General features: G+C 28.9%; 1 protein-coding gene across 1 annotated transcript; it reads right to left on the bottom strand.

The window, feature by feature from the left end:
- Positions 1–56,171: 56,171 nt before the first annotated feature.
- On the bottom strand, positions 56,172–104,775 carry LOC129958826 (homeobox protein 10-like). The gene is made up of 3 exons (XM_056071525.1): positions 104,544–104,775; positions 97,895–98,636; positions 56,172–58,930 (listed from the first exon to the last, which is right to left on the bottom strand). Exons 2-3 carry the CDS (start codon positions 98,505–98,507, stop codon positions 57,777–57,779), a joined length of 1,767 nt encoding a protein of 588 aa, XP_055927500.1. The 5' UTR covers positions 98,508–98,636; positions 104,544–104,775; the 3' UTR covers positions 56,172–57,776.
- Positions 104,776–144,179: the final 39,404 nt, after the last annotated feature.

The raw sequence follows: 144,179 nt of genomic DNA, 5'->3' as shown, positions 1-144,179 counted from the left end.
AAAAAAAAAAATATATCATTATCAATCAAAAACTCTTATGAGTTTTTCATCGCAAAAATAAGAGAGCGACAAGAATTATTCTTAAAGGGATGTTTCCGTAATTGGAATCGAAGTGTTAGGGATTTGGCGATATTCAGCCAGAAAATGGCAATCCTGTAATCGAAAGTTCCTATTTAATGCTCTTTGCCGAGATCTACCTTTCAGCACCAAAGCAGCCCGTTATCTTTGCTCTCCCACTTCGATACATTTTTTAACCCCTTTTCATTCATTTCTTCTGCCTTCGTGTCATCATTGTTCTTACTTTCACTGACCCATAGCAAATCTAATTAATGGACCTACGCTATTTTGCAAATTACTGTTCAGGGAAACCCAGCAACTAAGAGCTCCCCCTTTCGTTTAAACCCAGCCTCTTCGATTCACAACCCCCCCCCGCACCCTTTCTTTGCTTTATTTCTTTTGACTCAGTTTTTTTCTCCCCAGCTCTTAAGACTCTTCCTTTTCACTCTCAAAGAGCGATAAAACTGATGAATTTAGATTTTAAGAATCATATTTTACAGGATTCTTTTACAAGATTCACTAGTTCTTGCCTCAATGGTAAATTTTTGGCCATCAAAGCGGCGAGAATTGATGTCGTCTAAGCTTTATCGTTGTTGGGTATTTAAAAGTTGCTTGATTTTTCAAATTTCAAATTTCTACAAATTATTTCGTGATATTTCCCTGGTTCTGCTAAATAAATAAAAAAAATTCTTGCTCAAGGTTTTTTTAATGTGTTATTTTGTTTTTTCAAATTTCAGTGCTTTCCGATTTTGTTAAGCACAGTATTCATTAATTTATATTTTTAAATTCTGAATGATCCGGTTTGAAAAATTACTTTATAATTATGGTGATGGATCTAAATCCACTTGGTTATGTATCTCACTCATATAATTGGCCTATATCTTGCCAAGTATATGAGTCAAGGACTCTTGATAAAGAGAAAATATAGCAACTTAAGTTGTTCAAAGCGACCTTGGAGCATCTCGAGAGTTCTTACAGCAAAAGTTTGTCTTTACCTTAGGATATGAAAATAGATTTTCTTTCAGGAAAACTAGATCAGCTATTTAATGAAGGGAATGAATCATAAAATTGTAAACATAGTAAAAAAAAGAAATTTGAATAAAATAAAGAAAAAAATATTCCTATTTATTTTTTATTATTTTTCCGCAACTAAGTTCTTCTAAGGCATTCTTTAAATTACTTTCATATTCCAGTACCTTCAGAAGATCTATTGAACTGTTCCAAAAAGAAATAAAACTGTAGATTTGTTCCTCTCTTGAAACTAATTAGGCACAGAAATCGATAATTAAGATTCGAAAACGGTTTTTTTTTTTTTTTTTTTTTTTTTTTTTTGCCGAAATATCGCCAATACAAAGAATGCAGCACATTTCTATGTCTTGTTCTATGTACATTTCGATGTCTGTTCGTATGTCTTGCAAGTACTTTCTACATCATAGGTCATTTCATGCTCTCTAAAAGTGAGCATAACCTTTTCTCTCAATTGCAATTTTAGCAATAGTTGTCGCATCAATACATTTTTATAAAATTTCTTGTATTCCTAAGAATGTAGATAACTATTTTACCAAAGGCCTGAATAATCTTATCTTTTACAAGAATTTTTTCATTTCAAGCTTTCTGCTGCTGGAATCTAAAGTACTCGAGTGTTTAGCTTTTGTAGCAAAAAAAAAAAAAAAAAAAAAAAAATATTTTTCACTATAACTTTAATGGGCTTGCTATTTCTTATACGCGGTTAGATAGACGCTAACAGACTTTCCCTGGGAAGACAGTGTCCACTTTTAGAACGGGCCTAAATATTATTAGATATTGCAACAACTGTTCTAATAATTATATGTTCTTCTCAACGAAATCCTATTTATTTTTATTTTGCAAATCATAGTTATATGATTTCAGACGTCGAAACAATTTCTTCCTTTTTACAGGCATAATTTTAATTTTATTTCTAGATATAGATAAAAAATATATATCACTAATCTAAACACCAAACGTGTTGAAATTTAGACCGAGAAGTCATAACATATTGCGAAAAAAAAAAAAAAAAACCTTACATTAGAAAAACCAAACCAACGTGCTTCTAAAGTCCGTCTACAGTAGATTAATGAACCAATTAAAAAGATATTTACAAGTTCAGATTTCATAAATTAAACATAAAATAAAACTATGATGAATTGCAAAACGCGAGTTTATAAACAACAAACAGATTAGTAGATAATAAAATCAGCAATTAGAGGCACGGTCCTTGTCACGACGATGAACAATAGCTGTACCAATCTGAAGAAGGAAAGAAAATCGGGAATCGCTTACTTTTTCACATTGACAAATATTTCCATGTTCGATAACACCATCACGTGACAGGTTTCTCCTCTGTTTTGTTTTCTCGTATACAAAGAATAGAGAAAATAATGTAATTATTAAAAAAAAAAAAAAAAAAAAAAATCAAACTCGAAATTCTGACAAATCTGTAAGTTCCAGACCTTTCTGAGCTTGAAAAATGCATTTTTGTATTATGACTGTTTGTTTGCGAACACAACATTCAAACACTTTGAGCCAGACGGATGTAATTTGGTATATAGACAAACAACCAAATATGTAGATTTTCTATCAGATTTTTAACGAAATGCATTCACAGGTAGACTGGTTGACTGGCTATTCTAATGCAAATGAACTCAATAACGTCAAAATGTAAAGAGCTAGATAGATAAAATTTAGTGCACAGATTTAGCATATAAAATATAGATTCTAATCAAATTTTGCGTCAAATCTGTCAAATGGTTGACCATTTGTTGGTTCTGTACTTTCGCAAGCATATAAACGCAATAATTCATAAACGGAAGGACTTTCAAGGAGACTATACTGAAAATACTAAATCAGAACGAGCAAAAAAGGTTTACTCATTTGAATAACATTCAAGGTTCTCTTCTTTCCCAATAAGGAAATTTTTCGAATCGATGCAATTCTTTTGAATACAAAAATAAATAATTTCGGTATAAAAAAAATAACCATGTATTAATGAATGCTTTCTTTTATTTTCTAAAGGAAAATCTTTCAATGGATTTGTTTGGTTCTTATTACTTTTTAATTGAAAATTTTCAAAATATTTATAAAGGAAATAATTAAATATCTGTATGAAAATTATCAAGTTCATTGAGAATTGTGAATTTTCCAAGATGCCAAAGACTGTTAAGAAGATTTATTTGATATGAATAGCTGTAAAATAAAGGCAAATTAAATAAAATTACATTTCAGAGATGTCGTAAAAAAATTTACTTACAGACTTAATTTAGATTTCTAATTTAAATTACTAACTTTAGATTTAAATGAACAATGTCATTTCTTTATAAATGGTGTTGTTTATTCGATTATATGGCGTTTTTTTTAAACGCTCAACCCTTTCTTTCACTTAAGAATCATAAGGATGATATGATTCTTATCATTATTACTATGATCCTTAAGATAAAAGGATGTTAAGTATTCTCCGATTTCATTTTTTTCCATTAAATTACCAGTACGCAGTCTTCTTAAGAATCAAAAAATATTTTACCAGAAAAGTTGTTAGTACTTTCATGTTTGCTGAAGTTTTCACGTTATGTAATAAAGATACTGAAAATAATTATCTTCGTGTTAATTACTGTTTTTTGATAATGAATGAAACAATTTCTTTGATATAAATTTCAATTTATCATAGACATTATATAATTTCTGATTTCAAAAGATTATATAATCGAATTTTTGGTGATTTTAATTGGCTGATTTCCGCTTCCTTTTTTTCTTATTTTATATTGTCACGCAATGTATGTAATAGTTTTAGAGAAGTCAAAAAAAAAAAAAAACTTATTGGAAGTTGAATGGAATAATAATGGTTTAAGATGTTAATGTTTTATATTATGTGGTTTAATTCACATTTAGTTGCACTGTGGTCGAAACGTATAGAGTTTTTAACCGTAGCCAACGGTTTTTGTTGCCATAGTTAGCAAAGCAGATTTCCAAAATTCTTTTTTTCTCCTTCAACTGTATATGCTTAAAAAATAATTTAATTATTTTCGATTCAATAGTATTTAAACTATTAACCTACATTCATAATATCATATTAAAAATTGATATATCTAGCAAAAATTGCAACTATAGTAAAGTTCGCCTTAACAAATTTTGGAACACCCATTTCCTCAATAGTTATTGTTATCGTGAAAAGTTTGGAACCACTTTAACACCGTAATTCTGAGAATGTTTTTAATGCCGTCTTGTATTTTGAATCTAAAATTGGGTATAATATTTATAAAAAAAAGCTTAGAAGTGATAAAATCAAGAAATTTTCTATTTAATGGACAGAAACTGACTAATCTTCTTGATCTTTTCATTTGGCTTTCTCATGTGATTTAGTGCGGTGTAATACTTTCTTTGCAATGTGGGATGTGCATTGAATGCTTCTAATTTGCATCATATAGCACAGAATCAGCTGCAATATCTTGTTTTTAATCTTGTTCATAGCAGAATTCGGGATTTTAACGGACTTTCGAATTTATGGTTGCTCCTTTTCCCTTCTTAATCCGCTAAATTCTGAATTTATTCTATACATATTTTAAAATTTAGGATTACTTCTTTAACTTTTTGTGATTGAATTAGAATGTAATATCATAACTAGACATACACGACAGTATTACGGAACTTTAAAAAAGTTCTTGAGTGAATGATTTTAAAAAATATTCGAAAAATTCCAAAGGGGTCTCTACAAAAATTTATTGACTATGACAGAAAAAATATATAAAATACGTTCATTAAATAATATACGATTCAAACCATCATTATTTTTAAAAGAAAAAAAAATTCATTTGATATTTTTGTCGATGGTGTGAAAACTCTTTTTTTTATGCCGATATTTTACAGGAAGCGAACCATTTCAAATTTATTAATCTGTTGCAAAATCGTTCATCTTAAAAGTCCACACAAGCCCTGACTGTAAACATCAGCCACGGAGAATTTCAGTTGGGCATTTTTAAACCATTAAGTCAGACTGAGCTCTCGCATTATTTTAGTTTTTGTTTCGTGAAACAAAAATTCAAAAAGTGCCGCAACTCAGAGAAAGGATAATAAATAAAAGAAAGAAAAAAGAAAAAAAAAACATCTTTTCCGCTCCCTTGCAGTAAATTACTGACTACAAATGAGGCAGTTAATTTTGAACTCAAGGAGTTCTCAAGAGCAGCTTAGAGCTGAGAGTCCCGCCTGAAATATTACTAGGAATTATTCGTAGGTACTGACCCTTATAATTGTACATTCAAGTCATTTGTTTAACACTAATCCTCATAGCTAAAATACTTGGCTGGCTGCCTGCTTTGCGGTATGGGGGAACGGAACCCCCTTCTCAACTTTACTGAACTCCAATGAACAGCACATTAAGCAGGGTAATGGTGTGACATAATGGAAAGATTATTTCTATCACATTCATCTCTTGATTGTTTTCCTATACCCAACTTTTCTTGCTTGTTTTCTTTATCTTATTTGTGTAGAAAGTTGTTTTAAGAAACAAAGAAAGCATTCTTTTGTTTGGGTTTTGCCTTCTAAATTCTGCGGAGCACATTTTTTTTTTTTTTTATTCACCCTTTAAAAATAAATTAAGAAGAGTGTGAAGAATTTCGCACGCTTTAATAAAGTTAATATATTGCGTAGAATGGCTCTATTTTATCATCGCAATTTCCTTCATTAATTCAAAAATACTTTAGGAAGCAGATTTTGTAAAGGTACGTTCTTGGAAGATTTTAATCAAGGTATTGTAATAAAGATCCATTCACAGGCGTCTCTAATGCGCATGTGTTGCCGAGTATTTTTTTCAGAGACTTCCCATTTTTTTTCCATAATTACTTGTTATAATTCACTTACAGAATTACTTGCAATAATACTATTTCGTACAGTTATTTTTCTATTACTGACTCTTATTTTTGAGTACATTATTTTTGTACCTTTGATAAAATTACTGAAATTTAATCTGATATTTAATCTTAGAAATCAATTCATTTCTGTTATTTAATATAACTTAAAGAGAACATCATTAAATTGGCGTTATAGTTTGTTAATCTTCTGCCTCGGCTAGCATTCTTTAAAAATTCGCATATTTTTTATAAAAGTACCTAAAAAACCAAGTTTTTTTTTTTTTTCGTAAAATCGTAAATAAAATCATATCATATGGCTCGTTTAAAGTTATAAACGAAATTTAATTGAATTGCAAACGCGGGATCGAACATGAGAGAAATGCGTAGGAGTCCGAAGCCTTAACCACTACTTCATCTCTAATACGCTTATGTGTGTCATGTATAGTCACATGTCAATATTTAGTTATAAAAAATAAAGTTTTTTTTTGTGTAAAATCGCGTTTTATCGGGGAAGACATTTATATAAATTTAAAAGCAAAACCTTATCTAAATATAAAATTTGATTCAAATCGTTAGAGCCGTTTCTGAGATACAGGAAATAAATTTGTATATATTCAAAAATTGCTCGTTTAAAGTTATAAGATTCGAAGAGTCTGGTAAAGCTTACAAGCAAATAAAAATTGAGTAAGAATAACATCGGACAGAAACGTCCTACCTCCCCCTCCTCGCTTTCTTTGGGTTTGCACATATTACTAATAATCATTTATACGCTTACGTAAATAATTTGTGTTAATGTCTATTTATAAACTGTGTGAAGAACACATATAAAATGCTTTAACTTTAATCGTTATAGATAAATTTCAAATTGGAAATGAATTTAAATAACCGAACAGAAGTGCGTCTACATCTACTTTATTTTTTCATTACTACTTTATCTTCTACATTATATTTAACGATTATGTTAAGATTTTGATTTCCACCTGATAATATAGAGCGAAAAATTTCCAGTATTTACATCGATTTTCTATAGTCGTTATATCTAACTTTTTCTTAACTAGATCCCATTTCATATTTCAAAATAGACCAGTCGAATTGAGACCACAGTATAGATAATTCTATGCAAAATTCTAAACAACCAGATTGGAATGCGAATGATACAAGTGAAAGATTTGATTTGAACAATATCTTTAATTTGCGATCATTCTATCATTCCATAACTAGAAAATTCATAAACGCACCAGCAGTAAGGACAATACCATAATATAATTTTGGCTGCTAAGAATGCGTCTGAGACAAAATTATTAAGAATTAACACGTACTCGAACACTCGAAAATTAACACTCTATTAATGATTAATTGGTGAGCTAAATATTTACTTTTTAAAAAATGTTCTTATGTTGTGTTACGCGAATGGATAAAGTTAATTAAATCAGTTATTTTGAAATTCTATCTAATGTCATAAATCGTCGTTTAACAAGTGTCATTATCTCAGTTTTCAAAAATCTGCAAGAAAGAAAAAACGAAATTTTTCGCAATCAATAATTAGTTTGGGTTTTTTTTTCACATCAGGCATGAACGGGTAGTCTCATGGTCATACCAGATATGGAGAAAAAAAAAGAAAAAAAGAGAGAATTATTTGTTTTTAATTGTTAAAAAAAAAGTGTTTTTTTTCCCCTGGTGTAAAATTTGAAAAATTGAGATGCTTGGTATTGCTGAAAAGCTATATAACGATTTTATCATCTGTATATGCTTGCAAATTTCTTTAAACTTTCCGATCGTCATTAATTTAAGAAGAAACAAACTATTAAAGAATTTCAAAAAAAGGGGAACTCTTTATTTGGAACTCTGAAAAACTGCCTTTGAAGAATTTGTATAAATATAATAAAATCTATTCTTTCTGCTCAAACATCATCATATAAATATATTTTATTTCGCATCAAAAAGGAGAAACGAATTTTTTGCATTCTATGAAATTATTTAAATAAATTCATCAAATTTCTGGTGTTTATCTTAATATCACTGCACTTAATTATGTGAGTAAACTAAGGGAATTGTCATATGTCAACAAAGCAGACGCGTTTGCTTAATTTTGCAATACCTTTAAGATTTATTCTTGTTTCTCATTTGATTCTGAAAGAAAAAAATAATTTAGATACAAATCTTTAGATTTTTTTCAAAGTTATTTTATTCTGTAATTTTGGTTGGTACAGAAAAAATTTCTGATGAATAAAATCTCTAATTTGTTTTTAGTAAATGGTTAGTTTAATGTTAACAAATTATTTGTCTGTTACCAGTAGAATGAGTTTAAATATAGTAAATGAAGTGACTATATTACGAATAGTTATTGATAACGACATTGCAAAAAGCTTGCATGGTATGGTATCACTATTCCAAATCAAAAATTCAATCAGGCCTGTAAATTATTCATATTGTAAATCATGCAATCATTGTTAAAAATTGAATTATTAGAAAGAATCTTCTTTCGTAGCATTTTGAATTAAGTAAATATAATGAAATAACCTCATATCATTGTATTTATTTAAAAATATTCCAAAAACAAATTTTTGAAATTTTATATATATTGTTATAAATGTAGAGTAAGAGGTTTAAACATTAAAAAAATACTTTTGTTCATTATCGATCTAATATAGAAAATTTTGACAGATTTCAAAAGTCTTTAGAAATATTGAAGGAATTATTTCTGGTATATTATTTATTAAGTTGAATAGTATTTTTCAAAGAGGTGAAAAAATCATATTTTTTAAAAATTATCAATGATTTATCTCGAATAAATTTAATTTTTTCCCCTTCTATTAATTTAAATTGAAGAAAATAATTCACTAAATTTAATTCTGTTTTCGATTCAAAACAGAGATCATAGGCATATTTTTTATATCACATATTAAATAATAATTTGAATGCATTAGATAATTGCTTTTGTTCTCCTTAATTCTAATACCTATGTATAACCTATGTTTTTCTTTTATTTGCTTAGAAAGGCTTTATTTAGTAAAAGATTCAAATGCATAAAATCTGAAATTCGAATGTTAAATGCATAATTGTTCACAGCTGTAATTTGTGAAAGTTAAAAAAAACACAAATCTCTAATACAGATTAATTCTGAGAATAGAAATTTATTGAGCGATTTAACTGTCTCAAGCATAAAACAGAAAATCTGAAGTTCTCTCTTCAAACTGTTATTTTCCTTCGTGAGTTCATTAATCAGGACACAGTGGAAAATTTTAACTTATATCTTTACTGAACATTATTTTTATTTTAAGACTGTCGAAATATTTGCACAAAGTAAGGATAAAAGTGAAATAAGACATTTGAAAAATACGTTTCCCTAAATGGAAACTATGTTTAGAAACTACGTAACTAAATTACAAATCATCCGTCAGTATCTGTTAAATATTTATTTTAAAGGAACTTTTGTCAATTTTTCTGTCAAGATATGAAAGTCAAAATCAACTCTTTGGGGGGTATTTAAAAGAAGTTATACATAAAATAGGCGAATCTTTTAAAACCATTTAAAATATTTAATTTAGCTTAAATATTAAAATTAAATTATACTTTTTTTTTTATCTTTGCAAGAAGTTGAAAAGGAAGGAAAGACTTCTGATTCTTAGGAAATAGAAGAAGCGTGAAACAATCAAGTGTTAGACATTTCTGCTTTTCACGCGGATCTCTCAATATTATAAAAAATCATTATTGAATGGTTTACTAATTCTAAACTTATTCTAAACCATATCTATGAAATATATAGAAACCGATGAATATAATCAAACAAAATTGTATTTTTTTATTATTATTCAAAAAGAATTTTTTGTTTTCTCGCCTTATAGTAAAAGCACGATCCTTTTTTGAAATAAAAATGACCATCATATTCTTCCTATTAATCCTTCATCTACTCACTTTATCATGTATTCTGTAAATTAAAAATTCTAGCAATAATGTATAGTGTTAACTTTACAGAATATTTTGGTACATTAATCAAAATTATGTATTATAAATGTAAATATTTTCCAGCATGTATTATAATCTCAAAATTTTAGGAAGCTTGTTGTTCAAAGTTGACCAATTGTTCATTCTTCCTGATTGTGTTCGCTGTTTATGAGGTATCTGGTGATTTTAGAACCTTTTCTTTGCTAATGTTGAAACATAACCTTACTGAACATTGATTTTTACTAAGTAGCAATCAATGTCAAATGTTTCTGAATTTTTTTTTCTTGTATGCGAAGTATATAAAGAGAAAGTAATGTAATCATCAAATTATTCGAACTCGGAATTTCGACGAATCTCCAAGTTTTCAGAACTTCCCTAGTTCGAAAAACACATTTTTGGAATTATATTTGCCGTCCATGTATCTATGAGCCATAACTCAAAAAATTCTTTGAGTTAGACAGATGAAAATGGAATATGATCTTTACAAGAAATTTGTGAATTTGTGTCAAAGTTTGAACGAAATCCATTCATAGAAGTCTGTCTGTCCAACTTTTCGAATACAAGTGAAGACGATAACTGCAAATTGTTAAAAATCTAGATATATAAATTTGATACACAGCTTAACATCCAAAATGTAAATTCGTATCGAAAAATATCAAGAAATTGACCATTTGTCGATCTGTATATATGTCGATAGATATGGGTGCAAATGCGATAGCTTAAAAACGTAATAAAGTGAATAAATAAAATTTTATATGCGATCTTGTGACTACAATTGTTTGTAGTCACACGATCACAATTGTTTGTAGTCACAATTTTGGATTCAATCTGTCGGGAAAGAAGTGTCCGAAACACATTCACTTTTCTGGTAGTTGTGCCTTAACCGCATACCAACGCTTAACATCACACGCTAAATAACTCTTTCGAAACTAATTTTTGCCTAATTTATTAATAACTAATTTATTAATAATACACAGGTGCAGGTTTTCTTTATTATATTACGAAGCACGTGAATCTGATGTAATGTGTGAAAATAAAATTCTGAGCACTCGAGGCATTTCAAGGCCTTACTCAAATTCCACCATTTTATAAGATGATGGGGGGAAGGGGGTTACATTTGTATTAGAGAGTATGCGAGAAAGTTTTGAGTAAACCACTCCCACGATTTTTTTTACACACTTTTGGATTTCATATCAGATGTGACAAAACAAAATCGGAACATTTTTCTATTTTCTATGAAAAATTCAGTTTCTTTCTTTTCCTTGGGATATTTATAAAATCAAGATGCTGTTTGTTGAATTTGTTGAGTTTGTTGTTGAATTTGTATGTAATTTAAGATTCAGATGTAAACTGAAAGTTTGTTATTTTGCCATAAATTTTAGGAGGGTGGCCACCTTATAAAATTTATGGCCTTACATTCGATTATTAATAATAATGATTATAAGTAATAATTATGCCTCTGAAAACTCCTTATTAGATGTTAAGGAAATCTAATATTCCTTAACCCTTTAAAAGGCCATTTTTTAATGGTATATTAAAATAATTTTTACATTTGTAATTTTCTTAAGAAAAGTTATTCATTTAGTTTATTAGATAAATTAAATTAATTAAATAATTTGGCTAATTAATAATTAAGTAACAGATTAAGATACACCATTTTGTTTGAGATAAGCAACTGAAGTATCTAAGTTTCTATCTGATTGAAAAATTTGCCTGAGCTTATGCCAACCTGCATAACTTCAGACAAAGATTGATGAATTTGGTGGGAAATATACTTCCCATGGCCCTAGAAAGAGAGGAACGACGTTTGTTAGTTATACTTTTTTACCAAAATTCAACAGAATTTCATGTAGTACCATGTTACTTTGTACCAAACTTTTAATTCTGCATCAAGAGAAGCAATAAACAGCAACAAAAACTGCTGTTTATTATAAAATTTCTTCCTTCCCTCCATAAAGACCTTGGAAAGAAAAAGGACTGAATTTCTTTTATTCTACTAATATTCCAACATTCAGTTAAAACTCATTAACAAGGTGCACTATCCTTTACATCCAAACAGAGGAAAAAGGTACCTGTTGTTTAAAGCAGAAAGAGAAAAATTGCAATGAATTAATATCTTTCTCGTAATTTAAATACAGACCCTCCGATATATCACCAATGAGTGCTAAATTATTCACCTAGTTGGTACCAAAAGCTTATCTCTTTTCTTAACCTCAATAAGTAGGGACGAGAAAGGGGGGAGGGTGAGGGTGAAGAGAGGGGTTGCAGAGAGAGAGAGAGAGAGAGGAGGGGAAAAAAACTTTAATCGAGACGTTTCCTTTGATAATAACGAAGTTTTTGAAAGTATTGACTTTCATTTTTTTTCCCGTCTCCAAAAATATATAAGACAGCGGTGTTCCATTATTGATCTAAGGCCTTAGTAAGTTTAATGTCGTTACAAAATGTTTGCCACTCCATTCTTAATTAAAAACGTTTTCTTATTTTCGTTTTTTTTTTTCACACACTAGGTTATTTTCTTCTTTCCTCAGTCTTTCCTTCCCGCTTTTTTCCATGGTTTATCATTTTTTCATTTTCTTATTATAATCAGAAAAGGAAAAATGTTTATCGCTTTTTTTTAATCCCTGGACTTAGTGGATTTTCTTTATTAAATTGAGGATGAGCCTGCTTTCCTTTTGTTGTTGATTGTTTTCTTTTTTTCTTATTTTTTTCTTTCTTTCTTTTTCGAGGGTATGGAGGAGGTTTCAACAGATAATTTAATTATAAAAGTTTTCAGTTTTAACCCCGACTCAGTGTATCCTGTGATTACTTCAAAAATTCTTGAACTTTAGAATAAATAAGTGCAACGCAACATTGAAAAGACGCACTTTGTTTTATTGAAAGGAAATCAATATATTTCTTTATTCTCTTAAACCGGAGTATCATGGTTGAATGTTTTAGTTCTGCCGTCTAAAATTGCAAATTACTTCACCCTGTTGTTTTCATCATTTTTTTATGAAAACAAATTTAACCTAATTTTAAAAACGAACAATACTTAGCATTAAATTTAGTTGATGAGCAAAGTAAATAAACTTTCTCTTATCTCAGAATATCCCATCATTTTCTTTCCTTTTCATCGATTTCTTGTTCAGTTTTCACAGTGATATATAAACTGCATTACTTTTCAGTTTATCATAAAACTTTATGTTAAAATATTTAACAATCTTCAAAATAGTATCAGCGCTAATTAATCCATTAAAATGGACAAAAAAGGACATAGATAGAACAGGATATGGATGGTGCATGACTTTCCCCTTGGCCTAAATATGTCTGAGTTATACTATTGAAAGTTATTTAATAATTTATTGGATTATTTTTAATTTTTCATCTCCAAAATATTCTGCAGGTAATATTTAACTATTCTACAACACTTTAATCAGGAAGAAAATTTTGATATCTTGGCATACCTTCAGGAGATGGGGGCACTGATTTCAATCGCATGAAAATTGTTTCCAAAGATATAGTAAGCACTGGAAAATAACGATGAAATAACAACATAATTTTTGTAGCGAATGTTTTAAACTAAGGTTTCTTAACTTATCCCCTTTTCGATAGCGTTCCTGTCGAAAAAATATTTCGACATCAAAATTTGAAAATAAGTGAAAAAAATTAAGTAATAATAACTGAAAGGAAATATAATAAAAATATTTTTTGCGAATTTTTAATAAAATTTTTTCGATCAAATTCATTTTCTTAATCACTCCTGCTTACAAATATTAAACGATAAAAATACTAATAGTGCTTTCGCGAACTTAATATTATTTTACGTGTTTTTCTTAGTGTAGCCACAATTTATGAAGCTCTGTTTCAACATTTCTACACAAATACATTCATTTCTTTATGATTCTGTATGGTGTTTGAACTACTATGACATCAGTTCAGATTTTCTACAAATTCTTGGTAAACTAATTCTTCAAGATTTCAGATTTTCTTCAAATTAATGGTAAATTAGTTCTTTGTACATACTATTGTATACGATATCTTATAGGTAAAAAAAATTAGGCAGCATTTTATGGATATAAAAAACATTTAAATAAATTTTGCAACGAGAAAGTTATCCAACTTCCAAACATAGAGGTTTCTTGATATTAAAAACAAAATTTTATGCAATATCTTTGCTGTAGTAATTCTTTTAATTTATAGTTTTGTTATCCTTCCTATTTATTTGAGGCTTTAGAATACCTAGTCTAGTCGCAAAATTGCTTTACGTTCGTCGTGTTCTTTTAAAAATCAAATCAATATGTTTCTTGCCATTGTATCCAATGTTTAATTGTGTATTTTATATCCTTATCAGTTTATTAAGAAGAATAATAAAAATTAACATTATTTTCTTTTTAAAATGTAGCGGTTGTTCTCTTTAAGTAGAAATAGAATCATTATTTTTAGTTTATTTACAGCTATTTTCATAATTTATATAGATTTTTTAATTTTGACCACTGGTTTGTATTTATCGGTCGATAGCTCTTTAAAAACTAACTAAATAATAAGTTCTTATAATGTATTGTAACTTGAATAATTTCACCAAGAGGTGGGTTCTGATTCATGCAACCTATGTAGTATTACTACTTTAAGACGAAACTTTAAAAAAAAAGCTGAAATCAAACTTACTTTAAAATTTAAGTCTTTGCATTTTTTTCCGCGGTTCAAAATAAAGTTATTCTATTTTTCTTCTTCGTCTTTCAAAATTAAATTATTGCATCTTTCTTTCTCTTAGTTCAAAATAAAGTATTGCATTTTTTTCAGTGATTGAAAATTAAGTCGCTGATATCCATTGAACTGCAAATTGAAAAATCATTAATCTCATTATCAAATATCATTTAGAACGTGTTTAGTCACCAAGCAGTATTTTGATATTTGAGTCAAAGTATCTGCTCTTTTCCTTTATTTATTTACTTATTATTTTTACCAAAAAATACATCAGATTATCTTGACCCTGAGCACATTTGACTATCCATATAATTTAAATCACTTAAGTATAACTTTAAAATATAATATGATTCTTTATGAATTAACATATTTAAAATTTTCATTTTAGTGAATCTATCTCAATAATGTAAATAAGCTTGGGTTTAGTTTGCTCATCATGCTGCCGATATAGTCTAAAAATAATGCAACATTTCTTTAACTAAAATTTATATAACTATCTATTAAAATAGTTTGAAAATAGAGAATCTTCTATTCCCTTTGTAAATTTTGCACAAAATGTTATTCGGCTTTCATTTTCTGAAATACTGATACGAATGTGCCATATTTTGTTTTAAAGAAAGAAATTTGTCAAGAGGATAATTACGATCTATTATTGGATATCATTTATAGCTTAATGCATGAAATATAAGAACAGATATTAACAGAACATATAGACATAACGTCATATGTGACATATTGTTGTGATGTGTTTTCGGGGGAGAGGGGGTGGAATAAAAGTAAATATCCATTTTCTTTAAAGAAAATTTTTAAAAAAATATTAAGTTGTAAGTTTTAAACCGTGTTAATCCAAACATAATATATCTACATCGCCTAGAAACTTCCAATCTGAATAGCTTGAAATGATTTAAGTTGTTAATTTTTCATTTATTTATTTAAAATTAATCATTGTATAAGATTTTAATCTAATCTCTAAGCTCTTCTTTGAGAAAGAAAGATATCTTTTTTATTTCATGATTTTTCATGAAGGAAGAATTAAAAAAGGAAATTTCGCTTTTTTATGTTTTAAGTAATTTTGCAAGCAGGAGGAAAGTAAAACTGTTTATAAACAAAACAAAAAAAAATATCTACGTGTGTTTGTTTTAAAAATAGCTCTCGGAGAAATTTCTGCTTCTCTTTACGAGATACGAGTTATTAAATTTATCTCATGTGTCGGAAAATGAATGCTGTTCATCTGTTGGTTGCAGTTTCATAAGAAACTGTTTTAATATTGGAGATAAAAAAAATACTTTCATAAAATGTGTATTGAGAGAATAATGAGAAAACGTATAGGCCCGTATCTTGCATTCGCGTAAAAATTCGATATGAGGAAAAATCTGGAATTACCATTTTCCCAATAGTTTTTCAACCTAATAATTAACAGAACAATGCAACAATGAATGAAAAAAGCGTTCAATTAATCGTTCCCAGATTTGGACTCAGATTTCCTCTTTTATCTGTTTCATAATCGTATTATTTTTTCTCGTTATCTATTCTAGCGCATAATGGTACAATGCAGTTGTTATTAGATTCTAGAATCTCTTTGTATTTGTGATTAAGATTTTCTTTCTTTTCTCATTCCCTTTGCTAACAATGTTATAGTAGACTTTTTGATTTTTTCAATTTCAGTGCATTGATACTAATTTTCAGAGGTGTTATAATGTATTTCAAAATCAATACTTATTATGTATTTTGGAAACAGCTAAAACGAACATAAAATAAATGTATATCTTTGTTCCCATTTGCCAAAAAAGGAATACTACTAAACACATAATATGCAGGATTTAAAGTAACCCCAGCATAATTCGATACATATAACTTGATACAAAACTTATATTTTCTTTTTTATATGAAGAGCAAATAAAAATATCATTTACGCATAATTTTATTGAAAATAAAGCAATTTTCAAAAGTTCTAATAGTCTTTGCATAATGGGTTTGGATCCTATCAAAGAAATATTCTAATTTTTTTATTTATAAATTTTAAATATTAAATTTATAGAACTTAATTTGCTGAGATAAAAGAAATGTTACGTTTTCATTCTATCACATTTGCTTAATTATTGATTTTCAATCCGAATGCAAGAGTGAAATATTGTTGAAGAATATTTCTTGCCAACATTTCAAGAATGACGATAGGATTAAATTTTCTTATAATAGCTTTACATTGGAGAGGCAAAAATAATCTATTGTTAATTATTTATTATTATTTCAATTATTACAAGTTTATTGGGTATGAGAAAAAGTTAATAAATGCATTTCAAAATATTGCAACAATTATCTTTGCCTAAATAAATCAAATTAGCTGCCATTTATGTATTGCGCTGCTCCAAGCCATAGCTAATATATTATTGGGAGATAGTTCTAATATAATTTTTTTTCGATTATAAAGCAACAATTATCTTTGGCTAAGTAAATCGAATTAGCTGCCAACCCATAGCTAGCATATTATTGGGGGGATAGTTCTGATATAATTTTTTTTTCGGTTATAAAGGACTGACTTTCAGTGCTCTTTGTGCTCAAAGGTTCCGAATTGAAAGCTCGAAGATGAGGAAGTTTTTCTCTGCTGCAAAGAAAGAATTGTCATAGATTTATGACGGTCCAATGACAGTCCAGGAACGGGATCAGATAATGGAGCAGTTGTAATTGGATCCATGTATATTAGTAACAGGAAGGATCGCTTAAAATGGAAGGGAAGGGGCCCCATTGGCGCCACGCTCAGCCGACAATTCATTGGGAAAATAGACATACTGCGTATATGGATTTTTTTTTTTTTTTTTCTTATTGAAGTCAGTCAGACGAATCAAAAGCTTGCTATGAATCTAGAGAGAGATGACAAATATTAAAACAAATATATAAATAATGAAATGGACATTTAAATGAATCTCATAATAAGTAATTTTTGCGAAAATAAATTGTTATTAATGCTAATTGCTGTCGCGGTAAAAACATTGTATTTATATCACTGTTTGAGAGAGATAATTCTTAATTCTCTGTATTTTTGGTTTCGAAATTGAGCAGCAATGATCTGCACATAATGAATAGAATGTGTAGATGTTTTTGAAATAATTACTTTTAATAAGGGTGCTCAACTCACTTTTCTATATTCTAGTCACTTTTTCGTGCTTAAAAGCTGTTTTGTGACTCCCATTTGATTAAAAAATATGTATTTACCTCCCCAAGTGCATGTTTGTAATGGGAAATAAAATATACAACCTGTAATAATAAAAAAAAATTATGTAATACAATAGTTTAATTTTTATTGAATGTGTTTTCAATTGTTTATTTTTTTATTGAACTTGTTCATCATAACGGCTGTCAGCTATTTCTTAATTACTAACATTGAAAATATTGAGTCAATATTTTCTGGACTTCAAAATTATTCTCGGCACCTCATTGGAGTACAAAACTTTAATTTGCAAAAGCTTTGCTTTAAAAAGTTAATTAATTTTCTAAAATCAGTTTTAAGTATTTCATCGAATCGGAAATTATTTTCTGCAACTTTTCCGTGTCTGAATAAGTAAGGGTGAAATATCATAATTTTATAATCTGTATTGGAAAACTTTTTGAACACCTTTGTACGTATTCTGCCTCTATTTAAACAAAAATATTTTTTGAAAAAAAATAGAGGCATTTTAATAAAGTGCATGCTGAAATGAAAGTAAAAATAATTGATTATTTTTATTCTTAAGATCATATCATGTTGTGTGCTACTTAAAAAACAGGTTATCTGAAGAAAATGGAGCCTTTTTTTTATATATATATTCCTTTAGTTGATTTTCATTCCAGGTTTTTGGAATTTTTTTTTTTCATAAATGAAATATTAAATTCATGTTCGAGATTATAATTTTTTAAAAAATTTTCTTTAAGGCGTTATATTCTTAAACCTTTTCTGCAATTATTAATTATTATGGAGGGATTTAAAATACAATCTTAATATTCAAATATTATTTTCGGTGTTTCTTATTTATTTTACCTATTTATATTAATAAACATGCAAGTATTTTGTTTTCATTTATTTGATTTTATACGTCAACATTTACATTAATTTACATTTAGAGAACAACCTTTTTCTCGAAGTAAATTGAACTTTTTCGATAAGAAACTGATAAGAAAACTGCTTAATCTAAGATGTTTTTATCAAATTTTTATGCTATTGTTGAAATTAATGAAATAATGCATCTTTCCTAGAATATTATGTGACATTTGTCAAATTTAAACATGTTTTAGAAAAAAATGAATAACGAATTTCATATTAAAACTTCAATTTATTTCAGTGAGAAGAGGTCAAAATTAAAGGCATTCGGTTGAACCTCCATCAAAAATCAACACCAATTAATAACTACATATAACTTTTCAAAAGATCAATTCAAAAAAAGCCTCAAATCTTATGCATAATGTGTTATAAAATTTAGATAAAGCAGAAACAATGGCGTTCCAAGTATATACGATTTCTTTGTAAAAATCACGAGCTATTATTCGCTAAGAATCTATGAACTTCAATCGAATAAGCTACGAAGCTTTCCCCATGGTCTCTAACAATGAATCTAAATAACCCTCATGTTGCTTCAATACGGAATGTAAATGTAACTAAACTAAATCGTGGCAAATTAATAATGAATAATAATCTCTTCTTATATGAAACTAATCAAAATCAAAAGTTCTACTTTAACACTTTCAACGCTACCGACGAGATATGTCGTCTTTCAGATACTTCCAATTACAGATTTCTGTGGGCTAAAATTTGTCTCTTATGTCAGTTTAGATAAAAGTAAAGGTATACTTCAGATATGTATTAGAATATTCAACCTATCTAAACTGGCATAAGAGACAAATTTTAGCCTACAAAAACCTGTAATTGGAAGTATCTGAAAGAAGAGATATCTCGTCGATAACATTGAAAGTGTTAAGTAACAATCATTTAGTAGCAGTATTAATTTAATTGAAACAATCATAAAAGTAGTTTGTTTTCTGATACACATGCACTCAGAATTTTTTTTAAATAGATTTGTCAATATTTCTTCATTATCTAGAATGTCATGATAGTAACCTTTAATGAAATGAATTTCATATAATATGCCAGAAGAGTTAGGTTGCTTTTTATATCAGACCTTTATCACTCTCCATCTTTTTTCAAAGTTTCTTCCCACGTGGCCCATTTCCATCTCAGAAACTTCGTCACCAATCTCAACTTGAAAAACAAATACGAAAATCAGTTCATAAATAATGTTCAACCAAATAAAAAAAAACTTAATAATTCATCGATTTTTTAAATTATGATGACTTTTTTTCCACAAATTTAGTAGCATTTAAGATAAAAAGGCATTAAAAAATTTTCTTGATCTAACTATTGTTCTACATAATCTCTCTTACGATTACGTCTTGTTTACCAAATGGCTTCGGAGATCTTTTGGGTCCTGCTGACGGCATTCCGTTTCACCGTTCCCAAATGACTTTAAATGTCTTAAAATGTCTCTCAAACTTGACTTCACAAGAGTAAAGATGAGTAAGAAGTGACTGAATAAAGTAGACATGAAGAAGAAGTGACTGAATAAAGTAGACATGATGAAGTGAATGAATAAAGTAAAGACGATGAAGAAATGAACGAATTAAATATAGATGATGAAGAATTGAACGAAGAAAATAAAAAGGATAAAGAATTGAATGAAGATAGTAGAAAAATAAGATTGCCAGTTATATATCCCCATATCGCTGAATAGTAACTACAGTGGTTTGATAGTCATATGTAACAAGATTTATTACCATATAATAAAAGAAAAAATATATTTACACTTTATTTACAGCTGGCCAAAGAAATATAAGATTTTTTTTTAAAAAAAAAGAAAGAAAGAAACTAGAGAAAATGAAAGCAAATGCATTTAATGTAATCTAGAAAAATAAATATCCAAACTAAAAATATGGCAAATTTTGTTGAAAGATATTTTACATTTAACTCTTCTTATTTATTCAAGAAAGTGAAATAAGTGCTTGAATTATAAATTTTATGAGTTTAAAACCAAAGGGATGTGCCGTTAAATCTAATAAAGAAGGAATATAAATAAATAGTACTCTGAAGTCTAGAACAAAGAAATATATATATATATATATATATATATATATATATAGTTGTTGAATCATTGGAGACGGATTGATTTGATTTAAATAACTGAACAAGGTATTACAAATTATTTAAAACACAGGCTAAAAATTATGAAACCCAATAAAATATTACGATATCAATCAAATCAATTTCACTAGAAAACCAGTAATCTACTTTTAAAGTGCTAATGACTTGCTTGGAATATTCTTTCATGTCTTCAGAAAAGAATATAATAAAAAACATTATTTTCAAGAATATTTATTTGTCTTAAAAATTATATGCGTTAAAAAAAAAGTCCATTCTGATAGCAAAAATGCAAAATAAGCATTTTGTAAAAAAAAAAAAAAATAAATAAATAAATAAATAAATAAAAAAAAAAAATAAAAAAAATGACTCACTTTATCACACACACATTTCTTTTATTGTTAAAGATGGTATTCCTAGAAAGCAAAACACCTAGCGAGAAAAAAAAAAGCTTTCTTAAGGTATCGAATATTAATAGACATCCACTTTTCACTGAACGTGTTTGTATATGATGTCGCATTTGAGTTGTTACAAAATGAAAGCGTCGAGAAGATTTTTGTCCTTCGATGAAGTAGGAATCGCCTTGCAACACATTTTTCAATATTCGTGAAGAAAGCCTAAATGTATTTAACAGGGCAGAAAAAAAAAAAAAAAAAAGATAAAAAGGGCAATCAAAAATTCCATACATGAAGTCTTTGTACATCAAGAGTTCTTCCTCATGATGGAAACATTGTTTTTAAGAAGACGAAAGAAAGAGGAAAAAATAAGGGTGAAAAAATGGAACGTGTGAAAAAAAAAAAAAAAAAAGAGAGAGAAAGAGAGAAGATAGAAAAGGGGGAGAGATGAAAAGAAAAAAAAATACCGATAATTCAAATCGGGTACTGATTTCAGGATGAACAAATGATTATTGGTACAAGGGCTTTCTTTTCAGTTCATTTTTTTCTTTCTTCTGTTCTTTCTCATCCTTTTCATTCTTTTGCCATTCAAAAACAAAGCAAAGCCGGACCGAGGGGGTGTGTAAAAAGGGCGGCTAAAAAATCGAACTAAAAAGGAATGAAAAGACAAACGAGAAAATAAATAAAATGAAGCAAAAAAAATCTCTCGAATGATAGATAGATAATTTAATAGTGAGGGAATGATAGTGCGATGGTTGCAGTTCCCGGCCAGTATCTGTGAGAGTCTCCTTCGTGGAAAAGATGAAAAACTCTTGAGTGTTTAGATATTGGCACTGCTGAAAGACAAAGAACATTCAGAGATCAATAATATTTCTTAGCCCTTTGCATTCACTTTGTACTTTTTTCTGTTCTTCTCAATGACGTGTCTTCAGGACAAAATCAAAAACGAGGGAGGAGGGAAATAGATGGATGATTCTTTCTTTTTATATTTTTCAATTTGATTTTTTTTTTTTTGAGGGGAGGTCTGTGATCTGAATTCCAAGGTGGCAAAATTTCTGGGAAGCCTTTTCTACCCTTTCTTTCTCTCTTTTTTTCCACCGCACATTTTTCGGTAAGAAGTTGATGAGTCTGAAAGTGAAATAATTAAATAATTTTAAAATGAAAATTCATCAATATCAATCAATTAAAAAAATGAACTCCAAGTATGCGAAGAAATGTTGCAGTTTAGTAAAGTAGAGTTACTATTTAATACTTAGTAATATTTTATGACATCAATATTGCTCAATTTGTTTTTAGAGCTTGTTTGCAATGTATTTTTTTGCTTAAGGAAAGAAATTTTATCAGTGTGTTTCCAACTCTACGCTAGAGTGTGATATAAAAGTAAAACCTGGTCTGGCATCTTTGATATCACAAAATAACAAAAGCCATAGATTACTCATTCATTAACTCATTCACAAAAGCCATAGATTACCAGAAATGATCCTTCCTGTTCATTATAAGGACATATATTTTATTTTATGCATTGAAACGGAGAAGAATGCATTATGGAAGACGATAATGATACATTGCTAATAACAGCAGTCACCAAAAAACAAAATTCCTCAAGAAATAAACGATGTTAAATAATTAGGTAAAATAAAATTTTTGTCTATACTCATTCTCCTTGATATATTTTTTTTAATTTTGTGCAATAATTTCGTGTGTAAATGCGTTTTTTATCAACTATTTGAATAACCCATCAATTTATTTAGAAATACTGGTTCGACGATGTCGAAACATCTGTTTACTAATGCGTTCAGATATTTCCAAATGTAAAATTCAATTTTGAAATGTTCTCCGCCTTCAAGTCGACGCTTATTGTTCAAAAGGTGACCTTTTCTCTTGTTGTCGAGAGTTGCTACGTTACAAGTTTGGAAAATTGCGAGCAAATAAATGCACGTTTTACACATTTTTTTTTAGCATTATTGCGTTTAGAGGATCTTTTCGTAATAAATGGAAGACGCTCTACAATTTCGTGATTGACTTTTTCCTTGTATCTTGTACCACTTTTGAAATAACATGATATAGGAAAAGCATTTCAATAACTCCATGGTTTGCCATCAGGTGGAGCTGCAACCAATCTGTTTGTTTTTACTATACCTAGACACCAAATTCTTGACAATAGCTGTTGTCGTTCTCAAGTTAATATGGAGCAGAAGGACTTTAGGGGACACCCTGCATAGTCTTTAAAAGTTCAGGTAACGTTACAAAGTTCGTAGATGTGCATTTATTCAAATGATTAGAAATTACATTATATTTCCTCTTATTTGCTAACTTCCATATAATTTCCAAACGGGATTTAGTCTTTAAAACAAAACCAAGCTTTCAAGTTTTATAGATTATGTCTTTCACTATTGTAAGTCCATGGAAGAATATAATATAGCAGGAGTAAAATGACATTTCAAAATTCGCGTGACTTTACAATTTGCTATGAATATGGTCTTAAACTAAAATATATATTTCATGTAAATTTGTAGAGTAATAAGTAATATAATATATATTTAAAAGAAAGCTAATTACTGGCTTAAAATATACACGTTTCGTTAATAACCCTATTCCTGATGCCACCCATCCCAAAACTTAACAATGCATTCTATGTACATCAAGTTTTCATGTTCGAAAACTAATAAGCTAAAATTAATAAATTTCCAATCATCACAGTTCGATGTAAAAATTGTGTATGGAGAATTCTTGTGCATTTCAAGGACACTTAGTTAGTTCCTTTCGACTCTTAGTTGATTTAAAAGGACTATACATGCACTCGACAAATAGGATTAACTAATTAGGGTAAGTCAAAAAATAAATTCCGCTTTATAATTCACGACAAATATCTGTTGATATAGAATTTTTATTATATAAATTTAAGAACTATAACATAATGCTTTTTTTAAATACTTGTTATTCAATTTCAATTATTTCATAATACTTTACAAGGCTTAAAATTCCTTCTTAAAAAAAAAGACAGGAAATAAGTAACTGAAACACTATCAATAAGTTCTGAAACACTATCAATTGTATCATGATACCATGATAGAAGCCTCTGTTTCATATGCCTAAAGAGGTTTTAATCACTTGGTTCCACATCTAGGTTATTGAGGGATTCATCAAAAGCATCTCAATCTAATTACTGCAAATATTCTTGGGTGCATATAGTTGAAAGCGAGAGAGCATTATAATGAACCAAGACCACGCTGATACTAAGCATGTTCCAATATTTATTTAAGGATGTTTCATCCGAATCCATAAACATTATAACGTTTGTAATGAGTCCCATATCTGAAAAGATTTGCCATAGACAAATATCGCATTACTCCTGAATTTTGCTACTCATTTTCAGATGATCTATTGGTCGAAATAGCAGTAACACACTATTTTAATTCCACTCATCGGTGCCTAATAAACAATGATGTAGGAATATTTTTGCTATCCTCAACTATTCCTTGCATCTTCACTAATGAATTTTACTTTCCGAATTACCCTTGCAGAAAGTAGAGAAAAGATAAAAGATAAAAGTTAATATAATGATCTCTCTATCTCGTGAGTAAAAGCTGCGGTACAGTAAATCCGTTGCGAGTCAGATGTCCTTCGGTTTACATGGTATGGAAACAGCTGTCGTCCTTGTCATCTGACCACAGTTCTAAGTTGAAAGATCAATTCCAACATAATATCGTGTAGCTTCAAACAGTGGAAGGGAGAAGAATAACCTAATTAAAATAAGTTCAGATTGTCGTTTTTGTTATGGATATTCTTTTTAAGCACAATAGAGTTCCACTTTTCCAGTGCCCTACAATCAGTATTCGTGAAGAGGCCGAATTATTGTGTTAACTTTTTTGGTTTATATAAATAAGCATTTGTCTCCTGTACATTTTATTTTACTGTACTAAAAATATAATGTAGAAACCAATAATTTAATATTATTCTAAATGATATTCATACCCGAAACAGTCAGTTTTCAAAATGTTATGATGATAGTTTTATAATACTTTATATACAAATATCTAGAGTACAACCGTTTCTGTTTTTACAAACCGTTACAGGCTTTCTTGAGACCCTGAATTCTCTGCTACGAAAGAGACAAAAGCGTACATGCCTTTACAACATAAATATGAGCTTGTAGACCTTGTACTGTTAATCGAGAAATATTTAGTACCATTAATGATGACGAACTACAGAATAGATTGGGGAAATTAGATTTTCCAAATTTGACACTGATATAATTTGGATGCTAAAGTTACGAACTTAAAAGTCCTTTCTTTGAAAGTTTAATAATTTAAAAAAATAACAAATTTCAACAGTTTGACCAATAACTTCCGAAATAATTATCGTATAACAAATAATTTTTGTACTGTTTCAAAGTAAAAATATTTATTTTTCTAATGATACTGGTTCAAATGTTCTACAGTGTTCAGCCTGATTTTTATAATTTTTTTAGCTAACTTGATCGACGGCGAACATTTCGAGGTTCACTCACAACCAGAAAAAGGTTTAAAAGGGTTTTTACATATATAAGAAAATATAATTATTTTATAGTGCTATTAATTTACGAACTTGCGGCTTTTTCTGATAAATTGTATCAAATTTTCATTTTCTTTACAAATTATAAACCAAAACCATCTTTCAAATAATTCAGTTAGAAAACCACATATAAAGTGAACCGGTTGCTGAAACCTTAAATTATAATGATATTTAAATAGGTTTTTATGCACATAAATGTATAAATATATAAACATTTTATGGTTGCACATGATTGATTCTCTAAAATGGTTAGACACATAAGAATTATCGCATTCTTTTTATTTGAAATAAACCACAAAAACGTTCTTTTATTTTTAAGTCAGTATTTGTAAAGTGACCGAGGATAATCCAAAGATAATGTGTTTTTGATTTTTAATGCCTGGAAATTGTTGAATTCATTTTCGATTTTAGAATTAATTACTTAATCAAAAAATAATCTGGAAATTCACATTTTTTAATACATTTTTCTTAGTTTATCATAGTCATTTGTTTGAATCTTCAATTTTGCATTGTCTTGATCAAAAATTAGTTCATTATGTTTAGAAATGCCAAATGAAAATAATTTTGTCGGGTGGCTATAGTTAGAAATTATTAATATAAAATACAAAAATAACAACCACTGCAAAAAAACTTTTGAGCTAACTAATTAGATAAGTGAAACAGCTGGTCGTCAAAGGGGGCTAGAATACAATGTCATAAATGGCCCGAGCAAATACTCCCCTCTTTTTGAATATTTTTACTGGGAATAAGCAAAAATGGGGAAAAAATTGCTAGCAATAAATGATGAAAATAAAATAATATCAAAAGCTTTTCAAACTGCAAAATTTTGAGCACGCATGAAGGAGGTGACACAAAAAAAAATCCCAAAAATAAAAAGTTACGAGTTAATCGCTTTCCAATTATGTATCTATAGAAATATTTGACTACAGGAGTAAGCTAAATGCACCTACAAGTCAAATGCAAATCGAAATATTGCTGATTTTCCATTTCAACAGCAAAAGTGGATGAAACCTATGTTTGGTTTGCTGAGCTAACCTTGTATGAATTTGCATACATCTAAGGAAAGATGCATTTGCTAATGATCTTTTTGCAATAAAGATAAATGTAACTATCAACAAATCAAATAAATTTAAAAGAGAGGGTTTTGGTTTGGTTTGGTTATATTAACGGCCCGTTTGAAGCAACACTAGGGCTATTTTGGGACGGATCTCGTAATTTTGAACCGCGGTCAGATGACGAGGACGACACCTGAGCTGGCACCCCCCTCTCCACACCACACCACATCAGCGGGATTTAGAAGAGAGGGACAGAAATTCTTATGCACTGATACTGACGGTAATGTCATTTAGCATGTAATAATTATTATGATCGTTATTTTATTAATTACCAGTCGTCTCAAGCTACCAGATGATTCGCCGATAATACTGATATATTCGATTTCAAATAAATCGCTTAGTAATAACTTTATGTTCAGGACAAACACCAAGATATCTGGTATTAAAGCCGTGTTATTTTATTTGTCTTACTTAAGTTCTTATTATTGTCTAGAAACAATCCCATCATAGACTTCATAGCGCTAAATGTAAATATCTGGTTAATCTATCTTATACATTTCGTAATACTGTAACTTCATTTTTTTTTCTTTGTCTGCTAAACTATACAGACATTAAACAGAATCCTTCTTCTTTAGCTTTCAACAGTGAAAGAAAGTCATGCGGTTAAATGTTTGGTTAAACAATGAAAAGGATTTGAATTTCAGCGAAACAATGTATTATGTTGTTGGAAATTAATAAAAAAAATTTAATTGCCGAGATTCAGCAAAATTTTCTACGATTATAAATTGGTATCATTACAAGACAATTTTTTATTTTTTAAATCTGATTTTATGCAATAATATTTTTGGAAATTAATGCGCAGAAATGCTAAAATTCAGCTTAATATTTGATTTAATTAAAATTTGAAAAAAAATCACTCCGATACAACATTTTTACTGTCCAAGTTATATATGTAACAAATTTGGCAACTGTAAACGGCCTAACCTGTATGGCCACATGCATATTTACACGCACACATTTTTATTATTAGTAGAGATTTTCAATGGTTATTTTAGAAAATATTTTGGACCAATCTAATAATAAAATAGGAATTTATGAATTCAAAATGCGCTGCATTAATTTTTATCATTGTTTCTCTTAGACGATGTTAAAGTGAGAAGTGTTGTTAACGTTCTAATAATACCATTAATACTGTCAGATATGCCAATGAGAACTCCAACGTGTAACTTAATATCCTTTTTTCTATATTTTGAAAATTTCCCTTGAAATTTTCAAAAAAATTTACACGGTTCCTGTTAATAATTTTATTTTACTGATGAAAATTTGTTGCCAAATGAAACATGAAGAAAAATGTCCAAAAATAATTTTGTTTCCATAGCGTACACCATTTATTTTCCTCAAGTCGCTGATATTCCTTGTAAACAGCATTTAATAAATTTCGGCTATTAAAATTCTTTCATGTTCTACGCACATAAAACGTTTTTAAGAATCAATTTATTCAATATAAATATATTAATGTATTATATCGATTCCGATCGTGATAGTTACGATTTAAAAAGCCCGAATCGTTTCCTTTTCTACTAGTCCTCTAGCCCAGATCACTTGCTTTTTTTTATTTATTTAAACTGAAAATTTTACAAAACACGGGTTAAAAACTAAAAGTTGTATTTCCTTCGTAAGTGTGCTGGGTAGACAGCTGTCATGAGGTAATAGAAATAGGAGGGACAATTTTGTTCATAAAAGCTTGCCATGATATATTGCGAAATATGTGACAGTTCCAGTTGACAAATAAGGATAAAAAGGAATGTAGAAGAAAGAGAGAGCAAAAAATCCTCATCTTCTCGTCCCCATCCAATATCCCGAGCTTCTTCGTGCCAACATTGCTTTCCTTGCCATCTGGCGTCAGGCGAGGAGGGCGATGGAGGGAGGGGGGGGGGCACAAAAAATGCTTGGCACAAAAAAGCAAAGAAGAATTTTTGTCTAGCACAAAATGCACGTACTCCAAACACTGTTGCTAGTTCTAGCAGCGAAGCAGCCCATGCCGAAAGCTGAAACCGAACCTGCAGCAGCTTGCCGCTCAGCTCTCTTGTTCTATTTCCTTTATTTTATCTGCAGCATCTTTCTCTTGCCTCTTAGCATCCCCTTTCTCTCGCGCTTCCCTTCTCATTCGTTGACGTCATCACAGCTGTGGCCAAAATCCATCCTCCTCCGATGCCCCTCCCCTCATTTCTTAGAGCTCCCCTCTCCCTGTCGCACCCTCTTCATCTCCATATCAGGGAATATTTACAGGCAGGCCGGCCCTCATTTTTGCCTTCCCTTAAACTTTTAAAAGGGAAAAATTCCTACGATTGTTTGCTTTCAAATGAGATGCACGACCGACTTGTTGGGTTTTTTTTCTCTGCCTGTCTTTGTCTTTCTTTTCACTTATTTCAAGAACTAACTTGCCAAAGTTCAGAAAAGACGTGTAACAATTAGCACTCAACTCAAAGACGAATTTGGAAATTTTAACTCAAGTAGAATTTAATGCAATGTATAAGTTTTGATACTAAAGTGTCGCTTTCTTTTCTTTTTAAGATAGTTACATAATTTATGAACCGATGTTTTTTAAGAAGCTGCGTTATTAAAGCTTAAAGTAAATAAGAAAATCGATTTTTATAATGGTATACAGTTAGAAAGTAAATATCCTTGAAGTATTGACAGTGTGGGAAACACTGTAGAAAATAACCAAAATAAATTTTTTTAAGGTTTTTCTAAAAGTAATCATTTTCAAATTATACAAAATATAATAACAAGTTTAAAATGCAAATTTTATTTCTATGCTTCACATTTTTCTTAATATATTAATGATTGTAACAACAGCCTATCTAATTATATTTTACAACTAAATTCAAATTTATTCTCAAAATTTTATCCAATTTTTAAAACTCTATTTTTGAACATTATGAAAGGGCAAAATATAAAAAATAATACATCTGATGTATGAAGAAATTGATATTTAACGCATTTTTAGAAAAGAAGTGTGAACCATTTTGAATCTGAAATTTAATAAGCGCATAAATTTCGATTGCATCAGCTTATACTGGTAACAACTAAAGTCGACAGAAAAGTTTAATATTGAAAAAAGGAGATATTATTCTTCAACCATAATGTTAATTTGTAAACTGATTAATTAGCTCAAAATCAACTATATAATGCCATTTTTCTCCAAGTCTATCTCATGAAAAAAAAAAGTGAGAAACAAGAATTTATAGGTAATAAAGAGCCAAGAAATAGTTTGGATGAAATAGACAAAAGTATGAATGCACTACATAATCATAAAACTCAGAATTTTAATTCAATAGACAAATACAGGGTGTTCATTAATTATTGTCGGGGTTTCCGTACCTCATAACTTTCGAATAAAAAATATTACGCAAAAACCGATTACGTATTCGTAAATTACAACTCAAAGAATTTTATTAATGATATTAAAGTGTAAAGCTTGCACAATTTGCACTTTGTAGGCATTCGGCTGAAGGCGATTATGTATTCGTAAATTACAACTCAAAGAATTATGAATACGTAAATTACAACTCAAAGAATTATGTATTCGTAAATTACAACTCAAAAAATTATGTATTCGTAAATTACAACTCAAAAAATTATGAATACGTAAATTACAACTCAAAGAATTATGTATTCGTAAAGTACAACTCAAAGAATCGCCTTCAGCTGAATGCCTACAAAGTGCAAATTGTGCAAGCTTTACACTTTAATATCATTAATAAAATTCTTTGAGTTGTACTTTACGAATACGTAATCGGTTTTTGCGTAATATTTTTTATTTGAAAGTTATGAGGTACGGAAACCCCGACAATAATTAATGAACACCCTGTATTTTAATTCAACTATCTACGAAAACATAAACATCATTTCAGTATTATTTATTCTGCAAGACCAAAATAAATAAATAAACGTTTTCAAAAACACTGTAAAAATTTGAAGTAAGATTTACTATATAAATCTGAGCTCGTTTCTTTGAATTATACTTTTTGTTGATTTTCTGCATTTTATATTTAAACAACCCTTAGATCCTAAAAGAATTTGTTAAAAACTTCACCAATATAAGTATGAAAGAGAATGTGTAATAGGTATTTCCATTTTTTAAAACTGTTATTGGTATCGTTGCATTCTTTTTATAATTCGATCAGTTTTATACCAAACATTAACATTTTTTAAAACTTAATAGCAAAATAATTTTATTCATAAAAAGAAGCATTTATTATGATAAAATCAATATATTAGTTGCTGCTTTAGAAGTAAAGGATTTTCTCACATATTCTCCTAATAATTTTAACTTAATGACTATTAACAAGATCATCTTTAGACAAGAAGAGAGGATATATCGGTTTAATATGATACATTTATAATTTGAATGTTTTAATTTGCCTTTGAGAAAAAGTATTAAATTTCATCAATATATGGCAACATGTTTCGTAATTTATTTGATAATTTCATTAGGCAAAGTTTGCTATATTGGTTGATATTTTCCTGAAATTCTTAAATGTTTTCTTTAAAAATATTTCAAGAAGATCATTTGCAAATAATCTCCTTGAAATATAATAAAATGAATAATTTAATTCAAATAAATAATTTAATTCGTTAAATAATTTAATTCAAATGCGATTTTACTTACGCAAGTTAATGTTGCTCAAGATGAATAATAAGGGTAATTGGGTTTATTTCTGATTGCTTCCTAAGATACCGAATAATATTAATTCAAATGGTATACTTATAAGTCCAATGATTCTTAAAGTGTGAGACGCGCTCCCTTGACAAATTAATTTTTGAGATTGTCTTAAGACATAAAGAAAAGACAAAAAAGAAAAGTAACTTAAAAAATTATTAAAACTAAGAAAAAGAAACTAATTTATAGAATAGAATTGCTCTTAAAAAATGAAATGAAAAGTAAAATTGCTCTTAAATTCAGGATATTGCTCTTTTAAATGAAAGTAAAGTGGGGTACAGAATGAAATTTGAAATTTGGTATTTAAAATTTCAAAGTTTATTAAAAGACTAGAGCAATTAAATTTTGCATACGAAATTAGTTTCAAAAATTCTAAAATGCGCAGATGATGTGAAGAAATTTACCGTTAATTTAAATGTACTAATTGAGGAAGCAGCTTAATGTACCAATTCTATGAAAAGAAGTATCATATTGAAAAAATCAGCTGAAACTGGCTGATTAAACCTGACGTAACCAGTATTTGCATCTTTTTACAAAATTTCAGCAGAAAAGATTTAGTATTCTTTATTAATTCAATTTTTTATTATGTTTATATACTTATTACTTCTGATCATTATAATTTTATTATTCGTCCAGGTCCTTCAGAGATTTTTAAGCCTCATGGTGTAGATAAATTTTCTTTCCCAATAGTTTAAACGGCTGATTTTGCACATTCATTTCAATCTTTAAAATCAAGTTTTGAAATATTTTCACCCTTAAACATTGTCTTATTCTACTTATTATTTGTAATATTCGTTCAAAATGCTAACATGAGGAATTTTATCTCTAATTATATTTTTATCTCTTCTATGTTGCCAAATCTTACAATTTTTTTCTATCTCTAATAAAAAAAACTGATAGAAAAAAGTATATTTATATTCAAAATAAATCGGAAACTCCAGAAAAAATATCACAATCAAATATAAAGCGAATGATTAGTTTTGATTTGATTAACATCAATAAAATAATATAAAAATAAAAAAAATAGTTATTTTTTTTTTTTTCATTCTCTTTTCTTGAAATTTTACTTTTTGGAAACTTTGTGAGAAAATGTTGACATTATCTTAATGCCACAAACTATCTTTCCGGTTTCAAACTTTTCATCCGAAAATAAAGAAAAAAATGAGAATAAACAAATGAAATATTTATCAAAAACTTGGTAAAATTCTTGTATGGCCAAGTTTAGTTTGATTATCAAATTAAGTTAGGTTCATCAAATTATTTTGAAGCTACACAAGAATAATGGATTTGGGAATAGAATATGGATTCGGGATAATGGATAAGATGAATAGGGCAGAATCTGAGCTGAACCACGACAGATTTATTGTACCAGCATACTTTCTAGACTTTTGGTAGAATAGGGTTTTGAATACGCGATTCTATGACTTCAAGACTAAGACTTTGACAAAAGGCAACTCTCTTCCTTCTATAATTTATATTTTTAAAAAAATGCCATCTTCAAATGAAATTTTAGGAAGCATTCAATATTCTAACTTTTTTTGTTCTTTCAGTGATACATTCAAAATAAAAGTTCAAAATATATTCATTAGAAAACAATATATATATATATAATAAACACAGCTGTTAAGTTATGATTTTCAAAAGCTTTAGTTGAGTCTTATTATTTTTTTTAATCTAGAAAGCATTTGTTTTTATAATTTATTAATCGTTGTTTCAAATGATATTTTTTCTTTATTTTTTGTTGAAAAATTTAAATTTGGGAAAAACACCCAAATTCAAATAAATATGTTTGTTTTGATATATTTCATGCAATGAGTAGCTTCTCTGTCCAATGCTAAACTTTACATTTCTTGTTATTTAGAATCAAGGTTTCACTTTTCAGGTATTTGAAATGACTTGAAGATACCGTTGCTATGCTTTATTTTATTTATACACTGCATTTATTTCTTTAATATGATTCCCATTTATTATCTCATAATAAACTATACTCTGTCGGAAAATACGAGCAATATTCAAACTTTTTAATGATATTCTAAGGAAAAATATAGAAAAAGAAAAAGGATTAGAGATATTTCATTTCCAGCTCGAAAGAAACTGATGAAACTATACAATTAAAATTAGTTTTTGAAAATATACTATTATTATTGTTCTATTATTATTTTTATTTGCATAAGTTTATACTTTTTAATACTGAGATGTATTGTTTCACAAACTCACAACCAGCTGGCGCCATAGATATGTAGTTAAGATTTAATTTAATTAATAGTTAATTGAAAATTAAGTTATGAAAATATTAAAATAGTATATTGTGATCTAGATTGCATAAACACCGTTCAATAACCTCTAAAACTTCTTCATAAGTCAACCTTCTATCACATCAGGAAATGAGCGATCGATCGATTTCAAAATTGTATCTTTACAATCATGAAATAAATTAAGTTAAATAAAAAAAATTTTAAAACAAGTTTTTAAAATGAATAATATTGGTATTTTTTCTGTATTACCAAATAACTACTTCTTTGAAGATTTAAAATGCAGATACATATGTATTTACTTTTTAAGAACATTGTGTTTTACATTTTTCCAGATATTGTGGAGCTGTTGTTGATCTCGGACAGTGTAGTCACACATATTTCCATAATTTCTATTTTATTCTGAAAGCTCACGTAATTCTAAAACAAGTAATAAATGTCATTTCATTCTTCAGTTCTTTGCCTACAGATTGGTGTGTTTTTGAGGCGCCAGCGCTTACATTTACAGAAACAAAGTTATTGTAATAGATATCTTATTTAAGCCATGTACGCATCTTTTATCGTGCTTCTAAGTGAATACGGTAGCTATTTCATTTGTTATTACATTTAAAACTCTAGCTAATTATAAATTTCTATTCTAAGTTTGAGTAATAAATACAAATTTCTATTCTAAGTTTAAGTAATAAATACAAATTTCTATTCTAAGTTTGAGTAATAAATACAAATTTCTATTCTAAGTTTGAGTAATAAATACAAATTTCTATTCTAAGTTTGAGCAATAAATACAAATTTTTATTCTAAATTTGAGCATTCCTTGTGCCATCCTGTGTAGCTTTTGCAAAATTCTATCCTAGTTTTCTGATGGAAGGTCAAAAAAAAGATCTCGCAACATGCAGGAACTGTATTTTGTCCTGTTGTGAAGTTTCATCTTTAAGTGTATCAGGAACAAATTTCAGTTTCTTAGAAAAAAAAAAATTTTGGAGGGGGGGGCAAGTCTTTAACCTTCCTTAGTTTTGATGTTTTTATTGTGCCTTATGTGTTTCCTTTTGAACTAGCATAATGTCCACACATGATATTGTAAAAATATTATCTGTAGGTCAATGCGATTTACTGAATGTTTTAATCATTCGGCTCATTTTGATCAAGAAAATCACACAAAAAAGTGATAAATGCATATAAACGCCAAACAGAAAACAAGAAGATATATTTGAGGTAAGATGATAAAGGAATCAACTTACCCCTATTCGAAATGTATAAAATCGTTGCATTTTTTGTTTGGATTAACAAGGATGAGTTGTAAATAAATACTGATTATAAAAAGTATATTGTCTAAAGAGAGCTATGTATTCTTTGTTTTACATTGTCATATACAGGGTGTCTCAAAAACCTTGACCACGGCTTTTATTCCTTAAATATTGTTCATAGGCATATACTGTAAGTTACAAAGTTGCGTAAAAAAGGTGCAAAATGTTAAGAAATCGATGAAAATTTTCAGGGGATTAAACTTCAAAAAATACAAAATTTAAATTCTTTTGCGGACCACATACAAAAAACTCCCAGTGAGTGAAATGTGGCCCATCCTCTAATAAGGTCATGTACAAAATTTCAACAATTTATCACAAAAAGTCTCAAAAATATGAAGCTACATAAATGCTGACTGACTACATAAATGCTGACCACTTTTCGAGGCCTGGATATGAGTTCGCAAAGAGGAAAATTCATGTTGGATGTTCGTGTTTTAGGGGTCGTACATAAATTAACAAAGAAAGTAATGATTGAATAAATGAATTATAATTTTGCTATTTATTGGTTCAAAAGTATTAAAAATTTGGAGACATAATAACTTAAAGGAAAGGTTATATAACTTAAAGGAAATATTACATAAGTTTTTTTACAAGTTCATTGACTATGCTATTTTTAAGTTATATTCTATAATTCATGATATAAAATTTTAAAGTATTTTTCAGGAAGAATAGATTTTAAAATTTGTATTTAAAACTAAAGGTATAAAGCATATTTTATTTCCTTATGATGCATTCCTGCATGTCACCTGCACTGAAGCTGTAAACATTTGCATTTTAATTTGTGATTGACCCTTCACCAACTTTGTTTTAACATATCTTCGAGAGTTTTCATGATAAAATGCTGAAATTTTATACATGATCTTATTAGAGGATGGGGCACATTTTACTCACTGGGATTTTTTTTTTTTTTTTTTTGTACTGGGTCCGTATAAAATTTTTAATTTTTAATTTTTTAAAGTTTAATCCCCTGAAAATTTTAATTGATTTCATAACATTTTACACCTTTTTTTAAGCAATTTGTAATTTACAGTATATTTCTGTGATCAATATTTAAGAAATAAAAGCCGCGGTCAAGGTTTTTGAGACTCCTTGTATAACAATCAAGCATATAAGTATCTTAAATTGTAAAATTGAAAATTACAATATGTTATTCAAAATACAGGAACCTCGTTTAACGAAAAAAAAAAAAAAAACACAGCGGCTGTAGCTTTATTGTGCAAATTTTTAGCGTCCAGCAGTCTGAAGCGCTCGTAATGTGAGTAGCATGAACGCTTGAGTAGTATGAACATAAACTCGTTATCTTTCCCACATCAACTTGCCCGACTCTCCCCTACATTTATATCCTGGTTCATAAGGACATTTATTTCACAAATCCTTGCTTATGCATTTAGTTTGAATGTATAGTTATTAATTGCACTTATAAATCATCATTTTTCTTAAACAAGTGTATGAAATCATGTGTTACATGTGTGAATCATGCATAATTGCAACATATGATTGCTACTTGAATTATAATGGTAAGTCATAAACTTAAAAGACATTCTTATACTAATTTATGTAGAACATTTTTGATATTTGCAGTACAGGGTTAAAGGAAGGTCGAGAACTACGTGTCATGTATCATTTAACATATTAACTTATATAAGTATTATTCGTTTTATAAAGTGAAATGTCAGTTATTAGATATATCCACAAATTTGTACTAACTGGTTTTAATCTGAAAAGAGCATATAAAGAAAGTCCCTTGTGGCTATATATATCATTTCTGTTTCCTCTGCAGAAATTCGTTGCTATATTTCCCTTTTTTGAAAACCTGCCTTCCCAATAATAAAAACATACATAGTAGCAAAAACAAAATCATTTTTTCCCTGTAAGGGTGGTTGATTAAGAACAAGTTTCTTCTTTTTCGCTTGGCAACATTTTTAATCATATTTTTTAATATTCGTTTCCCCTCTTTTTCATTTAATAAAAGTGCACACTTTCTCTTCCTCCTGTCGATGTTCTTGTTTAAGAGGATCTTCTTTTCATCGTTCGCCTCCTCCAACTGATGTCACGCTGAGGGGCCCTTATTGTTTTCAGAAGGGAGGGGAAAATTTTTATTAACACGGGACATCACGTGGTCGAGCTCTTGTTTCGAAATTAACAGAGCGAAGCATCCCGCGGCTAGGCGCCTCCGAAGATCTATTTTTGTTCGTCTCTTCCCGAAAAAAGAAAAAGAAAAAAAGTTTTTGTCTTGCCGACTTTTTTTTTTATTTTACTTTTTTTTACTTTTTAATTTTCCCTCTGTGTGTTTGTTGTTCTTTTACATACTTTTTAAGAATTTTATTCGTCGAGACTGTCAAAAATGCGCGCCTTGCTGAAATTAATAACGGACTTCACCGAGCAGATTTTATCGCAGCTTGATATGTTTGTCGACGTAAAAGTAAAAAAAAATGAAGAAAAAGAAGAAGAAAACGGGGAAGAAGACTTCCAGAGTTTTGAAGCACAACTTTAAAAAAAAATTTAAAAATACAGCTTTTATTGTTGCGGAAATTTAGTTATCTGCTGAATGAGTTAATGTTCCTTTGCATATGCGTATGAGTATTTTGATATTTTTATTTAAACTTATGTTAAATAGAAACAATCATTTAAAATTATGAAATAATTAACTCATTAAACTACTAAGAAACTTCTTGAATTTATAAATTATTAAGTTTATAAATGCAAGACATTATTTAAAGTTTTTTTTATATATTTTTAAAGTTATTTTGAAAGTTTCCATTCACAAATGCAAGATGAAAATATTAAATGAAGCTTGTGTGTCAACTGATCCATATTCCATTCAAAATTATACATCTCATAAATTTCTTCACTACTTTTTAAATTTTGTGAGAATTTTTAAATTGCATGTTAGTTGTTGAGGTTTCTCTCTCTTAGTATCCATTTAATCCGTTATTTATAACTGGATTATTTTGTAACTTTTAATACACTTAAAATAACACGCACTTTATGAGGTAAGAAAATACTAGATTCCATACGACTTTTAGGGAATTTCCTTTAATTAGAAATTATGCATATTTATTTATAAAATTATACATATCATTATGTATTAATAGAATATACATTTATTAGAATAAATAGAACATACTATAGAATTATCCATTTATTCATAGAATTATACGTATTTCATTATGTATGAATAGAATAGAATATACGTTTATTAGAATTAAAAGAATATTCTATAGACTTAATGCATTTATTTATAGAATTATACATATTTATAACACGTACTTTATGAGGTAAGAAATGCAGGAAATTCCCTAAAATCTTATGGAGTCTAGTAGTTTCTTACTACTAGACTCCATAAGATTTTAGGGAATTTCCTGCAACTAGAAATTATACATATTTGTTTTTCAGAAGTATAAAATTTGAATTCCTTGATTTAGTTAGAAGTTAGCTAATTACTTATTTTTGATAAAGAATATATCCTCCATTTTAAAACAAATAAAACAACTTTAATTAAGTTAAATGTATTTAGTATTTAAGTGAATATCCAAAATAATCTCAAAAGAATCATGCCTTAAATACCAAAATTTAACAGTAGTCATACGAAATCCATCATGTTGCACTTAAAAAACTTCACTTCTAGCATATATATAAAAATTTAAGAATACTTGAATTTCAAAGAGAGAACTTATTTGTTAAAGTTTCATTTAACTATTCCAATCTACTATTTCTTAGATTTCCCAGATCAAAATCATGACTTTCATTTATCTTCTATCACTGAAGGAAATTTCAAAAATCGATTCAAAATTAGAAAATTAAAGATCGAACGTGTTTGAATTACATTATAGCAATCAAATGTTTTCAAATTCAGGGTCACGGAAGAAAGACATGATTTTTCATATAATAAACTTATTTAAAAACAATTTTTACAGATCATGATTTCTCCACTTATGTGATTTGAAATCATTTTTGACAAATAAAATTATAGAAAATGTTTCAAATTTATGAGGTATTCAACAACTCTTCGAATTCCCCCATGATGCAAAATAAAATTAATCGTTATTATTGAGCGGTATATCTTGATTCATTCTATATTGTTCTTTTCTTGTTATTTCATGGTTTCTTTGTTCTATTAATCACATTTCAAATCTACTTTTTAGAACTTAAAAAAAACTCATAAAACATATTTAAAAAAAACTCATAAAAAATTAATTATTTTGTGCATCTTTCATATCTAACAAACAAATAAAACTTCTTTAAGTAAAAATATTTCATGATTCATATTGTATTTCAGAAGATACTTTTTTTTCTATTTTGAAAGTAGCAATGTAACTTATGATACAGGGTCAAATATTATTGTTGATTTTGAATACAATTATGTATTTGATTTAGAACACAATTAAGTAGTTGATTTAGAATACAAATTTGTATTAACTTCTAATTTTCATTTTTGTTCCTTAAAAGTTCCATAGTTATTTTTCAATAACAGCAATTGAAATTTCAGTTTTTCAACATGTTTCACCCTCTCGATAAAAAAACAACAATTAAGAAATATAATTCTAAACTCAATAGAATGAAATATAAATTTCTAACTCTCTTCATTTTCATCATTGCAAACGAATAGGCATCTGAATATTTATTCGCCGAGTAGCAGTGATAAACTGGAACACGGATTTAAAGCTCGCAGTTAAATGAAAGTGATTTAGCCGCGAATTGTGCTCGATGAATACCGCAAAGTAGTCAATTACCGCTCAGTTCTTTACGTTTTCCAAACGGGACTAAGGGTCAGACTAATTGGGGAAATGTTCTGGCCACTAAACTTTCTGAAGGGGTGCTTTCCATAATGAATTAGCTATTCGAGTTTCATTATTTCGTTTTCATTCCGCTGCCTGAGTATTGAGGGAGTTAATCAAGCAACTTGTCCTATCTCCCATCTAATGACCAGGCTTGTTTTCTCTGCAAAGGCTCGTTAAATTATTTCAGTTCCTTTTCTGTCCCTTATTAGGCTTTACTTTATGTTCTCTGAAACATAATTTTAAATCTAAAATTAATTACTAAAAAACCAAATGGTTTCACAATTCCAATTTGGTTTGAAACCAAATGGATTTAGAAAGTTTAATGAGGGTATTGCTTTTTTGCTTTGAAAAATAAAATATATATATCCTCGCACTTTTTATTGAATAAGTATTAAAATTTTTCGACCTCAAAGTTCATTTCCAATGAAAATTAAATTCTATCTTTGCATTTGAAATGATGAAAGTTATTTTTTAAATGTCTTGCTGGGATTTTATGCACTTTGCCATTTTTTTCTTCTTTTTGTTTAAAGTTATACTTAAATGCATACTACACCATTAAATGAATGAAAGATAACAATTGCTTCTAAATTTCTTCTTTTTCACTTTATCGAGATTCAGGCAACAAAGAAAAAAATATTCTTTTCATATAAAATTTTTGATTTCATATTTTTTTTATCATTCTTGACTAGTTATGTGCAGAATTAATTCTAAAAATATGTAAAAATAATATAAATTATATCTAATATGAATTTCTCGTGAATAAATTACATTCCTCCCTTCCCTAAAAAACTAGATTATTATTATTTCCTTTTATTAAAATAGTAATCATGGTTTAAAACCTTTGGAGTTTATTAATATAACAAAGTTCACATAAGAAATAACTGTCTTTTTGCTCAAAATTTTTTATTTATCAATGCATTTTTTTTTCCAAAGAAATTAATTTTTTTAAACGATTTTTTAATATTTATTTATTTGATATGCCCATACATATAAATTTCCAATTAAAATTTAGTTATAAGGATAAGAAAGTTGTTAATATTAATACATTTTGTAAACTATCTGATTATTACCTAATTTATTATTACAGATTTGGGAATCTGATTATTACAAAATTTCTAAAAGTTTTATAAGTATTCTCTAATTATTTTATTCAGGATTACTTAAATAAAAATTTTTTTTTTGGATAATTGATAAATATTCACAAATACATTTTTTTTTTCATTGAGAATGGTAACTTTGAATGCTTGAATATTAATAAAATAAATTATTTTTCAATTACTTTTACCAGCAATAAAAAGGTAATATAAAGTATAATATTATAACTTTCCATTACAGGCAAAATAAATAAATGGTTCTAAAACGATGAATATTATAATCATGTATTAACTATAATAAATATAATCATAGATGTATTTGGATCGTAATAATATTTTCTTTACATTCAGTTGTATGAATTTCATTAAATATTTATATTTGACTCTAATTAGTAGTAAAATCATTTTAATTTGATATCGTTGTTGAGTATTGGGGAATTTAAGTATGATAGAGTAAATTATTATTTGTTTGGTGAAGAAAATATCAATCTGTGTCAAACTGCGCTCATAACTAGTATCTTTAATAAAACGAAAATGTGCTCGATATCAAATGCTGCACAACTGTTAAGTTGGCTGTGTGCAGTATTTTTCTAGTTTTCCAGTATACGAATGCCATAAACATAATCTTTTATAAAAGGTCAAATATTCCTTTAGAAATAATAATCTGCATTTTTCATATTGCTTACAAGCCTAAAAATGATTAGACAGTTAAAAAGAAGACTATGGCAGATAATTTTATATGGTGAACATGCTATAAATAAGCAACTAGATGATCAAATCAATGAAACTGCGGTATTCATTTAATATTTAGTAAGAAATTTTGACAAGCGATTGGATTATAGAGTAGCTGTAGCAGGAATCATGCGCATCCGTTAATTTATAAACAATATATGCAGGAATCATGCGCATCCCTTAATTTATAAAAAATATATGCAGGAATCATGCGCATCCGTTAATTTATAAACAATATATGCAGGAATCATGTGCATATGTATAGAATTTTAGTGATAGGAGGCATAGTCATTTCACAAATATACTTCACTTTTAAAACCATAATGTGGCTGAAGTTGCAGAAGTCAAAGAAAAACTTTTATCGGGATTATAAATTTTTCGATTTTAAGGTATAAAATACATATAAAAAATATTAGTTTGTTACCAAAATAATGAAATAATCGTCTAGTCATAACTGTCAATTGTTTCAGCTTTGCAACTTTTCCCATTATCTTTCTTCAACAAGTTAACATATTAGCTGATGCTTTCAAGAGCGAAAGATGAAAAGTCTCTTGGTAAATTTTTGTCAAATATTTCCAAGAATTTCGTCAGATGTTAGAACAGACTTCGACTGTATAATTTATTCAGAAGATTGTTGTTTTTTCTTTCTCCTATTATGATAGTTAAGCAAATTAAAGCATTCCTCTGGTTGTACCTCAAATTTGAGTTTCAATCCGAAAGTCACACATCGATTTGGAAGGTCTTCCCCTGGGGATGCGCTCGCGCTTGATTTAAATCCAGAAAGGTTACAGAATTTTCTCCTGCAATGATAATCTATTTAACTATAGCGGTTTTAATCCTATTTGTGCATTGTGTTATGTAAATACGTTAAGTACATCCAATAAGAAGGACTAGTTGGTTGGTGTGTTAAGCGGGATGTGAATTGGGAACTGCAAATAATGCTTCGCCATTGTGGAAGAATCCCAAAGGTAATTATCATTTGCTCGGAGTGTGGAAAGGGCTTTTCCCTAATCTATCCCCTGTTCCTCCTTTTCATTATGCTTTCTCATTTCCATGCGTCACTTGATGAGAAGACGGCACTTCTTTCTTTGTTCGGAGATCTTGCATTTCCGGAAAATCTTTCCCGGAATATCCACCCAGAAAATTTCCCTCCACCTACATTGATACATACACAACACGGAACGGAAATTCGGACAAGTTTGGAATAGAAACTGTTAATTATGATGATGGAGTCTGCTTATTGTTTGCGGCGACTCCGTCCAGGTACTGGGGAAGTGAACAGACAATAGGGGGACGATAGCAGAACCCCATATCGGAGCCTTCTAAATCAAATAGCATCGCCAAATACATTTTGAGTGAAGGCTCGCAAAACAAGTCTCTTTAGCCGCCCCCTTGAATTCCTCCAACAAAAACACAAAGGTGGGATGACTAATGATCCGCACAAACGAAAATAATAAGTTTGTCGCTCTTTACTGGGCTTATTCATTTTAATCCGAATCCGCCGTCATTAGGAGTTCCCCCGCGCCGTTCAAAGGGAGGGGACTCGTTACATTTTCTTTTGTCTTCGGACTTGGTCAATCAATCGGAGAATAAGTGTTCTTTTTCCCATTTTGCTGAGTTTTAGTTCAACCCTATGGCGGAAGCAATAATTCGTGTGGGGAAATTAGTGGCCACCCAGCAATAGTCCCCGTTCGTTAATTAGTTCAGCTGGAAAATTTCGTTTCCAATAACTCCTTTTTTCATTAGATATCAGTAGTAATTAGCAAACAATGGTCTTGGTTATCGGAAAATACTGAAAACTTATCGCAATTACAATTCTGCAAAACGTTTCTACTGACGAGGGCCATGTTTTGCGGGATGGTCATGTCAGCCTAGTTTAAAACTTCGTTAATAACTATTTCTGTGCCTCAGATATAAAACTGAACAACAAAAACTGCTAGAAAAAATTGAAGCCATGTGGGCAAATCAATTTTTTTTTAAATGTCATTGTATCAAATAGGTAGAAATCAATCAGAATAAAACAGATATTGGAAAAAAGTGGAGGAAAAAAAAAAACTAGTAAAATTTGCAACCTTCTTGTCTCTAAGCATTTTCTATTAGCATATCCTTGTTTATGACACTTTATGCTGGAAAAGTGTTTATAAATTAATAAATATTATATTCTAAATGGTCGGAAGCTTTTTATTTTATAAAAAAGATCTCTATTGGCAATGTAAGACAAAACGCAAAAGGCGTAATAATACATCATGTTTGTAAAAATAATATAATACATCATGTTTGTAAAAATAATATAATACATCATGTTTGTAAAAATAATATAATACATCATGTTTGTAAAAAAAATTATACAATTAAATGTTGCAACGGGTGCGTTGAAGAAAGCAGAGGTGTTTCGGGAGGGGGGGGGCAGCAGACTGAGAAAACTAAAAAAACTTTCATAGTATCACAGTTTTATTTATTTATTTATTTTGTCAGTTTAAAACTTTGTAACATAAACATGATATTAATTCAAATATTTATGTCTTTATATTTAAAAAAATCTTGCTATTTTTAAATTTTATAGAAGTTATCTGTATTTGATTGTAATAATTTTCCATCTAAAAAAGAGATAAATCTTTGAAAAAAAAAAGAAGAAAAAGTACGTGGCATCCAGTATGCATTAGAAATAGTTTGAGAGAGTAAAATCTACTGTAATTAAACATTAATATTCTTGTATTATACTAAGAAAATATTTTTTTTTCAAGTCGATCCCAGCCTTACTTAAAAAAAATTGAATTTCCTTTATATAATTACGCATTATGAGGTGCAGCTGGGTCAAATCTGGCTTTTGCTCCATAATACTCTAACTAATCAATCATTCAATCTAGAAAGCATGCTGAATTAGAAAAGATATCTATTCTTATCTTATTTTATGCGGTGAATTCCTATAACAAGACCTTACGTGACAGAGGCATTATTTATTGAAATTTACTTTCCGGTTGCTCATGAAAGGTTGCTTTAATATTATTGTAGTTGGAACAGTTTTAGGATATATTAAAGAATTAGCATTTAAATACGATAATAGCTGTATTTGAAAGATCTTTTGAATCTACGAGTGTTATTACACACACACACACACACACACACAAAAAAAAAAAAAGTATTTTTTTTCTTTTTCGTGTATATTTGTGTAGTGAGACGTATACTAAATTCAGCATTATAAAAAAAAGAATCCACTTCCATTGCTACGAAGAAATACTTTCTTTTTCTAATTCTTTCCAGGGATTCAGCTCTCTTTATGGTAAGCAGTTGCTTGTGTTTTTACTCGATTTCTTTTTTTCTGTTTCTCTTTTAGTTCAGCTCAGTTCAGTTCATTCTTTTCTTCCGCAGCATTGCGATCAGCGTCCAAAAATCGTAGAGCCGTTTGTTCTTATAGATATAGAAATAGATATAGATATACATGCGCACAATTTTTTCATTTATTCGTATATTTGCCGTCGACCATTTCATTTCTTTCATTTTCTGGAAACGGTTCTCCCTTTCTTTTCTTTTTCTCCGAGAGAGAAAGGCCGGCCGAAATTCTTCTTGTTAGCATTTGAAATCGGAAATAAAAACCAATATCTAACAACGCTCTCGCCAAAGGGTTTTGCTACCGGCCTCTCCCCATCCTCTGCAATTCACTCCACCCCTTCGTCCATTTCTCTTCAGATGCGAAAGAGAAAGAAGAAACCTATATAGATATGGGAAGAAAGAAATGCAAAATTCATTCAAATAGGGCTCTTTCTTTTTTTCTCTCCTCCTCCCTCCTTTTTTTCGGTTTGGCAATGACAAGGTTCGCTCCCCTGCAAGTGCGTGCAAGCAGCGAACTGATGCATGAAAATTTTTCCCATCCCACTCACTTTTTTCTCTCTTTATTCAGGGAGTGGGTGGTTTGCAGAGAAAAAGGGAAAAATTGTATACCATGCATATATATAATATAGAAAGAACTCCGAGGATTAAAGTATGTATTTGGCGCGGTATCACATGCGTGACTCATTTCACGAGAACTATCAAAACGGGACGAGAGAGTTGGACTAGAGCATTCATCATTATCGGTAAGGAGGCTATATCATCCCCAAAACGAGCCTTGAAACATTCTTAAAGCATCAGTCGGGGAATATTGTAGGGCGTAGTGAATAACTGCAAAAACGCGTTTACAATTAAGAAGTTACTTCCAGCTATGTTTTTTCTTTATATATTTTTATTTGATTGCAGGCAAGAGGTTATGAGACGGTATTGTATCGATATATTATTACCATCATTATTGTTCTGCCTTATTAAAAAATTCGGGTAATGTTTATTTCTAACCACCGGGTTGGTGCCATAAGCGAGACTCATTTCACAAGAGAATTGGGTGAAACACATTAATCTTTATTTTCTATACCCAAATGCTGCTGGGACAGCATAAGGAATTTGTTAATTATTGTTACTCACAAAAAAAGATGTTATAATAAGTAAGAGCTTTAAAAAAGCATTCAACTGCATTATCAAATGTACGATCACATCAGTAGATTCCTTCACCATTACATGCGGACTCATTCATTAGTAGAGTTACATTGTTCCGAAATTTCTTTTCAAGTTGTTAAAAATGCATCAAGTAAAAAATGTATACTATATAAAGGAGGCAGTGGAATCTGATAATGTACTAGAAAATTGGGTAATTCTAGCCCATGGCTAAAACGATAAATATGTCTTTCATAATTCTGGAGCATATACGCAATGTGGATGTATTGATGTGAATTAAAATAGACAATATTCAAAAAAGCATTTTCATGTTTCAATGCGTGTTACTTTTGTTTGATGTGGAATATAATAAATTTCAATTGAGGCATACTCTCATATAGATCAGATATTACAGAATAGTAAAGAATGGCCCAAATACAAATATGCTATTTATTTGCTAAATGACTGATGCTTCACTTAGTGCGAACCAGAGAATTATAACAAACATCCTTATTATAAAACATATGAAAAAAGCAATAAAAATGATTCAATCAGAAAAAAGAAATTTGAGGGGGGGGAGAGTTTAATATTGTTTTCTGAAATTGAATTTTCGATTAATTTATTTTTCATTTCTTAAATATTCGAAAAGATGAATAAGTGATATTACTAAATATAATTAGCATATCTTTACCTTTTAGATATTCTTCAATTATGATCCTATCAATACAAAGTTATTTTATTGATTACTCAAGTTATTTGTCCAGTATTCTCCTGTAAAGTATGTATTCATAATTAAATGATTCTTCTGTCTATCCATTCTTTCTTTTTTTTTCCCCTTCATAAAAATATAAAAACATCTGTTTGTCATATCTTTTTTTTTTTTTTTCTTTTTTTTCAACAAAAATCCAATAAAAATTTCTAAACAATTCATTTCTTAGAAATATTTATTTAAATTATCTCACTTATTTTCGCAAATTCTAACAACAGATTCAATTTTTGAGTTTAGTTCCGCACAAATCATTACTATAAAGAAAGCAGAAAAAAAAGTTAAAATAAGCAAGTAGACGTTTTTCAGCGATCGAAAACCGGTGCGAAAACATACGAAATTTCCCACTTTCCTCTTTTTGCGAGTTTTTCCCCCTCTTCAAAATGCTGAAATTCCGTGCTAAAAGTCAGAGGCTGCACGGAATATTGATGATAGATGTGAGAATTTCCTGGCTATATTAGTCGTTGAGGTATCATTAATACTAGGGCTGTTCGATATTTTTACAAAATGAGACACAAAAGCCAGGCCTTTTAATATAGATGTTCCCGGGACACGAACTCATCTGTTGCAATAACTCAAAATTACGCGGAGCAAAATTTCCAAAATAGAAAAACAAGAAGTTTCGCTCCTTGACTATATTTCACGTTTTCCGCAAGCATGACATCTGTTGCGTTTTAACAATTACCATAATGGATCTGATTACGGTTAATTTCCCCCGGTATATCGTTAATATTGGATGAAATTTTCGCACATCATTCCGCCATGTAAATGACTTGAATCAGTTGACTGCTCAACTGGAGGACTTAATATGGAGAAAATAATATATTTTCGAACTCCCCACCATACGCATCTTCCTCATTTCACTCAGTAATTAAACTTTCTGCTGCTTTCTGACCCGCCGGGCGTATTAAGTGAGAAAAACAGCTTATTTAAAATTCCTCTTCTTTTTTAAGAACATAAGTGCTTGAAGTGGAAATGTAAATTTAAGAATTGATTTAGTAATATAATATTTTTCAGGTGAGATTAATATATGAACAATTATTTATTTAAATAATAAATTTCAAAGAAATTTCAAAAATTGTTCATAATAACTTTTCTTTAGTTACAGAAGAGATTTCTGGTTCAGACTACATTCTTTTTTTCAGAAATTTTATCAGCATCATTCAAAAATTGGCATATTAATATTTACTCCATATGAAATATAAATTAACAGTGTAAAATCTGGATAAAAGTATATGAAAAGAAAAAAATCGAAAAGGATCAGAAATTTGCGTTTTTTAAAATTGCATTTAAAATAAATATTGATGTAATTTGAGATCTTATAGTTCTTTTAGTTTATATCACGCAGTAAATTGAAATCTTTTCTTTACAACGTTTTCATAAAAATAATTTTTCACCCGTTTACGAATATTCAATTTTTGTTTAAATTAAAATAACAGATTTTAAAAATTTATTCTCAGTTGATTAATGATAATTTTAATCAATTATTTTCAATATTGCATTCTTCTATAATTTTCTAGCAAACTTTTAACTTTTCTGAAAAGAGTAAATGATTGATTTAAAAAAGTGAAAATAGCGTTTTCTCTACATTGTGTTTTTTTGAAGTGAATCAGAATTTAATGTGTTTTAAAACTCGTATCGAATCAAGTTGTGCAGTTTTTAAATTAAAAAAAATTATCATTTTGTTTTCAAGGTTTTTAAGTAGGATCAAAATTTTAAATAACTTTATAACTGTGCGTGTGGTTAAATATATATATTCACAATTTCGCCTCGAAATGATGATGAGAGGGTTTCAGTATGGTGGTTGAATCTCGCCACCTTGGAGAGTACACAAAAAAGTGGGAGATCTGGCTCCTCCCATCGATGACGGGACGTACTTCCTTCGGGAAGGGTTGTACCGTGGCCGGTGATGGCCCTTAGGAATCAGCCACAGTTCCCGCCAGTGTTGCTGTTGCGGCGGTCCGGTCATTTAGTTTTCTTATCTTTGTGCCTTCGGGCGGGTCGGAGATTCAGAGATATGACTTACCTAAAAGGCTTTGGGCGTGACGCAGCAATTAATAGCACTTTAAAAAATCCACTAGATGTCATTTAGAATGATGTACCGATATTTCAAAAGTTGCATAAACATTGGACTCTTGTGCATCTATTACATTCGCAGACATTTACAAATTAGGAATACCGAATATAGTTTAGTTTACGCCCTATTTCTAAGCTGCGCGTGAGCTATTTTTGGAATGGACGTCATTATTTTAAACCAATGTCATAATAAAGAAGAAGATATTTCAGCCGACACAAACCTCTCCAAATTTTCACCCCACATCTGGATGAGAGATTGACCTTCGACGGCACGTGGCCAAGCCCACATACATAGAGGAACTCCTGGGAAATGAAGTTTATCCAAAAAATCTTCCGATCTCGAAGCCCAGACCGTACCACATGACCATCATTGTTCCACAGATCTTAAGATAGAAGTTCAGAAGAATTCAAATTGAACTAAGTAAAAAATCATTTTGCTTTGAAAGATTTATGAACATTGAATTATCATATGCCGTAAGTTAATCCTTTGACCTACAAATTTATTTAACCTCTTAATTAAGAGCACAGTTTGTTGCACAATATTATGCGATATTATAATATACAATATTGCGAATATGGTATAATATCGTACAATATGGTACAATATATGCTTAATATTAGGGAATGGAATTCACCCTATTGGGACTTGACTCAGAAGAGGATATCTGAGATATTTAAATGGCTGCAAGTGATTTTTGTGTTTCAAATCAATTGTTTCTTTGATTTCATTATCAAAAATTTATAATTCGAGGCATAAATCATACGTCATTGATTACGACGGAGTCAACTTAGCCTAAATGAGACAGAATGTAAATTTCATTCACAAAATATCTCAATCTGGTTAAATAATTATATACTTTCAAATTTTTTTCGTTTTTTGTCATTTTTTCTTTGAAGCAAGGGCGAAATTGTGCGAGAAAAAACACGCCTCCACCAACTGAAGAGCGCCTTTCAGTAGATTAGATATTCTCTGCGTTACAGTTCACAGCCGCCGTCTCTTTCACATCGTTTTTGTAGTACTTTCCATTTTCCATTATGATGTTTCCTTGTTGCGAATAGCTACCAGCTTTGCAATTTACTCCTGTGTACAAACTTCACTTAGATTTCTTTCTTTGGCTTATTTATTTAAGTATGTAGATATTCAAAAATATCCTCAAAGCTAGGAAAGAGGGTATGGAAATCAGATGTGCTTTTTCTCATGTGCACTCTTGCCTTTGTTTGGACTATATGCCTTCCTTTTTTTTTTTTATCTCTCTCTCTCTTCCCCTTTTTTATTATTTAGAAAAGAATGCATGTTTGAAAACAAGGAGAAAGGAAAGAATGAAAAAAAAAAAAGCAGGAGTCTGTGTTTATCTGTGGGCAAGGAAAAAAGATGTGGAAATAAAAAAAAATTCTCTCACTTGTTTGCAATGCTGTATTTAAATTTGGGGGTAGGTGCTTTCGCGATTTTTCCGTTGTTCTGTTTTGTTTGATTTATCGAATGTGGGAATAAAACATAAGCTTAAATGGTGTGCCGTTGCAGTTCCCATCATGATTCCTCTCTCTCAGCTTCTTTTTCTCTGGAATCTCTTTCCGATTTTAAGAGAAGTCTCCACATAAATATTTAGAAGATATTCCGAAATAATACCAAGTTCTGTTATTCCAGTTAAATTGGGATTATTTTTCATTTTTTTCACAGTGTTTGTAATTAAAAAAATCAATTTTAAACTTTCAAATAAAGAAATAACTTTTTGGGAAACTACATTTTTAAAAGAACAGCAAAACGAGAGAAATTTAAGATGTGACGAAAAAAAGGGCATGTACAAAGTTATTTGTAATTAAATAATGTGCACTAGCTAAAAATTTAAAATCAATGTCCGTGATGAACTAGAACTAAAACCTTTTTGAGATTTGAAATTTGAATCTCTTTGCCTTGTAAAAAACGAAACAACTTTAAATAAACAATGGAGGCTTAGATGTTCACAAGCAGCAATATTCTTTTTCGATTTTTAACAACATAAAAACGGAAAGCACTTGTACCTTAGTACTTAATAATATTTAAATTTCCATTAATTTTAAAAATTATTTCTTGCAAAAGTAAGCATATACATCATCTGAAAACTTCAGTCAGTTTTTACACTTATGAGAAAAATTTTTACTTGGGACAAAAATTTTATTTCAGCACTAAAAACTTTTTTACCATTCGAAATTGTTTTGTATGTATGAGTATGTTTTGTATGTTTGTATTGTTTGTAAGTATGAGAGATAAAATATGTTTAAATGAAATATATATATATATATTAGGAGTGAGTAAATTGCTACTCTGAAAGAAATGTTTACAAACTAATGAAGCTGAATGAATGTAGTAAGTTTCGGATATCACTTTAATCCTAATTCTGATACTCTGTTTTTCATCTTTAAATTAAATTCCAAAATTTCAACTTGAAATATAATTTCAATTTATGAAACATTAAAATGATGGATACTCATCAATCGCAATAACAAAAACATGTTATTACAACATTTAAAAAAATGTTACATACTACATAATTTTTTTTTACTACAAACAAACAAATCTTACAGAAACTAGCAAGTTTCGGATATCATATTTATCTTAATTCTGATAAACTCTGTATCATCCTTCAATCAAATTCCAAAAATTTAACTTGAAAGATAGATTCAATTTAAGAAAAAGAAAAATTATGGGTTTTCGTCAATCGGACCAACTAAAACATGGGAAAATTGGGGTTGTTTTTCCAAATGCATAAACAAATACTCCATCAGAATGCGAATAGGATTTCATGTTTAATTTTGATTTTTTTCAAGAGCAAAATGAATTGATTAAAATGAAATTTTAAAATTGCTTTATATCACTATAAATCATAAGGAAAAAATATTAAAAATGTTTTCATTTTAATAATTCTATAAGCTTTCGAATGCAAGGAATATGTTTTCCAGATTGCATTTACTTATGTATTAAGAACTCAATTTTAATACTTTGCTTCTTCTATGAAAATAAAGCAATAAAAATGCAAAGAATAATTAGTTTTAGGCTTCTATGCAGTCTCCAATACCAACCACAGAATACCAAATACAGAACTGATTTACATGAAGAATTGAAATATCCAAGAAAGGCAACATATAACTAAATCAATATGTTCTCAAACTGTTTCACATCAAATCTAAAAGTAATGAGTTAAATCTATGAATTTAACTACGTATAATTTCATTTGCATTTCTAAACCAATAAAAGTCCTTTTTCTATTTCACAACCATCATCCTTAGTGAGAAGGAAAGATATTTAAGGAAAAATGCGAGAGCAGAAAAAGGAAGAACTATTTACAGGAATTCAGAAATATAAAACTAAAAGTAAGCACATTTATTAAACTTTAAAAAAACACAGATATATTGTTTTAAGATTACGATAACTTTCAAACTTTTACTTGTAGCATAAGCATCAATTTTTTAATGTTTATAGTTTTTCTCCTTTGTAAACGCAGATTATACTGTTTTTATTCAATTTGAAACTTATCAGCTGATTTTTCAGTTTTTAATATTTGATTTTTTTTTTTTTTTTTTTTTTGTCTTCATAAAAACTCCTTTCAGTATTACAAGCATAAATTTTTCATTTTAGTATTGTCGGTTTTAGAAATATGATTGAACATGTCTTAACCCTCTTTCAGATATTTTCAATTTTGATGAGTGGCAATGAATCACAATTGCTTTTGTAATTACCTTTCATAATAAATACTAAAAAGTCAGAAGAAAATATGTTTCTGATTCGAATAATTATTTCTCAGATACTGGCGAAAATGTCTCGCCCGAATTAGTTGTGTGAACGCTTAAATTCCTTAAGCAATCTTCTTATAAAGAATTCTCTTAAAAAGTGTAGATTTCACGTAGAATGAATTTCAAATCATTTGTGTGTGTGAGTGTCAAATTGTCCCATAATTTCACTTTCATGGATTTCTTTTGCTATCGAAGAATAAAAAAAATTAATCAAGGAAACAGTGATCTTGTCCAACAGGAAGGGAGGGCTTTTTTATCCTTAAAGTAATTCAGTTAAAATCAGACCGTTTCGAAACTCTTGTCCACATTGAAACAGCTTGCGACAGCCCGTACGCATTGGAGTGGAATGCGCAAGCATTCTTGGGATTCCTGCCGAGCAAGCAAGTATGCAAACAACGTTCTGGCCTTCAAAAGAGAAATACACTTACTTTTAGGTTATGAAGAGGGAAAAAAAGTTAATTTGAACTGGAAAAAGAAAAAAAAGTATGTCATAATGCTAAAAAAAAACAACTATTAGTTCTGCCTGCTTCCGTATTTAAGATGTGGTTATTTTAATATACTATAAAAATTGCGAGTAGAAACGCACTTAAAAATTATGTAATGATTCTGAAAATTAACTTCAAAGTGAGTTTCTGTGACTAAACTTTTTTCCCATAATTTCCATGAAATTTTGATATTTTAGTTTTTCTTCAATCTCGCCTCATTTTTATCTCATAATTTTTATCATATTTTAATGCTTTTTCTTGAATTCTTATACCTGAAAACTGGAGATAACAAGATTTAATATATGGGAAGATTGGAGCATGCAAAATAGGTTTATATCTGAAATAAAATTCATTTTGATACCGTTTTTTATCAAAATTTAATGAGTTTTTATTTAGATAATTTCTTTTACTTTTCTTCTTATTTGTATTTACGTATTTGAAAGAAATTTGAATTTTGTTCAGGAATTTTTTTTCATTTTTTTAAAACTCAACGGTTTTGCACCATCTGGAACTGCGAGCCACAGCATAAGAATATGCACTATGTAATTATTAGCAACAGAAATACCTTGAAAAAATTTCTTTGCTTACTTAATCAGTTTGAAATCTGATCAGACTTACTTAATCAGTTTGAAATCTGATCAGACTTACTTAATCAGTTTGAAATCTGATCAGATTTACTTAATCAGTTTGTCTTGCTAAATCAGACTTGAAGGTATCTAATAATTTGATACTTTAAAAAAATATCGAATTATTTGCAAAATTATCTTGAGACTGCGTATTAAATACGCCACGTTCTTTTTTACTTTCTTGTATACGAAGCTAATACAAAGAGAAAATATTGTAATTGATAAAATATTTGAACCTCACGATTTTGAAAAATCTCCAAATTCAGACCACACTGAGTCCGATATACATAGTTTTGGAATTATGTCTGTCTATTTGTGTATCTGTGAACACGATAACTCAAAAGTTCTTTTTGATGGTCCAATGAAACTTAGTGCATGGTCTTTATTGACCAAATTTAATGATTTCTATCGAATTTTGAACGAAATTTATCCAGAGGAAGTCTGTCTGTTGAGCCATCTGAATATAAGTTAGCACAATAACTACAACATGATGAGATTTACATGGATAAAATTGGTACACAGATTTACATGGATAAAATTGGTACACAGATTTACCATCTAAATTGTACATATGCATCAATTTGGAACCAAGTCCGTCTAGAAGTTAACCGTCTTATGTCTATGTGTGCCTGTGTGTGTGTGTTTTTATAAGCATATAAATGAGATAATTCAAAAACATAACAATTTCAGGAAAATGAAATTTGGTTCACAGTTTTAGCATTTGAAGTGCAGTTCATTATAAAATTTTGAATCAGATCTATTAGAAAAATAACCGTCTGTAGATCTCTACTTTCACAAACATGTAAACGATATAACTAAAAAGAACCTAGTGACTTAAATATATGAAATTTGGTATGTGATCATGTGACTTCAATTGCATTTATGTGTCAAATTTTAGCTTCAATCGATCATAAAAAGGTGTGCAAGTATATAGTGGTTTTCTATTACTTGTTTATTAACCGCATCCTGCCGATTTATCGCCAAAAAGCCCTCGAAAGATCGTACACTAATAGGTATTTTCGTAACTATTTTTCGGCGAGGGCATGCTGTTAATAATATAAAAATGAGATAAATTTTCAGGGTAGACCATTTCCACTAATTTATTTCAGAAACTTAAAATAAATATTTTCATGTTGAGCCAAGAGAATTATTTTAAAAGCATTTGTATCAGCATTCTTTTGTGACGTCAAAATATTCTCTCAGAAACATTTTCTAATGCAATGCGCTGATATACGTTATTCACCTCAAAGTTTTACAAATACAAATGATCGAATTATTCAGTTTGATTACATGTGATTATGTGTGTGATTATTTGCCTCACATTACCACTATCTACTTCAAGATAGTAAATATTTACTGCTTAGTTAATAATGTAAAAGAAACACCAAAATTCTTTGATAATGTAGAAATATAATGGCTGTCAAATCTCCATGTTTTACTTATACATAGATGAAAATTCATAGCATTTATATCTTGAAATAAATATCTTGTGGATTTGAAAATTAAAATATTTTACTTGAAAATTATTTTTAAAAATTTAGGTTAAACTATACCTGTCTCACTCCTCATTAATAATTGGTTATTTTAAATCTTAGAAATCTAAGAAAATTTGCGAATATTTCCGAAATTTATATGAAATTAGAAAAGGAATGTTTCTAAATTTATATATCTATATCTTCATAATGTGAAATTACTCTCGAATGGCAGAAATTTTGTGTGTTGAAAAAATTTGCTGATAAATCATGCGCTATCGTTGAGACTGTTCATAGAGGCTCCTAAAGTCGAATCTTGGAACCAAAGATTTTATTTTAAAATCGTGTTCAGAAAATGTTTAACGTCATCTGCAAACAGTGAAAATAGTAACGCAGGAAAGTTGTTAGTTATGAAAGAGGGAACATTAAGAGTGCCATTGTGATTATTATTTTCCTATTCATTAAAAAAAATCCTAAATGTCGAAATTTTTTTCCACTCTTCACAAGCCTTGGGTTTAATTATTCAACTATTCAACGTGACACAATAAGCAGATTTTTAAAAATCAGAGTTACTGATTATGAAATATATCAAATAACATAATAAAAATACCCTCGAGAAATGTATATCTCCTTATTGCTGTTTCAAGGTTCTGTTTATTGGAAATATAAGTTTTTTTTTTAAATATATTTGTGCAAAACGCAAAAAAAATTTTTGGAACTTTTTTTGGAATTTTTACATATATCAATGTTTTTATAAATAATGTTCTTCTTTAAAAGAAGCCAAGTTTTTATCTAAGAATTCAAATTCATAATGAATTCATTGAAAAACTAGGAATGGCGTCTTTTCCAGTCTAAAACATTTGAAAATATTAAATTATATGGCTGGTAATATGTTTATCTTAAGACAAAGAAAATCACAAAGAGATAAGAACAATTTTTATTATAGTAGCAAAATTAGAAAGAAATTAATATTAAGAGAACTTTCTCTCTGTACACCAATTGCACCTGAAATTTAACCTGAGCCCTTAGTTTGATAACTTTTCGGAGCTAGAATAATACAAGCACATTATAAAATATGTAGAATACATAAATATATCACTTTATATTCCTCTTTGGACCTAATAATATGAATTTAAATCGTTTCATTGTGGCACAAATAATTTATTTATATGTAAACTACAATAATATATCCAATCACAGAAAACTACAAATATATTTCATATATTTTGATAAGGAAAACTGTGCAAATATAATAATTTTTGCTTATTACCATAAGAACACACAAGATCACTCTGGAATATTCAATTCTTCATAGTCATATCTATACAATCGACTAATCGCAAATATATTATTAAATGATGTAATGCGTGCAGTAAAAATTTACTTTCCGTAGAATTTATACTGGAAAAATTAATCACTTATAAATTCTCTTCTCTTAATTAAAAAAATCCTTATAATCGAAATTATTTGAAATTTATTTGCATTCGTATAGAAACGATAGTGACCTAAGCTATATATGTATAATCATTTGGCAAGAATTCATTTCGCATTGTATCGGTTTCCCTTTTCTTTTTCTCTCTCTCTCTCTGTCTCTACTTTTTACCTTTTAATTCTCCTGTGGTTACTCAGAAAAGATTTGCACAGTTTTTAAAATCTTTTTCACTTTGTGATTTTATTAAAATAAATTTTGCCGTTTTTGCTAAATATTCTATTTTAATATAATTAATTAAAAGGCTTCAATTTCAGTCTTTTTTTACTGCTTTTAAACTACAAAATTTAGCCCTTTACCTTTCTTTATGCCTAAATCGTTTGCATATGGCTTAAAGCTAAATTACTCTTCATTCCATAAAGTCTATTTGATGCGCAAGTAACATCTAGACTTTTCAGTATCCTAATTTTCCCAAACTATGGCAAGATAAAAACGCGAAAAAAAAAGTAACTCCAATGAATTTTTATTTGTATAAGGTTGCTTATAAAAGATAAGGATTTAATATAAACTTATTCCTTATATCGAATTCAGAAGCAATCCTTTTTGCAATATCTTTTTATATCGCTCGAAATAACATATGACAGAGGGAATCTTCGAAATTTTTTTAACTTGGGAAGCCCTGAATAAGAAATTTTAAGATACATTAAAATAAGTATTTGCTTCATCATCAAATAACATTATTTCATAATCATATTTTGAACTGATCAAGATAAGACATTCACTATTATGAAGTCAATATCTCACAAAAACCAAATACTCAGTTATTGAAATATTTGGAACTGAATAGTTTCTAAAGCCCAGCATACTGTAGCATAACTTATATATAAAGAGCTTTTTATCGAAGCACTTAACCACCAATAATGCTTAGTTTCAGCAGAAGCCATACATATGCCCTCATGGTAACAAATGGATAAAAACAAATTTAAAGATTGAATAGAAATTTTATCATCAGTTTATAGAAGCAGGAAATATAAACACTTGTCTAAATTTTCATTCGCTTTACCTGGCATTTTTGATTTCAGATTATTTTATTGTTCTCACAAATGAGCAAGCTTTGGAGGTGAAGGAGGAAAGGAATACTTGGAGGTTCTGTTTGAATCTTGAGAAGAAACTAGCCATTCGTGTGGTAATTGTCCACTTCCAAGAGTTGGCTGTGGATGGGGATAGTAATAAGATGTAGGATGCAACTGAGGTTGGTAGCTGGAATTATTGACAATTGCACGGACGTTGTTAGGCGTCGTGTAATCCACAGCTGTGCAAAAAAGTCCCATGGAACTTTGTATGTTATTTTGAAATGGCATATGAACGTTGCTAGGATCCCATGTTGGATGAGACTGGACAACAAATCTTGATGCTACATTGGAGTTATAATAAAAAGCGTTGTTTTTTGAGCACTCGAGGTCGGAAGGACACGGGGAATTTAAAGCTGGGTCCACCATGGGCGGCTGACTGAAGTTGAGTTGAAAAGGTGAAGATGGTGACGGAGGAGTGGAAACGCATTGGGATGGCGTAGACGAGGCAGACGGAGAACGCATCAAGTTCTTCTTGTCGGTTTCATTTTGAGCATAAGAAACGTCCTGCTGTTGATGGCGATGAGGAAATAGAGTTGCATCTGGAAATGCATTTGGGTACTGAAGATTTCGAGAAGTATTTGGAGAAAGGTACATCTTATTTCCATTGGAAATGGGATATGCGGACGGATGGGAAACGGGTATCTTATTAGGTGGACTCAAAATCGGATCGGAATGGGCTCTGATAGAACAAGAGCTCAAACTATTATTTGAACTGGGTGAAGACTGCATCCCGTAATTTGACAGAGATTGGGTGTTGTTACACTCAGTTACGATTGCCTGTCCTCCAGAATGTGTAAGATTGCAACTGGGATTCGATGCTGTTACGGGTGAAGTCGGTGAATTAGTTAGAGGAGAAGAAGCAGTCATATTTCGACCTGAATTTGGAATGTCTTTCTCCGAGCCTTGGCAATAGATACCTTTGGATTTTTGTTCTTTCTTGTATTTCATGCGTCTATTTTGAAACCAAATTTTGATCTGTCGCTCAGTTAGGTTCAGAAGAGAAGCCATTTCTATCCTGCGGGGTCTACACAGATAGCGATTGAAGTGGAATTCCTTTTCGAGTTCCACTAACTGGGCACTAGTATAAGCTGTCCTTGCTCGTTTTGATGGTTGCTCACCTATAAAACAATGAAAACGTATTTTTAAAACTAATTTTGGAATATTGTTAGTATTATTTAATTACAGAAATATTTCTATAAATGTAATCGGACAATACCATATATTAGAATTGTGAATGCAGGACACTCTTTGCAAATAATATATTTTTTTTCACTTTATCATATGTGCATGTGTTACTGATACCAACTTACTCCTAATACCAAGTTTCGTTAAAAATCATAATTAATACAAAACTTACATACGATTCACCATACACAGGATTGCCTGTATTTTTAATTATTCTAACTTGCAAAAATTTATTACTAAAATAAGCAAAAACTGATTATTCTGGAAAATATTATTTTTTATATTAAATGAAATAAAGAATAAACTTCATAAAATGAATTGAGTATTATGTCAACAAGATGAGTTCAAGTAAACCATTATCAAAAACAAGCTAAAATTCTTTTTAATTTAAAAGAATGAAGTGAAAGGTAATTTTAATGAGAAACACAGAAAAGTTTCACAAGAAAGAATAAAATGTTTATAAGAAAGAGTCTTAATGAGATTAATTTTAAATTCTTTTATTATTATTATTATTATTGTGAAGGAATTTTCTTAGTTAATCATACAAACTTTGAAATGAGTCAAAAGAAGGGTTTCGCTTGCAATAGAAGTTTTTCATTCTTTACCATTTCTGACAAATATTTATCTGAAATATTTTCTCGAGATATGAAAGTACATATTCATGAATGAATACTAATACACAGATAAAGGTTAATTAATGGCAACTTAAAATAAAAAGTAAGTTTCACCCAAATATATGATCAGTTTAAATGAAACACTTAAAATGAAGTGGATTTTCTTATTAAACTTGCTTCTTAAATTTTTTTAATGTTAGCACAAGCGCTTGCTGACAATTTTCCAAGCATTACATGCGATCTTCAGATCTAGTACAATTTAGAAAGCCCTGATTTACGCCAAGAGATAAGATATAGATATGGTAACCAAATGCAATTTCGGCCCATCCATACTCTCCGCTTTATTTGTGTAGAAAAAACTTGATATTTTCGCTTGTGTTAAAATTCCATCCAGTGTGAGACAAATTTCGAGAATTTTATTCGCGTTTTCTGGCAAAATGTCTTTCTATTCGGATGCAAGAAACCGGGTTCTGTGGCTTGCTTTCAACTGAGAAGCAAATCTTATGCGGCACATTTGAAGGGGAAGATTGTCTTCCGAATGTTAAAACGTTAGTCGGAGATAGGGAAAATCGTCTCGGACAGCGATGAACCAGTGAATCGTAAACAAAGTGCGTGTGCCGTATTCAAATACCAACCCGCCTGATTTGCATTTGAAACACAGAGCTTGAAATTGAAGAATGGACTCTCTATTCATCATAGCGTAACACGCCAAATTTGAATAACCTGGAAACGGGCCAGATAATATTATAACTAAGATCGAAAATTCTCGACAAGAGGGGATGGATGGAGGCGGGGGGCTTGGTGTACACAAACACACACTCAGGCTAAAAAAAAAACTCGAAATGTAAATAAATAAATAAAAGGAAAGTAAATCCAGCGTGTCTTATCAAATATAAATCATCCCAGCAAGTTTTTGTTCCAAATGCAGAAAATGGAATCAGCAAAAACGGTGAATCCACATCATTTGACGCACGCTGCTTCCCCCTTCTTTTCCTTTCACTTCTCGATGCAATGCGACTTCTTGCGTGCATATATCAGTCTAATACCTACATCTTCTATTCTCAGATAATTCTGTGTCCCCTTTTCTTCCCTTAGGCATGTTTTATGCATAGTTCTCGGCGCTCGGAGCTTCCCCAAATGGACCACAGTCATATTTGGATTACTGTGTTTAATATGTTTAAAATGTAAATTTGGAGATAGATATTTTTTATGCTTCTTGTGCAAATCAAATAAAGAGGAGCACATCAGAAGCAAAAGGAAAGGAGAAAAAATGTGATGTGCTTCAGAAATACATATCAATCTACGTGACATTTAGTTCGTTTTATTCCTGTCAATGAATTTATTAACTGATGGGGTGCGTTAGAAAGAAGCACTGGCGGAAAAAGAGTCGGAGAGCTCTTTAGAAAATATTCGCTTCATTTATAATTTACTGCTTATATATAGAGACGCATTTCCTTCAGGTTTTAATATTTGATTTAATAACTTTCTCATGCAAATAATTGAGTTTTTTACTCAGATGATGGACGAGCAGGTTTTATTTTGCCTTCACTCTTTTCGTCACTAAAAGTTTAATATCGAAGAAATGAATGTTTCCCTCTCCCCCCACCCCTCTCATCCCCCCGTTTTAATGAGCATTACGTAACAAGCGCTTCTTTCTCTAAGAAACTTCGAGCGCATAAATCCTAAAGACCTCATTTTTTGGAATAATGCGTTTGGAATCATTTAGTGTACCTTCTCGATTTCAAATTCTTTGTTTTCTTGAAAAGTTTATGCTTTCTGATACATTTTAAATTTAACGGGAAATGGTTTTCTATAAGTCAGCATAGAATGAAATTTAAAAACAAGTTGAAATTATCATTTAAGCACTTTCTTTAAATAAAATCTTTAATTAAAATATTAATGTACTGTGTTAGTTCCTTAGTGATAAATTCTAGTGAATTGTGAAGGAAACATCGTTTAAAATATCTTCGATTATATATATATATATATATATATATATATATATATATATATATATATATATATATATACATTAGAATAACACCAAAAGAAACTCAATGTTCAGCTTTCAAGTAACAAAAGAAAAAAGTGGTGTACTTTTTATAATTAATTTTTTTACTAATTGTTATCTTGACATTATTTAAGCTTTTTAAAAATATTTTTTTTCCTTATTAAATTGATTTTTAATCTAATTGTTTAATATATCCTAAGAAACTGATTCCTTAATTTAAGTGTACGTTGAATTTTCATTCTATGTTAATATAAAAAATATCTGAGAAAAAAGCATCAAATTAAATAAAGATTTCAAAAATATGTCAGATCACAGATTTTATACAGAAAATATTTAAGTAAAATTGCTAATTTTTAACAGGGATGCAAGAAAAAGTATATATGAACCAGATTAAATTTTAATATTTCACATAAAGATGTTTATGACCTTAAAAAGAAGTTGTTTTAAGCAGTTACTCATTCTCTTGAAAATAAAATTTTCTGAACTTTATTTATTTTGGATTTTAGAAAAGGTGGCCTTCACAGTCACTATCTGCCTATCGATTGAGTTTCGAAAAAAATTTGTTCTATTGAAAAATTTCAATGTAATATTTAGCAAAAAAATTAAGGAATTTTCTAACATTTCAACATTAAGAGTTTTGATATAAAATAGAGCTTTATTGATACAATAAATCTCTTTAAAAAATAATAAATTCTAATTTTAAATAAATATTTTAAACAAAGTGAATATCAAATAATTTAGTCTATTTTTAAGCGATTTCGTCATTAGCGATGTATATGATGCAGTAATAATAAAAAAAAAAGAATAGTTAAGAATTTTATGGATAAAGAAACGATGCTATATGACTGATATTAATTTTCATTTCATAATAATAGATAAAGCACTTCTCTCTCTGACTAAAAAAGATCTTTACATAAATTTTTAAAAAGTAAATATGGAAGGAATCTATTGCTGCTTTCTCTTGAAGATAAAAATACCAACCTCATTGTTGTTTCCTTCGTAATGACTCAGAAAGTTATTTTTAGATAGTCTCAGGAACATCATTGAGTCAGAGTGACAAACTTACCTTTACATATAGACATACCTTTGAAATCTGACGCAGTTTACTGAAACATAGGTACGAACGTCAGCTTTTTTTTACAAGAGATGACTAGTGACAACTGTTCAACCGCAGAATTCCTGCTTGTATTGCAATACTTAAAAAGCGTCTTTTATTAAGTACTAGAATGTCTAAAATCGCCGAACAATGGTTGTTTTGGATCTTTTTTTAAACGCTAATGAAGGGAGTATTAAATGCCGCTTAATTTCACAAATCGATGGTTTGCTAATTATCGCACTGTGGGAACAAGCTCCTTTGGCAAACTAAACAAGAATTAATTTTGTAGAGGTGCTGATTAAAAAAATAAAATTAATTTCTTTATGCAAATAACAATATTGATTTAAAATATAAAATATTATTTAAATTATAAATAACGGCTCAACAATGAAAATATAACCCTGAGTTTTAAGCAAACAATTTGTATATCATACGTCTTAAAAATAAATAACTAGAAGGATTTTTTTCTTTTAAATTATCCTGAGAAGTATTTTTCAGTGCGGCAGTAACTGAAAAAATTAAATTTCTATTTATTTAAATTATAAATAAGGGCCCAACAATGAAAATATATACATTGATTTTTAAACAAACAAATTATTGCGTATCAAGCGTCTTAAAAATCAATAACTAGAATGATTTTTTTCTTATAAATTTTCCCGAGAAGTATTTTTCAGGCTGGCAATAACTTCGATAAAAATTCAGCTCAGTAAAATTCTCAGTATAAATTCTATTCAGTACAAATTTTTTCAACCTGATTATAATTTGAAAGAAAGTTAGTTTCCTGAAATATAGAACAACTAAGTCAAAATTATTTAATGAAGTCAATCCATTACTTAATTTTGATTCCATTATTTAATTCGATCATATTTAATTATTAAATATAAAATCAAGTTATTTGCGCTTTTATAACGAACGCCTACAAGTTTGAACCCAAATTAAAAAAAGAATAAGATTTTTTTTTCTTTACCTCTTCTTCTTAATTTATTATATCATCATATTTTAATTATTAAATATTACTATTTTGGATTCTTCTAAAATTAAACCGAAATTTATTAAAGGAAAAATGATGTAGCTAGACAAACTTTTTTATTTTTAGCTTTATTTCTGAAGCATTTATATTTCATACTTTTAATTACTAAATATCTTGCCCAAATATTTGCTACCTAAGCGACTAATTTCTCAAATGCATGCCTATCAAAATTAAAACTAAATTTACCGACGAAAATAATTTTTCAGAAAGCAACTTTCTTATTACTTCTTCATGTTGGCTGCGAAACATGCTTCACAAATAAACAGTTCTTCAGAAGCATTCCAAAAGATAGACTTTACTCATCCTAATTCCAAGTTTTAGACGGAATATTTTATTAAAATAATTTCAATATTTTCTTCTAGAAATGAGCCCAAATTACACCCTCTTTCCGGAAAGGGTACTGCACCAACTTTTCCCTAAGGATAAAGACAAGCAAGTCATCCTTAAAATGCCAAACAAAACTGAAACCCGTTGTAAAGCTAGAATATTCCATTCTTCTTTTCTTAAAGTACTGCATAAATCTCTCTGGGGAGAAGACTTGCGGATGTGCAATGTGAAAAAAAAAAGCAGAAGAAGAAAAGATAAAAGTAAGCTGCAGCTTTAGTCGAATTCCAGAGCTACAAATGAAAGCTGCTGCTGAAAGGGTAGGATCTAAGTCTTTTACTCCCAGCTGTCTACTTAACCCGCCTTTGTTCTTGAATATGCAAATCAGGAGACACGGGCAAAGGGGAATTTTAATGATTGCTGGGAAATAAGAACCTCTTTGGATAGAGTTTCCCTTCAGGTCGCGATGCTTGATGTAAGGAATTTAAATATTCACTTGGCTTTTCCAGCTAACCAATAGGGTTTAAATCGCATCTTCAGCGATTGGAAGTTTTCCATTATTGTTCAGGATCCATCATCTGCACAAAGGCTTCCGTGGCTTTGGGAGAAGTTATGCTTTCACGTACCTGATCAACTCGGAAGCAAAACTCCAACTTTTTGTTTACTTACTTTTTTTTTACAATAGTTCCTCTTCCTTTTCTAACAGAATTTCAGACAAACTTGAATATACGTTAAGATTCGTGCTTAAGTTTCTTAATAGCTTCTGTCACTTACACAAAGAATAATTTATGCTGAATTTCAAAACATGCTTTGAAACATACATTGTACGATGTTTCAATGCATCCTTGTATCGCAAGCTACACATAGAAAGTTCTAATCTATATGAAGTTTCTAAATTATATTCACAGTGCAGTTTTTTCAATAGTATTGACGAACTAGTAATAGAAATTTTAATTAAATATTTTTGTTTATCTATACCAGTAAAAGTTTATAAATAAATAATTTAGCATTTAGTATGGGTACAGTGTACTTGATTAAAGTTATCAACATAATTTTGTATTGAATAAAATATTGGTGCAATTTTGTATTTTTCTGTTTTGAAGTGAATTGTTATGGTTAAACAATACATTACAAAATATTGCTTCAAAAAAAGGGAAAGAAAAAGAAGAAAGAAGCAATTACTAATCTTATAATAAGGAAGCTGAAAATATTACAATCCATGTAGAATTGTTAACTCTTTGCACTCGGGAAAAGTAATTAAGGCATAATTATTCACTTAATAAATGAACTTATTTACTACACCAAAAATTAATTACATGCAATTGTTTTTTTTTTTTTTTTTTTCTAAAAAATGAATCTATATCTTTTTAAGATTCTGTAGGTATATTTACCGATTTAAATTTAATAAATAAATAAATAAAATGTCAAAATGGTGCACCGTCTTCACTTGTGCTTGAGAGAAGACATTCGAGTTCAAAGGATTAATTCCTTGAAAATACTATCATCCACCTGATTCAGTTTTTGTAAATATTCTAAAATCAAACAACAACATACTAATACTTTGCGTTCACTAAGAATTCTCTCTTTTTTTTTTTTTTTTTTTCTTTTTTTCTTCTTCTAACCTTAAAAAACAGAGGCTTTTTCTTAAATAAACCTGTTTCATTCCCAATCATATAATGCACTACTGATATCGAGAAATAGATGAGGCGTTGATAGGAACAAAAATGTAAATAAAATTTTGCAATAAACTATACTGCTCTCTCTTCGGAATGATGCAATTGAAAATTATTTTTAATAACAAAAAACCGTCAAATCAATTGAAATTTATTTTTAATGACAAAAAAAATCCTCAAATCAATTGGGCGTTAATTTTAATGACAAAAAAAAATCGTCAAATCAATTGAAAGTTAATTTTAATGACAAAAAAATCGTCAAATCAATTGAAAGTTAATTTTAATGACAAAAAAATCGTCAAATCAATTGAAAGTTAATTTTAATGACAAAAAATTATCAAACCAATTGAAAGTTATATTTAATAACAAAAATCTTCAAATCAATTGAAAGTCACCTTTAATAACAAAAAGTCGTCAAATTGAGTGAAAGTTATTTTAAATAACAAAAAATCGTCAAATCGATTGAAAGTTATTTTTAATGACAAATAAAATTGTTTTCAAAGTTCAGTTTGTTTCTTCTAAAAGAAGTTTTCGATTCTTATACATTGATAAGTATTTTGAGAAGCGATGAGCAAGGAAGATCATGAAAATTAGCCATTAATATCATTATCTGGGCTACAAATGCAATATATATAAATAAACCAATATATAATTATAATCCAGTATAAATGTGTAGTTAATGTGCATAATGTGAGATATAATTAATGCATACTAGTCAAATGCTTATTATATTACTAATTACTATATTACACAAGTAATAAATAATATAATAAGTAGCATAAGTCAAATGTTATATAAGTTAGACTGTAAAACCCAAACACAATTCATTTTAAAATAAGCTAAACAAAAATTTGTTACGATATAATTTTAGAGCAGAAAATTATTAAAAAAAAAAAAAAATTAGGAAGTAAAAAATGATTTTGAATATTTCAATATAAAAGAATTTTAGTAAATCAGTTTATTTCTGATATCTGGAAAAGTAAAAAATACCTATTAATTGATGTTATAATTGTCTGACAGATTAAATCATGGAAATATCATGTGGCATCCGTAATTTCTTTAAATGTAACAGAAGAGAGGCAAAAAATACTGTGGAGTAATTTAGCTTCTTATATTTTTCCCCATCCAACAATTTATCATGAAATCAGTCCGTCTTTTTCGTTTTCCCCATGCAGTCGTTTAATTCGTTCTCTATCCAACTGAAGTATAAATATCTCATTTAATACACTGTTCTTCTTCATTTCAATTGATGTAATATGTAAATTAAAATGAAAATTTTAATAATTCTTGTTATAACATAGAATTTTAGCAAGGAAGTAAATAAAATTTTGAATTCTACGTTCTTTTACCTAATATGTTATGATTTGAAAAAATACAAAAAATTAATTTCTCCTTTCTGTTTTAAAAGCTAATGCATTTTTTTATTTCGTTTTATATTACAATATCTTGTATTTCTTGTAATGCATTTTTTTATTTGAATTTATATTGATTTTTATAAATACATTTTATATAATGAATTGCATCTTATGAAATGATAGACTAAAAATATTCTTCTAAAAATGAATATTAGCCTACTTCTTCGGATGTAAAATTAAAGCAATCCAGCTGTTCCTTAATGTATTTTCAAAGGTTTCTTAAAAGTTTTTAAAATTGATGAATGTGCCATTAAAGAAGAATTTTGTCCATTTCCCACCCACCCAAGTCCCCTTTTCTCTCTTCTTCGCAATTTTCAACTGAATTTCAATCAGCATTCTTTGCTTTTAATTTTACGCTGTGCAACCGGGCTCTTCCCACTTATTGAATCCAGCAGGTCTTGCATTATTACTCCGGTTTGCAAAACTGTTAATAACCTGGTTTTCGATTACCGAAAACAAAATATTAGGCCAAGCTCGGAGAATTGATTAAAACAGAAAAAGAAGGCTATACGTAATTAGATCAAGAAGTATAGAAAGCCGGTTTCCTTTAAAAGTCTTTTATTAATGAATGCCTTATCAATTAAAAGGTAACGGAAAACTTTCACTTTCAACCCAACTTGTATCGAAGCTTTGGGTATTTTGATTTGAAGCCTCCCAGAAAAGTGAACAACCAGGTTCTGATTTTAATGAGTGTGACGCTGCCGTTGATTAAAGCTTTGCTGAAACCACTAATTAAGTTGTCTTCGACACTCTTCCTTTCTTAAAGGTTTCTTGTCTTATCGCGGTTGGATAATTAGAAGGGTTCAATAGTTCCTGCACCTGTACACATAGATCAATTAGTATCGCTCCTTCAAAGATGGGAGAGGGGGTTGTTTGAAAGGGAAAGAAATGTCACCTCCCTTACCCTTTTTTTTATTTATTTTTTTATCTGGGAAGTTGAGTTTCTTCTTGTTTTTTGTATTTCGGTGATCGGAAACGAGGAATCGAAGAGCTAATAAGTTGTTGAGGTACCTTAATGGTAAAAACCGAAAACTCAATCCAATTTTCGTTGATTGGTAGGCACTTTTTTTTATTAAAAATAAGTTTCGGTGCATTTTTTTTACGATTCTTTTTATCCCTCTTTTCAGATATTCGGTCTCATTATAAATCATCCAAACACCGAAAAATAAAGACTGTTGTCGCAACTAGAAGTAGGGAAATATAGCGGGATCAACAGTTGAACCATTTTCTTAACTCATTCAACAGTTACCAAGAATTCGTCATCTCACTGTAGGCATTATCCATTATCCAGTTTTTAAAATATTTTGAAATTTTTCATGCGATGTAAAAATTTTTTCTTTAAACTAAAATTTATGAAAAGATAATTTCAATGAATAATATTTCATTTTCGAATCTTAAAATAATTTATTGAGGAAATATTATCACTTTTAAATGATTTAACACAAAAAAAAAATCTCCAAAATCTAAAAGTAAATAAATAAATAAATTTCATTATGCCCCAAATATCTCTAAAATATTTAGAACAGCTTGTAGCACAAAAAATAATAGCTTTCAAAATATGAATTTTTCAACTTTCATCTTGATCTATTGATTTCTATCAAGACTTTATAATTCGCTGTTGTTAAACCATCTCATTTTGAAAATGAATGAATTGAGCTATCAGTCATATCCATTTAACGTGATATAGTTTTCTTACATTATTTATTGATTTTACAAGAGATCAAAAAAATCATGCCAAATCTTATTGCGCACTAAATGGTAAATATTACTATTTAGAATACAATTACAAGCTCATATTATTAACTCCGTTACTGTAAGGTTTTCATTATTGACTATTCACGGAGTTAATATTTTAAACTCTTTCTTCTGTTCAATAAAATACATTAACGTTTGTTATCAGTTGAGGTAATTTCTACTTGCAAATTGTCTTTTTTTTTAAGGTTTTTGATAAAATATTCATATTATCAGGTGCTACGCTTACAATATTTTCAGGCAATGAACTACATCGTAATATTTAAAAAATAACAATACAACTTAATTAATACAGTAATAAACTTCCCCCAAAGTACACAGCATAATAAAATTTTATATATTTGTTCATTTTGTTACGAATTGTAGAAGTTAATTTTGAAATGTGTATATAGTAGTCAGATTTGACTTCATTTCTTTATTTTATTCCATGTTTCTTTTTCTTACCATAACATTTCAACTTTACAACTTAACGCTTCAAAGATCTTTACATTTCAGAGCGTTTTTACATTTATTTGTTTATTTTTTATCTACAACATTTTTATGATTATCTTGTGCTAATGGTAAGAAAAGAAAATAACTAAAAATAACCCCAATATCTTAATGCACGTGAAATAATCCTTAATAGAATAAATAATAACAAAAGGATGAACAGCACAAAATTAATAAAATACAACACACGCAAATTATTTTTCAAATGTTCTCAATTTGGCTTAATTGATGCTTTAAATCAGATTAGAAAACAGTTCTAAATAAAATAACGCTTAATAATATTAATATATTTAATTAGGAGTTACTGAAACAGTAGATAGCATAAAACTTCCGAAGTCACATACATGTATGTACACATACATATTCTTACCCATTATGTCCTTGAGTCTCTCCTTAACTTTCACGTCATTCTCGTGCAATCAAAAATCACAGTTCTTTAAAAAAATTAATATTATAAAAGAGAATAAAAATATAGGAATTCCTGAATTTGTTAAAAGTCATATGATTTCACTTGCTGTATGTAAGAAGTAATAGAAAAAGTGCATCGTAATTGATGAGAAGTTTCATAGACGTAAAACTGTACATTCCGGTACAAAATTAAATGCTAAAGAATAATTATTTATTTTCACTAAACAACTTAATTCTTCGATCTTAATTTTTTTCACTTATTACTTAATTACATAAAATATTCAGTCTTGTAAAAATCTTTGTCAAACGTTTAGCATTTGAAAAAAAAAAAAAAATAAGTACTGAAAAAAAATGCATTGTTACCTATAGTCCATTTAACAAATCAGCTCGCAATGAATCATGAGTAATAGATTGCATAATTCTATTAAGAATCTCTACTTTCTAACTTAGAAAACCTATATAAATTTAAATCGTCAGAATCTCTGATAATTAAATAAATAGTTCTTAATAATTAATTTCAATAATTATTAAAATTGCTAGTTGTTAAATTATTAACATTAGATAATTAATATTTTGATACCATCGGTATTTTAGCGATGTACTACATGTTTCTTCAGTATTAAACAACATATTGGCCAAAAACGTTAAAAAAATCATAACATTAATTTTGCGTGAATAAATACAAAAAATGTAATTAATAATTTACATTTATGTTGTTATTATTAAGCATTGTTATTTAATGCTTAACAATTTTTGTTAATTTATTTTTGCGTTTAGTAAGCAGTAAGTTTATTATTTTAAGAAAATATTAAAGAGAGAATAAAAGTGAACTGAAAATGAGCTTTAAAAGGGTCATTATTATCCTACGAAATAAAATAAACTACGTATTTATTCAATATTTCTCGAAACTACATTCGCTTTTAACATTCAATAAAATATACAAAAATCCAATAAACAAATATAAAACACGTCAGGAGCAACACATAAAAACGTGGAATCCTTTCTTTGATGCTCCAATCGAATAACTCCAAGGTTGCTTGGGGGAACCTCTCTTAAAGCGGGCGTCCCTCCCCGATAACAGCTCGTATTTCATTCTGATATCCGATATGATAGCCCAATAAAACGCAGCTCATCTGCAGGACATTTGTCATTAAGACGCTCAAGTGATAAGAGGCCGACAATACCTGTTAACTACTCACGCAGCTCTATTAGAGCGCTCTTGTAAATCTCGAGGCAATTGATTTATCTCCAGAGGGGCTGCGAGAGGCGTGCTTTCACTTAATCCTCCAGAAAACCTTTCTGCCGAGCAATGAATCTTCTCACTTCGCTAAATTGTTAAAGTCAAGCACATCACGCGGATCACGGAAACATTTCACAGACACTCTGTTGCGCACAATTTGGGGGGTGGAACTGAACAAGAAAAGAAATCGTGTGTGTCACGCGCCGACCTCAGGGAAACTTAATTGCTGATTTCCGCGATGTCTCTATTGCCATCAAAAGGAATAAAAAGTTCCGTTTTCTTTAATGGTGTAAAACTTGGTGTAATTTTTAATGAGATTTGTTTCGTTTTGTTTTTTAATAAGAATGCATAGATGCGGATTGCGTCTCGCACGGAAAAGGCGGATTCACGCGAACTTATCAGAAAATGTATTGTGAGAGTAATTAAAAAGTAAAACACAGGAACTGGAAAATTAAAAGCGTGAAAAAAAAAACATATTTGATTATTTGACATGAAAACCAACAATCAAAATGCATCTTTCATGAAAAAGTTGCATCACATTTAGAAAGATTTATGATAGATTTAGTAGCTTTTTTTTTTTTTTTTTTTCTTTTTCAATCTGAAGTTATCTTTTTTTTTTTTTTAAGGATTTTTTTTTTCTTTATGTTTCGGTTTATTAAATATATGAGAGTAAAAATTTTCTCTCTTCAAATTGTTCCTTTTTTATTTTTAAAATCAGTCCTTAATTTGAAATCTTTACTGAACACAAATTACAACAGAAATAGAGAAACTCGCTTTTAAATTTCATTAATTTTTCGAGTGTTGAAATTTGCCGTTTTGATGAATTCATATTCCTTCGTCTTGGTTTTGTTGTATAAATCCTTTCCATACTAATTTAGGATTAAAAAACATGCTTTCAAAAAATATTCAGAAATAAAGGTCATTCTTAAAGCTATAAATAAATATCCAAACTAAAGGAAAATTTAAATAAAATTACTTGTTTTAAAATTTGACGTACGTAACCATATTAAATGTGTGCTGCCATCAGTGCTAATTAAATTCAGCTTTTCAAAAATATCGGTCAGGGTTTGAAAAAAAATAACTTTATGCGAATCCAAAGCTTTATTTATTTATTTATTTTCCCCCTGCGTCTGCATCGTCTTCTATCGCAACTGTATTCAATACCAGTACTACTTAGAAAGTATTTCGATTTGGAGTCTTACAATTCTAAATTTCTGATGCGTTGTTTTCTTCTGATTCTGCTTTTCTGAAGATATTTTCTTCCTCTTTTATGTTTATTGCTTTTTGTGTATAATCGTTCTATCTCCATTCACTAATGGTTTTTTTTTAAATCCAAGTAACATTTTTTCATCATAACTAGCCATATTTATCCAATAGAATATCTGTTGCTCGACCTAAAAGAGAAGAGAAAAACACTAATGAAACTCTCAGTCGGAACTTCAGTTTTGACTAATAAATACAATAAATATATATATATTAAAACCAATTGAAATACTTTGAGAAATTTTTGTTCATTAATATAAAATATAAATTTTTTAAAAAATCATTCCAAGTCATTCTAATTGCTTTTATTCTTAAAACTTGGTTTTTAGTATTAAACGATAGAATTCTCTAAAACAAATATTTTCATAGCAAGAACATGCTTGAGAAACTATATTAATGTAATATGAGTAACACTTACCTATATTGGCTTGAATTCCTGTGCAGGGTTTCCGGTATCTTCAAATCAAAAACATGAAAAATCCAACTGCAAAAGCGTTTAGTGACTTTGATGTCGAATAAGCGGTTCAATTTCTATTTTCAAATTCTTACCTTTAGTAGCTAATGCTCTAGTTCGAAAGGCACTTCATGAACGGTTTCTATAATGGTTAATCTAAATGTAACTTCTTTAAACGCAATAATTAAATGATTTCATTAATTGCATTTTGTATTCTGGGCCCAAATTAATTTCACCGGCTATTTCAAATCGCCCTTGTAATAAGCAGAGATTTATAAAAGGAGAAAAAAGATATCGAGTTAAATAGATTCATTCACTTGAAATACTTCTTAGGCAATTGAAAGTAATTGTAGAGTCATCCGTGCTTGGACGTAGACAAATACACAAACTTCCGATTTCAGTAATTATCCATGAATTAGGATGTTTGATAATCGTTGCATTATTAATAGGATAATGATCAAAGACGGAAATGGTCATACAAAAAAAAACAATCATCATAATAAGAAAACCATTGTAACCACTAAAAACTTATTAGGTAGAAAGCAAGAAAGCACAGCGCCCCCCACCATACACATGATTCCCCGAAGATAAGTTGAAACACCAGGGAGTCAGTCCCCTTAAACATGCTTCTTTTTATTGCACCACCTGCTGACCGGACATGCAAGTATTATAGATCACGGCTGTCATCGAAATAACCACGGTGGTCGAATAAGCGATGTTGAGGTCTACTAATACAAAGTAACTGCATTTCAATATATACATCATTTCATTACAGGCGTGCATTGGGTTTTTTTCATTATTGTTTTGTTAAGAATAAAAAAATGTTTATAAAAAAAAGCGCATATTCTGTTCATTTTGAAAATTAAATCATAAAACACACCAAGAATATATAAATTATTAAATAGTGAGGCAATAAAAAAAATATCAAAACTTTTAAATACAAATTCAGCAACATTTTTTTATGCATATATATAATTTTATGAAATCTTCACTTTTAAAATCTCTCTGAAACCCAGTCTTAATTTTACCTACTTAATTTTGTACTTACATTTCAATTCATAATTTTATTTTTGATTAAAAAGCTCCATATTAATGTAAATAGTGAAATAAATTTAGATTCGAATTCGCAGAGTAAATGTCAACGGTCCAACTAAACAAAAGGACTCCAGACGAATATTAAGAGCAGGGCTCTTAAAAATTTTAATTCACCACTATTACGAATTATAAAAAAGCACGTCACTAATTTTATGGATGTATTTACTTATTTTTCACTCCTGAAAATTAGAACAAAATCAGTATCTTTATGCCTATTATAATTGTCACACTTCTGATCCATGTCTATATTTATTCCACTTCATGACTGTATATGAAATTATGTACTTTCTGTACAAACTGCAGATTAATTTTTTCGTCATAATAACGAATTGTTTTAAGTAAAATAATCCATCATTATGAGTGGAAACAATGATGCGTACAAATGTGAATTAACTCATGTTTTCCTTGTTTCTCAGAAGACATACAGGAAAATTCAATTAATTTAATATATCCATAAAAAACTATTTGCCAAAAAAAGCAACAAAAATCCACTACTGAGAAATTATAGTCTCTATAATGAATATCGAACGGATAATATTATATGATCTTCCTTAAAAAAGGAAGGAGAACTATTAAATAAATAGTTTATATTTTTCACCTTTTAGCGAATAATTTATATAGGGTCTACCTCAGGTTTTCTGTGTATTACAATAAATAAAATACGGAAGAATGAAAATCATTTCCTTTATCTCCTCAGAATATAAGAACATTTCTTAAATACGCAAGCTATAAGTTATCCTTTTAAGAATAGGGCTGTAATTAAGTAGATGCAACAGGTAGATGGTATAGGATCCGAAATAAAGGCTTATCGCTAAAACCGAATTATTGGTATGTTTGATGTAGAAAGATGTCCTAATATTAAACTTTTATAAGTCCATAAAACAGTTTATGGCTTTTGTTAAAAATGCACTTATTTTGAACATAGCGTTAAATATTAATTGTCTAATATCCTCCTATATATTTTAATCCAAAGGAAGCAACAATCCGAGTCTTGCTGTGTCCAAACGGCAAAAAGATGCGAAAGGAAAAGGTATATTCCCACATATCTCTTTCTGCAAGTTGAAAACAAACGGTCGGCCGTCGCGTATTATGTCAGGGTAATTGCCTTTAAAAGTGACTTTTCGGAGACAACAAAAAGGTGAAATTCCCCTTCTTTCCATGTAATCTAAAGCTATTAATCGCTACTAATTGGTGATTATCCCGGTATTTGAACCACATCATAAATATCCTTTTAAGAGGAGCATGGGGCAAGCATGTGAAAGCGAACAGGCTGAAAAAATAAAAAGGTCTTTTTAAACGTCCTGTTAAAGATCCCGCGGAAAGATTGGATGTCAACGTCCAGACCGCTCCAAAAAAGAACAGCGGGTAATAAATTACAGGAAGCCGCATTTTAGGGGTGCCGTGTTCTACCTTCCCTCGCCAAATTCAGACGACTCATGGGTGGCGAAATTGATGATAAGAGAAGTGTCAAGTCACGTACTTTATCTTTATGTAGGATCATTTAACATCGGGACAGGAATTCAGCCAACAATGCTATTCTGAATGCGAATTTTAATGATTATATTAAGTGTACTACTATTATCAACAAGAATCCAGAATTTAGTTGGAAAATTTCTCATTTACAACTCCAATTGTTTTAAATGACATTATGATTTTATTATGGCATAAAATGATTTCAGTATGTTATGCCATTATGTTATTAATTAAGGAAGATAATAAAGAATAATAATAATGGGTAGATAATTTAAATAATACATTTTGAATTTTTATTCTATTTAAATTTTTTATTAGTAAAACATTTCATAAAAATAAATTATTTGAAACATAAAAATTATTTTATTTCTTTGCATTTAATATATTTTTTAAATAATTTTACGAACTAGAGTTCGCATCACTTTGAGAAATATACCCTAGTATTTCGGAAAGTTTTTTTTTGGGGGGGGGGGCTTAATTGTTCTTTTTCATACGAAAGCAAGCCCCCCCCCCCGCCGCCCTTCTTTTTCGTTCTTTTTGTTCTTAAAACTAATTTAAGTTTTCAATCCCATTAAATAAGATATTATAAATTATTTTATTAATTTATATCTGCCTAAGCATAATAGTAAAGAAATGAAACTATTTGTATCTATCCTCATGTGCTTTTTTATAAATATAGAAAAAAATATGAAATCCGAAAATCAAATTTTCTTTTTCTAAATTATGTACAATCTGAAATAAGGCACTTGCTTTCAAAAATACTGTTTTAAATATTATTTAAAAAAATTTTGCATAAAATTGTCTCCAAAAATAATAAATTAGATTCTGACGCTAATTTCATTCAATTAATATTGAGAAATATTTAAATGATCAATAGGAATTCTTTTCTGTTATCTTCAAATTGTAAATATTTTATATTGTAAAATAACATCCATAAAAATTCAAAAAATAGTATTCATAACATTAAAAAAATATATAAAATAATATAAATATCATGACTTTATTATTATTAAGATATCTTATATTCCAATATTATGGAAAAGTGGTAATGATAGTGATATTTATTTGCAGAAATCTTCTAAGATCTCAATTGCTACTATAAAACTGTTTTATTCATTATCTTTATCATTGGAAAGTATTTATATTTTCAAATTAATGATAAATAGTGAAGAACCATTTTTGAACTTGTTTTTATATTTTTCAAAACTGCATTTGAATTCATAGGTACTTAATATATTTTTTGAAAAGATACTAAATACAGAATTACAATAAATGCTAAATATAACTAAATATTTGTAAATTCTTTAATATAAATAACTGAAATATAGTGATAACAATGATAAATAATCCGATTAAGAATTCTAAATAAATTTATTTCTGTAACTTCAGTGGCAACTTATCAAATATTTATAATGAGAAATATTTAGATTTGTAAATCGATAAGATAAAAGTATCATAAGTAAAAAATAACTAAAAACTTCAATCTGCCAAATTTTAAGTACCAGTAATCTAAAATATAAACCTAAAACAAATAGATTTTTGATGCCAACACAGAAAACAGGAAACCTAGTAACCTAAATAGCATCTGTTTCAGAATGAAAATGTTGGCATCATGTGCAAGTCGCCAAAATGGCACTCTACTCCGACGGCAAGGCAGTCCTTAAAGCCGTTTAGATCTACTGCAAAATAAACAGTTATTCAAGTGAAATGATTCTACTGATGAGCAGGCGTCGAGTGATGAAGATGCAGTGTGCATGCAGCACACTGTGACTGAAATTCATTCTCTTGATGATAAGTCTTAGCTACCGCGTCACTTTCGAAAGTGAACAATAACCATTTACACTCCTGTGATAATCGTTGCAACTATTAATCAGGCGTGAGGCCACATCGCACTCGATTTTGTCACGCATTCATTTGTTTGCTTTGAATGCTCCAAACTGCGGTTCTTTTGTTTAAGTGATGCGACTCTTAGCTTTTTATTATTATTCGCTATTCCAAAATAAATAGTTTTGTATCAACAATGAAGACATACGTTCGTTGTTATATTTCAAAAACACTGTTTGAATGTTGTTGGATGATTTTTTTTTTTTTCGGAGCGTGAAAAATTGGAGAAAACATTTTTACTTACAGTTGAAGAAAGCTGTGAAAATGTTTTCAACAACTTGTAGTTTATTTTAGACTTTTATTGGCTGTGTGTTACTAAGTTTATACAGTACTTAACTTATTCCTGTGACTATTAACATTATAGTTATAGAAAATTGATAGAAACAGCAAATAAATAAATAAACATAAAATATACAAAAACATAATTAAAATTTCACTACTTAAGAATTTAACAGTTGGCCCCAAAATATTATTTAATCGTCCACATATGCATGCATTCTTAATATATTTCATTTTATAATAAGGCAAAAAATTTATATCAGCGGTATTTTTTTCATGTCATCAGTATAATGATAAATGTAAATTGATAACAGGATTTTTTTTTCATAATTAGCTTACTTCTATAAAAAGTCTATTAACATAGTTCAATTTCTTTCTTTTTTTTAAGGAATGGTTTATTTCTTTAATGTTTTGCATCAGCTTAATGAACTATTAAGCTTACTATTAGTTTAATGAACAATTTCAATCAAAACTCATGCCCTTGATTTTGTCTTTAATAAACTATAAATTCCTTAATTAATATAAAATAAAGCCAGATATATAAACAGCCCGAAACGGATTTTAAATATCAAATAGCATCTCATCTCAAACAAAATGTAATATTAACAACTTTATAAATTAAAAATAATTTTATTAAAACAAAATTTTTAAACTCGGTAATCCTAAAAATGCGAAATCAAATTATATAAGTTTCTTTCTTATTTACTCCACTAATTTTTATTCATTATGTTGTTTTTATGTTATATGAAAGAAATGCAATGAGCTACCATGTACCATCAACAGTAACAAGAGTAATAAATTATGATAATGAGTGATTGACAGTTATGTAAGAGTATTATGCAAATACTTGCTCGAGTGAAAAAAGATCTCCGACGCATCTCTTTTCTTTCCGTCGGTAGGGTAGTAAGGTAACATCCTTAATATTCCAATCAGTGTTTTGACTTACATTTCATTTAAGATCAAAACAAACAACTTACGCCTGTCATTTTCCCCCGTTGATAGCCGTGTAACTCTGTCAGCGGGGTGGGGCTTAGAATGGGATTTATGACGTCATGTGGAAAGCAGTGAGTCATTGATGAGTGGGGAGAAAACGCTTATTCACATTCAGCACAACACGTCACGACAGTTTAAACATGTTTTTTTCTCATTAACATTATTCGGCAGTTGAAATATTAAACCTATAACACTCCCAACACCACCATTTTGTATTACTTTTAACAACTTTAAAAGCCAATCTTCTGTTCGGGGTGTTAATGGTATTTGAAGGCAAATAAATGCGCAAAAGGATTACAATTCCAATTGATTGCTTACAGCAGAGTGATGGTGTCTTTCGATTCTTTACAAATGCAGAAACTGTTAAATGAAATAAAAAGCATCAAATTGAACAAAATATGTTAAAACAGATTTTAAAAAAAGAAAAAGAGAGAGAGAAGGAAATATATCGTAACAATTGTAATTCTTAAGCCTTTAAAAGGATTTAAAACTTTTTTCGATTATTTTCAAGATGTAAAGAAGAATTAAATTCTTCTATTGAACGCTTTCTATCAGTTGTTTTAAGTGAGAAATGTTTGCCTCCCCCCCCCCCTCTAATTTTCATTTTTGTTTCGCAAGATCTGCTTTGACCCTTTTCTTAAAAATGATTTTTGAATTTCACATTTCATTTAAAAGCATATATAAGCCGATATTACTAATTGAAGCCAGATTTTATTTATTTACTCGTAATTGAATTAAAACACGCTACTTCTTTAAATCATTTTGGAAAATTATATATCAGATTTATATATAAAAAAAACTAGTATTAAATAGCAGTAAATTGTTACAATGGTGTTAAATTGTTATTAATGGCAAATTAATTGTTATTAATTACAAATAAAATTTTTGCAAACTGCTCGTTTAAATAATAAAATAATGAACATAAATAAACTGCTGTCAAATATGATAACCAAGAAACTAAATTTTGGTTTAATTATGCTACTGGCGATGAATTAATATTTAGGAACAATAACTGTATTATTTCTTTTGATAAAGAATTTATTTTTAAAATAAATATTCATTATCATTATTAATAAGTAGAAATGTATAATTAACACGCTCATTTTCACTTTTTTTCGTATGAATATCATTTATATAGCAATTTTTCCTTGAACAGATTTTTATTGATTTCGTGACATATTTCGCTTCTTCATGCAGTGAATGGATTACTGTTTAATGGAGAAAAAAAATGATTTCTTAATCAAGTTTAAATGCAGCTGTCAAAATTTAAATGACCGTAAAAGGATTTTTTTCCTCAATGAAATGTTTGCTGCTAAAATTAGACAATACCCTCCGTTCTCCCCAGGGATGTAATGAGGCTCTAATCTAATTTTATGATAAATAATTTGAAAACATACGGTATATTTATATTCAATTTTATGTGGCATATTTAATCGAACATTCATAATGAAAACTGGCTAGAATTTTCTCTCACGTTCACTCTGTGCTTTCTAGTAACGGTTTAAAATGTTGCACACGTCCCTTTAATAAATGTGTCATCAAAACTTTTCTTATAATAATTGCTATTGCCTCAGAAGTATAATTTCTTCAAAAATATTAGCTTCATTTAAACTAGCTGAATATGAGAATTTATTTTAATTTTGAACCTTAAAGAAAATTCCCTAACAAAATTTTCAGATTTCTTTAATTGTTTTTAATACAACAATGGCCTTTTCCATACAGCTTTGCGCCGCTGCAAATTAATAGCCGTTGGCTCATATCATTCACTTAAGAGTTCTTAACATACTATTTGTATCTAGAAATGATTTCTAAAACGTATTTTGTTTTGAAATATTGTTTCAATGACATTTTAAACTATCAAGGCCATTTGAAACGTTAACACCTTCAACTCTTATTGAAATATGTTTCGCATGAAATATTCAATAAATCATTAATCGACCTTCGCAAACAAGTAAAACTGGCTAGAATTTTCTCTCACGTTTACTCTGTGCTTTCTAGTAACGGTTTAAAATGTTGCACACGTCTAGAGTGCCAGTTTAAAGATGGATTTTGATTTTGTTACAATTTCTTTTGAAAGAACATGCATGTTCCTCCCCCACATTACAGTTTCCTCCTCACGCCAGTTCTCCCTACTCTCGCATGGCTTCATGCGTTATCTTGGACAGTTTGCCGGCTCACATCGGTCATACTCTGTAACACCAAGAATTCCATGCCTTGCAGCCACCTCTGTTAAACCTGTGGTCGTATCTTAGATATAAATTATAAAATCATCCATCTTAGCTCATCTCTAAGAAAATACACCCAACTTTAGAGATACGTCTCAACTTGCAACATCGTCTTTCCTTACCTAGTACTGTTTAAACCTCGAAATCGTGCCTGACCTTTGGCCCCGAGACCAATAACTTTTCTTTGCGAAAACATTGCGAAATCATTTACTCTTTATACAACAATCTCCTTGGGAATTTCCGGATTAGTAAGGTCATCATAAAATCTTCAATAAAACGGAAAGAAACTGCATGTATTGCAAATAAAAACTCCCAAAATAATAAATATAAGGATATCGAGATAATTTTCACGAAAAAGTAATTAAAAAAAATAAAAGCTAATAAATCTTATAGGGAAATATGATATACTAAAATAACGCTGGTCCTCTTTTTCCTTAAATTTCTAAGAACTATTTCTAGCTTGAAATCCTAATATGTGATTTATATGTTATGTTTGATAAATTAAAAAAATTAATTCTTCATCCCGTATAGCACTTTCAATTTCTATGATTTTTTTTTTTTAATTTGAAAACTTGGTATGTGATTTATATGTTAGGTTTGATAGATTAATAAAAGAATTATTCATCCCGTATAGCACTTTCAATTTCTACGAACATTTTTAAATTGAAATCCTGGTATGTGATTTATACGTTATGTTAGATAAATCAATAAAAGAATTCTTTGTATTATACTTAGATTTGTAGTATTGTTATATTACTAAATAACAGTTTTGGAAACTTGGAGAAAAATTAATTAAGAAGCAAAAATATCTTGGTATTTCTTGGTTGCATAAAGTACTATGTAAAGAACAGAGTGAAGAACGAAACATGGAATGCGATGATCAACTAATAATGCATTCCTCTATGTAAACTGATACAATAATTACATCATTCGGATCTATGTTACTACAACTTTGCCTTTTATTCCATTAATCACCCAGCTTTAATATTTTTTTTTTCAGTAGAAAATAAGCTGTCACGCACTGAATCCCTTGATATTTTTAACCTGTTCAATCTGCAAAATCAAGCTTAGAATTTGAGGTTTCCTAGTCTGTGCTAATGTTTATTTAAAATAATTTTTTCTCTGTCATTTCAGAACTGTTACAATACGAAAAAATTCAAAGAATTTGCGGTGTTTCATTGACGAAATATGCTAACAAATACGACCTACAAATGAATGAACATATTGGCGAATCTTTGTAAAACTACTTTACACAAGCAAACTTGTATGAGCATTATTTTATGTGATGTGAGTGAAATATGTGAGCATTATTTTATGTGAAGTAGGATTCAGTTTTAAAGACAGTGAAAAGACTTTCAATTTCGTGACGTCGTTTTATTTCATTTTGAAGAAGCAGGCATATGTACAAGCGATGAGCACACAGAACGACACAGAAAGGAATGAGGAAAAAGCTCTTGGACATTTTATCCCTGGTCTCATATAACCTGAGATTTTGATGGGGAAAATATTTCTTTACAGTGCTAATATATTATTGAGATTTCAATAAGGATTTTTGCTACACGCCTCGATGAGGCAGGGAAAACATAGGGATTTTTTTTAAAAAAGAATTTGTTCCGTCAGCGGTATTTTGTCTCTTCACGCGGAGTGTTAGAAAGTTAGGCTTTTAGCGGATTCAGCAATTTTTCATAGTTTCTCTTGAATTAATTAAGTAGAGACAGTAGAATTGGATCAAGAAATAAGAGAATATTTTAGAATAAAGTTACTATGGGCTAAATTAAGATAAAATCTTAGAAATTAATTAAATTGAAATTAAAGTTATATATATATATATATATATATATATATATATATAAACTATTGATATAATTGTTTTTATTCCTGCTACTCATTTTCTATGACATCTTCATAATTTATGTTTTTTATTTTAGTTTATAAATTTCTAAACAATATCATTAAAATTAGCCTGCAGTTGTTGTTTCTTTACTTGTGTTCTTTTTAAATACAAAGAAACGTGTAAGTATTTTGATAGGGTTATATTTGCTTATGCAGGAATCCTTTTAAATTCAAGGTGATTGTAACTATAATCACATAAGTGGTGTCTAGAAATAGTAACGGAAATATCTGCTATGTCATAAGACTCTCAACGCCACTTGGTGGCAAACTGCGGAATTAAAACGGTATTAGATGGGGAAGAAAAGGTTAGTTACAAACAAGTAGAGCATCTTCAATTTAGTACAAAATGTCACTGTGAACATTAAAGTTCCACCTATTAGTTTGTGATTTACAACACAGTTACGTAACGCAATATGTTAGAAAAATTGAGAAAAGAGGAAAAAAATCTGGTTTTCCCAAAATGTCTATATTCTTGGTGTTCAAACCTCTCTCCATCAGCTACAATACACAATCGGACCCTTACTCGAATTTCACATTGCACATTTTTAACACAACAGATAACACGCATGCATACGCCTCAATAATGCATTGTTGAATGTTCTGCAGTGGAGGAGTCGAATGCATCTGCTATTTCCGCATAGAAAAAGACAATTAGGGTGAGCACAGGTAAACATGGACGACAATCTTCGAAGCCACCAAATGCGATTATTTGTTTCTGGAATATCTCCACCAGATTGTGCTTACTGTTTGAAGTTTTGTGCTGAGTAGCCTGTCTTATTGGAAGCACACATTTGACCAATACATAATAATTTCATCTTTCGTCCACATTTCGTTGCTCCAGAACAAATAGATAAGTGTTTAAAGTATTCTTTACCTAGCATAAGTTGCCTTTCTTTAGTAAAAATCAATGCTGATTTACAACTTTACTATTCACTCCTTTGTTCTTTACCTCTTGCTGTTTTCAAGGCAGAAACGATAATTAACTCCACAGTTTACTTAAAAATTGACAGTGTTAGCGGTCTTGTCGCGTAATCCATAGCCTTTTTCTACGCATATACACCACTTTTATGACCACAGCAGCAATCTTTATGACATTATGTTGGGAAGGCGGATAAGGAACTTTAGGAGTCAGATACGCCACCGATTTCCATTAATTTTTTTTTTCTAAATCCAAGAAAGAAAAATTAAATTAAATGGGTGGAAGAGATTTACCATTTCTTACCGATACCTTGAATATTTGCTTTGATGATCTTAATATAATATAAAAAGATCTCGGATTTACCTTTTTAGATCCTCTTGTTGCCGGTAAACAGCATTCTTTTTATCATTATTTGAATAGTTTTTAAAGATTCTCATTCTATAATTAAACGTGCACTCTAAATTCCTCAAAATTTTTTGCATATTTTTTATGGCATGCTTAAAATTAAAATAATAATAAACTAATTATGTTCATTTGTTAAAACGTTATAATAAGAAGTGAATGGCTCCCTTTTTTAGAATATTTTGCATATCAATATTTCTTTCACTATAAAACTATCCTATATTTGATTTAATATATCTAATTTAGTTGTGTATTTTTACTTGTGGTCCTAATTTATTAATTAAAAAGGCTATTATATTGGAGCAAAAATGAGAACGACCAACATATGTCTTATTCTATGCTTATAAATACGAAATTGAAAATAATCCCTCCCCCGCACAATTGTGATTTATGCTTTCTTTTGCAGTTATTCACATAGAAACTCCACCCATACCTTTCTTTTCACTTCGGTGGGAAAATATTTTGCTGTAAATATTAAGCTGTTATTTCATCGTTAGATATTAGGAAATTATATTAAAACATGTTATGCAATTAATATCGTATTCTGTTTTTTAACATTATTCGAACATATTTATAAAGATAAAAATTAAATTTATAGAGGAAAAGAAGTTTATTTTAATATGCTTCATGCGTAATTTAATGGAAGTTCTATTATTATGCTAACCTCCGATGAATGTTAAATAAATAATCCCAATACTTTTTTCTTACTAGTTTGGTACGCTGAGATTAAGTATTTATTTAATATTTTTGCATCTTAAGGCATTTCAGATGAAATTAGTTACATCAAAGCTGAAATTATAATTATATTATTATATTTTCTCAATCGAAGTTTCTACAAACAAAGAAAAAAAATTATAAAATGTAGAATCTTCCCTTAAAAATATATTTTGTATACCATGAAATATGACATTTGAAGAATAAGTAATATCAACTTGCATAAGCAATTTTAAGTTAGTAAATAAATTTAAGTATATCGCGTAATTAGTGAAATAGAAACTAACAATCTTAATATAAATAAAAATCAATGGGGTTATGCATGCATGTATGTTCCACAAGTGGGCCGAATTCAACCAAGCTTTGCACACCTATTATTTAAGAGAAAAAATGCTATCAACTTTTCAGAGTTCAAAGTTAATTAAAAATTCAATTAATTAGAAATTAACCGAAATTTTGTTGGGGGGGAGGGGTTGTTTTATGCAGCAGTTTGGAAGAAATCATTCCACAAAAATATTTTATACCTTCTTAAAATTTAAAATTCTAACATTTCAATAATATTAATTTCATTTCCGTACAATGTTCGATCAAATTTCCATTAATTTTTCAAATTGATATAAATAATTGAATAAAAGCAGACGATTTTGAAAAAACAAAAAATATTAAAATCTCTTATGCTAACCTCCGATGAATGTTAAATAAATAATCCCAATACTTTTTTCTTACTAGTTTGGTACGCTGAGATTAAGTATTTATTTAATATTTTCGCATCTTAAGGCATTTCAGATGAAATTAGTTACATCAAAGCTGAAATTATAATTATATTTATTATAGAAATCATCCCACAAAAATATTTTATACCTTCTTAAAATTCAAAATTCTAACATTTCAATAATATTAATGTCCTTTCCGTACAATTTTCGATCAAATTTCCATTGATTTTTCAAATTGATATAAATAATTGAATAAAAGCAGACGATTTTGAAATAACAAAAAATATTAAAAACTTCGTTGCTATGCAACGGTAAGTTTTTGAATACTCTGCCTTTATTTTGATATTTCTGTTTTGATTTTTAAAAATATTCTTGACAAAGTTTTTTTATCGATTTAAAAAAAATTCTATATTTTAATTAGTTAGATTAAAAATAATTAACTTAAAATCTCCTGTCGACTTTTCTTGTATATTTTTTGCTAAATAATCAATAAATAATATTATTACTGAGAAGAGTAAAAATAGTAGACATGAACGTATTTCAATTGTGAGCAATCCCTGTTTTTCAGTGAGTCTACTTTAAAATTACCACAAGATTTGAGGTAATTTCTGTGCAGCGACGTTAATACAATATTACATAAGTGTATAATGTAATATTATATATGTATATGATATTAATTTTTAGTTGTATCCCATTTTTTACCATTTGGATGTTTTAATTTTTATAACGACCTTATAAAAGTTTAATTGTAACAACTGGTACATTTCTTAATTCCATGCATCATTTTCTTCTTTCCTTTTAATTTAAAAATCATTTCTTGTAGATTTGTTTTTGGCAAATCCATGACATGATTTTTTTTGGTAATAATCTTATATATAAAAAATGGTATAGAAATATTCGGTTTGTCCTTTTATTGCCGTTTTTTTTAAAAAAATTGCATTTCTTACTTGTCATCAATTATCTATGAGTGAAAGAGTCTACCTTACCTTATTCTCACAGACCTAAGAGTAATGAGCTTCATCTAAGGTTTTTCGAAAAATGTATGATTTTCCGATTTGATAAATTTTGTTATACTACATAGTTTACTTTTATTTTTAACAATAAAATGAATTGTATTTAAAAACTTCTAATGTTATCAAAAGTTGACTCTTTAAGTGAAAGAAAATTGGGAATAAATTAGAAAATTTAAATACCGCGAAAAATCCTTACATTCTCTCCAGAGTTTTGTAGGATAATTTTTCTCAAATAATTTTTTTCCTGAAAGGAAAATCTAAATTCATATTTAATAAAGATACTTTCTGACAATTATTTCCTTGCAATCACTTATATACGGATTTGATAGATAGACTTTGTTTGAAGAGAGATAATTATTTCTGAATGATATAAAGCTCAACGTAGTACAGTATAGTTGCAATTCAGAAAACATAAGATAGGGAAAATTGAAGCATACGAAATAGCAGTAATATCCAATAATGGCATTGACTTTCTTTTATTTTTATTATTACTGCAAAAATTCTGAAAATCTAAGTTTTTTTTTATAATAACGTAATGCATTCATTAATATTAGGGCCATAATAATTATTAAAAAATAAAACAACCTTGTATTCAAAACAGCTCATATGAAGGATCTTTTTATTCTTAATTTATAAACTTAGTATATCCTTAAATAACTTTATATAAAATTATTATATCTCTTTCTTCCAAACCGAGATATCTTATCCCTCTTGTCTCTAATTTTGTTTCAAGGTATTTATTTTTCTTTCCAACTGCATAAAAACTACATTATTTTATTTCAAGGGGAACATTAAATTCGTTTTTATAACTAGAGTATTTTGTTACTTTGCAATTATTTTGCTTTGTGAGAAAACACATTTTTTCTTGATAGATTTAACGTTAGTACAAAATAGTTTTAATCTGATAGTTACGAACTATCAAATGCTTTTTCTTTAAAGTAATATTGGAATTTTGGAGGATTTTCGTAATCAAACTATATATAACTATATATATGACCTTCATTTGCTTCACTTTATATATATATATATATATATATATATATATATATATATAAAATGATATTTTAAAATTCAATTTAATCCTAATTAATTTCCAAAGTTTTATCTTAATTTAACATATATTAACTTAATTCTAAAATGTTCTCTTATTTCCTGATCCAATTCCACTCTTTTTTTATTAAATTAATGCAACAGAGAAGCTCTGAAAAATTGCTGAGATCGACATGTTCCCGCACTCCGAGTGAAAGGATAAAAATGTGTCGATCTAACACATTCTTTTAAAAGATCCCTATAATTCCCATACCTAAATCGATATATGTAAAGAAATCCCTATCAAAACCTCATAGTATATAAAAGAGACAAAATATTTTTTGTCTCTTTTATGCTTCTTCTGCTCTTGTGCCGCGCTGTGAATGGACGTGTTTTGTCCGCGCTTCTTGTTAAATTATGCCTCCCAGGATGGAATAAAAGCGAAGTTTAAAATTCAAAAGTGTCTTCTCTCTCTACGGCCTCTGTTTAAAAAATTATGATTACGTATATATATAATATTACATTATATTAGAACCAATTTATGTTTATGCTGCGATTTAAAGAGAATACTACAAAACCACTATAATTTTTGTCAGAATTGAATAATAAATGAAAATAATAATAAAACGATGAAATTATTCAAAAAACTTGATTCTTTAATATTTATCTATAATATTTTTTTAAAATATGATCATTCTTCAAATCGTAAATATAATGGAAGAATTGCATTGTTATTCATATATTATATTTTATAATCTGTAGATATCGTTCGATCGGCTCTTAGTAAAGCATGTTTTAAAACACATAGAATAAACACACATATGAAGATATTAAAAATTTAGTTAACTTTATCAGAATGGGGAAAAAGGAATTGAAATAAAACAACTCATTCGTTTTAAAGCTGTAACTGTTGAAATCAGAATGGAACAATAATTATTTCATAGGCTTTCATGATATCGGTTTTCAAGTGTTGATTGGCAAAATCTTTGTTTCGGAAGTTCTTGAGTCCGAGTCTTTATTTTATCTAAGGCCTATATATATATATATATATATATATATATTATATGGCTTTGCAACTTTTCAAGATTGAATTTAACTTGGAGACTAATAGCATCATGTTGCTAAAGGTTAAATTTGGGCATGTGAGCTACTTGCAAGCTATTCTCATCGCATGATAATCCATGATGTGCATGTTTTAACGCATTGGCTATCACGTGTTCGTTTGTGGTTCAAATCTTCTAATTGTATCGAATCGTCTATCTAATTAAATGGCTTCTTCTCTACTGTTGTTAATAGACAGCAAAGATAGGTTCATTTATCAGATAGATAATTTGAATATCAAGCTCGAATCGTTGCAATGAGCTTGCTAAATAACTTCACGCAGTGTGAATTACGCTAAATGTTACATATGACTTATTATGAAGTATTATTATGTGATCATCTATAGAAATGAGTTGGAATATACATGAAAATGATATGCAATGACTGCAAGAAAATAAAAGCAAAGCTAAAAGAATATAAGCTAAGCTTCATGTAATACTATAGCTATGTTATCTGACTGCAAAAAATGATCATAGTCTTAATTTCAACAGGCAACGGCGTGATATTTCGGAGTTCCGTGGTATGAGAAAGTGATGACGAGCAGCTCCACATCATAATTTGGAATAGCAATTATAATTTGTATGTTTAACGGAAAGATTAAAATTAATTGAACTAGTTTGGAAGAGCGCATAAAGCTCTTACGTCATAAAATTTAGTATAATTATTATTTATTTGTTATGATCGAATTATTAATAAAGAAATAATATTTCATTTATGGGGAAATAGAGAACTTTAATGGATTTACATTGCGCGTGCCTTATCATGCGGACTGATTTAATTAACTATTTTGGTTAATTATTTCGAAAAGAAATCTAGAAAAATTTCATGCGTGTAGCCCATTATAGCTATCTAAGGCCGAAATAGCAATAATTTTAAAAAACTTTAATCCTCCAGATTGGCAACGAAGTTAGAAATTCTACGTCTTTTTACTGACGGGAAATTTAGTAGATGTTGTCAATTGCTGCTCTAGGCCTTTTCCTAGACCTGGCACAGCTAAATTTTAAATTAAATCCAATGCTCGAATTCATCTTTGAATGATTGGATTTAGTCAATTGATAAAATCCCTATTTAAATTCAATAATCCAGAAAACCGGAGAATAAAAAGATTTGAAAGACCTTCCGGTTTTTAATGCGTCCAGCTCAATTCTATTAACAATGAAGATACATTAAATTTACTGTCTAGGCTATCAGCAAAAGTGCGGCCATCTGTTGTTTTGAGTGGTAGGAAACCATTTGAATACTCCGGATGTAAATTCTGGGGTGGTTCTTTTCTAAGAAACACCGATTGCATTTTTTCCCTTCGTAACCGCCATTTTTCCTTTTCCACATTAGGTGCCGCCCAGTACAAAAATCCCGGAGTTGCAGTGTATCCTGTGGATGATGTATCTGTGGCAGCACGTCATCTGGAGCTAGTAAAGTTGAAAATCGAAATTGCCCGCTCAAAACAGCTGCAATTCAAGGCCAGGCTTCCATAAATGGCTATCTATCTGTCTTGGCGAGTGATTGGCTGATCCCGCTTCTTTCAAGACTTACTCATCAATGCTCAGAAAATAAATGTATGTCATATTAAAATACAGATTTGTATTCGTTTTGAATTTTGACGTGCCATTTGAAGGGAATAGGGAATTTGAAAACTACATTTTTTGTTCAATTTATTTCTTAAATGAACTAACTAAATAAATAAAATAATAAAAAATACAATATTTAGATAAGACAGTAAAGTATTGAATTCACAATAATCGATTTTTTTTCGGTATCTGGCTTTAGTAAAAAATTATCCTAATACTATATGATTTTCATTAAATCATGATTATTCGGATTATTGCAGTTAGTCGTTTACATTAATTATCCATCATTCCAATTGTAAGGGATATAATATAATTCCTCATTAGTAAGAAATTCAGGTAAATTTTTTTGTGTTTTTTCATTTATCGACAAATATATGCATTTATAAATAATTAGTTAATTATAAATATTTCATAATCATACGTAATATGGCGCTGAATGCATATAAAAAAATCAAAAAGTAACAAGCATTAAAGCAACAAACATTTATCAAATGGTAAACAGATATTTAAAAAAATCATCGCATTACTTGTTATTATAAGGAAAAGAGGAGGTTACAGAGGGTTTTGGCAATAATTATTACAAATTGTTATTGATTTATTACACATTTCTTTTTTTGAAGCATGAAGTTATGACAATAATTATCGCGGAATTCGAATTTTAGTTATTGAGAATGCGATAAATGTATCACAAATATTAACGAAAGACAGGCATGATTTATAATATGCATATGGGAATATTAATATTATACTTTTAATTTATCCAAGCTTTATTTGTACAAAACTTGTATTTTAGATCGACCGATTAAATATTAGATTTTTAAAGCCATTTATTGGTTTATAAAATTAGAAAAAAAAGCATGTAATACTTTGTAAAATGTCAATTTAAATTTGTAAAATGACTAGCGTGCAGCGTGTTTATCTTCAGATACTTCTTTTTTATAGAGCAGCAACAGTGTAATTCAAAAGATAAAAAATTTGGAAAGAGCGCTTAAAAATTCAATTTATAATGAAAAAAAGAAAGCAACATTCTGTTAAATTACACATACTTTTCTTTATCGTAAAATTACAGTTTATTTATAATGAAAGAAAAAATACTGTATAGCAACTATTTTTATTTTTGGTTATAAATGCCTTCCATTCAGTGAAAAGATATATCAGAACTCTTTTCAAATCGTAACTGATTGTTTGATTTTGTTTTTCGAATTAGGAGAGAAATAGCTCACATGTAAGATAAAAATCTATTGTTTTGTTAGTTTGATCATAATTATTTAAAATAAAGGAATTTATAAATTTATTCATTTGTTTTAAAAGCTGAAGAAAGTGCTTTTCTCCGAATATGTTTTCAAATTTTCACCAATAAAGATTTTCATTTCAGTTTATTTTACTGAACTGTAGCCGTATTGTGGCAGAATCTCGGAATCTCAATTGGAAGGTTGCTAGCTCAAGATTTCACCCCCCCCCCAAGATTCACTGTGTATATGAGCAGTTTCAATTAGTCGTAAGTCTAATATTCTCTCGTTGTTGTGGTTTGGAATGGGTTGGTGGCTCAAGTGCCATCTTCATCCTTTGATTGCAGTTTAAAATTATGAGGTAAGTTCCAAAATGACTCGCTTATAGCTTTGAAACAAATCTTTATTCTAACATCCATTGACAAGTTAATGGAAGACTTGCTTCTCTTATAAAAATTGTTATCGAACAATTTTTGCAATAATATTTCGGTATGTTTTTCTATTCTCTTTTCAGGTTTCTATGAGGAAAATACCACAGTAAAAAATGTGGCCCCAAAAAATTCAGCGCAAACGCAATTTATGTTGAACAATGTGCATTAGAATAGGATTCCAAGTGAAAAAATTTTTGCTTTTCGCCATAACCTGAGGTAATTTATGAAATTTCATAGATAATAAGTAAAACTTTCTATCATTTCCTCTACCTTTAAAAAAAAATAAATTCTATTGATGGATAGGACTCCTCCATAATTTATTAGTAGCTTGGTTTCGATATGTTAAATATTATATAACCCGTGAAAGTTAAATATTAATTTAACCCTTTAAGCATCAGTTTGAAAAAATAGTTACAGAATTGCAAATTATTGAGCTTATAAATTATATTGCCCGTCTGCAGTCAGAGAGAGACATTGAACTGCAGACAGAGAAACTATTTTTTCGTTTATTTTCGGCTGATATTGTTTATATCTATTCTCTAAAAGGAAAGTTATTTCAGAATTAATTAATTATTTATTAGCATTATGGAGCGTTGAACTAATCTGAGGAAGTATGACTGCTATTTTTCGTTTATTTTCAGCTGATATTGTCTATATCTATTCTCTAAAAGGAAAGTTATTTCGAAATTAATGAATTATTTATTAGCATTATGGAACGTTGAATTAATCTGAGGAAGTATGCTAATTTAAAAAAGTAGGGATTATTTCCTTCTTTTTTTTTTACTACGAATGCTACTAATTCGCCCTTTTTTTTATTTGATTTCCATCTTTGACAAAAGATAAATGACATAGAGAGATGAACAGTCTATGTTAAAACTTTTTTGATACTATGATTATTTTCCTTGATCAACAAAATAAGGATGCAGGACATATGATGTCTGTCTATCTAAGATTTGCTAATTTTTTCTTTCAGAATGAATTTTAACAGACAAAAATTCTTTATAGTGAGTGAATTGTCTGTAATATAAATGGGACGAAATATTTCATTTCGCATCGATTCTTTGTAATACAAAATTAGGGAAAAAAACTTTTTATATGACAGTAAAAAAAAGATTTAAAAGACCTAAAAATTAATTTTTAAGCTAAGCACATTTGAAAAATTGTTAACTTTTGAGTTTATTTTATCATACAAGCTGTTTTATTCTTTTATGTAAACCCTGTCCAGCTCAAACTATTAGTTGATAATAATAATAAATATATATATATATATATTAAACGAAACATCTAAAAAAATATCCCATTTTTTAAAACTATTCATATCATGAAGATTAATTAATTAAATTATCCATCCATCATTCGCTTGCAGATAAATCAGATCATGTTGCAATCTAGGAACATCTAAGTGAAATAAGAATACAGATGATGACATCTGTTGATTATTAAAAGCAGACTGGCAATGCCATTTGGCATCATCGAATGGGAAAAGGGTTTTAACTCTGAAAAATCTAAAGAACTTTATGAAAGGCAGTTTAAGTATTTTTATTCCTATAAAAGATGTATGAAAAAGAGGGAAAACCCCCCAAAAATTTTCAAAAAGGGAGGAATGCAAATTTATTTTGTTTTTCGTGCTGCTGCAAATAGTCTACATTAAATACCGGCAGTTTTTTAAAGTAATTTATATAAATTAATTTTCTCACACACAGTCCTTTTCTAATTCGTAAATAAACCATCATGGAAAACATTTCTTTATTTGTTATACTCTTGCTTATTTTCAATTTATCTTGTTCAGTTTAATATTCAAAGAATTCTCAATTAACCAAAAAATACATTTATGCTTCACTTTATTTTAAATTCAGTCCTCTAAAATAGAAACACTGATCCTTGGTATTTTAAAAACAAAACTAAAAATGATGGAACTGAATGTAAACGAGATTAACAGATTTTACTATGTCCAAAATAATAGCATAGGATAGAAAGCTCACTTCTTGAATAGGAGGACACAGTGCACCATCATATTGGATCTAATTGAAGTTTCTCTTGAAGTTAAATGTCGTATGAATGGTTCAAATTCCTGATTTAGTTTATTTTCTATTTATTGTAATGCTTTTAAAATTCCGAATTTATTGTCTTTATAACTGCTAAAAGTAAGCATTGAAATGATAGTTTCGATTAATATATATCTACTTAGCTATTTTCAAGTGTATGCTACTAAATATTTCTTAATTAACTATTTTCAAATCAATGCACTTTGTTATAAAAGATATCCAAGAAAGTGAGATGAGTGGCTATAATTACATATTTATTTAAATTTTTTTCCAAATCTGAAATAACTTAACTTTAGGAAAAAGCATCAAAATCTACAAAGAAAAAATTTAGAAAGAAATATCCAAAGTATTCTTTAAACTGTTATTAAAAATTTATAAGATAAATTTGAATGAAAATACTTACTTTTCATTTCATTTGTCGCCTATGAATTTAAAAAAAATCCTCTAGTACTTACCTTTTGATCAACAATAAAAAGGAATTTGAAGTATTTCAAAATTTAAATCTCTTGGGTTATCGATAGCGGTATTTAATGAGATATTATGCATTTTCCTGTTCCATTTATAAGCATTCTGATATCCGCATTATTTCAATAAAAGAAATGCGAAATTTTACGTTTTAAAAATGACAATTACTTTCAGAAAGTAATTACAATTACTTTCAGAAAGTAATTACAATTACTTTCAGAAAGTAATTACAATTACTTTCAGAAAGTAATTACAATTACTTTCATTACTTAGAGAAATACCAGTATATGCAAGATGTAAAAATTTTATTAAGTATGAAAATGAGCATTCTGCGATTATCTACAGTTGTCTACAATTCGGAACATTCTACAGTTGTCAGAGTATTAAAGAACAATTCATTCTTTATACAGCTCGATACCGCGTAGATTCTACATTCTGCTTTTTTTTAATCCGAAGAATTATTTTCACCCCACTCCAGCCCTATTTTTGCTCGAAATTAATAAATATGAAATAGAATAATACAAAAGTAAAATAAAAATTTATAAAAAACAAAAACAAAAAAAATAATAAATTGATTTTTTTTAAAATTTTAATCGAGTGATTTAATCAAATGGTATAACCTAATAACTTGATTGCTATTAGAAATTCAATCTGAATCTGGATGTGCCAGTAACTATTTCTGCGATTCTATATTTATTCATCACTTTTTCAATCTACTCACAACCCTAAAGACTTTCTTGAACCCCGATTTTTTTTCCTTGTATTTAAATATAACGTTTGAGAAATTTTACCTTATACTTAACAACTCTGGATTCACGATGAGCATAGTAACTTGTATTTATAAGAAGAAGAAAAATCTACATATAGACAAATATGCCTGGAAAAAGTTGTTATGTAAGCATATTTTGTATTGTTATGTTCACGTCAAAGTGTAAATTTTAATTAATTTTATGAAGAAATATCATAAATTTTTTTTAAGAATGAAGACTCTGTAATATCTTCCTTGTCAGGTGATTTTTGAATAGGAAATTAGTTACAAAAATGATTAATCATTTTGGTTAAACTGGAGAAAGGATTTTGTGAATCTCTTTATCGTAAAGTCATGATGGCATATAAGGCAGATCCTTGGAAAACAATCTTAGTTGGCAATTAGTTTATTTATATATTTACTGTCTTTTTTTTTTAACTCTTCACTTATTTGTTTTTCATGTATTTTTTTCATCTTGTATAGGTTTACTATATAATGAGACGCAAAACTTGTAAGTTTTGCGGAATTGCTCTTCAACATAACCAGTTAATTGATTAGAGCAGAGTATTGAGTTACTCATTCCTCAAGTCAGTCACTGAACCATCTGCACACACTGAACTCTTCTATGGTTTAACAGATATGCTTCTCTGCTAGAATTAGCTTTCCTCTGAAGTTCTAGGAATTATTTCCTCTTACAACCTCAATTTTCTTTTTAGTTTCTTTTGCTTTCCCTCCTCTTGCAAGTATAATCTTACTATTGGTCTGTTCTGGACTGAAAACAGACACTTACAGACTAGAAAGTTGGCGAACTTTGGCGGTCACAGAATCATTTATCCAAGCAACCCCCGGGATTGTTTTTATTTTGACTGTCGTCTTACTAGATACGATAATTTCTATAATTTGCACAGAGCTTTGACTGTTCAAAGAGAGGTCAAACTTATGTGCATGAAAATTTGAAAGGTTGTTTCTTTCAATTTGATGGATAAGGTTCATTTAGGCTGGGTTATTACATAAAAAAGTTTTTGCCAACCTCTCCAATATGTAGATGTTTCTACTTTGTGTGATTTGGCTCAGCATACATCTTGCCTAGCAACTCTCTCTTTCCTGTGATGTATTCGTATTTAATATGAGGGTGTGAGTTGCTATTGCTACATTGTTTCACGACTACGTTATCCTCAATCGCCCTAAAGCTATTGCTATGCTATTCACGGGGCTGAAAGCTGCAATTAAAATACCTCGAATACAAAAGTACAATTGAAAGCTTTTCATTACCTCACCTTAGGGCACCAATTAAAAATTGAAAAAAAAAAGCACTCAATAAAATAACAATTAAAAGCCCTTGAAAACGTTTTTTATTCTTACTCTTCTTTCATACAATACAAATTTAAGCTTTAACTGTCAATATACTTCTTTTTTTGTATTTCAGATTGTTGATACCTGTTGCATAAATTAAATTTCACTTCAATTCTGGGATAAAGGATTGCGCATTTGAATAATCAAAAGTTACCACATGAATTCAATCTCAACACTTGAGATTAAAAATCAATCATAATGAAAACTAAATAACCATCAAAAGATCAGTTCAATGTTCATTAGCTTTTTAAAATTAATGATATAAAAGATATTCGCTATTAATTTTTGAAGTTTTCAAAAATTAGATTAATTTAAAAGTTTCCAGAATTAAATTTATTAATTCAACTGTGAAAGCATCTGATTTTTCAAACATAAAGAAAAAAATCTTAATGAGGTTCCTGTCTTGTTCATTTTAAAACTTATTAAACTTTTAAAACCTTAAATAGAAAAAAATAAATCAAAGGCGAGTTTATAAAGTTAGTTTCATTTAAGCGATCACAATAGAAAGAATGATGTTATAATTCCACTTCCTTTAATAAATGCATCTGCATTTTATCATCTTATTATTAATAAAATTGTTTATTAATAACTTAATTTTACAAGGAGGACAATTATTTGAAAAATTAAATGAACATATTCTGCATTAATTACAACAATTTCAGATTCGCGTTTACATTTTTCTTGGAAAGAAATGTTTTCTTAATTTTTCCTTTCGTATTTAGAGGGTGATATTCAGTTTCTATTCACCGAAAAATCTATAACTTCTTATGTTTGTTTACATACAGAGAATACAGATATTTGTGTGCATTTCATATGAGATTAAAAATTATTAAAATCAAATATTTTTTTATCATTTTTTTACGAGAAGAAGCTAAAATAAAGTTCAACATATATCGTTCTAAAGGTAAACGAAAATTTTATGTGAAAACAATGATTATTTATCAAACGATTTGCTTTCAATATATTGCATGTAAATCAAAAAAATATGCACAAATAACACTTTCGCGAAACGATACCAACTATTTTTTCTTAATTATCCCATTTGATTTTTTTGTTGTTTCTTTTTATTCAAATTAATCAACACAACTTAATTTTATTCTTTTCTTTCTCTTCGAAATGCATTTTTTTTTCGGTTTTAAAATTAAATTTTTCTTGTTTTAAAATTTTAATATAGGTAATTCAAAATTGCTGTTCCTATCATTAAGCTACAAAAGAAACATTTTCTCCTAATTAAAAGAATTTCGGGTCAAATTATATGACTGGTTAGATATATTCCCTTTATATAAAAGACTTTTTCATTAAATATATATATGACACCTAGCATCGATTAATCTATTTTGTATTTACATTCTGCTCGAATTAAGTATAAGTTTTGCCAGATTTAAGTGCGGGGGGGGGGGGGAAAGCTAAAAAAGCAGTTAGTATTTTGAATTGTTCACTTAGATGTTCTGTAAATATTTTCCCTATTTTTTTAAGTCACTTTTGGGCTTTTAAAATTACAGGCGAGGAACTTTTTTTATCTCTTAATTAAAAATAATTATCACAAAAATACTTACCCATGAATTGAGTGAATTGTTCTTTTTCTGCATCATAGACTTGCTGTTGCCTGTTTTTAGTGTTATGCCTCGAATCCACCATCCAGGGGTAAATGGGTTTGTTCGTGAAAACATCATTGGACTCTTCCACAGGTATGAATAACTTTTGTTCCTGGTCCTCACAAATCGGATCCTTCAGTTTTTCATCCCTATAATCAACATAATGCGAGGACTCGAAGGATGGACTCTTTCCAGATCGAGGACTCTCCTCTTCGCAGTGAGAGGAAAAGGGGGACATGGAGAGACTCTGCACTCTCCCCTGGTAGGGGTTGAAAAGTTTCCCGGTGTTCAGAGGTAGAGATGTAGGTATCTGGACGGGACAGTTCGCTTCCGGATAGAAGTTCCGGGATAAGATCAGGAGCTTATCTTGTTCGTCCTCCAATTTGGACTCGTCTTCATTGTCATCGACTTCCAGAGCATTTTGGGAGTTCTCACCCACATCTTCCCTGTTTTGGGGGTGGTTAATTTCCACTGCACCACCCCCATTATAGTCTTTTGACACCAGAGCGGGAGAGATAGACGTGTAACAGCTGTTTTTGTTTACGTACGGTGACAGCGTAGTTTCGAATGGCATGCCAGTAAGTGGAAATTTTTTATGAGTGGGATTTATTAGTCCGTGGTCTTTGAATCATTCTGTCCCTTCCTGGTGCTGACCACCCAAGTCACGTGATGAGTCGGCGGCCCAATGGTTACTGAGAGGGACCTGTTTTGAGGAATAGAACAACAGTGGATGAGTGAGCGAGTTAGAGTGAAGGGTGGTTATGTATGTGTTGTCGTGCGTTTCCAGGGGATGGGTGGGCATGGTTGAGTAGGATTGCTTTTGGGTTGCCACAATTGGCTTCTTTATCTTTACTTGTTTCGGGTGGTTAGGAAGTGTTTCGCACTCAATAATTCATTCTTTTATCCTATGATTACGAGTATTACATTTTCACGGCGGCTTAAAAGGAAAGAGATTTAGAGTTACAAAGTAGCATTTCGTGATTGCAAACGAATATTGCTCTAGTTGCTTTTTACTTATAATTGCTGTTTTTATTGACGTATTATTAATTTATTTTTATATGCTAAGTGTTTACGGTGTTAAAACCTTGTATTTAAATTTAGTGCTTAGTTAATTTTGGAATTTATTTTGGAAGTTAATAAGAGATACAGATATTATAGAATATTAATTCTAAAATTCGTTTTATTAAAATTTTACTTTTCCTTAACTAATAATGCTAATAAAAATGATAGCACATTATCCGCTCCCCCCCCCCGAAAAAAAAATCTCTTTCAGATGTACAAACAATTTTAACCAATAAATCTTGGTATGAAAATCATTTCAGAATTTGAGAAGTAGCATTATGAAGCTAAATGCTCATAAATCATATCTCTGAGTATATGATTTAAATAGAGATTAAGAGTAGATTGGTATTTCAATGAATTAAGATTCTTTAATTGTTGCATCATATTTAAGGAGATTTTCAATATTTTTCCACATTATATAAGCTACTATTTCTTTATATGCTTTAAGTGGAAACGTCCTTTTTATATTCTAGGTCCTTTTTATATTCCTACGCCCTTTTTATATTCCTCACGTCCTTTTTATATTTCTACGTCCTTTTTATATTCCTACGTCCTTTTTATATTCCTTATTTCTAAAGCTTTACGCGCACACTAGTGTAAAACATGGTCCCAAAGTCATCATCTTTATAGTTGAGATGATTGCTAATATATTTTGAGGGTGATGAAAGTTTGCATTCATTCGACAATCAAAGCCATTGGGAAATAAGAAAAAGATGCTTTAACAATTAGAAACAATTTCTTAAATATGTTCCAATTCTATATTTAAACAAAATTATGGAATTATGAAAATGGAATAAATTACAAATTAATCCTTCATCTTCAGAGAATCTAGAGAATTATAATAGACACCGACATATATACAATGTTTTTCCTTTTAAAAATCACACGTGTAGAAATCAAAACGCTATACTGCATACATGCAAGTTTTTCAAGCCAGAGCTTATTAAATTGTGGAATACGACATCAAATTGGCCCAGATAGATCATTGGAATTGTAAAAACTTTTAAGGGCATATTCTAGCAGATTCTATATTATTTATACACAAAAATAGTAAGAAATCCATCTAAATTCAAAACATTTTATTGAAATTCGTTGAAGAGCAGTTTAAATTTCTTTTCTTTATTCATGATTTATCATTATTATTAATATTAAATTTTGTGGACTCAACTAAATAATCTCCGGTGAAACTGGGGTGCAAGATTTTCACCCTACCTGAATAAGAAATGCGAGAGTGGAAATTTTAAGATATTGTGTTCTAAACTACTGTATTTTTTTTAAAAATCAAACGAAGCACTTAGGCTAAAAATACATTTCTTTTTAAATATTAACAGAACAAATGTTGTTAAATTGCACTGTAATATTTCGACGAATTTTTAAGAAGGCGGAAAATATATATTTTTTTTAAATAATTGATAAAATTACTGAATGTGAAGCAAAATGTAACATATTTTGCATAATTATATTTTAAAGTAGTTAGACCATTAATTAATTTATATTTTCAAAGAAAGTAGCCAATTTATGTTTCTCTTGTCATTTTCGGCCTAATGATTGCATGCACAGGGAGAATTTTGGCTCGGATATTGGATGTTTTGGTTTCTGTGGGTGGAAGTTGGAGTAACCCTCGTTAAGGGTGGCTCCGGGTGGGATGGGTGGAGTATGAGGGGTCTTCATCCCCTAACTGGAAGGGGGCGTGGTAGCGTGAGGGATGAGTATTTCACGAACAGAGTACGCAGACCACTGGTCAAAATGGGGGAAAATAAAAGAGGAGTAATATGCCTCCCCAAAAGACCTAAGAGGGTGACTGTTATCATCTCTTCAAACTTATGTGAGAATACACTGAAACATCCATTCAGTATGAAAAAAATATCTGACCTCACTATCTTTAGAAGTAAAAGTTTCTCTACTTTCAACCAACTGTTTGCAAACTACAGAACTTTACTTTCTTATCAGCCATTTAATAAGGTACAAAAAATTTTATTTCGTTCCCTCGGCGTTTCTTTTATATTCTTGTTGCAATTAGTGGCCTCATTTTCAAAGAAATCACTAACGAAAAAACTATGGAACTAATTGAATCCGTAAAGAAGCAGAGTCATTCAATGTGTAGGTGTCTGATTATTTCTTATAAATTGAAACGATTCTTGTGCTTTATCCCATTAATTAAGCAAAGTGGTGAGGTTGTTTTTTCTTAATTGGGACCGTAAAATGGAAAGGTTAAGCGACACCCGTAAAAATTTCAGGCGACGTTTTTATTAGATTAACTGTATGAATTGGTTAATTAGTCATTCTTTTGTCACAAGTTAGTAAGTTCAAAGAGAAAAGAAAATATAATGAAAAATATAAAGATATTGCCCTAATTAAACGAGAATACTTGTTTGCATTAAACTTTCTGAAAAACTGCCAATATTTCTGATCATAAAAGAAAAATTTAAGTATCAGATATCAACTGAAAAAGGGGCCATGCTTTTTGTACCATATTTTTCTGTCCTTTTTAATGGGTATTGCTACAATAAATGTTGCAGATTCTTTTATATGCAGCTCATTCGAAAATTAAGTTTAGCTCTTAGTTCTTTCCAAATCGATTTTTTTTTAAAGTCGTGGAATGCTCTTTGACCATTATATTTTTGAACAATATATAAAATGTGAAAACTTGTTGAAATTAATATTGTTGAATAATAAACAAAATGTGATAATTTTTTGAAAATTAACACTTTATTGATAATTAAATACTCAGAGATAATGCTACAAATGAAATCACTGTTTTAATTTTTGATAATGTTAAATAACTTCTAATGAGTTTTAATTACTTTTAGTATTCTAGATAAATAATTTACAAAACATTGTTCTTTAAGGAAAGTAGCATACCTATGTACGATAGTATAGTGATGCAACATATTATTATGTAAAACAATTTAAATCTTATTTTTACAAGCTTTCTGTTTTATCGGAATTCTTATGATTCCTGAACAATAATGATGAACAACTTAATGAAAATTTGATGAAAGGAAATTTTTCAACACCTTATTGAAACATTTTCTATATAGATTTAGTAATAAATAAGAAATATGCAATAAATAAACAATAAATTAGAAATGCATTATAAATCATTATTCATTTTATTATAATTTACTTGTATTAAATATTACTATATTCTTCCTAGATTTATCTTAAATTATTTTTGATTTAAAATTCAAAAGCCATAAAATTATATTATGAAATATTAGAACCATAAAAACCTTCATTTTAAATTTGATGACAGTTTTCTGGCAGTATCATTTTTTAAATTTGTCCTCATATTATTGACATAAACCTTGACAAAAAGCACCTTTTGAAGGAACTACTTTTTCTTAATAATAAAGAAATGAAATCATCGAATGTCTGTAATGAGAATTGACACGGAATAAACACCCTTACCTTTCATTTTTTTTTAAATGTAAAAATGTATAAATATGATAAGAAATGATAGTCACAGAAAGGTTATTGATACACTACTCTGAGATCTATTTTTGTTTGATTCAAATTAGATTATCCGAATCGTTATTTCATGACTCTCGAATCCAACAAACTCTCCAAATAAAACTTAACTAATCGAATAACCTTATTGACAGTTAGCATGGATGATATAAAATTGCTTTCTTGCTTCCAGTAGGATTTTTCATGGAATAACATCTAATACACCTCGTTCTCTAATTTTTTAAATTGTTTTTGATGACAGATAGATGACGCACATAACCTCAAAAATGTCACTGATTCTTCCCTCAGAAATCGATTTTTGGGAGGTGCAAAATGGGTTATCCAAATCATTCCCTTTATAGCTGTCGAACCCAGTAAGCCCTCTGCGTCCGATTAGGTGCACTTCCCCGTGCGTGATCCATCAAAGAGAATTGTTTATGTCTGGCCTGGAGACAAGAGTTCGCATTTTTGTGGTGAAGAGGAATGGGTTCAGGACTCGTTAGTCAGAAGGGACCTGGTTGATAAAAAGAGATCAGAAGATCCGGAACTGATTGGCGGTGCTCAGTGGCTATGAAACGAATAGCCTTTCGATGACAGGATTGACAAAGCATAAACCGTCAGACTCCTATTCACTTCGAACGGAATGCTTGAATAAAACCGCATTTACTTTTTAAAGCTCGGGATCTAAGAGGAGATTATCTCCCCCCGGTGGATCAACTTTGAACTGATCCCCTCTGAAATTTGCTGGAGATTCAAAGCTTTCGCTGTTTCAGGCATTTAAGTAGTTTGTGTAGAATACTCCCTTAATCTTGTGATTGAACATAACAAGCGGTAAATATATCGTTTTGTTTAAAGAGTTTCATAGAAAAACATTTAAAAAATTGTTTTGGATGTTGTTATTCTAGATGATCGAATTTTATCATATAAGCTTAAAGAAAACTTTAATCTTTCAATTTAGTATTAATGGCTATAACGATAAAAAGAAATATATTTATTAATATCCAAATATATTAAAATTTAAAGAAATTGTCCGAGAGACTTTTTTGTATTTGCAAAGGTACGAATAACTGACTAGAATTTTTCAGTTTTCTATCTTTGTTGAAAACATGAAAGCTGAATAACACAAAACTGTGGTGTTAGGAAATTTACAACTGCGTCTAAATTATTTAATACATTTAAATAATTTAGACGCAACGAACTGTTTCTATTCTTAAAAACCTTTGTGCAAAGATTTGTGAAGAAAAATTTCGAATTTGTTCAGTTATTTTTCTAAGGCCTTCATTTGCAATTCTTAAAATTCATTTCTGTTTGATCTTTACTCATAGAAAATTTGAGCAAGTAAGAAAACAATTAAAATTTCTCACTTTATTGAAGAAAAATGTGTTTAACTCTCTCTTATCGTATAAACTTAGTATTAGAAGTTTGTACTTTATATGCTAAATGGATTGATAAAGTTAAAATTATGAAATAATTTTGATGAAAATAGGATTGTAATGAGGCTACATTAATTTCCATTACTTTTAAACGAAAACAAACATTTTATTTTTATTTTCTGACACGTTTTTCTTAGTCTTTCTTGATTAATTACGATTTCAGCAACAAATTTCAAAACATTGCAAACTGACTTTTTTTTTAAAAAAACCGTAATCTTCAACACATATTAAAAAAAATATATAGTTCTTTCTTAAACAAAATAAAACTTACACTTAACATCCATGAAAAAAAATCTCTTAAAGAAAAACTTGATCACGTAGTTTAATTGTATAAAAATATTAATAATCTCTATATAAATTATTGGCTTTTTTTAAAGTAAATAATCATTTTCATGAAATTATAAATGCTGGGATTCTTTTGTTATTTTATAAATCATTGTTTCAAAATTCTATGAACATTATATGAACTGGAAAGTTTTTGATTAAAAATCTCTTTAGGAAAATGGCAAAAGCCTTGAATAATAAACTGAAACTCACATTCATCGATGATATAAAATATCATAAAGTAAAAGATATAATTATTGAATTTTTCATGCTGCATCCTATAACAAATAATGATTTCGAATTAACAATGTATAGTTTAAGAAACGTTAAAATCCACTTACATTCCAGGCTGCAAGACCTCCTGTTGGTGTAGTATCCAAGTAAGAACGTTCAAATGACCGGCATCGGAGAGAACACCGCTATCCGTTTGCCGTGACGGTTCACACCGCGTGTACCAACAACTAACGCAAATGCATACAGGTCCCGCATGTGTTTGACGCAAGCAAGTAGACGCGTATTATTCTCTATCAGGGCTCGACTTGTATCTATTAGTAAAACCAATCTAATGCTCTTCGAAAGCGTGAGTCGTTGAGAGAGATGCTTTTTCCCCCTTCCCTTTTTTTTATTTTGTTCTTTTTTTTCCTGGAGCACGCTTACTAGCAATGGGTGTGTTTTGCTTCCGCACTTGAATGCTTATCATGGCGTGTTTCGAAATCGTTCATAGACTGCACATGTCGTTAAGTGAAATTTAGACGCCGTTGGAAGCAATTACTAATGCATCATATTTCAGGCTCGCATACGAATAGAAAACAACGTGCTTTTTTTTTTTTAAATTGACTACTTTTTTTTCCTCATGTTTATGGAAAATTTAACAAAGTAAATGTCACTTCAAATGGATTTCGACATCGAAATCATATCAGTTGCCAACATTCGTTACGGATCACCATTGCCGTATGAAATTTGGGAAGATTAACAAATAAAGTGCCAGACATAAGAAAAAAAAGTAACTACTCACATCAAGATGTTTTTGAGGGAAGAATATAGTGGTACACACAAGTGCACGATGTAAAGTATTACTTCAACATGACTGTTCCTTGCCGAAGTATTTAACTATTCTTCTACATATTTTTCGAAACAGTTAGCATAAGAGTACCACTTAAATGTCTGAGAACATTTAAACATCCCTATTTCGCTTGCACTTGAGGTCCTTGTTTCACAACTTCATAAGCTAGTCAAGATTAAAATAACTCAGTGGGAAATAAAGTCTGCAGAGATGGTTTTACTTTTATTCTGTGATATTTTTGTATACAAATCTTTACGAATCGTTTTCAATATCAGCATCAAAAATAGATTAAGAACCAATTTAGTTCTTGCTCCATAAAAATCAAACACATCAACCAACCTTTTTAATATTAATAATGTATACAATTTTAAGCAAATGACAGCATTCTGTTTTCAAGAAAATTAAACCAATAAATTTTTTCACGATTCTCAATTTTAACATCCCAGAATGACCAAATTCTATGAGAATAATACGTTTTACTGCAAACGGTATCAGGGACGTTTTTCTGCAGAAGTTAAATGCTGTAAAAGTAAAAATCTATTGAAAACCTTTTATGTTTGTATGTCCCAGTATGGGTGGAATTGCTTTTAACCCTTTCTAGGGCCGTGGGAAGTATGCTTCCCACCAAATTTATCAATCTTTGTATGAAATTATGTAGGTTGGCATAAGTTTTGACAAATTTTTTTAGTAAGTCAGAAACTTAGATGCTTCAGTTCTTTATCTCAGACAAAATGATGTGTCTTGATTTGTTACTGAATTATTAATTAACCAAATTACTTAATTAATCAAATTAAATTTATCTAATAAGCTAAATGAATCCCTTTTCTTATTCTAATTTCAAGCCTAAAAATATTTTAACATAATATGACTAGAAAAAAATGGCCCTTTAAAGGGTTAAAAAACAAAGTATGTTACAGAAACGCGCTTAACAAAATTTTCTGATTTTACATAAGTGTCTTCAATCAGCCTGATTCTGAGTCCACCGTTATTGTCTACTTATTTGTGTTTATTTTTCATTTTCACCATTCACCATTTTTTGTTTCTAAAATTTCTATCTTTCCACAATTTTTAATTTATTCCAAACTGTTTCGGTGGATGTAAATTCTATAAAGATGGAATGTTCTTTTGCGTTTTGATGATTTAGTCCATTTTGATATGAGAAAATAAAAGAAAAAATATTCAGAAAAAAAAAAAACTTAAAAAAATTTTGCTGGTGAAAATAAAGACGACTATAGTTTTTTTATGCTAGCATTTGTGCTTTAATTCTCGAAATATCCACGAATGTTATATAAATTAAACGGTTTCATTTCGCAGAATTGAAACCTTCTTGTTCTGAGTAGAATAATAAGCATTCATTATGCTAGATACCAAAACTTATTGATTATTTTTGTTTACAAATGCTGAAAAATCCGACAGCAAGAAGTTATATATAACATTTCAAGTTATATATAACTTTCTAATATCTTTTTAACTAACTCCACTTGAGATTTGATCTCCCATTTTTAGAGTCATTGGTCTGTATTGATAACTACCGTTGCACTAATAATCGTCGTGCTTAGTATGCAGTAAGTTTATAGCTATATACAGTAAAAAAGAGGGACGTTGATATTCTACAGGACGTTTCAAATGGCTGCTCAGTTCAGCATTGGTTATTTATAAAGATGTAAGATTATGAAATTAATGTCCTATAGTATGATACTTCTAAAGAGCGAGAACTTAAACGTATATTAAGAATTTGAGACACTAGATTGTATTGGGTTGAGTACGAGGAAATACTTTTTTGCTTAAAAAGCGATTTAATTCTCATATACTTTCTGATAAGCGTTATAGCAAACGTTTTCTAACTTTAACTTCTTTTTTTTTTTGTAAATGCTGTGAATTCTGAAAATCTTTTTTTTTTCTTCTTATTTCTGATATTATTATAATTTATTGAAATCTGGAATTCCCACATAGAATATTATGCTAAGAGAGAAAAAATATGCGATACCTCGAAAAAGAATTCAATAATTGTGCTGAAATTCGTTGATGACTTTTTCTTTTATTAATTTCTAAAAATAATCAAAATATCAAGAACTTGCTATTGTTAATTTCGATGTTATTTATTTTCTCATATTCGGAATACAAATCAATCTGGAAAATAAAATTTAAAAAGAGAGTGAGAGAATAAGAATAACTGTAAATACAATCTTGCATCTACGAAATGAAAAATTCTTGAAAATTGATTTTGAAGAAATTCTTTGTTTCGAACTCCAAAAATGGTAAACCTCCTTCGCATGGATGGATTTTTTTTTCAGACGATTTTTTACAGTGGGTCAACGAGAGTTTTTCTCACAGACAGCTGCAAAACATGAGAGTGAAATGACGTCAGCTCACGAACACGTGATCGATTGCCTATTGTGGTAGAATCAGAACGGATATGTTTTTAATTATATGTTAGAGATTTTGTTATATAAATCATTTAAGTCTCCCTCCCTTCTTTGTCTAATAAGATAACGTTTGACACCTAAGAAATTTAATGTAATAATGTAAAATGTGAGTTATAAGAACTGAAAGAGAAAATATCTATCCAGAGTAAGGATCTTTATCATGATTTTCACCTTCCACATCTTCTCCGTGCAATGGATAATGTTATCTTTTACAACATTTGAGTAGGAAAATGCATGAAAACTTAACACATACGGATCAGTCAATGTGTTGTTTTAAGTTTTAAGATTTTAAACTGGTGCCAGATGGTTGATTTTTTGATAGGTAATAAGCAGCGGTAATAAAAAAAGGAGTATGTGAAATGTGTGATTCCTATTTTACAATAGAAGGTAAATATGCACATTTTTTTTTTTTTTCATTTTTGTAATTATTGAATTTAAAAATAACAGATTATTTATAAAATTAACACTTCAGAATTGGCAGATTAATAGCAAAATAAACATTTCGATATACTTTTGCTGCTGGTTCTAAAAACGAGCTTGAATAACCAAAAATGTAATTTGAAAGTGTTTCTTATAATTGTTGTTTATAAATTAAATGCGGAATGAAAAATCATAGCTAGGCAACTAACAAAAATTTTCAATTATTTTTATTCGTTACTCAGCCTCTCCCCAAGAAAAATATCATCTAGGACATTTTATAAACATTAGATATTTAAAAAAAAAAGTTTTTATTTTTTTTAAAAAGTATTACTCCTTAATTAAATCTTCAAGAGAAAGAGAGTCTGCTTGATTTAATTAATAAAGATATTTAATTAACTTTCTTTAATTATTTCTTTTAAACGTTATTATGCTAATAAAAATATTTTGCATTACTTGATTTTAAAATCAGCGTCTTTCAAGAAAAAAATGTTTAATAGTTTTTATCAACATTTTCTTATTTTATATAGCAAATTTATCAAAGAGGTCTTTCCATTAGCTGTCAGAATGACAAAAAAAAAAAAAAAAAATTTTATTATAATTTAAAAGAGGTAGTCACAACAATAAATTTTCGCAATTCTTAATCAGGTAATTGGGATTTACCGTATCCTAGAAAATCGGAAGTGTATATAGTCGGAAGAAGTCTTTATAGGCTATCATATACAACACAATGAAAAATGTCAGCTCAAATATCTACAATTTCAAAACTTAAAATTTGTGAATAGAATGAAAAAATTTTTTCAACTTAAGTCCATTAAAATATACTATAAGCGATACTGTATCAGATAAGTTTTTAACGTGAATTTTAAACAATGAGCGTGCCTCTTTCCTTTCCTTTTCAACAATAGATTTTAGAGCATGAAAGAAACAGCGGTTGCTGAGCAAAGCAATTCTCCCGAAAATTAATGCCAAATAGAGTTATTAATATTTGAAAAAAAAACACGAAGCTTCTTTTATTCATTTTTATTTATCACAAACGATTTCAGCAGGTGTAATTTTAAAACAAAAATCCTTTGCAATTTTCAAATATTGAAATGTTTTCCTTCACAGAGTGCTGTGAAGTAAGTATAAAAAGCAAACTTTATGAGGGACATCGAGGGAACGTACTCGAAAGAAATGAAAAAATGAGTACCTTCGGCGCCTGATAACACATTTTAAAAAGTTCTTTAAAATAAGAGATAAATAAAACATGGATGATAAGTGAAATTTGTGTTGTAAAAAGGTGAGACCTGGATTAGTACCGAAAGAAAAATCGTGCGCTCCGATATAAAAAATTTATGAGGCATCAATTACACGTCTACCAGAAACGGGTTTAAAATTCCCTTCTTAAATGCAATTTTATTACCGGGCTATTCGAATTTTGCTTATCACTTGGCGGAAACATGAATTTTAAAACGTCGCTGCGAAAGAGATCCATTAGCTTCGCTGAACGAAACAGAAATCTCAAATGAAATCTCGTTTATTGTGACATTTAGAAAAAATGAAATTACAAACTTTTCACTGGGCCTTAATTCTTACATTTTATGCTGCAGAAGTTACGGCGTTCATTTAATCGTCAAAACTGTTCTTTGTAAAGGTTCTCAGTTGAAACAAACAAGTGCAATAAAACGGTTTCTAGACTTTACAAACTCGGATTTTTCTATGATACCATTTCGAACGAAGTTGATGTTAAGTCTTGCTTTTAGGTGCCCTTTTGCTTCAGTTTTCTTTTAAAAAAACAATAAAAATTCGCCATAGATACATATATATGGGAACAAATATAGATATATCCCATTTGCCGAGTTGGTATATCTGGCAGGAAGCGGGGAAAGGAGATTCGAAGTCTATCTTTTGCACCTTAGAAAGATAAAAGAAATATAAAAGTTTTTATGTTCCTTTTTTTTCTGAGAGCAACAGGAAAGGTAGACTTTTTCAAAGAAGGAGTGAAATAAAATTTTAAAATCTTCAAATGAAATCTTTTCAGTGACTCATTACTAGAGGAGACAGTTCTTTCCTAAGGGGTCATCTCCAAATTGAGACAAGTTTTACTCCTCCAATACACTATCCAGAATTTAGAAGTTTTCAAATTTGTTTGTTACGGTTCTTAAACAGCACGTGTAAGAAAATTTAAGAGAAAATAAAGGATATTGTTCAAAATAATATTAATCTAATTTCTTTCATACTTGAAAAACCCTCAAGCAATTTATATTAATAAAAGATCGAGACAAGAGGTAACTTGATGTCTAATTTTCGATTTCAGAGTAGGAAAGTCACGCATTCAAGACACTATTCTATCAAAAATGTGGCCCTAAAACATGTTAAATCTGCTGTAATGGGTAAAACGCAGCGGTTGAATGCAATGCAGATAAAGGCATCTTTTTCGCCATCTAACCATGAATCAAAATTTCGAGGTCCTTGAAAAATAGCCTTTGTGCAACTTTTAAACGGGATATTAATATAGTTAAACTAAAGCAACGGAATGGAATATCTTGATTAAATTACTTCCAGAATTTTAGGTGCTTTTTAAGCGTTCCTCCCGATACAAGTTTCAATACTGTTTATCTCAAAAGCTTTAAAACTCTAAAATTTACTATCATCAAAAACTTTTTAAGATTTTGTAATGCCATTATTTTATTTTCCGACGAAATTACTTCAAAGGCTACTTTTAAAAGAAGTTACCAAGACCAGAAATAACGATAAATGCCGAGATTCTTTGCTCATAATTCTCTTGAGTATAGCAGAAATATCGATAAATTCCGAGATTCTTTACTCATAATTCCCTTGAGTATAGCAGATAAAGAGATCTAATTGACATTCGCAAATTAAATGAAATATATATAAATAACGTAGTATAAAGGTTAATAATCATGTTTCAAGTAAAAATTGAACCCGAATTCGTGTATTTTCTCCAAATTTGCTCAAGCATGCAAATCCATCGTTCCAACTAAATATCGGGTAATTGAAAATGATTACGAGCTTGACGTTTTGATCGATGGTTGTGACTACAGGCCAAAATATCTTGATTCGAAGTTCCATACTGCTTTGACAAATAATTCCTAATAGAGTATTATGTTTCAAAGTTTTAGCTTAGATAACTTAAGAAATACTCCAATGAATGAAATCACGTCTATTGCAGCAAGACAGAAAAATGATTATCTAGTTTTATGCTGTTAATAGTTAATGGATATTCTGTTTTTACAAATAAAGATTTTAGAATAAATGAATAAATTACTCGATCCAAATATAAATACAATGAATTTCAGCGATACAAAACATATGTTAGTGAATGCATATTTTCTTTAAAAAAGTGCACCATTATAAAATTTTACAAAAAATATAAAAAAGAAATCTAGCATTTAGATTCAGGCATATGTATCTATATGTATGAATTAGCAGGAAACGTATTAACTTTTGCTTAGATGTTTGGTAAATTTTAATTAATTGATTATTCATTAGAAATTTTACATAAACTCTAAAGTTAATATATTATTTTCAAAAATTGCTGACAAAGGTATATTGCTATACACATAAGTTACACTTTCTAAAATCAAAAATATATTTAAACAAATTCTAAGAAAAATTTTCAAGTAGACTTAAAATATAAAACATTTAAAGTAAGTAAATTAAATGCAATGCTCAAAACACTAAACTCTAAATGGAACGGAACAAAATAATGAACATTAATATACCAGATTAACTTATTATAACTATGTTAAAAACAGTGTATGGAAAATTTAAAATTTTGATTTAAATGACATTAATAATAGAATTTCTAATAAAAGCAGTCCAGGAACCTTATATATCTAACGATTATTAATTTGTTTAGAGGTGGACCTTACTTGCGACATATTGTGCCAAATTAGTTTTGAACAAGGTGCAAGTGAATAGATCTTTATAATATTTGTGTCTTAATCGGGAGAAAAAATTTGAAATTGAATAGGAATTAGATCTATTTACTGTAATTTTTAAAATTAACGGATATTTTTATTGGAATTATGAATTATTCTCTCCAATACTGCATGCATCGAATAGTATCTGAAATTACAAATAGCAAGATTTTATTCTTCACCTAACTTACCACCTATTGTAAAATTGGAGATTTTACTATGTCAAGTGTTGGAAGTGTATTTCAATTCCTTTTGTACATATTTATAAAAACATAAAAAGCCTAGATGCCATGCTTACCTAGTAAACTACCTTAACTTACATTAATTTCATAATAAAAGTTTTTCGATTCTAATTGAAAATTAATGCAAACAATCATAACCATCAAATCATTGAGCAATTGAAATCTTACAACAGGAAATGAAAATGTTGATTTGGCAGTAACATTTCTTCGCTTAACAAATAATATTACCTGTTTTTAGCTAACAAGAACGATTTTTTTTAAATATCTGGTATGAAAAGAGACTGCATGCTCATATCAGATGTGTAAAAAAAAAAAAAAAAAAAAAAAATGAGGAATATTCTTTATACAAAAAAATACAAAAACTCATTATTATTTGCGTTTAGTATATATTTATTCAGTATTCAATAGGCGGTATTACTTTTCAAGCGAAAATTTAGATATATCTTCAGAATGAACTGCAGTTGACTATAACAAATGAATGTTACTTCTCATGAAGATTTTACAAATGTATTATTTCACCTCCAATCAGAAATTTCACTTTTTCCTATAAATATTTTGATGTAATTTTATTCATATGAAGCTGAGCAGAATATTTGATTAAATGAAGTCATTTCTTAAGGAATTCCATAAAGTAAATGGGCATATTTTTCCTATTGCATTCAAATTAGGACAAAAAGGGAAAAACATTTTGTCAACAAATAAAAACACATAACATTTTGTCAACAAATATATTAGTGATTGTGCTCCAATTTCTTTCACAGTCATTTCGCTAATTTTTCCTACGACCTTCTCAATTAGCAATACAATTATATGTAAATATTATGTTAGTTTTATCTAGTTAACGTTTTAAATATGATTTAGAAGCCGGCAAGAGAGACAAATTTTAACGCCATGAATCCGACTCATATAAAATTAATTTTCTTTTTATTAGTTCATTTGTTTATTTGAATGAGCATTTCTATGTTGATTAATTCATTTGTTTATTTGAATGAGCATTTCTATATTGATTAATTCTTTTTTTTATTTGAATGAGCATTTCGATGTTGATTAGTTCATTTGTTTATCTCAATGAGCATTTCGATGTTTATTTGTATGTATATATTTTTGAAGTATATTGTTTAAAAGAGAGCAGATTAGAGTCTTATCTCATCCGCAGGCCTTCAGAGGTAGAGACTAAAAAAAACTTGAAAAGAAACCACTTGTATTAATTAAAAAAAGTCTTTATAATAAAGTATAGTATAATTTTTTCTTGCATTGAAATTCTAAGTTCTTTTAATGAAAAGTGTATTAAAAGTTATCTTTATATAAATATAATAATAAAAATCTAACATTTTTATAATTTATAAGAAATATTATAGAGAAAATGTTTGATAAAGATTTCTTTCTCATAATACGCCTATGGAATCTCATCTCCACCTTTTCTTCAGATTTTATTAGTCAACAAATCTTACTGAGAAGAAATTACTGAAAAACACATCTTTATTAATGACATTAAGTTGTAAGTTGAATAGAACTGTTAAATTAGTCAGCAATCTTTATTAAACTAAACTGAATTTACATTATTATTTTAAACATTTATGATTGATGTCAGCATATATTTAATATAACGTTCCCCTCATTCCATAAACATTTATTAAGAGGATCTTCAAGCTGGTTTATTTTGCTTCACTTTTTACAAGTTTTATTTGTTCAGTTTTAGATCGCCAAATAAAATCGCTGCATTTGTTCTCGAGGGTTTTGATTTTCGATAGAAAAACCGAGTCGCAAAGTTGGAAGAATTATTGTTCTTCAAAATCTGATTTGCTGTTCCTGTTGCTTCAAAAAGAGAAACTAATCAGATTCACCGCGCTAAGTGAAGCAACACTGTCCTCTTTGAAATCAGAAGTGAACGCAACATAATGATGTGGATTTCATCGAAAAAGCAACTCCACAACAGAACATGTTTTTAAAACTTGGGAACATCTTGTTTCTTTTTATAGTTTAAAGGGTAAGCGAAGTGCTGTTTTCTTTTCAAGTGTGAAATCGGAATTGTATGAAATGACTTTTTTCATTCATAGCTAAATTGTAGCTTCTTGAAATCTTAAAATAAAAATTAAAGGAGTGAATTAGGAATTTTAAAACAGAATTCTAAAATTTTGCTTAGTTTGACTAAGAATCAGATGAGAAAATTCTCAATGAGATAATATCTCATACAAATATAAAATTTTTACATAGAAAAATTTCTTTACGAATTGAAGGTGTTGACAAAGTTACTACATAGTTTATCTGTGTACGATTACACTTCCTTTTCTATTTTTTCCAGCAAAAACAAATTAAATAAGTTCTGATCTTAAATCACGAATAAGTGAGCACTTCTAACTTTTGGTGCTTTCGTTAAAGTTTCAATAACTTTGAAAATTCAAAAATATGTTTATAATAAATTAACTATTTCTTTTTATATTTACATTCCTAATTTCAACAAAAGAACAAAAATCACTCACGGAATTTTAATTTTTCATTTTGAATGTATCATAGATAATAAATTATCATAATAACATGAATATTCAAAATCCGAAACAATTTTTACTACTTAAAAACTTAAAAGACTTAAGAAAAAAAATTAAATGTAAGAATCATTTTTATTTAATAACTTTTAGTATAAAATGTTATTTTGGTTTTAATAAGGAGTTCGTAAGTTTAGATTATTTAAGAGTAAATAAAAAAAACCCTCTTATTTTCCTTGCTCTGATGATGACACAAAGTTAGAAAGTTCATTTAGTCACTTTTAATGAAATGGAACTATCAATTTGTTAAGAATTTTCATTTTTCCATCAAACCTAAAGCATCACTTCCTTAGAAACCGTGATTTAAAATTATTTACTGCTTTTCGATAAGGTAACAGCTGAACAATTAGGAAAACACCCCAACCAATAAAAAAAAACCTCGGTACAATTCACAAAGCTCCTGAGAGTGCATTTTTAACTCCCGAACTCGTTGGAGATTTATCGTGAGAGAGAAAACAAAAATCGTCATTACAAAACCCTCGCTGCTGTTGAGTTCGAGCGAACAAAGAAAAATAGAAAAATTCCGTTTCCTTCAAATTAAGAAGTAAAATCAAGCCGCAGCAACAAAAGAGTAAAATGGAGTTGTAAAATTGGAACATGTAAGCAGTTTCAAAAAATTGAAACATCGCCCACAGCCTTGATAGGTGACTAACGTACATTGTAATCATAGGAACGCCTAATGCTTGTAGCGACCTTTTACAAGAGAGGCACGATTCAAAACATACCAAAAAGCTGTGTTCTGAAGAGACCGGAATCTTCTTGTTCAAAGCAGAGGTGTTCTCGGTTGGTTTTTTTTTTTATTATTTCAATCTATTTCTTTCTCTGGACTTTTCAGCTCCTTTAAGATTTCTGCGCCGAGATTTTTATGCTTTCAAAATTTATTCAGGCAACGGATTTTGAAATTTCTTTAAGGTTTTGGGGGCGTCTTTTAATTGAAACGTTATGAGAACAGTATTCTTCATTTTCAAACATATTTGTTGCCTTTCAGCTTTGGAATTTTGCAGATTTTCTCACCAAACGCTGTTTTTGTTACTTTGAGCTCTTTTGTGTTGAAGTTAGTTCATTTCTTTATGTGAGAATTATTGAAATGAAATAAATTTTTGTGAAATGAATATAATTAACGAGACAATGTGTTTATCTAATCTTTTGGTAATAGTACTTTCTTTCATTAAATTTTTTATACCATCATAAAACATTAAGAAAAACCAAAGCTTTCTGGTGATGTTTAATTATTTAAAATAAACCCAGCATGCGTTTTTACTTTGAATGAAATAAAATAGTCCAAGAAAATTAATGAAATTTTTCCTTATTTTACTTTATATCATTTGAATATGATCGAATTATTAATTTATATTTAACTAAATGGTTATATCTTATGTGCATATAATGTTAATTTCTTCAGTATAATATTCAGGGTTTATTTTTAATCATTCCTGCAATAAAATTGCAATTCTATGACAATATCTATTCCAATAAATATGGACAACTAATTTTGATGATAAATATTTTAATATCATTTTGCCAAATGTTCATTTTTTTTATTACTACTGTTTCAATGCCAAATAACTGATATTATACAAAAAATAACTGTAATTTATACTTGCCTCATGTAGTTTCTGGTTTTCAAATATAAAAATATTTAATATATGCAGTTATTTTTTTAATATTTAAAATATTTGCTCATCTCTTGAATCAATCCTCATACCGATTTAAGTCTCTATATATTTTTTATGTAAAAAAAAAAAAAAAAAAAAATGCCGCCTTTTATTTTTTTAAACTTTTTAACGCCTTTCTCTTCAGAAAAATGTACGTATGTAGAAGTTGTCTTTGAAAAGAAATGAAAGCTGTAAAGAAATTGTTTTGTGCTAATTAAAATAATAACCTAAAACTAAAGCACGGTCCCCTATGGTTGTTAGAAATTCAATTCATATTTTGATATGATGTTAACAATTAATCGAAGTAGTAGAAAAGGTACTGAAAATTAAATGTAGATGAGTAATGAGTAACTGGTTTAGTTTAGTTTAGTTAAGTTATATTAACGTCCCGTTTTAAAGCAACACTAGGCTATTTTTGAGACTTACTTCGTAATTTTGAACCGCAATGAGTAACTGGAGTTTCTTCTTATACCGAAGTATTATCGAAAAACAGTTTAAATTTCAGGTTCAATCGGTTAAAAAATTTTTTTACTGTATCCATATTTTATCTAAATCTTCTGATCTTAAATATGAGTAAGTTTACGAGAGTCAGAAAGAAGAATTTTCGATATTTCCTATTTTATAATTTTTCCCTTATTCTCTCTAATATCTTTTAAGAGAAGTTTAGTCTTAGTAACGTTTTGAAGTAAATCTTTGTTTTAAATAGGTAAATAAAATGTTGTTTGATATATAACTGAAAGTGCAAATTTTTTCAACTTAGTAAAATGAACTGTAGAACAAGACTTAATCTTTCAATCTTGTCTATTTAAAAGCGTTCCTATTTAAAGAGAAATTTACATACAATGGGCTTTGTTAGTGTGAACTATACATTGATATTAGTATACTTTTTTAAATTTCAATTTAAATACGAAGTTATTAAAATGAAATCATTTAATTCTTCTGTTTAGTATTTTTAACACTAACCTTCAAATGCCCCAAGTTTTAAATCTGATACCGGACTTTTAAATCGAATTGTACACATGCAGTCGGTTTGTTTTTAATATTTGGCTGTATGTATGTTATCTTTGCATAATGTTTTTTTGAAAAAAAGTTTTAAAAAATCCACGTCAGATGTCAAAATTGTTCGAATAATATGACATTTGTTTTCCCGCCGTACTGAATGAGTGACATATTTTTAGAAAAATTTTAGCGGAATAAATCTTGGACGTATTTCATTTTTCCGAAAAATAAAAATACTTTTGAGGTAGGTGAGTATCTTATTTTTACAATAATATAATTATTTTTAGCAAGGGCCTGATTTTCTTGAAGAAAATCTTACTATTTTTCTGAGTATTATTTTTAACACTTCAGGCAAAATTATAACAAAATATGTATTGGGATTTTTTTTATTATTATTTTTCTTTTTATCTGCCTACTGCAATGAACGCATTGATATCTAAAAATTTAATTTGAGAAATCAGGCTTCTAATGGTTAAATTGCACATGACTGGATGTAAAAGTTCTCAACATGCTCAAAAATGTAGAAATCAAACTAATGGTAAAATGTCCATTTCCTTAAAAAAAAATGTATACATTTTTTTAAGAAAAAACTACAGCTTCTACAACGACTTATTATAAAAAATTTAATATTCCTATTCTATCAAATTAATCATACTTTAACTTTACATCTCAAAAAGAAAGAAATAATTTACTACTTAAATTACGCTTGTATTTGACGTAAGTCAACGTGTTTTTAAAACTGTTACTAAAACCGTGAATGTTCTGTTTAAGTTATTAATAACAATTTTTGGGTAAAAAAATAAAGAAAAATCTCTTAGAATACTGTATGTTCTGTTTTAGTTATTTGTAACAATTCTTGGGTAAAAAATAAAGACAATTCTGTTAGAATATTGTATGTTCTGTTTAAGTTATTACTAACAATTCTTGGGTAAAACAATAAAAAGACAAATTTGCTCTAGAGTATTGTTTTTAGCCTCTTTTAAGGTTGCTCGATTTCGTGAAAGCCATGGCAATACGTTTGGTTCCACTCCTCCCCCTAATACATCATTTAGTCTCACCCAAAATTCCTGTTAGACCCTCTAAAACGCGTCTTCTTCGTTCAGGGATTCAAAAAAAAAAAAAAAAAAAATGATGGGTGAGAATGGAGTAGCTCTTGAGGTTCCAGAAGGTATTTTTTTAAGTGAAGTATCGATGCTCGTTTTAGAAGCTGATCTTATTTTAGATAGGCAAGGCGAAGCTCCAAGCAGGGTACCTTCGAACTTTGTAAGCAAACAAAATTTCTCGTTCCAGAAACTAGAATCTGTTAAACTATATCCATTAAAAAAGGTAAGTAATTCTTTTTTTTTTTTCCATGGAATTTGCAGTCATACTTTTGAAAGCTCTTAGTACTTCATTAAAAGTTTTAAAATTTGTAATAAGTTCGAATTTTAAATTGCAAATTACTACATAATCCATTTCCAATATGACAGGCAAGAAAATGTGCATATTCTATACGCATGTTCTGGAATAAGGCTCAAATTTCTTCTATTCTTGAGTCTTTTTCAATTTAGAAACATTGTAACAAACCCATATTCCTTTCAATATGGATTTTGCAATCTCCAGTATGAAGAATTACGATTCAGTTATGAAGAAAAAGTTAAATAAACATAAATTAAATGCTACTAAAAATAAAAATGATAATTTAATAGAATTATTCGGTAAATTTAATTATTTTTTGATTTCAATGATTTAATTATTATTTTTCCCCATAATGTTAATGAACTCGTTAAAAGCAAAATTCGAAATTCTGCTCTGCGATTCTATAAAAGATTGCTATTCATATTTTCTTATGCCCTGTTCTAAGTTTTTTAATAAGTGAATGTATGTCGTTTCTTTCAAATGAGTGCTAGTAAGTATTAAAATAAATCTTAATTTTAAAAGTGCTCTTTATTTTAAAATTAAAAGTTTAATTTCAATGTGTTTTTTTCTATTTAAATTATATTTTTTAATCTTGAGATCTATTGTTTCTCAAATTTAGTTTGGTACTAAATTAAAATTAAATTAAATTAATTATAAACTTTCAATAAACTAATAATTCTTTTAATGAACTTTAATAACTTATAATTAAAGTTATTAATTTTTTTACTTGAACTTTTAATAATGAAGAAAATTATCATCATCAAGAATACGCAAGAGTACAAAACTTCAATCCTATAACGCATTAGTAATGCTTTTAAGAAATCGGTTACTTAATTTCATCTTTACAAATAGGAAACAAGGTAAGTTAAATAAAAGTGTTAAACAATATTTTGTCTTATAATTTGAATCATTGCTATTCGAAAAACAAGCTTAAATCCTGATTCTCTTACTTTTAAAAACTTTAAAAAATGGCACAACAATTTTTTCTTGCTCAAAATTTAACCCTTCTTAAATAAGTGTCTACCGTTAAAAAAAACAAACGAATATTTGAGATCCATTCTTATAATTGCCCTCCAAACCCAATTTTTAAAACGATGGCGGAAGAAAAAAAAAGGCCTTTAAGTGTATTTTCTGATTTCTTCGAAAGTTGCCAGTTACCGACACAAATCAATTAAGCTTACTCTTTTGAACGGTATTGATGTTCGATGCAGCATGCACATCGTCAAAAAAAAAAAAATCTTAGAGAACTTTCCCATTTATGAAAATAAATCTTTAACTTGGGGTCCAAGTGAAAGAACCGTGTAGAAGTTAAAGTTATATTCTTAAAGTAATTTTTTTTTATTTAAAAAAAATGTGCAACTAGCTGTAAGCTATGTTTTCAATTAAAAATTTTATAACATATCAAAAGTATTAAATGAAGACATTTCCATGATGGCAATGATTCTAAAATCATGTTCTATTATTATATTTGAAAAATGAAATGTAGTGCGAATTTACATTTATTTGTTTAACCTGTCGTCTGTAACCGTAGGCGATATGCTGTAAGTATACGTCAAGATTAGATTATGAAGAATTTGAAAATCAAAATCATATTACATTATTAAATTAGACATTACAATATTAAATGGACAAAACCTTCAGCTATTTCTTTACCATTTTTCCTCTAAAAAAATTAAATATAAACTTATTTAAAGCATGCATTTATTTTAAGCATACATTTGCTTATCAAAAAGAGAGAAATACAGACTTCACTGAAGTGAATCGTGGTTAGCACAGTAAACTCCCACCTATTTGCAGAATAATAGTAAATCCGTGTATAATGCTCAAAATGACTGAAAAAGATACATGAAAATACTTTTGAAATTTTTTTACTTTCTATAGGGAGCTTACAAACTTATTAATGGATTAATAAGCAACGCAATTCTACATTTGCAAATTTTAAATTACTTTTTTACAAAAAAAAAAAAAAAAAAAAATAAGGGATTGATCTCTCCAAAACGTTCTCGCATTAGGATATTATTCCTCTCTCCCCTATTAACCCTTTCTAGGGCCGTGGGAAGTATGCTTCCCACCAAATTTATCAATCTTTGTATGAAATTATGTAGATTGACATAAGTTCTGACAAATTTTGTTAGTAAGTCAGAAACTTAGATGCTTCATTTCTTTATCTCAGACAAAATGTGTCTTGATTTGTTACTTAATTATTAATTAACCAAATTAATTAATTAATCAAATTAAATTTATCTAATAAGCTAAATGAATCCCTTTTCTTATTCTAATTTCAAGCCTAAAAATATTTTTACATAATATGACTAAAAAAATGGCCCTTTAAAGGGTTAAAATTAGTCTGGACGCATCTTGCATGGCATTGGCAAACAAAGACTCCGAAATATAAGGTCTCTGGCACGAATCTAGCATTTTTACTGAATCTATCGTGCGATATTTGGAGATTAATTTCTGGCATGTAGTTAATACACAAGTACCCAAAAGTCGAATTTGTAATTTGGACGCTTTTCTTTCTGACCTTGAAACTAAAATTTGACATCGAACTACAATTGCAACTACAAGATCGCATACCGACTTTCATTTATTTATTTATTTTGCGTTTTTGAATTGTTACGTTTAAATGCATGGGAAAATACAAACCGTCAAACGCTCAACCCTTTTATAGATTTGGTTGAAAAATTGATAAGAATTTACATTTGAGGTACTAAAATTTTGTACTAAATTTTATTTATCTATCTCTTTACGTTTTGTAACTATCGAATTCACTCGTTCTCAGACAACCGTACTGACAAACATCGTCTAAATGGATTTCGTTCAAAATTTGAAAATCCACAAATTTGGAAAGTTGGTGTAAGGGCCATTAACCAGATTTCAACCTTTTGACCTTTTGGCCCTTTGAGTTATCTTGTTCGCAGACAAACAAGCACAATTCAAAAATTTGTTTTGCGGACTCGGAGAGGTCTGAAAGGTAGAGATTTGTCAATCTCTCGAATTCGAATTTTTTTTAGCAATTACAGTATTTTCTCTTTGAATATTTCTTATACGCAAAAGTAAAAATCAGACATTCATTTCCTATTTGTGAATTTGTTAACAATATTTTGTAATTAACAACCACATTTAATGCACTCGTAGGATAATCGAGCTCATACAACATTTCCGAACCTAGAAAGCATTGTGTATTGATTTTTTATGTATTACTTGTACTAAAAACACTTCTGAGTTCTAAAAAGCCTCATTTTGATAATATCATCAAAATGTTACAAAATTATCTAATTGTTATCATCACATCGACGTAACAGTCACATAGCATAATAAATATAATCAGATATTTTTGCAAAATCTGTTTTAATAAATTATAAACTTGATTAACTATTATAACTACTAAAGCTCTTGTTTTGTTTTTTTTTTTGTTTTTTTTTTTTATTAGCTTCTTTAAATCTACAAGAATCATAAAGCTTGTAAAGTTTAGTTTTCCTGTTAATGAAATTGAATTATCTAAAATTCTAGATACTTGCTGTTTTTATTACTCCATTCCAATAAAAAATTTTCATGACTACTAATAGTGAGAAGAATGATTCAGTTTCGCACAAACTTCACATTCAAAACATTCGGTTGTTAATTTCCGAAGGCAAGAAAAGCATGCCACTTTTATTGTACCAACAGAATATAAAGCATATTGGGATCTGACAATAATTAAGTAAAATTCGAGAAATTTCAGGCAAAATGATACCTCGATTTTTTTTCCTCCTTATTTGGGCCGTTTTCTGTTAATAAGTACCTCTACTCTTACGATGAGAATCATTTCTCAAAAGGGAAAGTTTTTGTTTCATCAAAGGAGGAAACCAATTTCTTATTGCTTATACTGAAATGCGGATTTAGATATCAGAAGAAAAAAAATAGACTTATCAGCAAAATATCATTATGTTAAAACATTTTTGTGCATATTGAAGTGTGACACCGATTACTTTAAAACACAAACCTCAAAATTGTGTCTACATTATTGATCGCAAATGACTTCCAATTTTATAAGCGAATGCTGCTTTTAAAATTTTTGCTAAAAATAACATGTTATTTTTTTATATGTCGCAAATTTAAACGAACTTTTAAACGCAATATTCCTTATTTGTTAGGATCAAGTAAGATTAAGTACGATGATCAAGTATGAGGGAAGTCAGACGTTTAGAGAAACATTCTCATGTGCTTTACCACTTTGCGACTATATAATCCATGCTAAATAGAAGTTTGTTGCGGTGTATTCAAAAACTCCTGAAAATTGTAGCAATGGCTTAGAAGTACTCTGAACATAAAAATATAACATCGTGGGATGAACAATACTTTTATGTAGCTGCAAATCGATTGTTTTGAGGAAAAAGCAAATTATTGTTGCCGTTTTTCCATAATTTATTTTAAGAAAATAGGAACCACTTTATCAGTTTTGGAAAATCATTAGCCTTGGGATTGTCTACATCAAATGGCCCAAGTGTAACAAATTTTGAATTTAACTTAATCTTTATCTTATCTCTATATATGTTTATATTATTTTATCCATGATCTTATCCGTATTTTTTAATTACATGCCTTTTCAAATTGAAACTAAAATATGAAACTAATTGAAATTCTAAATTAATAATTGAAACTAAAATTTTTTGATACTTTAATTTCAAAATTCGTCTTACTATATGACATGTAGTAATGCACCTTTTATTGTGCTTTAAGGTAAATAAAATGACGTATGAGTCAAAAGGCGTATACTTGAAATTTTAATAAGCAACTTTGATTATTACAAATTTAAAATTACTAATAAAAATTCATTTAAAAGAAATAATTTTTAAAGATATTGTTATGTATTACTACAAAGTATCGTAAAAAATAATTTAATTTTAAAATTAGAAATTACCATAAAAATACAAAAACTCGGCCCTTTATTGCATATATTCAGTAGAAATTACATATTTCTTCTTTTATACAACTATGAGCGTGCAGCTTACGGTTCAATTAACACTAAAAAGACGTAAACGGGCATTTTGATCGGAAACGAAATTCAAATGTTCGTATCATATTTTCCTTGCTTATGCAGCAATTTTTTATCTGTTCATTGAATTTTCCAGTTATTCATAAAGAATGTGCAAAGCAAAAACTTTTTGTTTTTGCTTAATATTTTCGATACTTACAGCTTCGGTACAGACAGCTAAAAAAACATTGAATGCTGTTGTGTGTTTTTAGTCTATTTTAAAATTATCTGTCCACTATCTGTCTTTCCTTTCCCTTTCATTTAAATATTATTTGAAAGAAAGTGATATAAACAAAGATAATTGTAAAAAGCACCTGCTACAATTCGTTTTGAATTTGAAAGCATCTGGTTTATTGGAATGACTCATACTCATTTCTTTCAACGATTTTCATTTTGATTTACTCATTTCTACTCCTGATTGCTATCTGACGTGCTGATTAGCATTTAATACAGCGTTATGAATCAGACTAAGTTCGTTAAATGCTTTTTCGCTAGTGTTTTTACAATCAAAACAAGTTTTTCAACAGAATAACTTACATCTTTAAAGGAAAGTTGGAATAACTTCCTCAAAAGGTTCTTTATCATCATTTAAATTAGCAGCATATAATTTGTTTTTTATTAATTTATGTATTATGAGCAATTTGTCATAATATAGTATCATATTTCACATACTTCTTGAAAATTATCTCTACTCACAGATGATTCCAATCTTCTCCAGTGCCTAAAACGACGTATGACCGAAGCTTTGTATCTTTATTAGTGAAATCGTTACAAATGAAACGGGGCAGTTTTGAAACTATGCATAAATGAGAAATGTGTAAACGACGTTTCACTTTATTTCAATTCAAAGATATAGATAAAAATGAGTTAGAAAAAACAAAACGTGTACATGTAAATTTATTTAAAAAAAACAACAACAACTCATATCTTTTGTAACTGTGTTTAGGTTTATGCTATGAATTTAAGCTTGAACGAATATAATTGATAAAGTTTATAAGTTAAGATAATGATGAAAATACGAATGCTAATCAATCATTTTCGTTGTTTCTTCAAATAATACTTCTGAATAGACTTAGCGTATCTAAAACATACATTTTTATTTTAAAGCAGGTAATTTTGATATACATAATTAAATTGATACATTAATTTTATCGAAGATTGATTGTTAAATTAATAAATTTATTTCAAATTTGTGTCATCAAAAATAAAAGTATTCTTTTCCTCAAATGATTATGGTATATTTTCCCCCATTTTACTGATAATGTAATCTGTATTAATAATAAAGAAGAATGTGTATTTTTCTTTATGTATTTGTGTTCTTCAAGAAAGACGGTTTGACTTAGAACTACCAAATTGGGCACTGAAGAGTGAGAAAATACACCTAGAAGGATTTTTTTAAATTTCATTTTGAATTTTAATTAATTAAAAACTAGGCAAGATTTTAGCACTTTTGCGTGATAACTCCAGGAATATTATTGTACAAAACTGATTTTCACACCCTTTAAAATTCAAAAACTTGTCTTTTTAATGATATCAATGTAACGCAAATTGTTCTGAATTTCGGCAATTTTTATGCATAGTTTTTAACAACATATTTCGTTGTTCAACTGGAGTTTAAAAGTTTTCATTGCTCCGTTGAAGACTTAATCGCATCATTTTCTTCCATTGTTTTTAGTTTACGAAGAAGGATTCTATTTAACATCTGTGTAATTTACATGAGAATGAAGAAAGTGAACTGTGATAGATCATTCTGGAAACTACATGTTCAGCATCATTATGATGAATATTGTAATGTCTTGATCTAGACTGATCAAATAACGAAGCAGAATTTCCAGACAATTCTTTATTTTACAGCGCTATATATACAAAAGAACAACTTGTTCTAATCTTGGTTAAATAAATAGTTATTTACACCTGTAGTAGGAGACACAATAGTCGAAGTCGAAGGGTTTTCTTGAAACTCAGTTGGTTCTCGTACTCCGAACTCGTGGGCGTAGTCCAACAGTCTGCCTGCAATTCGTTTCTTCACTTCTAAAAAAAAAAATCTCCGCACTTTATTTCTGTGACAATTTCCGCCTCTTAATTTATATTGGTCATTTGAGCTCTATTTCGGCCAATCGGGGTTCAGCAATATGCTCTCTCAGCGGCGCCAGTCTGTCGGTAGAAGGTCCTTTGTATGATGCACCTTTCGTAACTGACTATTCTGGAACACGGAGTTTTCATAGTCCTTTCACAACTAGAAACATTTAGCATCCAGATGTTTGGACACCCCTTTCTCTTTGAAGGTACTCCCAATATCTTTTGGATGAGGAATTCCCACATGTAGTCTTTCACTGTAGTCGCTAATGAACAGATGCGAGACCACCCTGGTGAAAAGATCCACCATCTGGCTAGTAAGTAACAGCGACGACACAGCTGGCTGTAAATGTCTTATCAGTACTGGGAAACGGGGAATGTTACAATATCATGGGACTTGACTCTTGGGATGGTTTGATATACACATTGAACCGAACAGATATAAGGATATTAAAATAATACGGTTTAATGTCTGCTTGAATTTGATGCTTAATAATATTTTCTTGTGGGAATCATCAGCATTAAGCTATACACAAGAAATTAATTGGAAATGACACATAAAATAATACCACTAAACCAGATGGCTAATTGGTTATAAAAACAAGTAGTAATTTGTTTAAAGAATTTTTGAAATATTATTCTCGAAAACCAGAGCCAATTTCAGCGTCGTAGCATTGCATCAATACAATGTTAATGAAGAGTAATGGCGATAGAGTTCAAAATTTGAGCTAATCGTACCAAAGGGAGACTTAAATAAATCCTTTATAAGTTGCCCTGATATATATAGAATTAAAGCTTATATAATTTAACAGGCAATATAAATTACTTCTTAATAAAAATGAAACATTACGATTATGTTAGCATTTTACTGTACACAAATAAAATCCTTTCGGGTGTGATTTATTTATCCAGAGTTTAGAAAAAAGGTAGAAAATTATTATTTTCTGCATTTTCTAAATGTAAAAATTTTAAAAGATGAAACTAAAAAAAAAAAAAAAAATAACAAAGGGCATTGTTTCTTATTGGTTTAAAAAATAAGAAACCAATAATAAAAACATAATAAAAGGTTGGATTTTTTTCTAAATGAAAATTATTTGCAAATTGCTTCATATGCCAAAGTCAACATCAATAAGTACAAAAAACTTTATATTTAAAGTTTATACTGCTTCGAATAAATTAGGATTTCTGGAAATAAACAATAAATCAATTAGAGTTTAAATTTTATACATTATTTACACAATACTATAAGCAATACTTGATGATTTGACTTGAAAATTAAATTAATATAAATCTTTATAATAGACTGATAAACAGGGTGTCCCATCAAGACAGTCCAATCTCTGCATAACAAGATTTCTCGCTTGCAGAGGGGGGAAATAACCATATAACTAACTACACCTCTACGACTCATATTTTCTGAGAAAAATGAGAGAAAAAAATGTTGCATCATATCCAGTATACGAAGAAAGTTTTATTGGTAACATGAAAATTGGTATTTGCATCTGTTTCTGGACGAAGATTCTCAAAATGACAATCGCTCATATGGAGGCATGCATGTGTGTGCCGTGAATTTTGCTTCGCTGGAATTTTGTTTTAAAGGCTGCATGTCAGCGGTAATCTTCACATGGTAAAAATGTTTTCATTCGGGAACATTTCGAAATGTATTTTATCTTCAATTAATGTAATGGTAATTAATGCCTTACGAACTATGGGGGGGGGATATGCCCACTTCCTGTCCATTGGGCCGTCCCTTCGATACCAACATCATCCAAAGGTTTGACAATATAACTGGAAAATATTGGAAATGTCGACCCAGCACACAAAGTCTACGATGTTGTTGAAAGAACTCGAGACGAACTTACCCCTGTCCTTATAGGTCATGTAATGCCGCATATCCTTAGAGGCAATACAAGGCCTATGATTCCAGCATGACGGAGTTCCAACGTTTCTGCTTTTTTGAAGTAATTGCCTGGATATGAAATATCCAGGCCGTTGGATTGAAAGTGGATGTCTAGTTTTATGGTCGCCCCGATCGCCAGATTTTACATCTTCGGATTTCTTCCTATGTTGTAAACTGAAGGAATTACTCTAGCGAGATCAAGTTACTACAAAAAAAAAAATGCTTAGTTCCACATCTTGATGCTGCTTGTATTTTTGTAGGCACCGCACTAATGCAACGTGTACAGTCAGCCATTCCAAATCTCGCGCATGCATGTTTCGATGTACGAGTGGACATTTCAAACATCTTTCTATTTAAACATATTCAAATACCGATCTTCATGTTTCCAAAAAAAGTTTGTTTGTTTTTTCTTTGAATATATCATACTTTTTCTCTATACCTCTACAACCCATACTTTTTCTATGGGTTGTAGATTATAATTCTATGGTAATTTTTATTTCCCCAAGCGAGGAAACTGGCTGTACAAAGTTTGGCCGATCTTGAAGAGATATCCTGTAGATCTTTCATAGCTGTACATCAGATTGATATAGATCTTTATTGCTGTGATAGGTGTAAATATTTATTTCTAACTGTAATAAGCCTTGAAGAAAGCTTTCTAACTTTTAAAGAGTTATTATTTGATAGTATCAGTACAAATTGATCTTATTCCGATTTCATTTTTAGGTTTCAAATCATAAATCATCACAGAAAATAGTCATCTTGTAGCTGATATCCGGCTTAGTTAATCAAAACATTCAGTGATCATAGAAAATGTTTAAATGCTTAAAAAAAAAAAAAAAAAAAAAAAACGTTGAGAAATTATATCAATTTTTTTGTATTCGTTTGTTTATTTAATAATTTAATTGATTTCATTTTTTATGTTATTTGGAAACTCTGAAAGAAGGGCCTGAGATGGGAGAAAGCTAATAAAATAGTTTTAAAATTATATCTATCAAAAATGTCATAAAGCACCGTTTAAAATTTAAACAAAATTATTCTCTCAATATATTAACTTTTCACAGTTATTATTTTTTTTAACTTTTCTTATTTAATAATTGTTGAATTTATTTTGCTTCTTTTTTTCTCCAGTTCCCCTTACAAAACGTACTCTAAAAATAAACAATTGTATATCTATTTTTACTGTTATGGCACCTAAAAGATTTTATAGCTGAGTTTGATTTTAAATCGTTTAGCACAGAAATATCAACAACATTTGGCAATATTATATTAATTCTATTCGAATTAGAAAATGGCAACTTCAATTGTAAGAAAAAATAAGGGAATCCGTGATTGATTTTCTATATTCGGTTGCTATTATTGTCAGTGTTGAGTTTTTTATAGATGATTGCAATATTTAGTTCTAGAAACAATTATATAGATCAAGTTTCTTTTTCGTCTGGCCTTTATTACTCTCTCAACAATTCGCTCTTTATAATATACAGTAATTTGTCGATCTGATTAAATAAAGCATTAATAAAACTAGTTACAAAAAGGATTCTTTCGTCCTTTTTGTAATTAGTTTTTTGTTCAGTTTGTATTTTCAATGAGAATTAAAGTATTCAAAGTTTTCTGTCTTGTTTTAACGGTAATCAAATGGTCGACAATAGATTAAAAAAATAATGCAAAATCTCTTGAACAGTTATTCATCGTGATCATTATTTTTCATCGTGTATGGAAATATTAAATGATGACAAAATTTTCTTCTCATATCCCTTCAAATATATGAAATATTAGATATAAAATAGATAGAAACTGTAATTTCATTGTAAAATATTTAGTAAAATACCAGGATTGTGAAACATGACGTGGTTCTTTCGGTCATATTCTTCAATATATTTAAATGAGAACTCTTTAAAAAAACTACTTGGTTAAAACATTTTAATGAATTTGCTAAATATTTTTTAAAGAGAATTCTCTTTCATTTTTCATAAATTAATATTTTTAATTTTTCGATTTTAATGAGCAAGAAAGTTCTCTGGATAAAATTGCTGACGAGAAAACTTTGTCTCCCAACAGGAGTCGCAAGTGGACGAAATATGCAAAAAAAAAAAAAAAAAAAAAAAAAAAAAATCCTCACAAACATACACAAGTTAGTAAATACAGATATACATTTATGCTCTGTAAAATAAATGTTTTATCTATGGTTGGCTACAAAAACGAGTTTTTTTTTCATTTGAATAAAAGTGTTATTTGCTCTAAGTGTTTATTCTATATGATACTTTAGAGCAATGTCTCTAAATACCTTGAGGGTCCTTTAAGCAAAAGGAAACAGCTTGTCCACACAAAAGTCAACTTCTTGATCTTTAGACAGGTCTGAAGAGGAAACAATTGCCTCCAATCAATACTGAAGATGGTCATATCCAACAGGCGTGTCTAGTGACGATTTTTTGGTTATAAGGTCAGTGTTTATGGACATGTCTCTATGATGGATTGTTCGAAGCTTTAAGTGTAAAAAAAAGTATCGAGACATCACGCCTTCCGATAAAACACAGCGGCGGCATTGATAATATTCCATAAACGAGAAAAAGTTCTCCGAAAAAAATATTGTAACAAACTTCTTACATGATAACATGTATAAATTGTTGCTATATTAATATATATTGTTAACTCTTTGTCTATAGTAATTTCGTCCTGGAATTGAATTAATCACTTTATATATATAAGAAACTTTACACTTTATATATTAAGAAAATCACTTATGTAATATAGGTGATTTTCTTTAAAATATTCATCTTAAATTTTAGTCGTATGTATTAAATACAAGTTGCCTTAGACGACTAACTGATTCTTTTATCTTATCAGTTACAATAATTCAGTTAACAAAAATTGATATTTGGAAATTATTTGAAATAATTTGTATTAGTAATATGAAATTAAAACTTCCCTGTGAAGTATTTCCGAATTGAAGTTTTCGAACATAAAAATAAATGATTTTTGAAAGATGATGGTTAAAAACGAAAATTGAGATAAATGACTATTATAATCCAAATAAAATGTTTTTAAAAATGTGAATTTTTAGATAAAATTACTTACAGAATCAAAAATGGAATTCAGATGCGTGTAAAATCAAATAGTAAAAAGGGATAATCTTTAATGTATTAAATGAGATGGATTTAAAATTTGTCAGATTGCTTCAAGTTTTGCCAAAACCAGTCTCTCAAAAACTATAAATTAATCATACAGCTTTTCAGATATTGATTTGTGTTTCTTGCTAAATTGCTGAATTTATTTTAATTTCAAGTAAAAAAGGCATAAAAATAAGAAAATCAAAACGATGCCATTATAATTGGACGCAATATTAGGAAATATTTAAAAGATAATCATGTGAAATCGGAAAACATTTATAAATTTTAGAATTTAAAACGAAACCATTTGTAAGATAGTAAAATATTTAAATTCTTTTGATATTGTTATTTAATAATACTTTGCCTGCTTTCCGTTGTTGTATTTTTATTGAATTTGTTGAAAGATTGGTTCAGCATATAATTTGAAACAGGCGTAAGATAAAATGCCTTCCAAAGTTATATAGCATGAAGTTTAATATCAACAGAAAGATTACTTCAGGCATTCTTAAATTTTAAAAGTTTTTAAAGTGTTAAATGCGATTAAAATATACAAAAATATTGGAAAATTGTAAAAAATAACGATATCTTGTTACCTTAATTCATAAGTTTAATTCAATCATTTAATTTTAACTCATAAGTTATTGATATTTTAATTCATATGCTTAATTCATTCATTTAATTAATTAATCCATAAGTTAATGTTATTTTAATTCATAAATTTAATTCATTAATCCATAAGTGAATGTTATTTTAATTCATAAATTTAATTCATTAATCCATAAGTGAATGTTATTTTAATTCATAAATTTAATTCATTAATCCATAAGTTAATGTTATTTTAATACATGAGTTTAATTCATTAATCCATAAGTTATTGCTATTTTCATTCATAAATTTAATTCCTTAAAATTTAAAACTTTCTGAAAAAGAACCGAAGAAATCTTCATCTCTCCCAATCTCTCAAGCATGGCTCTATATTCTGTTTTCTCTAACTTCTTCTATCAGGAGAAAATGAATTATAGCCGCCTTGAAGTAACTTGACATAGAAAATAATAATTTAAAATTTTGTAAATATTGAACTAAATATCGTACAATGTTAAAATTAAAAGATTGAAAAAGTTTTTGCACTTTAAAATAGAATTAAAACTGTTTTTGTGCAGGAATTCTTTTGAAAGTTATTGACGAAAAATTAGTTGAATAAGCCAACATTTAGCTTAATTCGTAAATAGTTACAATTTGAAAAAAAAAAGTCTCTGAGGAATTACATCTTTAGTATTTAAACTATATTTTGCAACTCTAGGCTTAATGATTTATTCAGTAGAACATCGAGAGACACATAGATAAACTTCCATATTTAATTTTTATTAGAGATGGAATTACAATACATTTGTACTGTTTTTTCTCCACCATTCCTCCTTTGCTCGTGTCCTCTATATCTTTCTCATTATTTTTCTTGTCCTTCAAAATAAAACTCTTAATTTAATTTAGTGAATGATTTTACATCAGAATTATTAAAACCATGGTTTCTTAAAGGAACCAAATCAATTAAACTTTTAAAAGCTGCTCTTAAGGAACACGAAATTATCCGTCGAAAGTTGTATTTCTTATCGTTATGTGTCATTATTATTCGAATTATAAGTAAAAAAATAATCTTCATTACATATGTATAGCATTCTTATATTTTTTTCTAAGTGAATGTCTGAGGAATTTTAATTTGTTACCCATCCTCGTTACAGCATCTTAAGAAATGATCGATATGAGGTGATAATACACGAATTTTAGGATCTCTGAAACCATGAGAGTGAACTGTTCGGTCAGAATATTCTACGTAAATTATTTTAAAATCAAGGAATCGTTAATTTTTTAAAGTATTTATCAAAATTTAAATAATACAATAAATTTATTTTTATTTCCCAATGATTAATATTTCGTTGCAACATCTTTTCACATTCATGTGCTGTTACAGAATTTATTTGTAGCCAAACTAAAAATGAGTGAAAATGTTTTTAATGAAGCAATGATCTAAATGATGAAATTATTAATTATCTATTTACAAAATACAGAATAAATTAGAATGAAGCAATCTTAAAATATGTAGCCTTTCGACATGAATATATTAAAACAGCATAAAAATCTGCGCCAAAACTTAGTTTTCTAATATAACAAGCTTTCACGGTAAATAGAATTTATTACTTATTAGAATGCTGCTGTAATAAATAAAATGTATTAAAAGAATTAAGAGTGCACAGTTAATACTATGATAGAAGGACAAATTGCACATTATTACACATGATTTTACCTCAAGGAAATTTGGCTATTATTACTAGTAACCTTTATAAGCTTATGATTATTAGTAACTTTCAAGCATTTCAAATATCAGTAAATATTCAAAATAAAATCTACATAGGTAGCAAACATTTTACAGGAATAAAAATCATCTATAACAAAAAAAAAACCCATTGCTTTAAAAAAAAATTTCGTTGAATTTTTCAATACTAATGAGATTTATTATACGTTAAAATCATATTTGTCGACACTAGAGCATTGTTATTTATAGACTTTCTGAATGTATTCTTCAAGCCTTTTTACGACCTTTTAAGATGTTTTAAACGAGATCACCATACTTTAGGAAACAGAATAGAAGACAATAATTTTTCCTGAAGGAAAACTTCAAGTTTGCTCTACATTGTGATCAAATGAGTTGGTACTTCATTCTTTTGATTTTCAGCGACCCTTAGAAAGTGATTTAAAATGTTCTAATCAGTGTAGTATGTTATTTCTACTAACATAGACTTTTTTTTTTTTTTCGTTCTCCAACTACATAGAGCCATTTTGCATCTCAACAAATTTTTGATTTTTTTTAGAGCAATGCAAAAAGAATAGTTGATGGAGGATCTAAGATGCGACGTCACTTTCCCCTTTAAAGATAAAAAAAAAATTGAAAGAGAAGAAATGCAAATTGACCAATCAGAAAGGTATTTCATATTCAATTGCAGTTAATCTCTCCGAATTAAGAATATTCTATTCTTGTGTTTCAGTATAAACTGGTTTCTAGACGTCAAAAGAGAATCATTACATTTATGTATATTTGACAAAGTAATAATGATTGTAGAATGGCAATTTTTGTGAGCATTTTAATATTATTTTATTAAAATTATTTTATTTTATTTTGTGAGCGTTTTAATATTATTTTAATATTGCAATATTAATCTGTCAAATTACATTTATGTATATTTGACAAAGTAATAATAATTGTAAAATGGCAATTTTTGTGATTCATTTTAATATTATTAAGACAAAAATGGCTTATATGAATTATGTTATGGTTAATTATTTAGCACCGAAAAAAAGAGGGGGGGGGGAGTGAAAGGGGAGAAAATTGAATTACTTAATACAATGTATTTTCTTAAATTGCAGTGTCAGCCCCTCTATTATAAAATGTTGTAGGTATTCCCGAAACCTTCCACTTATTATATAGCAAGAAGCATTTATTTTATGATGAAATAATACCAAAATTCTTAGCAATTATTACAGTTTCAAAATATCATTCAGTGTTTTATTAAAAGCTACATACATTTGGCATCTCCGATTATATTATTTGCAATATATAAGAAATTTTATGAATTTTTACCCAGAAAAACATTTTAGTGTCCTGTATCAAGAACTATTTTTAAATAATTTTAATAAAAATACTTTCCAGAATATCATTAAACTATCCTTCTTATAATAAAGGTATTATACCGTAAAAGAGAAAATAATGCAGTATTTTAAAGAATTATAGTAATTAAAAATTAAAAGTAAGTAAAAAAATTAAAATTAATGCAGTATTAATTAATTAATTAAGTAAGTAAATAATAAAGAATAATACAGCATTATTGCGTTTCTTACTAAAAGAATTGAAAGCATAGTCAAGCAATTCAAAAGTATTTTTTATTAGTAATACGAATTCAATAATTTAAATTTAAATTTCATATTAAATTTCATTTTATTATCAATCTAAAAAATACCCAATCTTCCCAAATAAAATTTTATCATATTTTATGGCATGCACTCTATATATTCTGCGAGTCATTTCATTTCATTAAATCTTAAGTACAAATATATTATTTATTTAGGAGAATAAATAAATACTATTTTATATTGAAATGCATTAGTAATCAGGAACAACCGAATCGTAAGAATAAAGCAAGCTCCAGAAATCATAGTAGTACGAGTTTTCTCCCATTCTTCATCACAGGAAAAGGACGAGTTTCAAAAATGAACCACTGCACACTGGACATGTTACCATATTCATCTCCAATTCTTCATCTTTAATTAGTATGCACTATAATACTGGTAAAAGAAACTTTTTTGTTTCTTTGCTTGTCAGGCACAGGCCATTTCTTCAAAAACGGGACTTATTTCTTTTCTAAACAATGTTGTGTCTGGAAAGAAACAAACAAGAGGTCTACATAGCAGCGGGAAGCAAGAAGGAATCGAAGCCCATATTAATGTATAGGCATGTGCGAGCAACACGCCAGAAAAGAAGCAAGATGGCATGGGCGAAGGGGAGGTGTGCTTACCGATGGCTATTGCAGCAGCCGGTTTCGGCATTTGAGTCAGTTACAGCTGAAATCCATTAATTTCAGTCCAGACAGTGCTCCTGATGGGGAACTTGGGAAGAAAAATGAAACAAAATTAAGGAACTGGTGGGTGAGAAATCTCGATAAAGGAATGAAGATTTTAATAGAAAAGGAAGTGGAGAAATAACAAATAATTTCTAGTACGTAAGACGTTTAAAATTTCGTTTAGAAGCGGCATGTGAAAGAATGCCTCATGTGTTCCAGCAATGGACAAAAGGAAATGTCTGAATTAAACATGTTGCGCAGGTGAATTAATTGGAAGTGATCTATCTTCAAGCAGAGATAATGGAAATTATCGAATTTAAAAATGAAGCACGTTTATTAGATTGTGTAAAATTCGATTTCTTTATGGAATAAAAATAACATTACTTTCGAAGTCTGAGTTTTAATTTTAAAAGCAATAGTTAAAATCTTTTTTTTATAATCTTAATCTCTGTATATACTTTAAATAATGTAAAAACTTATACTAATACATTGTCATACTGAGACCATAACTCGTCTCATGAGTGCAGCTTTAGGAGAAAGTTCTGAAAGTAATAATACGAAAAGCGTTATATTCCATATGAGTTGTCAATCATTTTGGTCTGATGAACGTATCAATAAGTATTTAAAAATCTAGATTAATATTGTTTCCTAATAAATTTCATAAAGCTTCAGAAAATGAATGGCTTAATCAGGAACCGGAATATGATGTTTAATATTTAATTATCAAAAAGAAATAACATACAAATGAACTAATAAATTTTCAAAAGTATATAAAATATTTGTTCTATTTTTTATTTTTAAAAGAACTGTAAACAAGTTAAACTTGTCTGAAAGGCCAATTCTGATAGACAATTCTCATAATTGGCATTTCTCGTAGCTTTTATTAAAATGATTGATAAATCGATAAATTTGATAATTTCAAACATAAATTATGTTATTTAACTTACATTTGGTAGTATTATAAAAATAATTTGGAGGAGCATTTCGTTTAAATGTTAATTTATTGCACCTTTTAAATAATTAGATCTCGGTGTTATCTCTACAAATTTTGAAAATTCATCTTAAACTTTTTCCAGATTCAATAAAATAAGATTAGTACAGAAATTTCGCAATGATTTCTACCAGTATAAGACTTTTTGTGATATAGACTTAGAATTTTATAAACTAGAACAATTTTGAAGGCTGTTTCTCATTCTCTTGAAAATTCTGATTTCTTTATTTAGCAACTAATACTGAATTTCTATTTATGTCTCAATAATTCATACTCAAATATCTCGAAAGCACTCTGAAAATACCATCAGTCAAATCTAGGGTATATACAAAAACCGACTTTTTAAAAAACCGGTTTTCGAATTCAATATTTCAAGAAAACCGGTTTTAGCCGGTTTTCGAATTTTTGTCAAAAAATTAGAATAGGGAAAAATATTTTAATTTATATACAATAACAAAAAACGAAAATAAATATCAAAGTGAAAATATAAAAAAAAAATTAAGAATTACATATATATATTACTTACACAAAATAACGAAAACTTAAACAAAAATTTCAAATAATATTTATATTATTTTCACTAATTTTAATTTCTTCTAAGAAAATAGGATTTTGAAAAACATAAAATATTCACTGAACGGTGCTAAGGCTTGTTCTTATTTTGGACACAATATTGCCTGAAATCGAAAATACTCGTTCACTAGCTACTGAGCTTGGTTTTATAGTTTTCATGGCATCAAATAACAAATCTAAGTTTTTTTGTTCTTATATTCGTTGCCTCAAATAATGAAAATTCAGCTTTCAGTGTCTTTGGATTTGTAAGTTTTTTTTGAGGGTCTTCAAGAAACTTATGAATTGGCTGTTCCATGGCTTCTTTTAAAAAAACATTACTCTGATGAGTAGTTTCTTCGATTTTCTCTTCATCGGAATCGGTTTCCACATAAGAATTAGGAAATATTATAGACAATATCTTTCCAGATAACTTAATAATTTTGGCTTTTAAAGCTAAAGAAAGTACACTAGATTTCTTCGCTGAACTAGAAATGTTTTGTGGATTTTACAAATACAGCAAACGAGTTGCTAATTCTACTTGTCTTCTTTTTTGAATTCTTTCTTCTAAAGCATATAATAATTTCAAACTGATTTCAGTGTTTAAATTTTTCAGTTCATTTAACAGAAATTCAAATACACCTTCACTTGTTAATAAATTGGCATCTCGTCGCCCTAAGCCTTCAGTTGCTACACAAATCGGGCCCAACTGATAAAATTCAAAATATTTTTTTTTTAAAGAAGAGGAATATCCAGGTGTTCTGGAAAACTGGTTTTCTTATTTTAAAAACCGGTTATCAAATGTGACAAATTTACTTTCAAAAACCGGTTTTTTAAAACCGGGTTTCAAAAACCGTCAAACCGTAGTCAAAACACTTATTTTTAAAATATCCTCTTTTCAGTTCGATTTTTTCAGTGTTTTCAGTTAGAGAATAACCCTTCATAACTATTAAATAATATAAAATGTTCTTGTATATAACTTGCCACATCAGTGACAGTAATATATAAATACCATTTATAGATTATAACCACATCTTTAAATTGAAATATAGTTCTCTTTTCAAAGAAAATGTTCTCTCCAGTTTGAAATCAATTCTTTTAGGGCAACATTAGAGATATCATCTGAAAAAGCAATAATAATGAAAAAAAAAAAAAAAAACTTACGACCCAATTTTTATTGTCGGGTTAATTTTCGATGCAAAACACAGACTGGAAAAGTTGTTCCAACCTGGCTTTATTACATAAAGAGGCTTGAAAGACTTGTAGCCACATATCTCAAATTATAGCATTGTACCACTTGTAGAATGTGTCGCTCCTATTATTAGATCTCTCTACAACCTCTTTTAATAACATATCCCCTAAAGCACAAGATAGAACAATTTTTCTGGGTATTTATTTCTACCAATCCATCAAATTACTGCAGCTAAAAATGTATCATATGGCTTGAAATGACTTACTTTCATGACAAAGTGGTCTTAGAAATCAGACTTATTTGGTTAGGGCGAACAGTGGTTCATTGCTTGTGTATCCGATATTTAGTTAGTCTATAAATTAATGATGATACATTTTAATTAGAATTATTGCGTTTAAAAAAAATGTTTGACTCATGCCGAAAATAGAATAGAACTTTGTCTTGTTTAGTTAAGAAGTTTCGTAATCCAAGAAAAAATATTTGAAAATTAAATTTTGATCCGATTATTTAAGAAAGAACCAAGCCTGTGAATGAACAACAATGTTTGGTAAACCTACTTAAAAAATGTATATTAATTGAGTAAAGGAATATTTCAAGGAAAAGAAAAGTTGCATGCATTAAAAATAATATGCATTCTTTTCTGATCCCAATTCACAATCATTTCTGCCGTATTACTCTCATGGAAAATGCGTTATTTTTGTGTATCTGGTTGACTTACTTTACTTTCGTGATTGTAAAATGGCAACTGCTTTGGCATATTATTCAAATTTTCAACTAAAATCTGAAAAGTATGGGCTTTATTGCGTTGGTATCTTTCCGTTGCATTAACGCTTCTACAAATGGAGCAAAATGATTTCAGATTATTTTTCTTCAATAGTTTGATACCATAATTTAAAAAACAATGACAAATATAACAAATGCGTTTAATTTATATTCCTACAGGTGCTCGATAACAGTTTTTTTTCCCTTCAAAAAATCTTACATTCTTTTAATTCATTAATTTCCAATATTCTGATCCAAATCTTCTTTCCGAAATAGAAGTATTTTGAAGTACTTAAATATATTACAGATACATAGGGAAACCTTTTACCTAAAAACTGAACTCCAAAAATTCTTTACGAAAAAGAATGATGCACGTAATGAACTTTAAAAATGTAGAAGCAATTTAAAATCATGTTGATGATAATAGCTCATACGAAGAAAACATATCAATTTTTATTCTGCACATTTGCATTACTTGAACGGAAATAGACCAGTTTCAATGTCATTACTATTCATGGAATTTTAAAATTACATCATGTATACGAGGCATATTAAAACCAGTACTGGATTTCAAAGAACTTTACTTCCATTTCATATCTTGACGTTACCATAAGCCTACATGGTAAATTGAAAGCTCTATCTGTTGGCATATGGAGCTGCAGAAATTTTGAATAGAAACAGTTTTAAAAATGAGTTTTGTATACCATCTTGGTTATTATTAAATTTTATAAATATCTTTTCTTCAAAATTATTTAAAACTTTGTCAATTGGGGAAATATGTTTTATTGGCAATGTTTATCATTAAATTATCAGCCATCTTATTGGCATGAACTGAACGGAATTGTTGCATTTCCTTTATCTTGTCCACTTCTCTGAAATTAGTATCAAAATTGAGAGGGCACTGGCAATTGTTTAGTCAAAATCTTAATTTCCCATTCAAATACATATCACTAAATAATTTTAAATTCAACTTGACTTATTCTTATTTGACTGCATCCAACAATTGAAGCAAAGGGAAGTAGACGTGCATGGGAACTTTCTTTCCCACATCTATAAAGATCTTGAAATGTCCTGGGTTTTGTGTTGAGTGGTAAGACCCCTCGTGGGTCTGGTCCCTATTGAAGGTTTCGGCGGGGACCTCTGTGGGGACGTTGTCAGCGTCCACAATAGCTGCCAGCCGCCCCGGGTGGCCGATGAAGATTAATGAGAGCAGCCAAAAGTCCCCCCGACAATAGAAAGAATAAATCAGAGAGGGGAAACGGCGAAGGGAAAAATATTGAAGGAATGGTTTCGAGACAATGTTCAACCCCATTCACTCTCGAATTCAAGAACATGTGGCTTTTCTTATGGTTATTTATATCGTGCGTTATTTAACACTCTTGTAAGTTTGTAAAGATAGTAAAATGTAACCGAACGCTGAATTGCACGAACGCATAGTTGCATATGGTTTATATTTTTAACATTAACTTGGACTAGAAAGACAATTTACGACTGTAAAAAGGGCTGCCATATCTCAATATACTTAGAAAGGGAGTTGTTAAAAAGAAAAATATGTGCGGTGAACGGTTGTCGTCTTTATTAACTCGCAATAAGAGGCCTTCATTCAGTAAGTGAAGTTTCTATAAGTTTTTTTTTTTTTTTTGTAGATATTAAATTTTTGTGCAAATTTACAGCGTCACGGTGATTTTGATTTTCCAAATGTTCCTTTGTTTCTGTTAAAATGTTTTTTTTAATTTAAGTTTCTATTACAATCTGTCAATTTTTTTTAAATACAATTTAGTATATAAATATTTATTGCATAATCTGCCCAAATACTTATGCAAAGAGTACACTGGTATCATTTCAGGATTTCTGTACAGTTTTTTTTTTTTTTTAGATTTGGAATCTTTTATTAATACCGTTATACTCACAGGTATCTATAAAGAAGCATCATTGTCACTTTTTCTTTGATGTAAATAAAAAAGCGAAAATTCCTTTATCTTTTGTGAATGTCCTTTGTGTAATAGGTTTTCTTTGTAACCGCATATACAGATCTAAGATTCTAATAAAGATATAATAAACTGTTTCAATCAATGGTCGCAGTAGTTATAACTTCTCGGCTCGGAAGAGTTAATTCGATTTGTAGGCAAAATCGATGCTTCATTGAAATCAATCTAATGAAAGGAAAATATGTTAAAAATAATTTATGTAAGCATTTTTCTCTCTTTCTTCTTTCAAGCATCGTTTGGAACATAGGCATTTTCAGATTTGTAAAAAAAAAAAAAAAAAAAAAAAAAAAAAAAAAAAAAAAAATGTCATTTATTTTCAATACGAAACTAAAAATTAACAAAAATGTAATTTATAAAATGGAGGTACAAACAGATACAAATTCACGAAGAACAGCAACAGAAATCTAAAGTTCGTCTTATAACCTTTCATTATATGTTGGATATACCTGATAAAGAGCTATTTTCGGCATTTCTTAACATTCAGAAGCTACTTAGTGGAATGATTTGTGTTCTGCAAAGTTGAAACAATACTCAGGAGAATTTTTCTTTTCTCGAAAACATTAGTTTTATCCCAGCTTCATTTCATACTTATGTGAACAATCTCTCGAACAAATAACTATTTCCACCCAAAGATGTGTAAAAGGTGGGTTGGATTTATGGTTGAATGAACGCAGCTTTGAGAAAATAAATCTGAACTGCAACATAATACGATGATACCTTTAAAACAACATAACGCCCATAGTGATCAAAATGTAATTACCATTTGCATCTATCTACAAGACATCCTTATGTCTCAACATCTCCACGCCCAGATGAACTAAAACTTTCCTGTTGTCATCTAAATTGCATTAGCTGTCTTCTGTTTGAAAGATTAAAAGTTTCCGTGTTTTCTGAATGATTCCCAAAAGAGCGGAAAAAATTGCTCAGAAATTATTGAATTGTTCGGTGCAAATATCTGACACACAAGGTTGGGTGGGATTCTTTTATTTTAGGTGTCTTCCTCTCATGATTTGCAAGTACACATGTCTAGATGAGGTATAACAATCACTAGTTTAGTCACAGATCCTGCGCACTATTTATTTTTTGATTTTTATATTTCAGAGCTCATATACGCCGCTTTAAGTGTTTTACCATCCTTTAAGTTTCTATTCTTCGAATGGGTTAAATCCGTTAAATTAGAGCACTGCTAATAATATTCCAAATCAGCATTTTGAATCACTTATCTTCATATTCTAAAAAATGAAGATTCGATTCCTCTGTCAATATATTTCCCGTGTAATTAATATAGGCATAACCTCTATATTAAACATTACAAATAAAAAAGAGTGTATTTCGGTGAGGGAAATATGATAAAAACAATTTATTTTATTCGTACCTTATTATTTAATGAAACTGGATCAAATACTCGATCGCAAGCCAAGATTGGCATTACTAATATTTCCATAACACAAGACTGGCTTAGTATGTGACAGATCTTAAATTGAAAAGATCTCAGCTTAAGACAGCTGAAAATTTTTTTTTTAAATAGTAGCTATAATTTTCAAAGGTTTCTCTAACAACACTTAAGCAATCAAACGAAATAATCTGCAACTTGCTACTCGAAAATTCATGATATTGAATTCATTATCTCCCATTGCAATGTCCTTATCTGTGTAGCATTGTTTTTGATATTAATTTTTATTAATGAATTTTGGACCTGTTTATCAATATTTTTGACAGGAAGAAAGAAAAATTCATTTTAAATTAAATTAATTTTAAAATGTTGTATTTTATTTTCTTATGAGAAGTAAATAAAACTTTTTAATGACAAAAACCGTCATTTTATTTACTTAAAATGAGAATAACCTACAATCCAGCCTTCTTTTACTGTCTTTACTGTACTATTTCATTTTCTTTATTTTTATTTCAATTATAAATTTAATAAAAATCAGTTTAAGATGTATTGTATAATTGGATTTTAAGGATTATAAATATTTCGATGTTTTTTTAATTGTTAAAGTGTAGAAAAATTCCTCTTCATTGAACATCTTTTCTAACTATATGTGTTGCAAATTAGTTTAGTCATTGAAATATCTCAGAGAATAGCATAAAGATACGATGAAATAATTTTAGGGCTCTATACATCTCTACAATATTTTATAATTACAATATTTTTATATTTATTTGATGATAAACGCAAATGAGTAAGCATTTTTTTTTTTTTTTTTTTTTTTTTAAATAAAGGAACAAGATTTCCTTGTATTTTGTGAATCATTTAAGCGAAACACGTAAATGGTTATATGAATAACTTTTCATAAAGGAGTGAAGATGGTGATGATGCAATAAATTAATGTTGTTGCAATTTGATATTGCAATAAATTAAGTCCAGTCCAGTATAGAGTCTCCTCAAGATTTGCCATAAACATAAGAGACTTAAGCTTCAAAATGGAACCATTCGAGTGCAAGAGTAACAATGGACATAATTTTCCACTATTATTATTAATCTTTTCGATTCGGAGAGAAGAATTCGATTCCGATTTTTCTTGCAGCAACTCTGATACACTAATTGTAAATGTATCTATTTCTTTTATTTGCTTGTTTTTTTTAACTTATATAATGTTTAATATAATTTTTAGAAAGTTATATTTTGAATATTCTAAGACATATTCAGTTTCCTTTCCTTGATTGAAAGGGTCATTTCCCCCTTTATGTTATTGCGTTTTCTTATTAAAAGCGGAAAGCTGTTAATTTGTAAATAAATTAGTTTTTATCTACATTTTTAAATCAGAGGAATTACGAAAAAATTATAAAAATCTTTCAGCTCCCTGTCTCCTGCCTCATTAATGCGAGAATGCTGCTAGTCACACAAATATTTATCAAAACGGGATTATAAAAATATTTACAATTATCCATCTTACTTATCATTTGGAGATTCATTTTCTTTCTTCAATAGTATTTAAAAATCTTTTTTTTTTTTTTTTTTTTTTTTTTTTTTTTTTTGCAACAAAGCCAGATTAAATTCGTCTGTTCATAGCTGATCTGGTGTGGATAGTCACCGGCTTCAAATGTCTTTTGTAAGCGATATCGGAGGTGAATACATCTGCTGTGAAAAGGGGCGCGTGTTATCCGCGTTTTGTCAATCC

Source organism: Argiope bruennichi, chromosome X1 (assembly GCF_947563725.1).
Source record: "Argiope bruennichi chromosome X1, qqArgBrue1.1, whole genome shotgun sequence".
Taxonomy (NCBI): Eukaryota; Metazoa; Arthropoda; class Arachnida; order Araneae; family Araneidae; genus Argiope; species Argiope bruennichi.
The sequence above is the reverse complement of the archived record's forward strand: the minus strand, read 5'-3'. Positions and strand labels throughout refer to the sequence as shown.

Coding starts and splice junctions, on each gene's coding strand:
- LOC129958826 (XM_056071525.1), bottom strand. CDS start 98,507: ATGCCATTCGAAACTACGCTGTCACCGTACGTAAACAAAAACAGCTGT. Junction 58,931..97,894: donor ACAATTCACTCAATTCATGG/GTAAGTATTTTT, acceptor ATTGTTTTATAG/GTGAGCAACCATCAAAACGA.